Raw genomic sequence first — 144,179 nt, 5'->3', positions numbered from 1 at the left:
GATTTGAAGGACGCGTACCTTACGGTACCGGTCCACCCTTCTTCCCGACACTTTCTCCAATTTCTGTGGGAAGGTCAGAAATGGGCGTTTACCTGCCTTCCGTTCGGGCTGTCGTCGGCCCCTTGGTGCTTCACCAAGCTCATGAGACCGGTGATATCGGCTTTAAGAAGCTGGGGGGTTCGACTGATCATATATCTAGACGATATATTGATTATGGCCAGGTCAGTGCATCAGACTCTGTTACATGTAGAGTGGATAATCACTCTTCTTACAGCGCTGGGGTTCCTGGTCAACGAAAAGAAGTTGGTGTTTAGACCAGCACAAATAATGGAGTTTCTGGGGTTTCAAGTGGATACCCGATCGGCAACTTTGAGCTTGCCGAACAAGAAACTTGTGGTGCTACGCAGGGAGATCAGATTGTTGCTCCGCAAACAATTGGTGTCTCTTCGGGCGGTGGCCCGCATTGTAAGCCTACTGTCCTCCTCAGTTCAAGCGATTTTTCCGGCGCCCCTACATTACAGGGCGCTGCAGAGACTGAAGATCAGTCACTTGGCGGGTGGCCTGACGTACGCAGATCAGGTCCCATTGTCGCAAGAAGCTCGCGAGGAACTGTTGTGGTGGCTCCGACACGTCCAGGACTGGAATGGAAGAACGATCTTCAACTCCAAACCGGACATTATCTTGGAGTCGGACGCCAGCATGAGCGGGTGGGGTGCCCGGTGCGGGTCCTCGGCCACAGGGGGCAAATGGTCTCCAGCAGAATCTCAGTTGCACATCAACTGCTTGGAACTACTCGCGGGTTCATTTGCTCTCAAAAGCTTTGTGTTTCACAGGACGGATTGTTGCATATTGTTACGCATGGACAGCATCACAGCGGTGCAGTACGTCAACCGTTTAGGAGGCACGAAATCCCAGAGGTTGACGGACATTGCGAAGGAACTCTGGGGAGGAATATAGTTCTTCAACCAGAGTATCTGCCAGGAGTGTCCAACTCTGTGGCGGATTGGAACTCCAGACATTTGGTGGATGGCAGCGATTGGACACTGCATCTCACAGTATTTCGTGCCCTCCGGGAGTTATGGGGTCCTTTGAGTCTGGATTTATTTGCGTCCCGACTCAATTGCCGGGTCCCCAGATTCTTCAGTTGGAGGCCAGACCCGGAGGCGCTGGCGACGGATGCGTTCAGACAGGTTTGGCCTCAGGACACGCTGTATGCGTTTCCGCCGTTTGCCATGATACCCAGAGTATTATGGCAGGCGGAAGCACAGAGGGCGACATTGGTGTTGATCACCCCATGGTGGCCGACCCAATCGTGGTTTCCTCAGATATTGGGGATGACCATAGATTGTCCGAGGATTTGTCCCCTGTTCCCCGAATTGCTTCGCAATCCAACAGGGGAATTGCATCCATGGGTATTGTCGGGTCAGTTGCCTTTAGCTAATTTCGGGTCGCCAGGAGTTGATAGACGATTATCACGGTCAACTAGAGACCTCATGTGCGAGGCTTGGGCTCCGGGTACCAGATCGGCTTACCGATCGGCCTGGGGATTATGGGTTCATTGGTGCTCACAACAGCAAATGGATCCCGTTCAAGCCCCTGTGTACGGAGTGTTAAATTTTTTGTCGGAAGCGTTCGACACTGGAAAGGCTTATAGAACAATTAATGTCTATAGGTCTGCGATATCAGCACAACACGTCCCAATGGACGGTGTGCCGGTGGGGCAACACCCATTGGTTTGCCGTCTTCTGAAGGGAATTAGGTTTAAACGTCCTCCGACTCCACGTTATTTAGCCACGTGGGATGTGTCGATGGTGCTTCGAATGTTTTCCTCTTGGGAGGATAACGGTTCGTTGTCACTCAAGCTATTGTCATACAAAATGACTATGCTGTTGTGCCTGGTGTATATTAAGCGTGTTTCTGATGTACGCGCTTTAGACGTATCCAGGAGGCAGTTTACCCCTCATGGGGTGAATTTTTCTATTTCTAGGCGTACTAAGACGAATTTGCGCACTGTGTTCTATCCGCTGTTTCCTTCTCACCCCAAACTATGTGTAGTGCGGTGTTTGAAGGAATATGAGAGCAGAATGGAATCATTTCGTTCTCCGCGATTCTCTCAGTTGTTTTTTTTTTGTCATTTTGTGCACCATATTTTCCGGTTTCTTCCCCGACTCTGGCGCGTTGGGTGAAACTGACGATGGCTATGGCAGATGTGGATGTGTCTCTATTCCGGGCGCACTCTACCAGGGGGGCCATGGCTACTAAAGTAGCTCAGGCAGGAGGTTCTTTGTATGATATTTTGAAAGCGGCGGATTGGTCTTCAGAGGAGACTTTCCACAATTATTATTTTAGACCTGAATCTGATATCGCTATGTCGGTACTGTAATGTTTGCCGTGTTTATTCTATTATTTCTTGCTTTGAACTTGCAATTGATACGAGCCTCCTGTCTGCCATAAAATTTAGGATTTTCCTAGTATAATGACGGAAAATATAGATTTTATAAAGACAGGAGGCGAGTATCATCCCACCCGATGTTTTGTACCCTCCCTGTTCTGGTGTGTGTTTTTTCTTTTCTAGGATACTGAGAGGATTGTCTGGCGGACCTGCGCGATGTGGGTCATCACCTTCAGTTTATTCGGTTGAATTATCCGATGTTTGTTTGGAGATCGCGGTCAAGTTGGAGCGCAGGATGTGCAGTTGTGTCTTCACCGTTCGGAGACAACTTCGGTCCTCGGCTTCGTTTTGAATGTTGGTTACTGTCCGTGGTTTTCGGCATCAAGAAAGAGGAGGAGGCGGATGCAACACTGTCTTTTATGGAGCAAGCCCGGAAGGGATTGGTGGAGATGTTGGAAGGGGTGCGGTCAGGTTGCTAGGTGACCTGCATCTTTTTTCTTCCATTTTACATTCATGTTACATTTGTTTTTCTGCTATTGGGCATATTAAAGAAAAAATATGCAATTGATACTCGCCTCCTGTCTTTATAAAATCTATATTTTCCGTCATTATACTAGGAAAATCCTAAATTTTTTAAAGTAATACTGCAGCCATTAGCATGATAGTAATGTGTGCCAGTGTGTTTTTTCAAATTCCTACTAGAAATTACAGTTATTATGTACAGTTACCTGGAAGACCAGCGTGAGGCTCCAGCACAAAGTCAGTATATAACATTTGCAGGGGAATAAAAAAGGAAGGGTAATAGATCAGCTCACCGACTCTTCATGCATGAAGACACCACATATGTGATCCAGGAGTACGGATGCAGGGGACTGCACTCCCCCGGTAGTGGCAGAAAAAATGTAGAAGATGGGTCCAGCTCCTGGTAGAGGGAATGTCCAATAAAACTTAACATTTAATAGTGCATGTTAAAAAAGAGAATTACAGCCACTGTGAGTGGCAAGTGACACGTCACCCTTAAAAAGTAGGTGAAACGCCGACGCGTTTCGAGCATAGGCTCTTAGTCATGGCACTGACATCATGCCACACAGGGACTTATATACTGACTAGCAGGTATCAAAGCCCATAGTGTGGGAAAGTTCTTCCGCCTCCCAAAGGGAAATGACGTGTTGAGCTGGAGACAAGGTGTGCAGGTGGTTCAGTTACAGAACCTTACACGCCCGAAGAATCCAAAGGGATTTGAAATTAACCCATTGAAACCAACCGACAACATCACATAATGACACACTCATACACATGTAACAAATTCAGTGCATATAGTGATGGATATATATCCATGTACAGCGTGCTGCCGAATCGGCACACCGTAACCGTTATATTGCATGAGAGACCGTCATGCACCATGTAAAAAGAATATATCTCTAATGGTCCGACAAAACTTTCTGAACAGTGCGGGTGAGAAATAAATGTCATATACACCAGTTTAAATCTGTCAGGGACATATACTGTAGACTACTGGTAACATGCACAAATAGGAGATCCGTTCACTACAGTAAAATGTTTGAATGGTAGAGATTGTGGTGTACATACAAATTATAAATATAACTTATAAATATAACCCATAAATAACGATCTTGTCAGATAATAATAAAGCTGACCATATAAATAACAATAGCAATGAAGCCATAAAGTGAACCCCAGTAACTAGCAAAAAAATATATACACATTCCATGTGTGAACAGACCTCACCAAATGCATGTACCCAAAATTTTAACATATAACAGCCTCCATATTCATGTGTATGCAGGAGCATCCCGGTTCAAAAATCCATTGAGAATTGTCACTAAAATAATAAACATAACACATAAATGGATATTGAAACAAATGGTGGCAAAAAAAGAGACATGGATCAAAGTCCAAGTATGACTGGACAAAATAAGATATATATATATAAGATAAGATCTGTGTCCAAATTACAATGGACAGAGACCTGGAAGGATCACTGAGAATTTTTGAAAAACATATATATATATATATATATATATATATATATATATATATATATAAAAAATATCATCAAATCCAAAAACCAAGCAACAGAAAACAACTTGAACTATATAGAACAACACTGTGCATGCGTTATTATAATACTGGACAAGAACGGGATAAACACAAGATATAAATAGCATATCCCATATTCTCAATAAAAATACATGAGATCATTTCTGTAGTTAAGACCCGAAGGGACTCTAGTATCCATCCTGAGGATCCAGAAAGCCTCTCTTGTATACAGGGCATGCATCCAGTCACCCTCTCGTTTAGGGGGGGGGGGGGACACCTTTTCAATGCCCTGTATGTACAACATGTCACTTCTACCTTCATGTTTCTCCATCACATGTCTGGAAAGACCAGACATGGATTTGGATGAGAAATTCGCAGGAGCAGACAGATGTTCATAAATGCGCCTCTTGAGTTTACGTCCAGTGCAACCAATATATTGTAATTTGCATTCCCTGCATGTTACACAATATATGACTTACTAACTGTCACAATTAATGAAACTTTTGATTTTATAATTAGTCCCCGTTGCCATGGACGTAATTTGTTGGGAGGACAGCATGAGATGACATATGTTGCAGCGTGTATTGCCACATCTGTGGCTTCCAATAGTGTGGAGCCATGAACTGGAAGGTCTGTCTGCCGGAAAATCACTGGGGGATAAGGCAGCCCCCAGTGATTGGGCTTTCTTAGCCACACATCTTACACCTGCAGATAAAAGCTTACAAAGATCATCATCTTGCAAAAGAACAGGTATGTGTTTATTAATAATGGCTTTTATCTGATTGAAATTACGATTGAAAGGGGTAGTAAAAGTTGGAATGAAACACGATTCTGAAGGGTCAGTAGGAGATTTGTCACATAAATAATGTTCCCTTGGCTTGGAATCGGCAATTGCTTTTGCCCTTGCAAGTATAGCCATATTATAACCTCTTTTTCTAAGTCTCATAGTAATATCATTGCTGGCTTGATCATAATGTGTTTCATTCGATGAGGCTCTCTTAGCCCTCATGTACTCTCCGATTGGAAGATTTTTAGTAGTATGTTTGGGGTGACCACTGCGGGCATGGAGAATACTGTTGCCCGCCGTGGGTTTTCGATACATCATGGTGTCATTGAGATGTGTTACACCATTTCCAATCAGGGTTACATCAAGAACATTGATTTGACACTCTTCAGTGTGAATAGTGAAACACAAATTCATATAATTGTCATTAAAAAAAGCCAAAAAATCTTTCTCGTTCTCCCCCAATCCCTGGCATATCAGGAGGAGGTCGTCAATATATCTCCCATACCATATGATGTTATGACGGAATGGATTAATATCAGCATACAGACAACCTTCCTCCCAATATGCCATGTAAAGATTGGCTAGGGATGGGGAGAACTTAGCCCCCATTGGGCAACCGGTGATTTGAAAAAAGAACAAGCCATTGAAGGTGAAGAAATTATATCTTAACAAAAAAATCAGAACCTCAATAATGTACTCTTTCAGACATGCACTGTACTCAGTGTACTTATCAAGATGGTAACGTACCGCCACTGCTGCTCGGTCATGGGGTATGCAGCTATACAGAGATGTCACATCACAGGACACCCACTTATAACTGCTGTGCCACTCAATCTGAGACACAGCGTTAAGAAGGGATTTATGTGTCCTGGTTGGTATTGTGCTGAGAATGAAAATACGGGGAACCCTATACGTTTTTTCAATTTTTTTTATTTAAATAAATAAAATAAAAAACGCATAGGGTTCCCCGTATTTTCATTCTCAGCACAATACCAACCAAACAGCAACAGCCTGACATTACCAGGGTGGGCGAGGACCATTGTTACTGGCCCTCCCCAGCCTAAATAACGCCAGCTTGTTACCACCTAGGCCCAGGAGCGCCATTTTTGACGCTCCGGGCCTGTTGGTACCGGCTCTTCCCGACACCCCTGTGGCGGTGGGTACCGGGGTAACAATTGGGGGTTAGCGCTAGCTGTTTTTGAAGCTAACGCTAAGCCCTGGCTTAGTAATGGATTCAGTCAATAAGACCAGCTTCCACTACTAACCCTGAAAATTCAATTAAAAAAAAAACACAACACATTGGAAAAATTATTTTATTTAAAAAAAACACTCCCCCACAGCCCTCATTAACCATTTTATTAAAAGAAAAAAAAATAGTCAGCCGCAATCCATCGAATCCACAGTAATCCTCTGCATACACGAATCTGAAGCGAGAAGAAAAAAAACACAAAAAAATGGTTATGACATTTCTGGCGCTGTCCGCTGGGGAGAGCACCCATGATGGAATGTCTACCCAAACAGGGAGCCACCAATTGGTGCAAAACTACAACTCCCAGCATGCCCATACAGCCTTTGGCTGTCTGTGCATGCTGGGAGTTGTAGTTTAGCAACAGCTGGAGTCTCCCTGTCTGGGTAGACACTGCCAGAAGGGTCTGTTCACATTATACAAAACGGACAATGTGAACAGAGCTTCAGATTAACTAGCCTTGTTCCCTTCTGTAGCTCCGCCCCTAATGATGTCATCACTAGGGGCGGAGCTACACGGACCTGCCCGGTACTCGAGGGAAGTAAGCGGACTTTGTCTTCTGCATACACTATATACAGCTATCTATAGATAGCTGTATATAGTGTATACCGCTCAAAGGGTTAACCTACACTGTCCAGCAGTGTAAGTTAACTCTTCCCTTGCTGGGCTTGCGCATAGCGCACAGCTCAGCAAGGGGTTAAGTGAGCCAGCAATGTGTATACTGTATACACATTGCAGGCTCACTGTAAGTTCTTGCTGAGCAGTAGATATATGATGTATACCTACGGCTCAGCGTCAGCTGTTCTCCGGCTCTGTAGCCCTGAGAACAGCTGATCCTGACATTCACATAAGGACGATCGCAGCGGGTGTCAGGAGGTGGGACATCCGCTGGGATCTGTCCCTTACTGCAGGTACTAATACTCCCTACATGGTGCACACTCTTTTACATGCTGGGAGGTGTAGTACCTGCATTAATAGACATATCGCAGCGAGTGTAACTTCTGACACCCGCTGCAATCTGTCTATTAATGCAGGTACTACAACTCCCAGCATGGAGCAGAGTGTACTCCATGTTGGGAGTAGTAGTACTTGTAGTAAAGGAAAGATCACTGCGGGTATCACTCCTGACACCGCTGTGATCCTCCTGTATAATGTATGGATGCGGTGGACGTTCTACTATGGTCCCCTGCACGGCCCTATATATACACATATTCCTATTTCACACAGAGAGCTGTGATTGGCTGGAACCATCTGGCCAATCACAGCTCTGCGGGAAATATGAATATGTGTATATATACGTGAGTGCAGGGGACCATAGAAGAGCGGCCGCCGCATCTATACATTATACAAGAGGATCGCAAGGGACCCCGGCGATCTGTCAATTAGTACAGGTAACTACTACTCCCATCATGGAAGAGTGTGTTCCATGCTGGGAGTAGTAGTACTACCTAAAAAATGTCGGCTAAATTTTTAGTGCTTTACCAGCTCACATAAATTGATCCCTGTTTAAAAATTTATAAACATTTCATAATAAAAAAGATACATTTCGTTTTTTCCATCACAACTGTATCTTTTTTATTATTATTTTTTTTTTATGGTACCCTACGAAATTTTAATAAAAAAGGTATCTCCATAATTTTTTAGGATCGCTAAAATCCAAAAAAGAATAAAAAGATTTACCGAATGTACCCGAATACCGAATGTATCTGAAAAATCAAACTGTATCTGTATCCTTTTTATCATCTTTGTTATTAGAATGAATTATTTACGTTCGTTTACGGATAACGAATGCATTCGTTATTTACCGCATAGCATTTTGCTATTCGTATTATCGTGGCTATTCGGGAATGTTCAAAATATGTTTTTGTGCATTCACATCGGTCCGAATGCCCGAAAACTGTAAAATTCGGTAAATTAGATAATCCTGCCGAACCGAATTGCACATACACATTACATACTATACATGCATTATACACACACATACTGCACACATTACATACTGTACATGCATCATACACACACACACACACACACACACACACACTGTACACATTACATACTATACATGCATCATACACACACAGTACACATTACATACTATACATGCTTCATACACACACACTGTACACATTACATACTATACGTGCTTCATACACACACAGTACACATTACATACTATACATGCATGCTTCATACACACACAACATACTGTAGACATTACATACTATACATGCATTATACACACACATACTGCACACATTACATACTGTACATGCATCATACACACACACACACTGTACACATTACATACTATTCATGCTTCATACACACAGTACACATTACATACTATGCATGCATGCTTCATACACACACAACATACTGCACACATTACATACTGTACATGCATGCTTCATACACACACAACATACTGCACACATTACATACTGTACATGCTTCATATACACACACAGCACACTGTACACATTACATACTATACATGCATGCTTCATACACACACAACATACTGCACACATTACATACTGTACATGCTTCATACACACACAGATACTGTACACATTACATACTGTACATGCATTATACACACACATACTGCACACATTACATACTGTACATGCTTCATACACACACAACACACTGTACACATTACATACTATACATGCATCATACAAACACACATACTGTACACATTACATACTATAAATGCATCACACACATACTGTACACATTTCATACTATACATGCTTCATACACACACACACAGTACACATTACATACTATACATGCAGATCAGTGTTTCCCAACCAGGATGCCTACAGAGGTTGCAAAACTACAGCCTTTGGCTGTCCGGGCATGCTGGGAGATGTAGTTTTGCAACAACTGGAGGCACCCTGGTTGGGAAACACTGATATAGATACACACATGCACTTTACATATAGGCCTCCACAGTAGTAACACACACACAGGCACAGTACATAGACATACACATTTGTACACACACTTATATATCCACACACACATGCTTATACACATATATATATGCAGGGACACCTACTATAGTCAGGCCCCATGTTGTACAGTTTCTGCGGTCTCCTCACAGCTCTGTGCTCTCTCCTCCCCCTCCTCCTGCTCTGACGGCTGAAGGTTGAGAGAAGAGTCCGGGCTGAGGTAACATACCAAGTGCAGCACTGGTGATGGGGGGAATTGCCCGTCGCTACCGGACGGGCAAGCACTGGCTGTGCTCGGGGCCCCCCAGCCAGCTCGGGGCCCCAAGCAATTTCTTGGTTTGCCTGTCCTGTAGCGACGGGCCTGGTAATTAGAGTCCCATAATGTATGCCTACCTCTTCTTTACTCACTTGCTCCTGCCCCGTGTTTTCTGTCTGACGAGCAGATAAAGGGGGGAGTAGCAATAGCAAGCCTGGCATTGGTTGGCTGACCCTGCCTATCCTCCTTTGTAGTGAGGACCCCAATACTATGTCCCCTTTGTAGATAGGCCACAATACTTTGTCACTGTCTGTAGTCAGGAAACCAATATTGTGCCCCCCCCCCCTTCATCGTAGTTAGGACCTAAATAATGTATCACCCTCTGTAGTTAAACCCCCAATACTGTGCCCCTTTCTGTAGTTAGGACACCAATACTATGTTCTCCACTGTAGTTAGGCCCCCAGGACTTTGTCCTCCTCTATACAGTATTTAGGAACCCAATACTTTTTCCCCATCTGAAGTTAGGACCCCTAATACTGTTTGTTCCCTCTGTATTAGACCAAAATACTGTGCCCTCTTTGTAGTTAGCCCCTAATACTGTGTCTTCCCCTATAGTTAGTATTAGCCCAATATTGTGGCCCCCTATGTAGTTACCCCCCCCCCAATACTGTGCCTTTGCTGTAATTAGGGTCCTAATATTGTGCCCCCTCTGTAGGACTGAGCGTTTTTCCGTTTTTGCACTTTTGCTTTTTCCTCCTTACCTTTAAAAAATAATAATACTTTCAATTTTGCACCTAAAAATCCATATGATAGCGCCACCAATTCTACTTTGTAATGACATTACTCATTTTACCCAAAAATCTACGGCGAAACGGCAAAAAAAATCATTGTGTGCCAAAATTTTAAAAAAATCTCCATTTTGTAATTTTGGGGGCTTCCGTTTCTAAGCAGTATATTTTTCGGTAAATATGACACCTTATCTTTATTTTGTAGGTCCATACGATTAAAATGATACCGTACTTATATAGGTTTGATTTTTCATTTTCCGCGTACAGGGTGATATGAGGGCTCATTTTTTGCGCCGTGCTCTGAAGTTTTTAGCGGTACCATTTTTGTATTGATTGGATGATTTTTGATCGCTTTTTATTCATTTTTTTATGATATAAAAAGTGACCACAAATACGCTATTTTTGGACTTTGGAATTTTTTTGCGCACACGCCATTGACCGTGCAGTTTGATTAACAATATATTTTTATAATTTTGACATTTCGGCACGCGGCGATACCACATATGTTTATTTTTTTATTTTCTTTACATAGCTTTTTTTTTTTAAATGGGAAAAGGGGGATTCAATTAGTAAGGGGTTAAATGATCTTTATTCACTTTCACTTTATTTTTTTTTTGCAATGTTATAGCTCCCATAGGGGGCTATAACACTGCACACACTGATCTTTTAGATTGATCAATGGTTTCTCACAGGAAACCATTGATCAATGATTCTGCCGCTTGACTGCTCATGCCTGGATCTCAGGCACTGAGCAGTCATTTGGCGATCGGACACCAGGAGGCAGGTAAGGGGACCCTCCTGCTGTCCTACAGCTGTTCGGGATGCCGTGTTTTTGCCGCGGCGATTCCGAACAGCCCCCTGATCTAACCGGCCATGTTTTACTTTCATTTTAGACGCAGCATTCAACTTTGAACGCCGCTTCTAAAGGGTTAATAACACGCGGCACCGCAATCAGTGCTGCACGCTATTAGCCACGGGTCGAGTTGGGCCGGGCCCAACCCGCTATGACGTGGCCCAGTGTTATAGAACGGGAGTGGACTCAGGACGTACAGGTACACCCTGAGTCCTTAAAGGGTTAAACCCCCATAGTGTATGTCCACATCTTCTTTTCTCACTTGTTCCTGCCTCTCCCGTGGTTTGTGCTTATGGGCCGAAAAAGTTGGAGGAGCAATAACAAGCCTGTCACTGGTTGGCTGGCGCTCTGTCAACCAGGGCCAGGGTTGGTTCTAGTACCATTCTTCAGAGTAATTTATACTTACCTCTCTCACTTCATATCCTCACCAACCCTGCAGGCAGGAACATCTCCCAGGGAAAGTGAGTAAGAAGATCATTTCATATATAATGCATTGCAATGCGTTATATATGGTAAAATCCCATGACAGGTTCCCTTTAAACAGCGACCGGTGGTGTATGTCATTCGAAATTGTTCTGGGCCCTTTGGTTACTATTGGTATTATCCAGGGGTGGACTGAAAACTCATAAGGCCCCTAGGATATACATGAGCCCACCTGATATAACTCCTGACATCACCTCGGTATATTTAATATTTATTACTAACCGGCATGAAGGACCAATGGTTGGTCTTTGACCCTCCAGGAAAGGGTTAACCTGATCAAAACATTACTGCTCCCTTTGCTTATATATCTGGGCCAGAACTATATATGTTGTGAGGGAATAGACTGAACCTAGTGAAGAGGGAGGTTACTTACCGTACAAGGAGAGAAGAGGGGTTGTGTATGGTCAGCCCCGTGGTATTCTTAGTGAATACCTTTCTTAACCCCTTGGGGACGGAGCCCAGCAAATCTGACCACTGTCAGCATTAATAAGTCTGGGATGCTTTTACTTATAAATTTGATTCCGAGACAGTTTTTTCGTGACATATTCTACTTTATGTTAGTGGTAAATTATTGTCGATACTTGCATCATTTCTTAAAAAATTCAAAAATTTCATGAAAAATTTGAAAATTTAGCATTTTTCTAACTTTGAAGCTCTCTGCTTATAAGGAATATGGATATTCCAAATAAATTATATATTGATTCACATATACAATATTTCTACTTTATGTTTGCATCATAAAGTTGACATGTTTTTACTTTTGGAAAACACCAGAGGGCTTCAAAGCTCAGCAGCAATTTTCCAATCTTTTGCAAAATTTTCAAAATCGGAATTTTTCAGGGACCAGTTCAGGTTTGAAGTGGATTTGGAGGGTCTTCTGGTTAGAAATACCCCATAAATGACCCCATTATAAAAACTGCACCCCTCAAAGTATTCAAAATGACATTCAGTAAGTGTGTTAACCCTTTAGGTGTTTCACAGTAATAGCAGCAAAGTGAAGGAGAAAATTCAAAATCTTCATTTTTTACACTCGCATGTTCTTGTAGACCCAGTTTTTGAATTTTTATAAGGGATAAAAGGAAAATAATCCTCTCAAAATTTGTAACCCAATTTCTCTCGAGTAAGAAAATACCTCATATGTGTATGTTAAGTGTTCGGTGGGTGCACTAGAGGGCTCAGAAGCGAAGGTGCAACAATAGGATTTAGGAGAGTGAGTTTTTCTGAAATGGTTTTTGGGGGGCATGTCCCATTTAGGAAGCCCCTATGGTGCCAGGACAGCAACCCCCCCCCCCCCCCACATCGCACACTATTATGGAAACTACACCCCTCAAGGAACGTAACAAGGGGTACGATGAGCCTTAACACCCCACAGGTGTTTGACAACTTTTTGTTAAAGTCGGATGTGTAAATGAAAAAAAAAATGTTTTCACTAAAATGCTGTTTTTTCCCCAAATTTTACTTTTTTACAAGGGGTAATAGGAGAAAATGCCCGCCAAAATTTGTAACCCCATTTCTTCTGAGTATGGAAATACCCCATGTGTGGACGTCAAGTGCACTGCGAGCGACCTACAATGCTCTGAAGAGAAGGAGCGCCATTGAGCTTTTAGAGAGATAATTTGTTTGGAATGGAAGTCGGGGGCCATGTGCATTTACAAAGCCCCTCGTGGTGCCAGAACAGTGGGCCCCCCCACATGTGACCCCATTTTGGAAAATACACCCCTCACAGAATGTAATTAGGGGTACAGTGAGCATTTACACCCCACTGGCGTTTGACAGATCTTTGGAACAGTGGGCTGTGCAAACAAAATAATTTCATTTTTCATTTTCACTGACCACTGTTCCAAAAATCTGTCAGACACCTGTGGGGCGTAAATGCTCACTGTACCCCATGTTACATTCTGTGAGGGGTGTAGTTTCCAAAATGGGGTCACATGTGGGTATTTATTTTTTTGGGTTTATGTCAGAACCGCTGTAAAATCAGCCACCCCTGTGCAAATCACCAATTTAGGCCTCAAATGTACATAGTGCGCTCTCACTCCTGAGCCTTGTTGTGCACCCGCAGAGCATTTTACGCCCACATATGGGATATTTCCGTACTCAGGAGAAATTGTGTTACTAATTTTGGGGGTCTTTTTATTTTCCTTTTACCTCTTGTGAAAATAAAAAGTAAAGAGCAACACCAGCATGTTAGTGTAAAAATTTTTTTTTTTTTACACTAACAGGCTGGTGTAGCCTCCAACTTTTCCTTTTCATAAGGGGTAAAAGGAGAAAAAGCCCCCCAAAATTTGTAGTGCAATTTCTCTCGAGCACGGAAATACCCCATGTTGGCCCTAAACTGTTTCCTTGAAATACGACAGGGCTCCGAAGTGAGAGAGCGCCATACGCATTTGAGGACTAAATTAGGGATTGCATAGGGGTGGACATAGGGGTATTCTACGCCAGTGATTCCCAAACAGGGTGCCTCCAGCTGTTGCTAAACTCCCAGCATGCCTGGACAGTCAGTGGCTGTCCGGAAATGCTGGGAATTGTTGTTTTGCAACAGCTGGAGGCTCCGTTTTGGAAACACTGCCGTACAATACGTTTTTCATTTTTATTGGGGGGGACAGTGTAAGGGGGTGTTTATGTAGTGTTTTACTCTTCATTAGGCGTTAGTGTAGTGTAGCGTAGTGTTTTTAGGGTACATTCACACTGGCGGGTTACGGTGAGTTTCCCGCTAGGAATTTGCGCTGCGGCGAAAAATTTGCCGCAGCTCATACTTGAAGCAGGAAACTTACTGTAAACCCGCCCGTTTGAATGTACCCTGTACGTTCACATGGGGGGGGGGGCAAACCTTCAGCTGTTTCAAAACTACAACTCCCAGCATGTACTGAGAGACCGTGCATGCTGGGAGTTGTAGTTTTGCAACAGCTGGAGGCACACTGGTTGGAAAACCTTCAGTTAGGTTCTGTTACCTAACTCAGTATTTTCCAACCAGTGTGCCTCCAGCTGTTGCAAAACTACAATTCCCAACATGTACTGATCACAGAAGGGCATGCTGGGAGATGTAGTTATGCAACAGCTGGAGATACGCAACTACAACTCCCAGCATGCCGAGACAGCTGTTTGCTGTGTGGGCATGCTGGAATTTGTAGTTTTGCAACATCTGGAGTGCAACAATTTAGAGACCACTGAACAGTGATCTCCAAACTGTGGACCTCCAGATGGTGCAAAACTACAACTCCCAGCATGCCCAGACAGCAAACAGCTGTGTGGGCATGCTAGGAGTTGTAGTTTTGCAAGATCTAGAGGGCAGTATAGAGATCACTGTGCAGTGGTCTCTAAACTGTAGACCTCCAGCTGTTGCAAAACTACAAATTCCAGCATGCCCACACAGCAAACAGCTGTCTGGGCATGCTGGGAGTTGTAGTTTTGCAACATCTGGAGGGCTACAGTCTAGAGACCACTATAGGCAACTCACCGGCTTCCGTTGCATCCAGGGAGCTGTCCTCTTCTGCTGCACGCCGCACGCAGATCTCCGTCGCCGCCCGCCTTTTGCCGTCGCTCCGCTGCCACCGGACGGGTAAGTAGACTCCAGCGCCGCTCCTCTTCCTTTTCCCCGTTCTGGCCCCCTTACTCACACAGTAAATAAAATTGGAGCCTTCTTTGGGCCACAAGCTGGAAGCAGGGAGGGATGATCACTTTTTTTTTTACACAGTACACATCATTGTTGTGATGTAGACTGTGAAGGGAAAAAAAGAATATTCATATATATATCTCTATATTCTAAATATTTTCGAAATCGTGAAGTGCCAATGTTCGTGGTAAAAATTAGCATTTTGAATATTCGTGCTAAACACTAGTGTTATTTAGCTTGTCTTGGTTTGTATTAGTATGTATGTATTTATTATTATTGTTATTATAATTGTTCACTCTGGTAATGGGTTTTGCATAATTATTTGGTTTTTGATATTGCAACTGGGCCAGGGAAGTCACATTCACATTATATGATCCCAGATACCACCCGAACTTTATGATTTTTGTGCCTCAAAGAACACTCAAGCTTTTACCAGTTTGGCACGGGCGAGACGGTAAATAGCGTGAAACACAGCAAAAGCATGTTTTTTAGAAGGGCAGAACAAGCAGTGTGGGCAGAGGGCGGTGAGATTACACAAGGGACTTCAGTAGGGCTGCAGCTAACGATTATTTTAATAATCGATTAGTTGCAGATTATTTAATCGATTAATAGGAAATAGGAAAAAAAAATGGGCTCAGCTGATTCTACTTGAAAAATTATGTATAATGGCCATATTAAAAGTTTCTAGAATGTGATGTGACCAAACAGCAGCAGTTTTGGAAAATTATTATATTTATTTTTTTACACGTTTACGCCGGTTGCTGTACAGGATAATTTTTAATGATCCTGTACAGAAACCAGCATAAATGTGATATTGCCATAAGGGTAACTATCTGAACTATTAAAATAAAATGTTAATGATTTACTAACATTTAATTTTAATAGTTCAGACAGGTAGCCATGCGGCAGTATCAGATTTGTAAAAAGAAAACCCATGTCTGTAGTACAGGCTCTGTAGTACTACAAACTCTAGGGTGCAATGCTCTGCACCCCCCCCCCCCCCCCAATTTGTATAGCAGTGTATATGTACTACATACACACTGCTTTACCCATGAGGGCACGTGGAGAGCATTTCATCCTAGTGTCTGTACTACAGACACAAGGGTGCAATGCTCTGCACATTTCCCCATGGGTAAAGCGGTGTGCACTGCACACTGATATACACATAGAGGTAATGCAGAGCATTGCACCCTTGTGTCTGTAGTACAGACACTAGAAATGCTTTGCACATACCCCATGTGTATAGTAGCCTTCCAGCGGCAGTAGTATGGGGGTGTGGTCCTCCAGGCTGAGGCTCCATAAAATGGAGGCACAATGTACAGAGCGTCCACAAGTTACAGGGGAGGAGAGGGGAAGAGAGAAGAGGAGAGAAGCAGCAGCACGCGTGATTGGTGAGCAGTGGGTCAGCGGAGGGTGGGACAGGAACTTGAACAGAGGCTGCGGCAGTGTGGCCTAGCATCTGACCGCGAGCCAGTAACAACCTTATGACCACGGATCCGACGATTATTTGATAATGGGATTTGTTGACAACAAATCCCATTATCAAATTTCATCGATTTTATCGAATAATCGTTGCAGCCCTAGACATACTGTAGTATACTGTAGTACATGATAACCCAGGTCTATCATGTGATTTGATGCTTACTGTGTCAATAAGCAAAAGGACAATAGGACACAGCAAGGGGGAGGGCATCTTTACACAGATAAAAGGGCAATGATGTCACCTACAAATGAGCACATTTTTGAATAATTTGATTCGTCCGATTTACCGAATTTTCCCAAAAATTTTGTTTCGGTCTGAATTTATTGGCGGCAAATTGCTATTAAGAATGGCTATTTCTGACCTACAGACAGCCTCAATAGATGTGTAGAACACTTTGCCTTGCTGTAACACGCATAAGGTGTGTGCTGGGTTAGTGAAATAATACTATTATTTAGTATCACATGCAGATCAGAGGCGTCGCTATTATAATTACTGTTGCAGAGCGACACAATGACAGAGCCTGGTGGTGGCATCAGTTTGAGGAGACCATATAGTGGCTGAATGACACAGTGTGTAGGTGGCGGCAGCATGAGGAGAACATATAATGGCTAAATGACACAGCCTGGTGTTGGCAGCAGCATGAGGAGACCACATAGTGGCTAAATGACACCGCCTGGAGTTGGCGGCAGCATATAGTGGCTGAATGACATAGTCTGGAGTTTGCGGCAGCATGAGGAGAACATATAGTGGCTGACTGACACAGCCTGGAGGGGGCGGAAGCATGATGAAACCATATAGTGGCTGAATGACACAGCCTGGAGTTAGCGGCAGCATAAGGAGACCATATAGTGGTTGAATGACACAGCGTGGAGGTGGTGGCAGCATATAGTGGCTGAATGACATAGCCTGGAGTTTGCGAGAATGACATAGCCTGGAGTTTGCGCAGCATGAGGAGACCATATAGTGGCTGAATGACACAGCCTGGATGTGGCGGCAGCATAAGGAGACCATAAAGTGGTTGAATGACACAGCATGGAGGTGGTGGCAGCATGAGGATAACATATAGTGGCTGAATGACACAGCCTGGAGTTGGCGGCAGCATGAGGAGACCATATAGTGGCTTAATGACAAAGCCTGGAGTTGGCGGCAGCATGAGGAGACCATATAGTGGTTGAATGACACAGCAGGGAGGTGGCGGCAGCATGAGGAGAACATATAGTAGCTGAATGACACATCCTGGAGGTAGCAGAAACATAAGGATACCATATAGTGGCTGAATGACACAGCGTGGAGATGACGGCAGCATGAGGAGACCATTTAGTGGCTGAATGTCTGAGTCCTGAAAGTGACCCGGCGACAGAATGGTGTGGCAGGTGGCAATACCAGTAACAAAGGTGACAAAGGTCAGGTGAAAAAAGGAGAACTTGGAATCAGATGTGTGGCATCAGGCAGTTGGCTGGATCAGAATAGTAGCTGAGGCAGGTAGGCAGAATCAATATCAATACTTGGTGGTGTAGGTGACACATGGTGTTTTTTGCACAACTTTCCTTTTGTTTGATTTCCCCAAAAATTTTTGATTTCCCCAAAAATTATTTTATCCTAAGAATATAATTTAAAGTTAAGTTTTACGTAATGCATATCCTCAATAATTACTTGTGGTCTTATGCGGAGGAATGTCTGTAACTGGGGAGCAGTACCTTAAATATGTTTTGCACTATCCATATTTGTGAAGTGTTGGTGTGGCACCATTGTCAATCTACTCTCATGCATCAGGCATTGGTGGGTGGAAATCCTGGCTGATCCATGCCTGATTCATCTTTCCACATTTTTCTTGGACAGACAAGTTCTCCTTGGGGTTACTATGACCCCCGCCACATTAAACACCCCCTCTGTTGGCACGCTACTGGCTGGGCAAGGCAGCTTTTCCAGGGCAAACTCTGCTAGTTGCAGCCACAAATCAAGTTTGGCTGCCCAGAAGTCCAGTGGATCTTCAAAGTGTGTTGGCATGGTCATGTCAAGGTATGCCACCACCTGCTGGTTCAGGTCCTGCTCCAGGTCTATCTGCTGCTGATGAGTTGCTTCACTATGCGGGTGAAGAAAGCTACTCATCAGCGACTGTAGACTCAGGCTGCTGCTGCTGATGGAGCTGGTACTGCTCCTGCCACCCCACCCCTCCCCAGCAGCCATGGCAGTGGAAGGTGAGCGCAGAGGGCTCCCCGAGTAGGACCTGCGAGTGGATGGAGGTTGGCGCAGATAGGCATCGGGCAACTGACTATGTAGGCTCTCTCTGTAGTGGGATAGTTTGTCCTCCCTCTCAGTGGGTGTAAAAAAGGCCCCCATTTTGTGGCGGTAGTGAGGGTCCAATAAGGTAGAGAGCAAGAAGTCATTCCACTGCCGAATGGTGACAATACGGTGGTCACCATGCAAGCAAGTGAGCATGCATTGTTTCATTTGTGCAAGTGATTCGGAGGGAGACCCTGCCTCCTTCTCCACTGCATCCTGCCACAGTGTGTCTGGGTGCTCTGTCTCGCCTTCCTCATAACCCTCTAGTTCCTCTAGTTGCTCCTGCTCCTCCTCTCCTGTCAGATGACTAGAAAAACTGCCCATCTCACGAAACCTAAACTGTGCTCCACTGTGCCCCTTTCCCTCCTCCTCCAGTTCAGCCCCCACATGGCTCATGTGGCCTTGAGATGTAGGCGCCACGTCTCCAGTGCCCTGACCAGCCATTGTTTCCAACACGTGTTGTAGTAGATGAAGCAGTGGAATGAAGTTGTTCATCCCGTAATCCTGGTGACTGACTAATAATGTGGCTTCCTCAAAGGGCCTGAGCAAACGGCAGATGTCCCGTGTGAGCTGCCACTGGTTGACATTGAAGTTACACAGGGGAGTCCCTCTATCCGCTTGGATCATCGAGAAATCGGTGATGGCTTTTCTCTGTTCGTATAGTCGGTCCAACATATAGAGGGTGGAATTCCAACGTGTGGAAACGTTGCAAATCAGACTATGTTGGGGAATGTCCTTCTGATGCTGCAGCTCAAGGAGGGTGTGCTTTGCGGTGTACGAGTGGCTGAAGTGCATGCAAAGTTTCTTCCCCATTGTTAGGATGTCTTGCAGATGGGGGGAACACTTCAGGAACCGCTTGACAATCAGATTGAACATGTGTGCCATGCAGGGCACATGTCTCAGGCTTCCTTGTCGCAGCACAGACAAGATGTTCTTCCTGTTGTCGGTCACCATGGTTCCCATATTCAGTTTTCGTGGCGTAAGCCATGATTCGATTTTTTCATGAATGACTTTTAGCAGTTCCTCCCCTGTGTGACTCAAGGCAAGGCAAACCATGTGAAGAACATGTGAAGAACAGCATGACACCGCCATGCCCTGCACACATGGCATGCTGGAGGGGCACAGAAATTTTTCCGTGCAGTGGAGGTTGAGGACATGGTGGAGGAGGAGGACGTGGAGTAGCAGCGTGACCTGTCCAAGTTGCTGTTGTGGCTGCGCAGGAACCACATTCACCCAATGGTCCGTAAAGGACATGATTGTCCCTGACGGTAATAACAGCTCCAGTGCTGCCTTGCACTTTGGTACACACCGACAGGCTCAAGGACTGGCCCACCTTCTGTTCCACAAAATTGTGCAGGGCTGGTACTGCCTCCTTCGCAAAGAAATGATGGCTTGGGACTCTCCACCTCAGATCGGCACAAGCCATCAGTTCTCTGAAAGGTGTAGAGTCCACCACTTCAAAAGGAAGTGACTGCAGCACCAGCAACTTGGACAGGAGCACATTCAGCTTCTGCGCTGTTGGATGAGTGGGCGAATACTGTTGTCTCTTGGACATGGCTTCACCGATGTATTGTTTGCAGAATGACTGACTCAAAGTAGCGACAGAAGATGGTTATGACACACAGCTCCCTTCCGCTGAGGTGGTGGAGCCTTAGCTGGCTAAAATAGGGAGCGCCGTGCCACTGGGTGATGCAGCAGGCTGGACCACCACATTGGAGCCACATTGGTTCTCCCAGGCTGCTTTATGGTGATGCTGCATATGTTGACACAGGGCCATGGTGCCAACATTGGCACCTGGCCACGCTCCACCTTCTGCCGACACATCTTGCACGTGGCCATATTAACCTCCTCCGGATGCTTGATGAAAAACCGCCACACCGCCGAGTAGCTGATTTTCCCACCAACAGTCCGCACTGATTGACTGCTGCCACTCCAGGAACCCCTGTTTAACTACCTCCCTGGAAGGTAGGCTGCCGTGAAGCAGGTGGTCTACCCTGGGTTTGGCTCCAGACTTTCCACTTCTGCCACCATGCTGACTGCCAACCATGCTAACACCTTGCTGGCTCAGCTGCTGCCTCACGGGCAACCTGCAACCCTCTTCTCCTGATGATGATGAAGCCCTTTCTGCACCCGGCTCCCAAGTGCGATCGGCTTCCTCATCATCGAGCTGTGTCTGTACGTCATTGATGTCCTCCTCAGGTTCCTCAACAGTGTCTTCTTCAGGAGCCTGAATGCCTCCCATGCCACCACCTCCCACACCACTCTCCTTATCACTACTTGCCCACCTAGCAGAGGAAGCAGTGTCTCCTCCACTTCTTGGCTGGTCAGTAGCTGCCGACTCTCCTCTAGATTGTCCTCACTAAATAGTGGAGCGTATATGAGGGGAGTACAATACGCTCCACTACGCTTAAAACAGTATTTGTGTACAACACCAGCCGGTGTGTACTTTTGCCTTGCCTTTCACAGTATTTAGGCCCTTAAGACTTTAACAGTAACAAAATAGAACTCTGTAGTGACTGGAAGGTGAATCGTGTCTGTAAAAATGCTTTTCTGTGCAACACACACTGCTGTCTCTCTCTCTCTCTCTCTCTCTCTCTGCAATAAAAGGCTGAAGTGACTGTCCGCAAGATGGCTGCCGATTATATAGGGCTGTGACATCAAAGGGGTGGCTGGCTGCTGATAGGTTGCATGCTGCATATGATTCAGGGTCATCCTGCCTACACTTGTTCTCGACTTCCCAGGATTCCTTGCCCCCATGTCCTGACATGCGTATCCCCAATTTTAGATGCCCTAGAGCCTGGACCGCACTAAATGGAGTTTAATGAAGTGATTCGCACAATCAAATTACGTCGATATTTGCATTAGTTGCAAATCAAATTTTTCCTGAAATTCTTAATGAATTCGGATTTGTCAGATTTTATTCACTCATCCCTAATGTCACCCAAACCACTGGATGGAGAGTGACAGGGAAAGAGAAATAGGGAAAGAGAGAGAAGAATTAGGGACAGTTAGTCATTAGATATACAGATTAGAAAGAGAGAGAAATATAGAGAGATAAAGATTAGAAAAACATTCACCCAAAAAGGAAAGTAAGTAAGAAGTAACCAAAAAAACATGTCTGGAATCAGGTAGAATCAAGCCCTGGTCAAACACAAGCTGGACTGGTGGTGGTAGGTGTGGTGGGGATACTGTAAGACATCAAGGGGGCTTTGCTGAGGGAGAGCAAGGAACCCAAGAAGTCCATGCAGAGAGGAATGCCGTGGATGAGGAGGAGTTTGCTGTTTGATGACGATGATGTGGTGTTGGACAGGACGTGGGAACCACCTGGGCATGAGCTGACGTGTTCAGAGCAGGAGGGTAATGTCAGTGTCAGTGAAGAAGTGCATAGCCATAGCCACCAGTGAAGAAAATTTGTAAAACCTAACAGGCGTAGGGCTGCTGGTCTGATGAGCCTAGGTGACGGTGACACAGCTGCATGTTCAGGTTCTATTAAAAACCATCCAGAGGATGGTCAGGTGGTACAGTCTCTGTCTGATATTCTGATGTGTGGAACCTCTTTTATACCTTACCTGATGCAGAGAGCGTGGCAATATGTCGTCTCTGCCAACAGAAAGTAAGCAGTGGCCAAGGTCTGAGTGTAGGAATGACGTCTCTTTATGTAGGCATATATGGGGAGATTTATCAAAACCTGTGCAGAGGAAAATCTTTCCAGTTGACCATAGCAACCAATCAGATCGCTTCTTTTATTGTTAAAAAGGCCTCTGAAAAATGAAAGAAGCAATCTGATTGGTTGCTATGGGCAACTGGTCAACTTTTCCTCTGCACAGGTTTTCATAAATCTCCCCAATAGAGCATCACCACAAGGCAGCGTGGGAGTCGAGATGCCCCACAATTAGTGTTGAGCGTGAATATCCAAAATACAAATATTTACCGCGAGTATCGGCACTTCACGATTTTACGAATATTTAGAATATAGATATATATTCGTAATGACGAATATTCTTTTTTTTTTAAAGTGAATATTGATGCAAATATTTATGCAAATATCGGCACTTCCAGACTGGACACTGATCCCTCCCTTCATTTAGGTGAAAGATATAATTGCACATGCGCACTGTGCGAATTTCATTACGAATTTTCACATGAAAAATTTTTTTTTTTTAAACGAACACAGCGAATTTCGTGAACATAGTACGAATATGCATATCTCTAATTCGAATATGGCCCCTGCCGATCATCACTACCCACAATGTGAGGAAAACGCTGCTGCTACTGATAATCCTCCATATCCCTCCCAACTGTCTAACAGCCAGGCCTCTTCTACAGGCAGCACATTTTCAGGATTTTCCTCATCAGTGTCGTGCCCTCCTCCCTGATCCTGTCAGTTATCCATTTGGGAATCCATGTCCTCCAGACAACAGAATTCTCCCAGTCATCCTGTTGTAGTGTGCCTCAATTCGTACCTGGCCAAGTTGTTGGAGGGGCGGCCCCCCCATTACTATCTTGTTGACTCCACGGCCTTCAGGCAAATAATGGGGTGTGGCCAGCCCAGGTGGCGTGTAGCTATTTACCATTATTTTGAAAAGAAAAATGCTCCCGCTTTGCACAATCATGTGGCGGAGAGGGTGGGTCACTCCATGAACTTGTCTGTGTGCAGAACAGTGTATGCCATGGTTGATACATGGAGTAACAGCTAGGACCAGGGGCAATACATGTCAGAAAAAAAGTTTTACTCCATTGCTGTGGTCTCAGTTAGATTCCACAGCCAGGCCTGGGCCGCCAGACTGGGCCAAAATTCAAATTTATTGTGTTTGCTTTTGTTTGCCAGGGCTGCTGGCCAAATTAAAATAGATTTTTGGGCAAATCTGTTACTTCTAGCCTGGGCTGCCTGACTGGCTGGGGCAAAATTGTAATTTATTGCGTTTACTTTTGCAAACAACCTGCTGCCAGCCAGGGCTGCTGGGCAAATAATTTTTTTTTTCTTTGCAAACCTGCTACTTCCAGCCAGGCCTGGGCTGCCTGGCTTACTGGGGTAAAATTCTAATTGATTTTAAAGGTTTCTCAACCTGCTGCTACAACTTCCTCCAGTAAACCACTGTGACATGTTGAAGGTTACTACTGCAACCTCTCCCTCCCTCCAGCCAGCCAGGCTTGGGTTACCTGGCTGGCCAAATTTAAATACATTTTAATGATTTCTCAACCTGCCGCTGTTCGTAGGTTACTACGACTTCCTCCATTAAACCATTTTGACATGCTGAAGGTTGCTATTGCAACCTCTCTCTCTCCCTCCCTCCCTCCAGCCATCCAGGCCTAGGTCAAATTTGAATACATTTTAATGGTTTCTCAACCTGCTGCTGTACGTAGGTTACTACCACTTCCTCTAGTGACATGCTGAAGGTTGTTATTGCAACCTCTCTCTCTCCCTCCCTCCCTCCAGCCATCCAGGCCTAGGTCAAATTTGAATACATTTTATTGGTTTCTCAACCTGCTGCAGTACGTAGGTTACTACAACTTCCACTGTGACATGCTGAAGGTTGTTATTGCAACCTCTCTCCCTCCCTCCAGCCAGCCAGGTCTGGGTTACCTGGCTGGCCAAATTTTAATTGATTTTAAAGGTTTCTCAACCTGCTGCTGTATGCAGGCTACTATGACTTCCTCCAGTAAACCACTGTGACATGCTAAAGGTTGCTATGGCAACCTCCCTCCCTCCAGCCAACCAGGCCTGGGTCACCTGGCTTGCCAAATTTGAATACATTTTAGACTACTACAACTTCCTCGAGTAAGCCACTATGACATGTTCTCTGGTAGCTTCAGCCAGGTCATTTAATCACCAGTGTTGTTTAATCACTCCTTATCTCTCCTCTGTATCATTTCATTCCCCCCTTTTATACCCTGTGCCATCTTATTCCCCCGTGCATTGTGCCAAATTATCCTCCCCTTACCCCCTGTGCCACATAATTTCCCATTGATCGCCTGTGCATTTCAGTCCCCCTTTATTGCCCCCGTGTAAATTCATCACCCCCCCCCCCCTTTCTTTATGAAGTGGCACAGGGGGATAAAGGGGGAATGAAATGACACATGGGGTGGTTAAGAGGGGGTGATGAATTTACATAGCGGACAATAAAGAGGGAATGAAATAGCACAGAGGGGGATCAAGAGGAAATTATGTGACACAGAGGGTAATAAATGGGGGCAGGATGATTTGGCACAGGGGGGGATAGAGTGGCACAGGGGGGATCAGGGAAGGTAGGGGGTGAATGATGTGGCTGGTGGAGGTACAGAAGCAGGAGACCACTGTTTAAACATTGGTCTTCTGCTTCTGTGCTGGTGCTTCTGCAAGGGGTGCCACAGGGGCCTGGGCCCCTTACAGGGGTATTGGCTGTACCCCCTGATGGCAGCCCTTTGTACAAGGTAGGGCCGGCACATAAGCCTGGTTGTCCCATATTGGGAGTGTTTTGTCTCCTAATGGGAGTGTTATGTCCCATATTGGCTGGGTTTTATCACCTATTGTCCCCTTTTAGGTGTGTCCGCATCCGCTATTGGGAATGTCCCCTATTTGGAGGGGGCAAATACATTAAGTCTTATGGGACTCTGCCAGGGAATTAAAAACTGTCCACTATTGGGAGGTGTCCCTTATTTGAAGGTGTCCACTAAGGTAGATTCTACTGTATATACACTAAATAGTTTGTAAATATATTGATCTTATTAATCTTGCTTGCTTCCAGAAAATGTCCTCATACAAAGTTCAGTGAGGTATCTAAAAACAATAAAAAAACAATAAAAAAAAAGCACATTAAATATCAATTCAAATTATTCAAAGGAATGAAGAAAGTTCATAGTCCCTATTCAGCCCTCTGGTTTCCAGGGTAGGCAGACTATGGATCCAATATGCCTCCTTCCTGCGTAACAATAATTTGACAACTCCGCCGCTTCTTGGACATTGTACATGATCCTGGGAAGGTTCATCACAAATTTTCTTCATTATTGAATAATGGCTCTCATTGTGGGTCACTGGAATCTTAAAGCTTTATTAATGGCTATGTAACCCTTTCCAGACTGATAGATGTTGGGGGGACAATAAATTTTCCTATAGGACCATGAAGTTACGCATAGCTTTTCTCCCATAATAAATAAAATGATCACTTGAAAACTGCAATTTATGTCTACTTGGATTATCTTTGTGTAATATTAATGCAAAAACATAATCAACAAATGTGCAAAGAAAATAAAAAATAGGAAAGGGGAAATAGTTTATCACAGCACTGTACATTAAGGTAACCTTGCATGTCTGACTACTTTTACTTATTGATGAAGTACATTTTTAGATTTATGTGAGTAACATAAGTGTTTATCTATCTACAAAAGTTTATAGCTGTCTTTCAAAACTTAAATATTAATGGTGTACATATAGCAGTGTTTTCCCCTAGGAGTCCAATCATGTGGATCAGCATAACGAAGGAACCACTGTACTCTTTGTTTACACAGGTATAGAACTCTACATATCAAGACGGTTGTGCCTTGTCATTTGTCTTGTCAAGAGCCATTTATTTAAATTAGGCTAAACTATAGTACTAGGCACAGTACTAGACATAGCAGTCTGTATGTACAAGTCTATGGGGGAGATGTATCAATGTTGTTGTTGGTAGACGTTTTTTGTAGATCATTTTGTTTGGTCTAAATTTGGAGCAATTTCTCCAAATTTATCAAACTTGTGCAAGCCCCATGATAAATTTCGTGCAATGGTCTAAATCTCCACAAAGTTCTATTTGTAGACCTGTTCTACACCTCACAGGAATAGTGGTGTATCCTGGACGCTCGGCTTTTGTTCTATTGTTTTTCAGGATTCCACTGAGGTTTTTTTTTTGTCCACCAGCAAAAACGCCTGAAAAACGATCCCAGCTTTTCCTGCATTTTGGTAATTTTTCTTGGGGGAGATTTATCAAAAACTGTACAGAGGAAGAGTAGTGCAGTTGCCCATGGCAACCAATCAGATTGCTTCTTTACAAAAATGAAAGGAGCAATCTGATAGGTTGCTATGGGCAACTGCACCGCTCTTCCTCTACATAGGTTTTGATTAATCTCCCCCCTTGTGTTTTTTCTTGCATTTTTGCTGGTGTGCGGAAACAAACATTTTTGTACCCTGTGTGCATTTTTTTCACTGCAGGTACTACTCCATGGGTCAGATGCAGAGCGCCCGCCCCACGGAGTGTAAGGAGTGATGTACAGCATATACATATACAGGGTGCAGAGCATCACTACTTACCTCCGCCCGCTGTGTAGTATACAGGGGGCATAGTGTATCCATGCATACTATACAGGAGCCCAGCAAGGAAAGAGTTAACCCACACTGCAGTTCTGAGTTAAATCTTTGTGCGCTCTCCTGTATATACAGCCATCTATAGATGACTGTATATACAGGATACAGTAGGCAGACAAGAACAGTTGGAGGCTCCCTGTTACACACTGCAGTATGGTCGCACTCACCAGGTGAGATCGCAAATGATGTCCTAACCTTTTTTTTTCTCATTTCAGATCCGTGAATGGGGAGGAGTACGTCAGATTCAGTGTATTGCGATGATGACCAGCTTTTTTTTTATGTCAATAAAAGGTTTAATGAGGGCTGTGTGGGGAGTGTTTATTTTTTTTAAATACATTTTTTTTTCAATGCCGGGCTTAGCGTTAGCCACAAAAACAGCTAGCGCTAACCCCCAATTATTACTCCGTTACCCACCGCCACAGGGTTGCCGGGAAGAGCCAGTACCAACAGGCCTGGAGTGTCAAAAATAGCGCTCCTGGCTGGGGTTATTTAGGTTGGGGAGAGCCAGTAACAATGGTCCTCACCCACCCTGGTAACGTCAGGCTGTTGCTGATTGGTTGGTATCTGACTGACACTGAAAATATGGGGAACCACACACTTTTTTTTATTACAAAAAAAAACAACACATAGGCTTCCCCATATTTTCAGTGTCAATCAGACACCAACCAATCAGCAACAGCCTGACATTACCAGGATGGGCGAGGACCATTGTTACTGGCCCTCCCCAGCCTAAATAACCCCAGCCTGTTACCGCCTAGGCCAAGGAGCGCTATTTTTGATGCTCCGGGCCTGTTGGTAACGGCTCTTTCCGGCACCCCTGTGGCGGTTAGTACCAGGGTAATAATTGGGGGTTAGCGCTAGCTGTTTTCGGGGCTAACGCTAAGCCCAGCTTAGTAATAGATTCCGTCTACAAGACGGCTTCCACTACTAAGCCTGAAATTTCAATTATAAAAAACACAACACATGAAATAAAAAATGGATTTAAAAAAACACTCCCCCACAGCCCTCGTTAACCCTTTTATTGACATTAAAAAAATGCTAGTCATCGTCACACTCCACCGAATCTCAGGTAGTCCTCTGCATTCACTTATCTGAAATGACATTTTTGGCGCTCTCCCCTGGGTAGAGCGCACATAATGCAGTGTGTTCCTAAAGAGGGAGCCTCCAATTGTTGCTAAACTACAACTCCCATCATGGGGGCTGTAGGTAAACAACAGCTGGAGTCTCCCTGTTTGGGAACACACTGCCAAAAAGGCTCTGTTCCCATTATGCAAAACGCATAATGAGAACAGAGCCATACTTACCACCCTGGCTTCAGGCCTGGACTGTGAAGCTCCGCCCCCTAATGATGTCATCACTAGGGGGCAGGGGCGGAGAAGTTGCAAGGGGTCTCAAGAGTGAGACCCCTGAGATCCGTCAGTCTGCCCTTGGACTACTACTCCCATCATGGGAAATTTTGTGTCCCATGATGGGAGTAGTTGTAGTACCGCAGTGCTGAGGGATGGCTCTTACACATCCCCCAGCTGCGAAACTGTATTGTGACTGTTAGGACTACTACTCCCATCATGGACAGACTCTGTCCATGATGGGAGTTGTAGTCCTCGGGCTGAAGGACAGATCGCAGCAGGTCATTCTCCAGAGACCCGCTGCGATCTGCATTTATTAACTTAAAAAGCCAGCGGCAACGCTGCACTCCCCTCCCCCTCCTCCTGTATACAGATGTCACGATTCATAATCCCCGCCGCCGGGAGAGGGGAGCTCTGATTGGTGGAAAGCTATTCACCACTATACACCAATCAGAGCTCCTGTCTTCTGGTGGGGGTTATGAATTGTGACAAGTCTATACAGGGGAGCGAGTGGAGCCGCTTCTACAGTATATAATTGTTCTGTGTACTGTACCCCCCCCCCCCCCCAGACTAATACTGACCCCTTCTATAGTGAGCGCTGGGACCGCTGTGTGATTGACAGGTCCCCAGCGCAAGTGTCCGGCCCCACTGACCTTTATATGTTATAAATCTTTATGATACACACTGCCCGTCCTCCTCTTCATTCTACTGATACCGGAGACGAGCGGCTTCTGTATCATAGTCTATAGACAGAGCGCCCCCTCCCTGCCTCCACACTGCACAGGGCTGGGGCCAGACAACGGCAGGGGGCGCTCTGACTATAGTGAAAGCAGAAGCCGCTCGTCTCCGGTATCAGAAGAATGAAGAGGAGGACGGGCAGTGTGTATCATAAAGATTTATAACATATAAAGCTCAGTGGGGCCGGACACTAGCGCTGGGGACCTGTCAATCACACAGCGGTCCCAGCGCTCACTATAGAAGGGGTCAGTATTAGTCTGGGGGGGGGGTACAATACACATAATTATATACTGTACTGTAGAAGCGGCTCCACTCGCTCCCCTGTATAGACCTGTCACAATTCATAATCCCCGCCAGAAGATAGGAGCTCTGATTGGTGTATAGTGGTGAATAGCTTTCCACCAATCAGAGCTCCCCTCTCCCGGAGGCGGGGATTATGAATCGTGACATCTGTATACGGGAGGCGGCGGCAGCGCAGTGGAGCCGCATATACCGCCGGCTTTTTAAGTTAATAAATGCAGATCGCAGCGGGTCTCTGGAGAATGACCTGCTGCGATCTGTCCTTCAGCCCCAGGACTACAACTCCCATCATGGACAGAGTCTGTCCATGATGGGAGTAGTAGTCCTAACAGTCACAATAGAGTCCCGCAGACAGGGGATGTGCGTCTCTCAGCGCTGCAGTACTACAACTACTCCCATTATGGGACAGATTCTGTCCCATGATGGGAGTAGTTGTAGTACTGCAGTGCTGAGAGACAGCTCCTGCATCCCCCACCTGCATCTTCCACCGTCTGCCATTTTCTACGAGTCCTTGCTAGCACTCTTAGGTTTAGACTACTTTTCTTGCAAAAAAGCGCAATTGCGCAAAAAAAACATCTACTTTTTTTTTGCGCAATTGATAAATACCAGTCCACTGGATTAGGTGGTGTACCGTAGACCAAACTGGTGACAACTTTAGAAAACTGTCCACCAAAAAAAACGCAGCTCTATGCAAAAAAAGCGCAATTGCGCAAAATTTGTAGACGTGAAAAATGGTCTAAATGCAATGATACATGTCCCCCTATGTGCCTGTGTTTGGCCTGCTTTGGAGTTTTGTTGCTACAATGAGAAATTAAAATTTCTGCTATGGAGTTCTCCCTAGAGCACTTGATCTCTACCCCATTGAACATTATTGGGAGCACTTAAAAATGAATAGGCCATGCATTCAGTAATACTACAAGATATTCTTAGGAACATTCTCAAATTATACTGGAATCCATACAAGACAATGTACCATGTTGTACTCTTGGCCTGAAGGAACCAGGGTTTATATTTTACATTCTTGTGTACCAGCATTACAATAACCTATTTACATTTACATCATTGTCGCTTTTGTGACATTTTCTATATGGTATTTAAAAACATTTTTTATATTTTTGGTCCCAGAACATATATAGCTCATTTAAGGAAAAGAATGCCTGCAACTTAGGTATTCACCAGACAAAGTCAATATCACTGTATGAAAGTGTAAGGGAGAAAACTAGGGAATCACAATTTACACCTAGTCTAACCAGCACTAATCAGATGGTGGTTTAGAAGTTTCGATTTCTGAAACACAAGGCTATCATTGGGCCATGGTCTGCCTCTACTCTATTGCCAATTTACATTCACAAATGGGAATAAGGTGGATTACTTTTGCCACTTGTCTTCAAGATGTAATTCAAGCTATCCAATTATTCACTCAAGTCCAGCTTCCGCTTTATATCTGGTTCTTGTAATGTATAGGCTTCCTTCCAGCCACTTTCTTTTACATTGGATTCAAAGTCTTAAAACTGGGGATCCAAAGGCTATTAAGGTGTATTGTCCACTTTTAATTATGTAATGAGCCCATGTTCTTGAATTATGACTAAGCCTCTCTCATATTTTCTCCCTTACTCTCTGGCCACTTTCAGAATAGGAATATACATTTTTCTTTGTTCTCCTTCTTGGCAATTTCCCAAATATTTTTGAGGAGCATGGCCATATGACCTCTGCTACTAACAGTTGCAACTACGAGACAATGGTCATTAAAAGTAGGACAGTTCATCATCATGTTCCATACTTTGGCTTCAGAATTGTCCTGTAATAATGAAAACTTATGATCAATATTTTCTGAAAGATTAGTGTCATTGGCTATTAAAGCAAATGTTCAGTTAAGGGAGAGAACTAGAGAAAAGGAACATGGGCTAATTTTCTTGCCTGGCTCCCATTTTTAGTTCTCCTTCCTCAAAGGTTCCTATGAAGCCCATGCAAATGAGTCACACAAAACTGACTCTGCAAGAGAAAACCCATCATGTGACCCAGGATTATACTTTTACTGTGGACGAGAGGGGTATTTTCACTCATGCTGCCCTGTATATCTCAGGAAGTCAGATAACCTTCAAGCAAAGGCATTTTGAGAAATCACCCTGACTCTAACTCTTTTCTAAAGGTTTCTGTTACCCTTGTATGATGTCTGATTGCGGGGGTCCCACTGCTGGGGACCCACACGATCTCCCTGCTGCAATAGACGTTCCGTCCTTTGGTGCAGCGCCGGAGGTCATGCCTCACTCGTGACATCAAGACCACGCACCCTCAATGCAAGTCAATGGGAGGGGGCGTGACTTCTGTCACGCTCCCTACCATAGACTTGCATTGAGGGAGCGTGGCCATGATGTCACGAGCCTCTTCCCCGCATCACTAGTCATCCGAATGGAGCAAAGTTCGCTCCGTGCACTGGATGTCTGGGGTGCCGCAGCCGAGATCACGGGGGTCCCCAGCTGCGGGACCCCCACAATCAGATATCTTATAGGGGATAAGATGTCTAAGTGTGGAGTACCCCTTTAGATTGCATAGACAGATCCCCCCTCCCCAATTCACCCACAATCCAGGTTCTTCTTCAATATAGAGAAGGAATACTGCATCACTGGATCACAAGGCCATGTGTTGTCTATTGTAGCTTAAATAAAATTAGAGCATGTTGTTTCATTTGAATCAAGAAGAAAGTGTAAAACCACCTTCAACAACTAGAATAGTAATTACAGATTTTTATGATAATTTGTAATGCTAGTAAGGAAAATGCCTGTCCCGGATTATAAGATTTCTGAGGTCTTACTATGAAAAGTCTTATATTGTTCAATTTATTTAAAAAGTAGTCAGCAGAGAGCAAGAGGTAAAAAATATTTTAAAAAAATCTATACCAGTGGTCTCAGACTGTGGCCATCCAGATGTTGCAAAACTTCAACTCCCAGCATGGCAGGACAGCCAATGGCAGAGGGGCACAGCTTGAGACCACTGTTCTATGCCATATTCACCTCTGGTCCAGTATTGGTGCTCCATTCCATCCCAGTGTGGCTGAAGCAGCTTCAGAACATCATCGGCAGAGCAGGGATATTGCACCACAGTATTTTTTTATGCCATGTATTTTTGTCCTTCTCAGCATAATAATACCTGCCTGCCACTGCCCAGGCCCCAAGCATAATTAATAATGGCCAGGGCCTGACGATACTTGGCTCTTCCTAGAATCCCTGGTGTTAATGGGTACTGGGGTGGTAATTGGGGGATTAGTTCTAGACCTTTTCCTAACTAACACTAGGCCCCTGCTTAGTAATGGATGCCATCTAACAGACAGCTCCACTACTAAGCTAAGAATAATTAAAAAAACAAAAACAAAATAAAATGCACACACACACAAAATGCTAGTTAAATAAAAAATCTTTGGTTCAACTTAGTTTTGGTTCTTGTGATCAATAGAGATCCATCTATTGGTACCACTATCAATCACCTCAATTTAAATGATTAGGGAAGTTCATGCTGAAAATATTTTGTATCACTGTATTTTTAACATCTCATACTATAATAAAACTACCATACTGTATTTCCTGCACTGTAAATGGCTTAAAACATGTAAAGGAATCAAAAAGCAATCTATATAGCCCAAAATGGTATCAATAAATATTACCACTTGTCTCACAAAATACAAGCCCTCGTAAAGCTCTGTTGATGGGAATAAATAAAGTTATTATTTTTGCATTGCTTTGTTTTAAGTGTTTTTATTGTGCAAAAGTAGTAAAACAAAAAATGTACATAAATTATCTGTGATAATCGTGCAGTCCCCCCACCCCCCGTACCTGCTAAAGTGTTCCATGATAAAGGCATCAAAACTGGCTGTGGCAGCAAGGGGGCTAATAAGCCAATTGTACTTCTTGGTGGTCAAATCTTTGTTCATACTCCTGATTATGGTATGAAAAAAAAAAGTTACTAAATAAATATGTTTATGCATCTGGCAGTGAACAAGTTAATGTAACGCACACATTCGTACACTGAACTGAACCTTAATACTTGGCAGTAGTCCTTCAATCTGACAAAAGTACTACTGATAACTTACGGGAGGTTTTTTGTCATTACTGGTAGACAACATCAAACAGTGTTGCGGCCTATAAATCAGGCACATCAAACACACAGAGCTCACTGACAATGTGCAGTCCATTCTGTGTAAGGACTTGCAGCTCCTGGAATCCCCCGCCTGTCACTGCAGCTTTCATCATGCCACGGAAACCAGACAGTGCTATACACTGTTTTGTGATGCTTCTATGTGACTTTCTGTACATTTATTGGACTTTAAACGTCATTAATCCATCAATCTCTCTTTTATTACATCTATTAAAAGGTAACTTTCGTTTTGTTTTTTTAACATAAAATATTATTGTGATTTATTTGTCTAATCTTAAAAAACTATAGAATGAAAGGCATGCAGTATGGTCACTAATGGTTTATAACTATTCTACCAGACATATTTTTATAAATATCCAAAAAGCAAAGCAAAATCGCTATTAGCTCCATAAATGTGCATCATGTATAATCCAGAACCTTTCACCACATCTATTCATCAGTCTTTAACATTCCTATGAAGCTTTGCCCTTTTTCCCATACATCCACCCCTTATCTGTCCTTCTGGGACAGCTGATCAGAGAAAAACAGTAAAGGAACTAAAAAAAAAAAAAACTCCTGTTTTCTGAGGAATTTGAATGGAACGCTGTACTGAGTTTCAGGATAGCCCAAATGTATCCATCTCCATTAAAATTGCTGGGATTCTACTTGGCCTCATGTATAGCCTATTTCTACTCACTGAGGATGTCTACTCACTGCCAAATACTTTGCATGAAACATAATATATGTTCAATTTTCCCCTAGAGGGAATGAAACTCTCTTGGCGTGCTCCATGTAGCAATCTTTTTTAAATGACAATTCAAGGGAAAATTTTCAAGAAGCAGACATTGGAAGTAAACTGTACATAAAGGTTAAATGTCATGAATATCTTACAATAAACTATATCATTTGTCATTTTAAGTTCAGCAGTATATTTGGTTAGAAGCAGCACATAAACGAGTTGTGGTGAATGGGTGAGGCAATGGTGTTACAGGGTCTGGTGGTATTAACCCTTGATTTGTCGTGACACCAGGGTGCGGTTGTTTTCTGAAAACCAAAAACGGCAGGAAATAAATGTAATGTCCACAACAGGATTTATGAGATAACTGGAACTTTTACTTAAACTTCTGATAGAACAGTCCTTACAGTTATACAGTTTCTCTTGAGGTAACCGGGATGCAGGATACCTCACAGGCTTTGCTGGGACTTGTAGTATTGAGATTTATGCAGACCACTGTGCTACTAATTATATGCTTTGAGTTGAATAGTAGTCACTAGGAATTGTAAATAGAGCTTGATAACTCACGTTTTTGTAGTGACTGCAGGTTCCTTTGGCTTTGGCCTAGTTGAGATGAATTTAGTAGATGGTGATTGTGCTTCTTTAGTTTCCAGGTCTCAAGAGAGAAGAGAAGAGCAGAGAGTTAATTTAGAGACTACAGACCCTTATTTACTAAGGAGGCTGGACTACAGCCCATTGGTTGACAAGCTTAGAGGTCCTGTACCCAGGGAACTCTGGGTACATCACATGACATTATCACATGACCTAGGAAGGTCCTAAACATTTATACCATCTCTATGTACATACTGAACAATAGGTACAATACATTTCTAATGCATTATATGAGGGAGTAATTAATAAGCAAGGGGGAACAGCCCTGTAGGAGAGCCCTGGGGAATGGAGGGACTCTAACTGAGGGGACTTAGGACAGGAACAGGACAAGGTCCTGTACCAGGACACCACAATACACCTTAATATTTAATGCTGTGCCAGTGTCCTGAAAACCACATTTTTAAGTCATATGCAAATTAGCTATTTGGTGAACTAGGGGTGTGGCTATACCTCTCGAGACAGCTCTATGGAGGTATGGATCACACCTATCATTTTTATACTGTGTCTGGTCCAGCATAATGAGGCAAACCTCAGCGCTGACATCATAAAGAAGGAGGGTGCATCGAAATCTCATGCAGGCACAGTAACTTAGAAGTGCTAAAATATAACAAAAGTATGGTCTCTTACATGTTCACATTTGATATATAGCATTGTAGGTGTTTTTTTTTTACTTGGGAACTGCTGGTAGACTCTCTTTAAAACAGCTTTATCAATTCTTCTATGATACCATACCATAGTATACAGGGTTGCCAACCATTTGTAAATTTACAGATAGTTTGCAAAAAGCTGGAATTTTTTTGTGTCACTGTTAGTATCCAGCAGAAAAAAAATGAGATTTCATTTTTTTTCCCATAAAGTGTATCTGTCATTTCAGGTGACATTTTAGGATAAGGCGCCCTGTGTGTATACATGAGAAGCAGCACTGTTTCTGGCCATTACATAACTTGTATATGGTATTTTGCAGCACATTTCTCCTGTGCAAGTTCTTCTATAGCTCCCTGCTATCTCTGTAGACCAGTATTGGCTTGTCTTGCAGACACAGGACAAAGCTGAGATGATTTTCAGAGTGGAATTAAGTCTCATAGGGAAGGGGAAAGTTGGATAACAGGAGGAAGAAGTGGTTTTTTTTTTAAGAAGATAGATTTACAAAGTTTTTTATAACCCAGGAAGAAGTACAGTGTCGGCTACAAAAAACTCAAAATAGACAAATCACCATGTCCAGATGGCATTCACCCTGTGTTCTAAAGGAATTAAGTGATGTAATAGACAGACCCCTATTTTTTATATTCAAGGACTCTATAGTGACAAGGGATGGTTCCCAAGGACTGGCGCATAGCAAATATGGTGCCAATATTTAAAAAGGGATCAAAAAGTGACCCCGGGAATTATAGACCTGTTAGTTTAACCTCCGTTATATGTAAATGGATGAGGGGTTTCTAAGAGATGCTATTTTGGAGCATCTTGATAAAAATAAATGTATGACCCCATATCAGCATGGGTTTATGAGGGATCGGTCCTGTCAAACTAGCCTGATCAGCTATTATGAGGAGGTGAGCTCCAGACTATCCAATTCTACTTTGCAGTGACATTAGTCATTTTACACAAAAATGCACGGAGAAACGGAAAAAAAAATCATTGTGCGACAAAATCGAAGAAAAAACGCCATTTTGTAACTTTTGGAGGTTTCCGTTTCTACGCAGTGCATATTTCGGTAAAAATTATGCCTTATCATTATTCTGTAGGTCCAAACGGTTAAAATGATACCCTACTTATATAGGTTTGATTTTGTCGCACTTCTGGAAAAAATCATAACTACATGCAGGAAAAATTATACGTTTAAAAATGTCATCTTCTGACCCCTATAACTTTTTTATTTTTCCATGTACAGGGCGGTATGAGGACTCTCTTTTTGCGTCGTGATCTGAAGTTTTTATCGGTATGATTTTTGTTTTGATCGGACTTTTTGATCACTTTTTATCCATTTTTTAATGGTAGAAAAAGTGACCAAAAAACGCTTTTTTGGACTTTGGAATTTTTTTTCGCGTACGCCATTGACCGTGCGGTTTAATTAATGATATATTTTTATAGTTCGGACATTTACGCACGCGTCGATACCACATATGTTTATTTTTATTTATTTTTTACACTGTTTTATTTATGAGGGATCAGTCGTGTCAAACTAGCCTGATCAGCTATTATGAGGAGGTGAGCTCCAGACTATCCAGACTCCAGGCAATCGCTGGATGTCCTATATCTGGATTTTTCCAAAGCATTTGATACAGTGCCACATAAAAGGTTGGTGAATAAAATGAGGATTGGGCTGGGGGAGATTGTATGTAAGGGAGTAAGTAACTGGCTCAGTGATAGGAAACAGAGGGTGGTTATTAATACTACTTATTCTGATTGGGTGACTGTTACTAGTGGGGTACCACAGGGGTCAATCTTTGGTCCTATTCTATTTAATATATACATTAATGCCTTTGTAGAAGGGTTGAATAGTAAAGTAGCAATTTTTGCTGATGATACTAAACTCTGTAAAGTGTTTAACACAATAGAGGACTGTGCACTGTTACAAATGGATCTGGATAGGTTCAAGGTTTGGGCTGGGAAGTGGCAGATGAGGTTCAACACTGATAAATGTAAGGTCATACACATGGGGAGGAAAAATCCAGGCTGGGATTATGTATTAACCCCTTAAGGACTCAGGGTTTTTCCGTTTTTGCACTTTCGTTTTTTCCTCCTTACCTTTTAAAAATCATAACCCTTTCAATTTTCCACCTAAAAATCCATATTATGGCTTATTTTTTGCGTCGCCAATTTTACTTTGCAGTGACATTAGTCATTTTACCCAAAAATGCACGGCGAAAAGGAAAAAGAATCATTGTGCGACAAAATCGAAAAAAAACGCCATTTTGTAACTTTTGGGGGCTTCCGTTTCTACGCAGTGCATATTTCGGTAAAAATTATGCCTTATCATTATTCTGTAGGTCCATACAGTTAAAATGATACTCTACTTATATAGATTTGATTTTGTCGCACTTCTGGAAAAAATCATAACTACATGCAGGAAAATTTATACGTTTAAAAATGTCACCTTCTGACCCCTATAACTTTTTATTTTTCCACGTACAGAGCGGTATGAGAACTTTTTTTTGCGCCATGATCTGAAGTTTTTATCGGTATGATTTTTGTTTTGATAGGACTTTTTGATCACTTTTTATTCATTTTTTAATGGTATAAAAAGTGACCAAAATACGCTTTTTTGGACTTTGGAATTTTTTTGCGCGTACGCCATTGACCGTGCGGTTTAATTAATGATATATTTTTATAATTCGGACATTTACGCACGCGGCGATACCACATACGTTTATTTATTTTTTTTTTTACACTGTTTTATTTTTTTTATGGGAAAAGGGGGGTGATTCAAACTTTTATTAGGGAAGGGGTTAAATGACCTTTATTAACACTTTTTTTTTACTTTTTTTTTGCAGTGTTATAGGTCCCATAGGGACCTATAACACTGCACACACTGATCTTCTACACAGATCACAGGCGTGTATTAACACGCCTGTGATCAGTGTTATCGGCGCTTGACTGCTCCTGCCTGGATCTCAGGCACGGAGCAGTCATTCGCCGATCGGACACCGAGGAGGCAGGTAAGGGCCCTCCTGGTGTCCGGTCAGCTGTTCGGGACGCCGCGGGACGCCGCGGCGGTCCCGAACAGCCCGACTGAGCAGCCGGGTCACTTTCACTTTCGCTTTAGAAGCGGCGGTCAGCTTTGACCGCTGCTTCTAAATGGTTAATACCGCACATCGCCGCGATCGGCGATGTGTTGTATTAGCCGCGGGTCCCGGCCGTTGATGAGCGCCAGGACCGACGCGATATGATGCGGGATCGCGGCGCGATCCCGCTTCATATCGCGGGAGCCGGCGCAGGACGTAAATATACGTCCTGCGTCGTTAAGGGGTTAAAGATGTACTCCGGTGGAAAACTTTTTTTTTTTTTTTTTTAAATCAACCGGTGACAGAAAGTTAAACAGATTTGTAAATTAGTTCTATTAAAAAATCTTAATCCTTCTAGTACTTAATAGCTGCTGAATACTACAGAGGAAATTATATTATTTTTGGAACACAGAGCTCTCTGCTGACATCATGAGCACAGTGCTCTCTGCTGACATCTCTGTCCATTTTAAGAACTGTCCAGAGTAGGAGAAAATCCCCATAGCAAACATATGCTGCTCTGGACAGTTCCTAAAATAGACAAAGATGTCAGCAGAGAGCACTGTGCTTGTGATGTCAGCAGAGAGCACTGTGTTCCAAAAAGAAAAGAATTTCCTCTGTAGTATTCACAGTTAATAAGTACTGGAAGGATTAAGATTTTTTAATAGGAGTAATTTACAAATCTGTTTAACTTTCTGGCACCAGTTGATTTAAAAAAAAAGTTTTCCACTGGGGAACCCCTTTAAATGGGAGACTTAGGGAGACTTAGGGGTCTTAGTTAACAGTAAATTTAGCTGTAGTGACCAGTGTTGGGCAGCTGCTGCCAAGGCAAATAAAATCATGGGGTGCATCAATAAGGGCATAGATGCCCATAACAAGGAAATCATTCTACTGCTGTACAAATCACTAGTCAGACCACACATGGAATACTGTGTACAGTACTGGGCACCAGTGTACAAGAAAGATATAGGGGAGCTGGAGAGGGTTCAAAGACGGGCAACCAGAGTAATACGGGGAATGGGAGGACTACAGTACCAAGAAAGATTATCAGGGTTATTTAGTTATACATATGAGATGGAGTAGAGAGAGACCGGCATTGATGTCTGTGGTCTATAAGCTATAGAAGGTCTTTCATAGGCTCTGGCAAACTTGAGCAAGTTGCCAAACACTCAGAGTAGTAGCCAAGCAGTCCACTAACTGCAACCTTATATCCAGGACTGTATCTATAACAAAGGGGCATCCGCTACGTCTTAAGGAAAGAAAGTTTCTACACCAGCACAGACAGGGGTTCCTTAATGTAAGAGCAGTGAGACTGTAGAATTCTCTTCCGGAGGAGGTGGTCATGGTGAACTCAGATAGAGAGTTCAAAAGAGGCCTAGATGCACTTTTGGAAAGTAATAACATTACAGGTAATGGATACTAAATTTATAGGGATAGAATGTTGATCCAGGGATTTATTCTGATGCCATATTTGGAGTCGGGAAGGAATTTTTACCTCTAGTATGAGGGTTTTGTTTTGCCTTCCTCTGGATCAACTCAGTAGGGACTGATTAGGGTTATAGGTTGAACTTGACAGACTCTGTTTTTTTCAACCTTATGAACTATGTTACTATGCTCGTACTATTGATCTATGCAAAGTTTGTTCAAATAACACAGACTATTGACATGGCATATGCGTTGTACAAACAGGGATCTTTGAGCTGACAAGCCACTAGAGAAAGCAAGGAAGACGTGACAAGAGATAGGGGGGGAGGGTTTAATTATTCCTCTGATACCTTCTATTTCTAACCGTAACATGCTAAAAATAAAGCAACACCCTTCAGGACATTTAATGGAGATCACGCAAAGAACCAAATTCGCCAATTGCAAGTATGGACACTGGCTGTTCTTTCTCTGCCCCAGTCATTGCTGGAGACCTGGACAGACTGCTGCTAAACTTGAAAATCATAACCTGCCAAACCTTCCCTCCATTAGAAACAACCAGGGCTCCCGGAATATGAGGAGATAGAGAGTCAATGTGAGGGATTGAAAAAAGATAATGTGACAATCAGGCCAGCATGGATCTAAATCTCTCTCCACATCCATTGCTAGTCTGTGACCTCGACAGCTTTGGCAGCATGCCAAGTTGATATAAGTTGTCAAAAGCTGCTTCCTTAAAAGGGGTGCCCATGTGCTGTGCATTGATTTCTTAGTCTGATTTGGGGGTAGGGGGGATCTTGACTGCTGGTACATCTGACCATCTTAGAGTTAAAGGAGTAAGGCTTGGTAGCCATTTCTAACCCAGCACTTTCTTAGAAATGGCAATGTTGCAAGGTTTCCAAATGTCTGTTAATTTACAGATGTTTTTTCTGTCATCAGTTCAGCAGGAAAAAAAACTAAACACTGGATTTCTGTTTCATTTTGAAGTCTAATTAAGATGTTCATATTAAAGGTGATATTAAAAAATACTCACCAGTTAAACCCCTCTGCTCCAGCAGTCCTGCCATTCCTTGTTAACATGCTAATAGCGATGATGCCAATAAGTACAGCACATTATGACTGCTGCTATATAAATAAAATGTTGGCACTGAAGCAGTGGTATATGTAACAGGTGAGAATTGTGGTTTCTTTTTCCAGCTACTGGATGATCATTTCACTTATGGGGCCTGTGATTCAAGGAGCAAGATACGATGCTCAGAGATTTATCATTTCAATTTGGTGATTCATTGTTTCTTATAAAAAGCTGTATATACTGCCAAGAGAAAACCTGTGAATCCAGTTTCTTTCCACTGCCAGAGTGATTGACAGCTCTTCTGCGTACCCATTCACATAAGAACTGTCAATCACTGTGTGGGGAGGGGGAATAAGGATTTTAGGAGCTTTCTAAGTACTTGTAGCATTTAAATTACCTTGAAATTAAATTTCCTTGAACATACTGAATCAAACCAGACGACATTTCCCTGACTTCAACGTCTCCCCCCAATCATTTTCTGCCTATATACAGAGTAACATCACAGATCCGCTTCCAATGAAAGTTCTTCATTGAACTATTTTGTGATTACTACCTCAAATGGAAATACCTACTGGCTGTCCTGGTTTCTAGACATGCACTACTTAACCCGCAAAGTCTTTCCAATAGAGCTGCTGGAAAGTGTATCCCTAGTAACTAGTCATTTACAAGTTACTTAAAGAGCACCTGTCATTTTAGGTAACTTAGGATAGGCAGTGATGTGTGAAACTGCATTTCTGGCCATTATATAACGTAGGATATATGTATAACATATGCTATGTTTAATCAGATTTCTGTTCTATAGACTCCATCTCTAAATTTTAGTTGTCCCAATACACTGCACAGACACAGAAGAAGGGATCCTGCTTTTCTATCCCTTCATAATATATCCTAAGAAGCAGCAGCATGGAGGGCATTATAACGCAGTAGTGAACAGTCTAAGCTTAAATACAGCACAGGGGTGAGATCTAATACTTACAGATAGCTTGGTAGTCTCTTTGTAGTCTCTCTGTGTCCATTTTTGCTCTCTGAACTCTAACTTCCATCCATAATATTGTATGGAAAGCATGTAATCCCTCATTGAGCTGCTAGTCTTCGTAAAAATAGGACAGAATTAATCAGCGTTTTCAAAAATAAAAAATATTTATCTAATTTCAATGGGTACTCCGGTGAATTAACCTTTTGTAAAATCCCCTGAGGCAGGGTGAGTAAAAAAATCTCTCTTACTATCCTCGCTGCTGTTGGATTCATGGAACTCAATTACTGTTTTCTGGCACTAGATTTAGTGATGTGATGTCACATGGCTGTTCATCCAATCAGCCACTGAGGTGGAACATTACTGCGGTTGCTTTTTGAATTACATCCCGTCACCCAAACATGGAAAAGCCAGACACCAAGTTCTGTAGTACATACAACGTTTAGGGTAGGGTAACACGTAACGGATCCGCAGCGTATTTTACACCGGTGACCCAACCCATTTTGTGCCTCCAGCTGTTGCCACCCCCTTCCCTTGCCTTGCCCCACCCCTGGCCTGTTCGCAGCGGCATTATGTCACTATGAGCATCCACACAGGGCCTGCGAGTGCACTCTGAAATCGCGGAGCAGCCGATATGTCGGAGTGCACTGCGCATGTGCAGTGTACCCAGACATCACGGCTGCTCTGCGATGTCTGAATAGCCTCGGTGACTCGCAGGCCCCCTGTGTGGCTGCTCGTAGCGGCGGATTGCCGTTGCGAGCAGGCCAGAGGAAAGGCGAGGTAAGGGGGAGTGGCAACAGCTGGAGGCACATAATGGGTCGGGTCACTAGCGTATCCGCAGCGTAAAATATGCTGTGGATCCGTTATTTGTGACCCTACCCTTAAAGGGGTTCTCCACCCCTAGACATCTTATCCCCTATACAAAGGATAGGGGATAAGATGTCTGATCGCGGGGGTCCCGCCACTGGGGGCCCCCGCATTCTACCATGCGGCACCCACCTGTAACAGCTTCCGGAACTGCTGGAGGCCCTCAGGCTAATACCATCCCAACCACGAGGACGTAAGATCGTGACATCACAACTCCGCCCCCGTGTGACATCACACCCCGCCCCCTCAATGCAAGTCTATGGGAGGGGGCATGACAGCTTTCACGCCCCTTCCCATAGACTTGCATTGAGGGGGCGGGTGTGACGTCACACGGGGGCAGAGTCGTGACGCCACGATCTTACGTCCCCGTGGTCGGGATGGTATTAGCCTGAGGGCCTCCAGCGGTTCTGGAAGCCGTTACAGGTGGGTGCCGCATGGTAGAAAGCGGGGGTCCCCAGCGGCGGGACCCCCGCAATCAGACATCTTATCCCCTATCTTTTGGATAGGGGAAAAGATGTCTAGGGGTGGAGTACCCCTTTAATTTTTTTATTTTTTATTTTTTTAATCCTTAGCTTTTTCTAACCAAATTGGAAAATGTATATTAATATAGAGGATTTGTGGTAGTGCTATCATTTTTAATATACTTATTTTTGATGCAATGTTAAGGACATTCTATTCCATGTTTTAATTTTTTACCCATAATTTTTCCAGAATTGGATGTAAATTACGTTAAATAAAATTGTTCAAATGTCAAATGGATCCCTAAATGTTTGTGCCTTTTCTCCGGCCCATAATCCATAAACCCCTCAAAATAATACTCAGTTCTTTGATTTAATAAAAATAGATTAGATTTTGCCCAATTTATACCAAAACCTGCATAACTATCTAATTCTTTAGTCAGGCTTATTATTCTCTGCTTCTGTGTATGTTTATTAAATAAACAAATAAAATGTTAGCTTGCCATTAACATTAATTCTAGAAACTGGTTGCTTATATAAGAGCTTAATCTATTAAACAACTAATTCACCAAAGCCATTTCATACTTGCCATAGGTAAGGCTATCACATATAGTTCAAAGGCCTTAATTGTGTCTAATGCTAGAATAGCACCACCATGTGAATTTATAAGAGCACCTTGGATATTACAAGATCTTCTTATAAGTTCTCCTATTGGGAATAAATCCACACTGATTGACACTGGTTTTTATTAAGTCTTTATTAAGCATAAAAGTTAAATTCATAATTTCATAATTTTTTAAGAATCCTCCTTTATCTACCTTTGAGAATCCCATTCACCTATCTTTACTTTGGTTCCCTAATCCAACACTGCCCTATTTACTAGACTCATGTCAATTCTAGACATATGATTTGTTAACACATGTATAACAGTTTTATTACCATTCTTCAAGTGCCACAAATCAATCCAATACAGTTCCCCACCCATTTTCCTTAAAGGAAACATTCTTCCGCTTTGGGAAAGTAATTAGTAATTCTTTGACAACGAATGTTATCATCCCCGACCTCATTAAAGTCTCCTATCTAAATTTTCAAGCATTGTTGCATTTCATATCCAATGCATCTACATCGATCATACATTTAGATAAGAAAGGTAGGGGGAAATAGCAGCTATAGGCACCATTTCTAAACCCCCAAAGCATCAGTGTTAGATAATATAGTGTAAATGTTACAAAAAAAAGTTACAACATGATTAAAGAAATACTAACTCATCTAGAAAAAGTTGTATAAAGAGAACGATAACCATATTTCATAATTTTTTTTTTAAATGTTCAAAGTCAGATGTGTTTCTTGAAGCCATATTTTAGTTACAATTGGCATAAGGTCCCAAAACATAATAATCACCATGAAAAGTTCTCACCCAAGTGCTGGATCTCTGAACCAATGTACTACCCTTAAGAGCTATCTGTATATGGTCCAAACTAATACATTGTACATCATTAGAAGTTCAGAATATAGTAAACCACAGCTTCCTCAATGCACCAGTTCAAACATTTTCCCCTTAACGTTTTCCCCTGTACCAGAAGTTTCTATTGGAGGAACAATACAATTTTGTCACACACACTGGGCCTCATTTACTAAGCTGAAACCGACCAGTTTTTGTCTGGTTATTTTGGCGCAGAGTGACTGAGACATGTCTGCGCCAGTCTACGCCAGTGTGCAACAGAGTGCGCCTGGAAAATCCGACAAATCCGACATTGCACTGTGAAAAGCCGAAAAAGGGGCATGGTCTGTTGCAAATGGGGCGTGGTTGACATGAAAAGGGGCGTGGTTTCGCAACCCGACCGATTTACTATTGAATTCACATAAAATCCTGTGCATAAATGGCTGGAAATATCGACCTAGAAAAAGCTGGTCACAAAACGTTCCCGACTTTTCCCAATAGTAAATAGAGAGGAATCCTACAAGTCTGAAAAAACTTTTCAGACTAGTAAAAACCCAACACTCTTAGTAAATGAGGCCCACTGTGTTCTGTGTTTCTCTTCCTACATCTGAAGGGAGGCTCACAATGTTCTCCAATAGCAAGGAATACACAGCATACAAATATCAAGGGTTACCCCTAAAGGAACAGCATTGCCAGTGGAACCTAAAACTTTCCTCTCACGATTGGGAGAAGGCTCACAGTGTTCCTCAGAAGCAAAGTCTCAAAGAAGCCCAGGATGAAAGTACAAACCCCCATTCCTGTGTCTCATGAGAGAGTCCATGGTGTCAGATCCACATGTAGCAGCAAGACATGGCACATGATCACCACCATGTAGCACAGTAAGTTCAACTTTGTGACTTTATTTTGCATGGGGTCCATAATTTAAGCTTGCATATACATATAGGTTTCAGAACAGTTTTGTTATACACCACTAATACCTTGGCAACACTTGTCTGTACCTGCATAGCTGGTCAACCACAGTTTTCCACCCAACAAAAATTCTGTTGAAAACGTAGACAGACCAAAACTGGTGCATGTGTTGGATTTGCTTTGTGAATAAAAGTTAATGGACATGTTTTACCATTCTTTGAGATTTTCAAGGATAGAAATGCATGAACTTGACACATAAAACAATTGTCATTTAAATGCAGCCAATCTCTTCCTTCCAGTATCTCCAGGTCTGCCAGATTAGAAAAAAATGACAAAGTGAGGGTTTTAGACTGCTTTCACTGGAACAGTAATAGCAGGGACTCTGTGTATTTACTGTGCTGTGATTCTCTGTACAGTCCCTGCCTCAAACAAGTTCTCAGGAGTTGTTATACACAGGTCATGTACCCAGCTGCCACCATGCTATGTTAGTGTCCTTCCTAACGCTTCATGCTCTGAAGTTGGTTTCTGACTCCTTATTACATGAGGTGATGGCTGCTATTACACATGAGCCTTGCCTGTTTAAATTAGCAAAAGGGATGAGGAAAATGTGGCATTTGGGCTCCTGAATAAATGGAGAGTTCTAGGAATACTGAGATGACATCAGGGTAGCCCAGCATGCCTTGCAGCTAGCAGCAAGATCACATGACCACAGGTTATCCAAGCATTGTTTGCATTTATGTGAAGTACAGTGGGGGCAAAAAAGTATTTAGTCAGCCACGAATTGTGCAAGTTCTCCCACTTAAAAAGATGAGAGCGGCCTGTCATTTTCATCATAGGTATACCTCAACTATGAGAGACATAATGAGAAAAAAAATCTATTAAATCACATTTTTTAAGAATTTATTTGCAAATTATGGTGGAAAATAATTATTTGGTCAATAACAAAAGTTAATCGCAATACTTTGTTATGTAGCCTTTGTTGACAATTAGAGATGAGCGTACTTTTGAAAAATTCGATTTGGCCAATTTGCCAAATTTTCCGAAAAAAAATTTGGTTTGGTTCAAATTTATTCACGGCAAATCTATTAAAAAACGCTATTTCTGGCCTTCAGGGAGCCTCAATAGGAGCGTAGAACAGTTTGCTTTGCCACCAGCCATTGATTACTTTTCCCTGGCCTTTCACAGTATCTAGGCCCTTGAGAGTTTAACAGGTACAAAATAGTACACTACTTAGATGTAGATATGTGGTATGCACTTATGAAGGCAGAAAAATGGACTACAGTATGATTAAAAAACATATTGGAGTAAAACACCAGCCGGTGATTACTTTTGCCTGGACTTTCACAGTACCTAGGACCTTGACAGATTAATAGGTACAAAATAGTACACTACTTAGATGTAGGTATGTGGTAGGCACTTATGAGGGCAGAAAAATGCGCTGCAGTACCCTTAAAAAAATCATATTTTTGCACAACACCAGCAGTACACAACAGTGCTGCAGCACACAAAGGCTGAGTACTAAACCCATTGCACTCTGTCAAAGACTAATAGGAAGGGACTGCTGTGTATTATACCGTCTACAGACTAGTATAACCAGCAGATGATTTGTTGTGGAACAAAGACACAATTGCGCTGAAAAATTATTCCTGCCTCCTCTGCTAAGGTTTATGAAGTTGAGGCAGCTTGTTGAAATGTATGAGGCAACACAGAGCTCTCTGCCCCTCTCTGTAATACAATGCTGTAGAACGTGACTGGGAGGTTAATAGCTGCAGTAAAAATAATTTTCAGTGAAAAAAAAGCACTGCTCTCTGTCCACCAGAACGCTGATGTGACTAGGAGGTGAAACACTGCTGGAATGAGCTTTTCTGTGTAACACACACACAGGCTGTCTGTCCTATCTCACTGTAGTGTAATGAATGAAGTGACTAGCCTGAATATGGCTGCCGATTATATAGGGCTGTGACATCACAGGGGTGATTGGCTGCTGATAGGCTGCATCCTGCATGTGATTCATGGTCATCCCGCCTACCATTGTTCCCGCCTTCCCAGAGTTCCTTGCCCCATGTCCTTACAAGTGGATCCGCCATTTTAGATGGAGCCCTGGAGCCTGGACCATACTAAATGAAGTTTAATGAAGCGATTCGCGCATCGTGGCGATATTCGCATTCGTTGCAAATCGAATTTTTCATGAAATCCATAACGAATTCAGATTCGTCAGCTTCGATTCGCTCATCTCTATTGGCAATGACAGAGGTCAAACATTTTCTGTAAGTGTTCACAAGATTTTCACACACTGTTGCTGGTATTTTGGCCCATTCCTTCATGCAGATCTCCTCTAGATCATTGATGTTTTGGGGCTGTTGCTCGGCAACACGGACTTTCAACTCCCTCCAAAGGTTTTCTATGGGGTTGAGATCTGGAGACTGGCTAGGCCACTCCAAGACCTTGAAATGCTTCTTACGAAGCTAGTCTTTCGTTGCCTGGGCGGTGTGTTTGGGATCATTGTCAGCCACATTTCATCTTCAATGTCCTTGCTGACGGAACAAGGTTTTCCCTCTAAATCTCATGATACATGGCCCCATTCATTCTTTCCTTTACACAGATCAGTCATCCTGGTCTCTTGGCAGAAAAACAGCCCCAAAGCATGATGTTTCCATCCCCATGCTTCACAGTAGGTATGGTGTTCTTTGGATGCAACTGAGCATTCTTTCTCTTCCAAACACGAGGAGTTGAGTTTTTACCAAAAAGTCCTACCTTCGTTTCATCTGACCATATGACATTCTTCCAATCCTCTTCTGAATCATCCAAATGCTCTCTAGCAAACTTTAGATGGGCCCAGACATAGACTGGCTTGAGCAGGGGGACACATCTGGCACTGCTTGATTTGACTCCCTGGCGGCATAGTGTGTTACTGATGGTAGCCTTTGTTACTTTGGTCCCAGCTCTCTGCAGGTCATTCACTAGGTCCCCCCGTGTTGTTCTAGGATTTTTGCTCACTGTTCTTTATTTGGAACCACAGGGTAAGTTCTTGCGTGGAGCCCCAGATCGAGGGAGATTATCAGTGGTCTTGTATGTCTTTCATTTTCTAATGATTGCTCCCACAGTTGATTTCTTCACACCAAGCTGCTTACCTATTGCAGATTTCGTCTTCCCAGCCTGGTGCAGGTCTACAATTTTGCTTCTGGTGTTCTTCGACAGCTCTTTGCTCTTGGCCATAGTGGAATTTGGAGTGGGACTGTTTGAGGTTGTGGACAGGTGTCTTTTATACTGATAACATGTTCAAACAGGTGCCATTAATACAGGTAAAGAGTGGAGGACAGAGGAGACTCTTAACCCCTTAAGGACCCTTGACGTACGTGTACGTCATGACACCCTGGTACTTAAGGACCCATGACGTACGCGTACGTCATTGAGAATTCCGGTCCCCGCCGCAGGCATTGAGCAGGCATCCCGTGCAAATGCCCAGGGGGGTCATCAGACCCCCCCCCCCCCCCATGTCGGCGATTGCCGCAGATCGCAGGTGAATTCACACCTGCCATTTGCTGCGATTCCGGTGATGCGGGTCACATGTGACCCACTGACCCGGAGATACATGGTGATCAAGGGTGTAGGATACACCCCCAATCACCCACTGTATCTATGGGGAGGTGGCAATTTCTTCACCCCCCAGGAGCGCTGTTATTGGCTGGACGAGCAGCCGGCAGGGGAGGGGTTAAAAGCATCTTATCGCAGCTCTGCCGGAACTCGTCGTGAGTTCAATCAGCGGTCTCCTGAGATCGGAGCCCCCTCAGAAGAGAAGAAGCCCTCATAGAGCAGGGACAGAAGAAAACCCAGGGAAAGGTAGGAGTAAAAAGTAAAAAAAAAAGTAATAAAATTACTGTGGAATGTTAAGGCTCACTGTACCCCTTGTTACGTTCCTTGAGGGGTGTAGTTTCCAAAATAGTATGCTGTGTGTTTTTTTTTTTTTTTGCTGTCTTGGCACCATAGGGGCTTCCTAAATGCGACATGCCCCTCAAAAACCATTTCAGCAAAATTTGCTTTGCAAAAGCCAAATGTGACTCCTTCTCTTCTGAGCATTGTAGTGTGCCAACAGACCACTTGACGTCCACACATGGGGTGTTTCCATACTCAGAAGAGACATGGGGTTACACATTTTGGGGGGCATTTCTTCTATTACCCCTTGTAAAAATGTAAAATTTGGGGAAAAAATAGCATTTTTGTGAAAAAAAATGTAAAAAAATAATTTACACATCCAAAGTCGTCAAAAACCTGTGGGGTGTTAAGGTTCACTGTACCCCTTGTTACGTTCCTTGAGGGGTGTAGTTTCCAAAATAGTATGCCATGTGGGATTTTTTTTTTGCTGTCCTGGCACCATAGGGGCTTCCTAAATGCGACATGCCCCCCAAAAACCATTTCAGCAAAATTTGCTTTTCAAAAGCCAAATGTGACTCCTTCTCTTCTGAGCATTATAGTGCGCCAGCAGAGCACTTGATGTCCACACATGAGGTATTTCCTTACTCAGAAGAGATGGGGTTACAAATTTTGGGGGTCATTTTCTCCTATTACCCCTTGTAAAAATGTAAAATTTGGTGAAAAACTAGCATTTTAGTGAAAAAAAAAATCATTTACACATCCAACTTTAACAAAAAGTCGTGAAACACCTGTGGGGTGTTAAGGCTCACTGGACCCCTTGTTACATGCCTTGAGGGGTGCAATTTCCAAAATAATATGTCATGTGTTTTTTTTTTTTGCTGTTCTGGCACCATAGGGGCTTCCTAAGTGCGACATGCCCCCCAAAAACCATTTCAGAAAAACTCACTCTCCAAAATCCCACTGTTGCTCCTTCTCTTCTGAGCCCTCTAGTGAACCCTGCCAAACACTTCACATACACATATGTGGTATTTCCTTACTCGAGAGAAATTGCATTACACATTTGAGGAAGATTTCTCTCCTTTTACCCCTTGTAAAAATGCAAAAACTGGGTCTACAAGAACATGCCAGTGTAAAAAATGAAGATTTTGAATTTTCTCCTTCGTATAGTCAGTCAAACATATGGAGGGTGGAATTCAAATCAGACTATGTTTGGGGATGCCGTTCTGACGCTGCAGCTCAAGGGTGTGCTTTGTGGTGTACGAGTGGCTGAAGTGCATGCCCAGTTTCCTTCCTATTGTAGGAATGTCTTGCAGATGGGGTGAACACTTCAGGAACTGATTGTCAACCAGATTGAACACGTGCCATGCAGGGCGCATGACTCAGGCTTCCTTGACGCAGCGCAGACAAGATGTTCTTCCTTGTTGTCAGTCACCATTGTTCCCATTTCCAGTTTCCGTGGGGTAAGCCATGATTCGATTTCTTGATGAATCACTTTTAGCAGTACCTTCCCTGTTTGATCCACTCGCCAAGGCAAACCATGTGAAGAACAGTGTGACAACACCATGCCTTGTACACATGGTATGCTGGAGGGGCACTGAGACTTGTCCATGCAGTGGAGGATGAGGAGGCAGAGTTGCACACTGTCGCAGGACCAACGGCCTGAGAGCGTGGAGGTGGAACCGGTGAGACCTGTCCAAGTTGCTTTTGTGGCTGTTTAGGAACCACATTCCCCCAGTGGGCTGTAAAGGACGTGTATTGTCCCTGACCATAGTTACAGCTCCACACGTCGGTGCTGCCGTGAACTTTGGTACACACTGACAGGCTCAAGGATTGGCCCACCTTCTGTTCCACAAAATTGTGCAGGACTGGTCCTGCCTTTTTCGCAAAGAAATTACGGCTTGGGATTCTCCATGTCCGCTCGGCACAAGTCATCATTTCTCTGAAAGGTGCAGAGCCCACCACTTCAAAAGGGAGGAACTGCAGCACCAGCAACTTGGACAGGAGCACATTCAGCTTCTGTGCTGTTGGATGAGTGGGCGCATACTGCGATAAGTTGCAGAAGTTAAAAAGCTTGTATTTGTATCTTAAAATCGAGCTGGCGGTCCGCCGCCAGGCCAGCTACCGCCTGTCCCAGCTCCTGCCTTTACACCCCCCCCCCCCCCCCGTGCTTATGACTGAGTGTCCCGGGTGCCCGAAGCTTTTACTTTGAAGAAAATACTGTCAAACTACAAGATCAGTGTAACAAGAATATCATATGGCGGCACAATGACAGAGCCTAGAGGTGGCAGCAGTATGAGGAGAACATATGGTGGCAGAATGACACAGCCTGAAGGTGGCATCTGCAGCATCAGGAGTCCTGAAAGTGACCCGGTGAAAGAGTGGGGTGGTGGGTGTTATTACCAGTACCCAGTGATGAAGGTGGGTAAAAGAAAAATAACTTGGCATCAAATGTGTGGTATCAGGCGGGTGGCAGGATCAGTAGCTGAGGCAAGTTGGCAGAAGAAAACTGTCTCTTTTTTCAAAGTGTTGGTGTGCACGAGTAAAGTATTGAGAATATGCATTATGTAAAACTTAACTTTAAATATTATTCTTAATTTTTTTTTTAACAAAAGGAAAGGAGTGCAAAAAACACCATGTACACCACCAAGTATTGATGTGATGCAAAGACCTCTCAAAGGTGAAAGGGAAAAACGTATGGTCCATTGTAATAGGTGGGGGTAAAAACTTCCCCTCTAAGGCCCTACTCACGCATTATTAATTCCCTTCTTGGTAAGTGTTATTCGCCCTAAAAAAGGCAGCCCCACACAGGAACCTGTCCCTATTTACACCTAAAAACACTGCTATTTACCAAGGTTTTTCGTTAGAAATAGGGAGAGGTTCCTGTGTGGGGCCACCCTTTTAAGGATGAGAAACACTTCAAAAGGTGGAAGAGAACAACATATTGTCCATTGTAGCAGGTGGGGGTAAAAACTTCCCCTGTAAGGCCCTACTCTCACCCTATTAATTCCCTTTTTGGCAAGTGTTACTCGCCCTAAAAAGAGCATTCCCACACAGGAGCCTCTCCCTATTTCCACCTTTAAATCCTGGGAAATGGCAGTGTTTGTAGGGGGAAATAGGGAGAGATTCCTGTGTGTGGCCACCCTTTTTAGGGCGAGTAACTCTTGCAAAGAAGGGAATTACGTGGACCATACTTTGTTCCCTTCCACCTTTTAGAGGTCTTTGCATCGCATCAATACTTGGTGGTGTAGGTGGCACGTGGTGTTTTTTGCACACCTTTCCTTTTGTTAGATTAAAAAAAATTGGGGTCCATATATTTTATCCTAAGAAAAGTTATGTTTTAGCTAATGCATATCCTCAATACTTACTTGTGGTCTGATGCGGAGGCATTTCTGTAACTGGGGAGCAGCACCTTAATTATATTTGGCAGTATCCATGGCAGCACAATGAGAGAGCCTAGAGGTGGCAGGATCAGTATGAGGAGACTATATGGCAGCACAACGAGAGAGCCTGGAGGTGGCAGCATCAGTTTGAAGAGATAATATGGCGGCACAATGACAGAGCCTGGAGGTGGCAGCAGCAGCATGAGTAGACCATATGGCGGCACAATGAGAGAGCCTGGTGGTGGCAGCAGCATCAGTATGAGGAGACCATCTGGCAGCACAATGACAGAGCCTGTAGATGGCAGCAGCAGCATAAGGGCCATGCCAACTGCGGGTTGAGGGGGGGTGTCGGATGTCACTTGGGATGAAGTGGATGACTGTGTGAACCAATCAATCACGGCTGCTGGGTTGCTGGTAGAGACACGACTGCTAGCTGACAACGGGAGCTCAGACCTCTTGCTGTGACTGCTGCTGCCACACGCCCCTACTCTGCTGCGACCTCTGCCTGCGTCTGATGAATTTATGCCTTTGCCACTCCTATGTGCACGTCCTGGCACTTCTCTGCCTGACATACTTATACACCAGCAGAGTGCAGACATGTTACACTTATGAGAGGAGAACAATACGCTCCACTACGCTTAAAACTGCATTTAGCTACAAAAGCAGGTGTGTAGTTTTGGCTGGCCTTTCAGAGTAACTAGGCCCTTATGACTTTAACAGGAACAAAATCGTACACCACGTAGGTGTACGTACAGTATACACCTATGAGAGGATGACTATGTGCTCCACTACGCTTAAAATTTTTTAGACTACAGCTTTGGCTGACCTTTCACAGCAACCAGGCCATAATTAATTTAACAGGAAAAATATAAAGGGCACCATGTAGGTGTATGTACAGTTTACACTTATGAGAGGAGGACTACATGCTCTTCTACAAACTGTATAAGGCTACAAAAACAAGTGTGTAGCATTGGCTGGCCTTCATAGTAACTAGGCCCAAATTAGTTTAACAGGAAAAATATAAAGGACACCACGTAGGTGCACATACTGTTTACACTTATGAGAGGAGAACTGTACGCTCTGCTACAAACTGTATAAGGCTGCAAAAACAAGTGTGTAGCTTTGGCTGGCCTTTCACAGTAACTAGGGCCAAATTAGTTTAACAGGAAAAATATAAAGGACACCACGTAGGTGTACATACAGTTTACACTTATGAGAGGAGAACTATACGCTCTGCTCCAAACTGTATAAGGCTACAATAACAAGTGTGTAGCTTTGGCTGGCCTTTCACAGTTACTAGGCCCAAAGTAGTTTAACAGGAAAAATATAAAGGACACCACGTAGGTGTGCGTACAGTTTACACTTATGAGAGGACGACTATATGCTCTGCTAGAAAACTGTATAAGGCTACGAAAACAAGTGTGTAGCTTTGGCTGGCCTTTCACAGTCACTAGGCCCAAATTAGTTTAACAGGAAAAATATAAAGGACACCACGTTGGTGTACGCACAGTTTACACTTATGGGAGGTGGACAATACGCTCAGCTACAAACTGTATAAGGCTACAAAAACAAGTGTAGCTTTGGTTGGCTTTTTACAGTAACTAGATCCAAATTAGTTTAACAGGAAAAAATTTACACCTCCTATGTACACACAGGTTACACTTATGTGAGGACAACACGCTCCGCTACGCAACCTGTATTAGGTACTGAAATCAGGTGACTATGGCTTTTTATGCTCACCCTAACTGGCCCCTGTTAGCTTTAGAGTTGTAGTACACACTAGTGTTGCATCACAGAGTCGCTGTGTAGTACAGCCCAGTACAGTATTTTTTAGGCACTAATAGCAGGTGACAATGGATTTTAGTACCCAGCCTAACTGGCCCCTATAAGCTTTAAAGTTACTGTACACCACACTGCAGCAGTACAGAGTGACTGTATAGTACACCCAAGAGTGTACTTTCTCTCTCTCTCCCTTCCCTGTCAGTGCTTTTCTGCAGTGATTTAGGCTTGTGGGGAATCTCTGCTGTGAAGCTGTTTTTCTGTGCAACACACACACTGCTTTATCTCTGTCTGCAAGAAAATGCTCTCTCTGAAATACAATGATGGAATCGCTGGCCACAAGATGGCTGCCAATTATATAGGGCTGTGACATCACAGGGCTGGCTGGCTGCTGATAGGCTGCAAGCTGCATGTGATTTGGGGGATTCCCGCCTACCCTTGTTCGCAGAGTTCCTTGCCCCATATCCTCACATGTGGATCTGCCATTTTATATGCCCTGAAGCCTGGATCGCACTAAATGGAGTTTAATGAAGCGATTCGTATCATCAAATCGCATCGATATTCGGATTCGCTGCAAATCAAATTTTTCCTGAAATTCGTAACAAATTCGGATTCTTCTGATTCGATTTGCTCATCCCTAATAGACGTAGAAGGTATAAAATAGGATGGTCAGACATTCTTGCATTTACAGTTGTTTAAATTGTATTCTTTTCAGTGATCAGCTTATGTATTTTTTTTTCTTCCTAACTTTTATTCTGTTATTGCCATGGAACCCAGAACTGAAAGGCAAAGCATAACTAGTTCTTCAGAGAAAGTGGATAAAGAGTATAAAAGCTCTGACATAAAATACCAGACATTTTTACTTGCAGTCGATGCATTAATGTATTAGTGTCTGTAATGAACTGTGAATATTTTCTTTGCTATGGCCAGACCAGACAGGACTTTCTCGGGAAAATGTAACAAGTTATTTTCTCTATTAGATAAACAGGGGAAGCTTTTAAGAATGTCAGGTCTCCTTTCTAAATGAAAAGATAGTAGTTCGTTAGGAATGAAAAGGGAAATGATTATGACTACTCTGTGCATCCCTAGCTCAGCTGTTACATTTTAGGTGTAAGGTATTTTCAGGATTAGGAAAAGTTGTGTACTTCTCTTTGCTTTTACATGTTAATGTTTTCTATTTACTGATCAGTTATTTCAATTATGAATGCAATATTTATACTATAGGTTTAGACATACAGTTTGTTCACTTTTCTGGCTCTCACATGAGCATAATGGGGGAGATATCTTAAAACTTGTGCAGAGGAAAATTTGCCCAGTTGCCCATAGCAACCAATCAGCGCGCTTCTTTTATTTCTAACAAGGCCTCTGCAAATAAAAGAAGTAATCTGATTGGTTGCTATGGGCAACTGGGCAAATTTTCCTCTGCACAAGTTTTGATAAATCTCCCCCAGTATCCTGAAAATTACCTTTCATTTCTTCCCATATGGCCAGTATAGACAATGTGTACGCGTATGTTAACACTACGGATTTTGAACAGAATCTCCGCAAGCAGAGATTCCATTCTGGTGGCCGCTGCCAAAATACTTTGGCGGTAGGACCACGCGGCACTGCGCAGTCACCATTGACGGCTATGCAGTGCTCGCAGACTTCCTTGCAAGGAATGAACATGTTCTTTCTTTGCGCAGAAGAATTTTAAGCGGCGGAATGGTCAGCCGCTGAAATTGCTCAGGGTGAATGGGTCTCGCAGAAACCCATTCACACTAATGTTTATGTTCACAGCTCGTACTTCCAATAGCGGAACTCCGCTCACGGAGGACCCCATTGCTGACACAGATACATAAAAAGCAAGACTACATTTTGCCAAAATGAACTTGAGTACTTTTACACGCAGGCGCAGTGATGCGCCGAGTTGCTGCGCGTGCGCAATAATGCGCATTGCTGAATGGTCACCCGGAGCGGAGGCTAAACATTACGAGAGTGCAGGATATGCTGACGTCGGTTCCGTACCTGCGCTCTCGTGTTTGTTTACAAGCGGAGGCAATGTGGTGCAAGGCGGATGGGGGCAGACACTTGTCACAGTGAGTCACAACCCACATTATGAATAATCTTATATTATTGTGATGAATATTGAAGAAGGGGAAAATCTTGTACTAATATGCTGTACCTTAATGCATGGTTTTCTGTATTTTTGGAGTTTGTTTATATGCATAAATTTTGTAAATTCAATAGTGATTTCACTGGTAAACACGATATAAAAAGGAAGTGATATAAGCTGTTACACTGGATTGAGAAAGGTCTCATTGAGTAGACCGAAACGTAGCTCTTGTGACTGGATGGGTGAACAAACCACTTTTTTATATGCTACATTGGAGTGCTGCTTCTTCCTTGGTACTGCATTCACGGGACATTGAGTCTTGTCCTGAGATGCAGAGCACCCTCAGGACCTAGAGTCCGAACACAGTGCCGGCTCCTTCCACCACGCAACATATATATATGTATATATATATATATAAATATATATATATATATATATATATATATATATAGTCAAACGTACCAAGAATCAAACATCTACAATAGTACAATGGAAGGTTCCTAATACTTAAAGGGGTACTCCGCCCCTAGACATATTATCCCCTATCCAAAGGATAGGGACCCCCGGGATCTACCATGCAGCACCCACCTCTAGCGGCTTCCGGAACTGCTGGAGGTCCTCAGGCTGAGTCCATCTAGACCACGAGGACGGAGCATAATGATGTCACGGCTCTGCCCCCGTGTGACATCACGCTCCGCCCCCTCAATGCAAGTCTATAGGAGGGGCGTGACAGCTGTCATGCCCCCTCCCATAGGCTTGCATTGAGGGTGTGTAGCGTGATGTCACACGGGGGCGGAGCCGTGACATCACTATGCTCCATCCCCGTGATCGCCAGTAATCAGACCTGGAGCGAACGCGCTCCGGGGACTGATTCTAACGGGGTGCAGCGTGGAAGATCACAGGGGTCCCCAGCGGCGGGACCCCCGCGATCAGGCATCTTATCCCCTATCCTTTGGATAGGGGATAAGATGTCTAAGCGCCGGAGTACCCTTTTAACTTTTATTAATTCATTCACACAATGAATTAATTAATTCATACCACACAAAAAGTTAAAAAAATAAATAAAAAATAAAAAAAGCAGTAAAATAAAACTACCACTGGAATGGGTTCATCCGGTGGTAGTTTCAAAACAGATTCTGAAGACATTTGTAAGTATATTTAGACACGCTATATAGGAAAACATTCTCAAAGTGTTTTCCTATACAGAACGTCTAAATATACTTGTGACTATTGGTAATCTTGCATACACAGGAGGAGATCCTGCACTTCTAAAAAGCAGCAGCAGTAGGGAAAGAATGACAAAGTAGCAGTGAGCAGTCTAAACCCTGTTTAAAATCCTGGGATGTGTCCTCATGCATCCCCCCTCTCGTCTCCCTCCTCTTCTCATCCATAGACTTGCATTGCTTGAAGTTTGATCCCTGAGCGAGCTTCAGGACAAACACTGGGGAAACACAGAACAAAACTAAGCTGATTAATTTTACACTGGAAGACTGGAGGTGGGAGAGGAAAATATTTTGATAATAGGAAGAATTAAATTTTTTGTCTAATAAGAAAAATAACAGTTTGTTATATTCATTCGTACTATTGATTTATGCAAAGTTTGTTGAAATTACAGTGCCTATTAAGTCATCCTTTCTTTTTTATTATATTAATCTATTATTATTTATTTTTAAGGGTAAGCCACGCGAGAGAGCTACAAACCCCACATTCTGAGATTAGCCGATGAAGATCAAGCAATGTCTTTTAAAAGGTCTATTATAATTGCAGATATACAAACAACCATCAAGTAATTGTAGACATATAAATATATTTAGTCCAAATACCTGTCGTTTTCTTGTAGTCCATTCATCATTGACTCCCTTCAGGCTAGAAATCTTTAAACACTCCCCTTCTATCCTTTGGCCTCCCTCTTCAGTAGTTATCATGAAGCTTGCAATCATTTTCTGCTTGTTAGACATGTTTTGTGACCTATAAACACCATATTAAATATGTGAATCTTATTCTTCATGTCCAGACCTGTCATTGTACGTTGGCTGAAAAAACATAGACAACATACACTTGCCTTTGTCAGCAAAGAATGATTTACATGGAGAGAGAGAGAGAGGAATTAAAGTCAGATTCATTTAAATTAAAATAATTTCCAGAAAATGGATTCTTAAGGGAAAGCTTAATACTAAAATTGTTTATACTATCATAAAAACAATTGTCTTAGAGCTAAGGTAATTTGTTATATGCACATCTAGAGAGTTGTTGAGATGGTATCATTACAGCTTTCTTCATCTATATATTACATTTATCTGTGCATTTTAATAATATGTATCACAATTCTATCTAAATCTTTAGGCAAATAATGCTTTTTAAATTTCATAAATCTTTCACTACTCAGGAACAAATATTTTTAGAGAAGGACAAAGACAACAGACAGTCATAAAAGGGTCAAAACAAGTAATCCAGATTATAAATTATAATCACATTAACATAGACATAGAAAATGCCCAAAACGTTCCCAGAAATTCATCCACTAATCTTCTCCTTTCCTTTGATCTGATCTCCTATTTTATTTCATACTACAATTATGACTGAGAAATACAGAAAATGTCTTTATAAGCCCCAGGAGATCAGCCAAGTCCCTCTCTTCCTCTTCACTGCTCCATGTTTGCCTTTAGAGTGGCCATACACTTTCAATACCAGTGATCTCCCCCAACCTCATCCTCCACATGAACGTTCGGCATGGCACTAGCTTATCCCTCCAAGACCAAAAGGGTTTTAAGGTAAAAATCCAAAATGCCAAACCCTTCTCTCCACAGATATTGGCCCTCATTTACTATTGCAAACCCGACATGTTTTGTTGGGTTGTGCGGCAGATTCAGTCTGCACCAGAATTTGCGCCAGAATTTAAAAAAGCATGACTAACTCCATTTTGCTAAGAAAACCTGAAAGGGGCGTGGCTGTCGGTGAACAGGGCGTGGTCACCGAAAAAGGGGCGTGTTCCCGACATTTTCACAAAAACCCAACATATTTACTAAGGTTTCCAGAGAAAATGTGGTGGATTTCAGCCGAGCAAAACCCCACAGATAAGAGCATGTGTAAAAAAGCAAAATGTTGGGAAAAGTGCAAAATGTAGGGAAACCTTAGTAAATATTGTGAAAAATAGATTGTAGGGAATTAAAACCCACAAAGAAACCTACACAACCCTCTTAGTAAATAAGGGTCATCATGTGTGGGTGGAAGGTCAGGATGCTGCCATACATCTTAGACAGTCACCCCCAAACCCTGCAACAGGTTGGTTGACTTTAGTATAAAAAAAATGAAAGTTATCCCCTTGGACCAAGATGCCAGAAAACTTAGTTTTTATTAGAACTTTAATAGATATCATGCATCTGAATACAAAGAAATGAATTGAACAATAATCAGGCCCTAATAAGGGGTCTACAAAAAGTCAATAGTCTATCAAACACTAAGAAATATCAGATGAGGTATGGTCTCAATAAGGCTGCATTCACATCACGTTTTGTCCCTACGGCTGGCGGATCTGGCTGAGAAATTTCGAAATCGAGTGCTCCTGTATCCCAGCCGGACCGGTACCAAATCTCATTCACTTAAGAGAGCTGGCCCAAGTTAGATAGTGACTCAGGTCGGCTCATTTTTTGCCCCATATCCAGCTTTGTGACCGGACTTTAAACCATGTTATACTACGGTTTTAAGTCCAGGCTCAAAACCGGATACAGAGCAAAAATTAGCCGACCAGAGTCGCTATTTGAATCCAGTCAGCTCATTTAAGTGAATGAGATTTGCCACCGGTCCGACTAAGATACGGGAGCGCCCGGTTTTGAATTTTCCCAACCAGATCCGGCAGCCATAGGGACAAGACATGATGTGAAAGCAGCCTTCAAGAGCATAACTAACGTGCTGATCTAGACTTTAACCCTGCAGTGGCAGGACACCTGACAGGTAGCGCTATACCTGCTACTTGTTAGGTGACCAGCCACTGCAGGATCATAGTTTAATTATCTGATTACTTCTCCTCTTGCAACATTCTATGCACTGTTTCCCACATCAAACCGTACTACATGTATTTGTATGTGCTTTCCAGTATGGCTCTGGCAGATAGTGGGGAGACTGTTTGATTTAGCATGGAAACAGGTTTCTTATCATTGGGTTTCTGCAATACTAAGCTGCTGCAACTTATAGTGACTGGGCATGAATGTATCCAACCTACTGTTATTTGGCCATAATGCTGTTTCATAGTTATGCTGAAAGTGGTCTACTGTTTATTTGATGGTCGTTCTTGACACATTGGGGGACATTTACTAATCTAGTCTATTCTGGGTATGCTTATAGACCAGTGTATGTGGTAGTCTCCTGTCTATTGTGCTCCTAATTTATCAAAGGTCTCACAGCCCTTGATAAATTCTGTGCTCAGACTTCAGGGTCTACAGCTTAAACTGCATTTAGACCTGCTCCAACATGGTCTCACATTTCAGCGTATTTTGGGCAGATGCGACTTGTCGCACAAAAGTCGCACTTGATAAATTCAGCACCAATTCATTTTCCAATGCATTTCCGTCTAAAATCGACTTGCATGCATCATGTTCTAAAAATCCTCTACAGCAAAAGTCGCAGAAAAGTCGCACATATTTAGACTTTCTGTGCGACAAATTTAGACAGGAAAAACCAGTCTAAATCGTTTGATAAATCTTCCCCATTATGTCTATCTGATGTAAGCGCGAAGCGTGGTTCGATGGTGATGTGTACACACTTTGTACTTTCTCTAACCCCCTGAGGACGACTATTTGTCCCCTGTAACTTACGGGTGGATAGAAACTCATCGGGATTAGGGTTATTTTTATTACATTTTTTTGCATTTTACTTACTAGATGTTTATCAGCATGTTAGTTATGCTCTTTAATTGAGACCATACCTGATCTGATATTTATTAGTGTACAATAGACTAATGACTTCTTGTAGACTCCTTTTCTGGGCATGATTATTATTTGATTCACTTCTTTGTATTTGGGTGAGTTTTATCTATTATAGTTCTAATAAATGCTAAGTTTCATGGCACCTTGGTCCAGGGGGACAACTTTTTTCGTTTATCGTAACCGCCAGGTGGTTATATCTTGGCTGGCGTGTGGCCACCCTGCTCCCATACCTTACTGTGTATTGGCACCTTTAAGAAAAGTCACTGAAACAGGAACCTGCCCCCTCTACTTTGTACACAAAGATTGTTAATTTCAGCCCCAGCTGATCCCCAGCTGAAAATCCCCAGCTGATCCCTCATCTGAATTGAAACAGCTTCAATCTATATAATCTGAAGTGATCTTTTTATAGTTTAGGTCATTATGGATGTGGCGCTCCCAAGTATGTACTTTGTTTTTTCTAAAAACACCATGTATAATGAAGGAAAAGGGAATTGAGTACATGTAATTATTTATTATTTTTATTTATTGCTAATAATTTTTTTCATTTTCAGCAAGCTGAAGGCCGTTCTTTCATCTCCAGTTGCCATTGCTACCATCAGCAATCATTTTGAGGGGTGCTGATAGATAACAGAGGTAGCCACTTCCCCCTGTTACCCTGCCAGATGCTGCGGTTTCACTGACCTCAGCATCTAAAGGGTTGACTGTCAGGATCAAAATATTCACTTCACTCCTGACAATTGTGGCTGGAGCCCAGAAATGTGGAGCACGGCAAGTGTGACATCCAGTTCCTGTAGTGGATGGCATGTACACTACTTCTAAGCCTGTGCAATCCCGTGGGCTTAAAGGGGTACTCTGGTGAAAACCTTTTTTCTTTTAAATCAACTGGTGCCAGAAAGTTAAACATATTTGTAAATTAGAAAAACAGCAAGTAGCCAGCGGTAAACGAACTTCACTTTATTTCACGATAACATCAATAAAAGCTCTCAGCGGCAGTCCATAAAAACAGGAACGTAGAAACATGCATGAAGACGTTTCTGGTCTTGCGACCTTTATCAAATGCAATGAAGTGATGGCATGGGATAAAATATATGGGATCTAGACAGGTGAAGTTCATTGGGACTGATGATAATGGAGGAGAAGTAAGCTTTACAAACCTCCAACCAAAATAGGCACCAGTTAACCCCCGTGAGACCACCTGAAAAGATTCATACCCCATGGATCACTCACGATAGATTAAGTTGCAAAGTATAATCAATTTTAACAACAAAAGAAAAATATACAAGAAAGTATACAAAAGAGGATACAAACGCATGAAAAAACGCAAACGTGTGAATAAGTGCCCAAAAAAACACAAGAAACACAAACAAAGTTGGGCCTGGTCAGTGGGTATCAATAGTGGAGGATAAGATCGGTTTTGAGATTTAACCCTTGCGGAAAACATGTATGCAAAAGGTAAATCCAATAGACTCTGGAACGAAGGATTTTTTCCCGATCGCCTCCTATATCAGGCACTCTGACAGTTTCTATGCCCTGAAAGTGAAAATTACTTACATCACCAGAATTAATTTCTTTAAAATGTTTTGACACTGCGGATATATTCATATTCACTGTAGACTTAGCACCTCTCAGGTGTTCTTGAACTCTCTTTTTAATCGATCTGATGGTACTGCCTATGTATGATAGTTTACATGTATCACACCATATGTGATAAACTCCAAACGTGGTCTGGCAATTGATGAATTGTTTAATTTTAAACTTGTTGCCATCTTTGCCAGTAACCTCATTGGATTTAACAGCATATTTGCATGTGATACAGCGGGCCAAGCCACATTTGAAAAAAACCTACATAGACAGCCACCTATCGTGTGAATTGGAGCCTTGTCGTGAGGGCAAGACACTAGGAGATAACAGATTCCCTAGTCTAGGTGCTTGCCGGGTAGAGAAATTACAGCCAGACTGGAGGAACTTGCCAAGAGATGGCTCTTGATGTAAAATGTCTAAACATTTAACCCTTTTACATCAAGATCCATCTCTTGGCAAGTTCCTCCAGTCTGGCTGTAATTTCTCTACCCGGCGAGCACCTAGCCTAGGGAATCTGTTATCTCCTAGTGTCTTGCCCTCACGACAAGGCTCCAATTCACACGATAGGTGGCTGTCTATGTGCGTTTTTTTCAAATGCGGCTTGGCCCGCTGTGTCACATGCAAATATGCTGTTAAATCCAATGAGGTTACTGGCAAAGATGTCAAAAAGTTTAAAATTCAAGAACACCTGAGAGGTGCTAAGTCTACAGTGAATATGAATATATCTGCAGTGTCAAAACATTTTAAAGAAATTAATTCTGGTGATGTAAGTAATTTTCGCTTTCAGGGCATAGAAACTGTCAGAGTGCCTGATAGAGGAGGCTGTTACGCCGAGCGCTCCGGGTCCCCGCTCCTCCCCGGAGCGCTCACAGCATTCTCTTATTCATAGCGCCCCGGTCAGACCTACCGACCGGGTGCGCTGCGATAATGTTCCCAGCCGGGATGCGATTCGCGATGCGTGACGCGCCCGCTCGCGATGCGCATCCGGATTCCCTTACCAGACCCGTTCCCCGTCTGTGCTGTCCCGGCGCGCGCGGCCCCGCTCCTTAGGGCGCGCGCGCGCCGGGTCTTTGCGATTTAAAGGGCCGGTGCGCCACTGATTGGCGCATGAGGTTTTAATCAGTACCTTCACCTGTGCACTTCCCTACTTATACCTCACTTCCCCTGCACTCCCTCGCCGGATCTTGTTGCCATTGTGCCAGTGAAAGCGTTTCCTTGTGTGTTCCTAGCCTGTGTTCCAGACCTCCTGCCGTTGCCCCTGACTACGATTGCTGCCTGCCCTGACCTTCTGCTACGTCCGACCTTGCTCTTGTCTACTCCCTTGTACCATGCTTATCTCAGCAGTCAGAGAGTTTGAGCCGTTGCCGGTGGATACGACCTGGTTGCTACCGCCGCTGCAAGACCATTCCGCTTTGCGGCGGGCTCTGGTGAATACCAGTAGCAACTTAGAACCGGTCCACCGACACGGTCCACGCCAATCCCTCTCTGGCACAGAGGATCCACCTCCAGCCAGCCGAATCGTGACAGTAGATCCGGCCATGGATCCCGCTGAGGTCCCGCTGCCAGTTGTCGCCGACCTCACCACGGTGGTCGTCCAGCAGTCGCAACAGATAGCGCAACAAGGCCACCAGCTGTCTCAACTGACCGTGATGCTACAGCAGCTACTACCACAGCTTCAACAATCATCTCCTCCGCCAGCTCCTGCACCTCCTCCGCAGCGAGTGGCCGCATCCAGCCTCCAATTATCTTTGCCGGATAAATTTGATGGGGACTCTAAATTTTGCCGTGGTTTTCTTTCGCAATGTTCCCTGCATTTGGAGATGATGTCGGACCAGTTTCCAACTGAAAGGTCAAAGGTGGCTTTCGTACTCAGCCTTCTGTCTGGGAAAGCCCTGTCATGGGCCACACCGCTCTGGGACCGCAATGATCCTGTCACTGCCTCTGTACACTCTTTCTTCACGGAGATTCGAAGTGTCTTTGAGGAACCTGCCCGAGCCTCTTCTGCCGAGACTGCCCTGCTGAACCTGGTCCAGGGTAATTCTTCTGTTGGCGAGTACGCCATCCAATTCCGTACTCTTGCCTCCGAATTATCCTGGAATAATGAGGCCCTCTGCGCGACCTTTAAAAAAGGCCTATCCAGTAACATTAAAGATGTGCTGGCCGCACGAGAAATCCCTGCTAACCTGCATGAACTTATTCATCTTGCCACCCGCATTGACATGCGTTTTTCCGAAAGGCGTCAGGAGCTCCGCCAGGATATGGACTTTGTTCGCACGAGGCGGTTTCTCTCCCCGACTCCTCTCTCCTCTGGTCCACTGCAATCCGTTCCTGTGCCTTCCGCCGTGGAGGCTATGCAAGTTGACCGGTCTCGCTTGACACCTCAAGAGAGGACACGACGCCGCATGGAGAACCTTTGCCTGTACTGTGCCAGTACCGAACATTTCTTGAAGGATTGTCCTATCCGACCTCCACACCAGGAAAGACGCACGCTGACTCCGCACAAAGGTGAGACAGCTCTTGATGTGAACTCTGCTTCTCCACGTCTTACTGTGCCTGTACGGATTTCTTCTTCTACCTTCTCCTTCTCAGCTATGGCCTTCTTGGATTCCGGATCTGCAGGAAATTTTATTTTGGCCTCTTTCATCAACAGGTTCAACATTCCGGTGACCAGTATCACCAGACCCCTCTACATCGCCTCTGTTAATAATGAAAGATTGGACTGTACTGTGCGTTACCGCACAGAACCCCTCTTAATGTGCATCGGACCCCATCACGAAAAAGTTGAATTTCTGGTCCTCTCTAACTGCACTTCAGAAATTCTTCTTGGATTACCGTGGCTTCAACGCCATTCCCCAACCCTTGATTGGACCACCTGGGAAATCAAGAACCGGGGTACTTCTTGCCACAAGGACTGTCTTAAGCCTGCTCCCTGTACTGTCAGTCAAGACCCTGTGGTTCCCCCGTTATCCGGTCTCCCCAAGGCCTATCTGGATTATGCTGATGTTTTTTGCAAAAAGCAAGCAGAGACTTTGCCTCCTCACAGGCCTTATGACTGTCCTATTGACCTTCTCCCTGGTACTACTCCACCCCGGGGCAGAATCTATCCTCTGTCTGCTCCGGAAACTCAAGCCATGTCGGAGTACATCCAAGAGAATTTTAAAAAGGGGTTTATCCGCAAGTCCTCCTCCCCTGCCGGAGCTGGATTTTTTTTCGTTTCCAAAAAAGACGGCTCCCTACGCCCTTGCATTGTTTACCGCGGACTTAATAAAATCACTGTAAAAAAACGCTATCCCCTACCTCTTATCTCGGAACTCTTTGACCGCCTACGAGGCGCCCACATCTTTACCAAGCTGGACTTAAGAGGTGCATATAATCTCATCCGCATCAGGGAGGGGGACGAGTGGAAGACTGCATTTAACACCAGAGATGGACACTTTGAATATCTGGTTATGCCCTTTGGCCTTTGCAACGCCCCTGCCGTCTTCCAAGACTTTGTAAATGAAATTTTTCGTGATCTTCTATATACCTGTGTTGTGGTTTACCTAGACGATATTCTGATTTTTTCTGCTAACCTAGAAGAACACCGCCAGCATGTCCGCATGGTTCTTCAGAGACTTCGGGACAATCAATTATATGCCAAAATGGAAAAATGTCTCTTTGAATGTCAGTCTCTTCCCTTCCTAGGATACTTATTCTCTGGCCAGGGACTACAAATGGACCCAGATAAACTATCTGCCGTATTGGATTGGCCACGCCCCTCCGGACTCCGTGCTATCCAGCATTTTTTGGGGTTTGCCAATTATTACAGACAATTTATCCCACACTTTTCCACTATTGTGGCTCCTATCGTGGCCCTAACCAAGAAAAACGCCAACCCTAAGTCCTGGCCTCCTCAAGCGGAAGACGCATTCAAACATCTCAAGACTGCCTTTTCTTCTGCTCCCGTACTCTCCAGACCTGATCCATCTAAACCCTTCTCATTGGAGGTAGACGCCTTCTCGGTGGGAGCTGGAGCAGTACTCCTACAAAAAAATTCTTCTGGGCATGCTGTTACTTGTGGGTTTTTTTCTAGGACCTTCTCTGCGGCGGAGAAAAACTACTCCATTGGTGATCGAGAACTACTGGCCATAAAATTGTCGCTTGAGGAATGGAGGCACCTGCTGGAGGGATCCAAATATCCAGTTATTATATACACTGACCACAAGAATCTCTCTTATCTTCAGTCTGCCCAACGGCTGAACCCTCGCCAGGCTAGGTGGTCGTTGTTCTTTGCCCATTTTAACTTTGAAATTCATTTTCGCCCTGCTGACAAGAACATGAGGGCTGATGCCCTCTCTTGTTCATCGGATGCCTCTGAAGTGGAAGCTTCCCCGCAACACATTATTCCTCCGGACTGTCTGATCTCCACTTCTCCAGCTTACATCAGACAAACTCCTCCAAGGAAGACCTTCGTCTCTCCACGCCAGCGCCTCAGGATTCTCAAGTGGGGACACTCCTCTCACCTCGCAGGCCATGCTGGCATCAAAAAATCCATCCACCTCATCTCTCGATTTTATTGGTGGCCTACCCTGGAAGCTGATGTTGTTGATTTCGTGCGGGCTTGTACAGTCTGTGCCTGGGACAAGACCCCTCGCCAGAAGCCTGCTGGTCTCCTCCATCCTCTGCCTGTTCCTGAACAACCATGGTCTCAGATTGGTATGGACTTTATTACTGACTTACCTTTATCCCATGGCAACACAGTTGTTTGGGTGGTCGTTGATCGATTCTCCAAGATGGCACATTTTATCCCTCTTCCAGGTTTTCCTTCGGCGCCTCAGTTGGCGAAGCAATTTTTTATACACATTTTTCGCCTTCACGGGCTGCCCACGCATATCGTCTCGGATAGAGGCGTTCAAATTGTGTCTAAATTCTGGACGGCCCTCTGTAATCAGCTCAAAATCAAATTAAACTTCTCATCTTCTTATCATCCCCAATCCAATGGGCAATTAGAAAGAATTAATCAGGTTCTGGGTGACTATTTGCGACATTTTGTTTCCTCCCGCCAGGATGACTGGGCAGATCTACCATGGGCCGATTTCTCGTACAATTTCAGAGTCTCCGAATCCTCCGCTAAATCCCCATTCTTCGTGGTGTACGGCCGTCACCCTCTTCCCCCCTCCCCACTCCCATGCCCTCTGGTTTACCCGCTGTTGATGAAGTGACTCGGGACCTCTCCACCATATGGAAAGAGACTCAAAATTCTCTTTTACAGGCTTCATCCCGGATGAAAAAACATGCCGATAAGAAAAGAAGAACTCCCCCCATTTTTTCTCCCGGAGACAAAGTATGGCTCTCCGCCAAGTATGTCCGCTTTCGTGTCCCCAGTTATAAACTGGGACCACGTTATCTTCGTCCTTTCAAAATCAAGTGCCAGATCAACCCTGTCTCTTACAAACTCCTTCTTCCTCCTTCTCTCCATATTCCCAATGCTTTCCATGTCTCTCTCCTTAAACCACTCATCCTTAACCACTTCTCTCCCAAAGTTGTTTCTCCCACTCCAGTTTCCGGGTCCTCTGACGTTTTTTCAGTGAAGGAAATTCTGGCATCCAAGACGGTCAGAGGTAAAAAATTATTTTTGGTTGACTGGGAGAATTGCGGCCCAGAGGAGAGATCATGGGAACCTGAGGACAACATCCTGGACAAGAGTCTTATCCTCAGGTTCTCAGGTTCCAAAAAGAGGGGGAGACCCAAGGGGGGGGTACTGTTACGCCGAGCACTCTGGGTCCCCGCTCCTCCCCGGAGCGCTCGCAGCGTTCTCTTATTCACAGCGCCCCGGTCAGACCTGCCGACCGGGTGCGCTGCGATAATGTTCCCAGCCGGGATGCGATTCGCGATGCGGGACGCGCCCGCTCGCGATGCGCATCCCGATTCCCTTACCAGACCCGTTCCCCGTCTGTGCTGTCCCGGCGCACACGGCCCCGCTCCTTAAGCCGCGCGCGCGCCGGGTCTTTGCGATTTAAAGGGCCGGTGCGCCACTGATTGGCGCATGAGGTTTTAATCAGTACCTTCACCTGTGCACTTCCCTACTTATACCTCACTTCCCCTGCACTCCCTCGCCGGATCTTGTTGCCATTGTGCCAGTGAAAGCGTTTCCTTGTGTGTTCCTAGCCTGTGTTCCAGACCTCCTGCCGTTGCCCCTGACTACGATCCTTGCTGCCTGCCCTGACCTTCTGCTACGTCCGACCTTGCTCTTGTCTACTCCCTTGTACCGCGCTTATCTCAGCAGTCAGAGAGGTTGAGCCATGGCCGGTGGATACGACCTGGTTGCTACCGCCGCTGCAAGACCATCCCGCTTTGGTGAATACCAGTAGCAACTTAGAACCGGTCCACCGACACGATCCACGCCAATCCCTCTCTGGCACAGAGGATCCACCTCCAGCCAGCCGAATCGTGACAGAGGCGATCGGGAAAAAATCCTTCGTTCCAGAGAAGTCTATTGGATTTACCTTTTGCATACACGTTTTCCGCAAGGGTTAAATCTCAAAACCGATCTTATCCTCCACTATTGATACCCACTGACCAGGCCCAATTTTGTTTGTGTTTTTTGTGTTTTTTTTTGGCACTTATTCACACTTTTGCGTTTTTTCATGCGTTTGTATCCTCTTTTATATACTTTCTTGTATATTTTTCTTTTGTTGTTAAAATTGATTATACTTTGCAACTTAATCTATCGTGAGTGATTCATGGGGTATGAATCTTTTCAGGTGGTCTCACGGGGGTTAACTGGTGCCTATTTTGGTTGGAGGTTTGTAAAGCTTACTCCTCCTCCATTTTCATCAGTCACAATGACCTTCACCTGTCTAGATCCCATATATTTTATCCCATGCCATCAGTTCATTGCATGTGATAAAGGTCGCAAGACCAGAAACGTCATCATGCATGTTTCTACGTTCCTGTTTTTAAGGACTGCCGCTGGGAGCTTTTATTGATGTTATCGTGAAATAAAGTGAAGTTCGTTTACCGCTGGCTACTTGCTGTTTTTCTACCATACGTTGGAGATTTGCCGTGCGGACGGGTCGTGTGAGCTAACTTCCTCTGCTTGCTAATATTTGTAAATTACTTCTATTAAAAAATCTTAATCCTTCTAGTACTTATTAGCTGCTGAATGCTACAGAGTAAATTCCTTTCTTTTTGGAACACTGATGACATCACGAGCACAGTGCTCTCTGCTGACATCTCTGTCCATTTTAGCAACCATGCATAGCAGATGTATGCTAAGGGCAGCATGGAGGCTCAGTGGTTAGCACTGCTGCCTTACAGTGCTGGGGCCTTGGGTTCAAATCCCACTAAGGACAACAATAAATATAGAGTTATTATTGTTATAATGACGTCAGCAAAGAGCACTGTGCTCGTGATGTCATCAGAGAGAATTCCAAAAAGAAAATAATTTTCTCTGTAGTATTCAGCAGCTAATAAGTACAGGAAGGATTAAGATTTTTTAATAGAAGTTATTTACAAATCTGTTTAACTTTCTGGCACTAGTTGATTTAAAAGAAAAAAGGTTTTCACCGGAGTACCCCTTTAACTGTATGCCCATTTGCATGAATGGGCCACTAAAATATAATGTATAGTTACCCCAAGGAAGGACCGTTTGTTCCCCTTCATTATATTAGCAAATCTGCTCTAAATTACGAAACGAAAATTAATGACCACTCTTTGGTTTTGGGCCGTGTAAAGGCTCCTTTTCACAAGAATTGATCGACGTGTTATATAGTCATTTGGCACTTTGCACATGTTAAAGGACCTTTACTGGTAGATTTAGATGTAGAAATGAAAATGAACAAAATAATAAATTTTATTACAATGATAAGGAGTCTAGAAGATAACCTGCATGCGAGACTGAGTCTTCAAGGGAAATTAACAGAAAGTTTTATGATGACTAGTGTTGCTCGCGAATATTCGCAATTCGAATATTATTCGCGAATATCGCATATTCGCGAATTCGCGAATTTCGCGAATATAGCGCTATATATTCGTAATTACGAATATTCGGTTTTTTTTAAAAAGTTTTTTTTCACAGTACACATCACAGTGATCATCCCTCTCTGCTTCCAGCTTGTGTGGTGTAAAGAAGGATCTAATACTATTGTGTGAGATTGGCAAGCGAAGATTCGCATATGCGAAAAGTAGCATATGCGAATTTTCGCATATGCTAATTTTCGCGGATGTTAATTTTCGCATACGCGAATATTCGCAAATGCGAAAATAAAACTGGAACATTACGAATATGCGAATATTCGCGAATATATGTCCATATATTCGCGAATATTCGCGAATTCGAATATGGCCTATGCCGCTCAACACTAATGATGACCAGGGGAACAAGACAGGGATTCCCACTGTCTCCTATGCTATATGCTTTATATATAGAGCCCCTAGCGATAGCAATCAGAATTAAATCAGTGATAAGGGGTTTTGGAATGAATGGGTCATGAGATAAAATCTCATTGTACGTGTATGATACACTTTTATTTGTTCAGGAACCTTATACAGTGGTCCCCCAACATAGGATGGTAATCCGTTCCAAATGAACCATCGCTTGTTGAAACCATCGTATGTTGAGGGATCCGTGCAATGTAAAGAATAGGAAGTTGTACTCACCTGTCCCCGCCGCTCCGGACCCATCACCTCTCGTCACAGCTGCCCTGGATGTCGCCCTCCATCGCTGTCTCTGCGTCCCCGGGTGTCCCCGCCGCTCTGGAACGTCTCTGCTGCCCAGGATCGTAGCTCTCACGTCGCTGTCATCACGTCACTACGCACGCCGCTCCTATTGCATGACGGGATGGCGTGCGTGGCGACGTGATGACGACGATGGAGAGCGCCGGCGATGGAGAAGATCCCAAAGAGGATGCTCCGGAGAACCGAGGACAGGTAGGAGACCATCACTGGAGCACACGGGGCACCGTAAATGGCTATCCAGTAGCAGCTGAAGTAGTCAGCGCTGCTGGATAGCCGTTTATGCGATGGCCCCGACATACAAAAGCATCGTATGTTGATGCTGCCTTCAACATGCGATGGCCTCTGAGAGGCCATCGCATGTTGAAATTATCATATTTCGGGGCCATCGTAGGTCGGGGGTCACTGTATATCAATTACTGAAATTATAAAAATATTTAACCCCTTAAGGACTGAGCCCTTTTTCACCTTAAGGACTGAGCCCTTTTTCGCAATTCTGACCACCGTCACTTTAAGCGTTAATAACTCTAAAATGCTTTTACCGAATATTCTGATTCTGAGATAGTTTTTTCGTGACATATTCTACTTTATTTTGGTGGTAAATTTTCAGCGTTACTTGCATCCTTTTTTGGTGAAAAATCCCAAAATTTCATGAAAATTTTGAAAATTTTGCATTTTTCTAACTTTGAAGCTTTGAAAATGGATATTCCAAATAAATTTTATTTTTATTCACAAATACAATATGTCTACTTTATGTTGGCATCATAAAATGGACATATTTTTACTTTTTGAAAAAATTAGAGGGCTTCAAAGTAGAGCAGCAATTTTCAAAAATGTCATGAAAATTGCAAAATCTGAAGGGACTGATGTTACAGAACTCTACAACTCCCAGCATGCCTGGGTGGTCTAGGCATGCTGAGAGTTGTAGTTTGGCAACATCTGGAGGGCTACCGTTTGGGCACCACTGTAACAGTGGTCACCAAACTGTGACCCTCCAGATGTTTCAAAACTACAACTCCCAGCATGCCCAGACAGCCTTTGGCTGGGAGTTGCAGTCCGGCCTTCCTAGTGGTTGCCACAGTAAAGATCATATTACTTTCACCTTCATTTCTCCCCCCCACCGACGATTTCCTACCTGAGCCGTGATCTCGGCTGATGTCTCCGATGATCGCCGGGCCCCACGAGTCTTCTCCTCAGGTACAGGACTCCCTCTTCTCCCCCCCGTTCTGCCGACATCCAGGGGTGGGCAGAACGGGGGGTTTCCATGGCAACCCCCTGTCCTGCGCTGCCATTGGTCAGAACTCAGTTCTGACTAATGGCAGGGGATAGGAGAAGATCGCAGCACTGCAACCTCACTCCTGGACTACCTGGGTGCTAATTCTTTTTGTTTTACAGGCGTCTCCTACGTGGGTCTCCTATGTGATAATGCAGGCTTGGCCATGCTCTACTTTAGACTGTATTTCTTGGCTAGGCAATAAAAAAAGATTAAATATTGGGAGAGGAACTGCACCATGAAGTATAGTAAGGATCATGGGGGTAATTGTCACAGAAATTCATTATTTCATTGTTAGAGGTGAGAATTTTACCATCACAAAGTATAAAAATGTCTTATTATAGATTAGCAACCAAGTCATGGTACTGGTTTAAGAAAATAAATGCCACTATGGGATAATAATAAATTACCAGAGTTTAAGAATTAGATAATAAATTCTGGATTGTTCGGGGTATAACGGCTATCATTCACATAACAAATCAAGGCCCTTTTATTGAATTTGATCATTTGAAATATGAATGTAATTTTAAAGAAGCACATAGATTACAATATGATCAGATTAGGCCACGCTAGGTAAAGGTTTGTTATTAGCTCCTTAAGGACTCAGGGCTCAGCCCATTTTGGCCTTAACCCGTTAAGGACCTAGCCCAAATATACCTTAAGGACCCGGCCATTTTTTGAACATCTGACCACTGTCACTTCAAGCATTAATAACTCTGGGATGCTTTTACCTTTCATTCTGATTCCGAGATTGTTTTTTCGTGACATATTCTACTTTATGTTAGTGGTAAAATGTTTAGCATTTTGTTAACTTTGAAGCTCTCTGCTTATAAGGAAAATGGATATTCCAAATAAATTATACATTGATTCACATATACAATATGTCTACTTTATGTTGGCATCATAAAGTTTACATGTTTTTACTTTTGGAAGACATCAGAGGGCTTCAAAGTTCAGCAGCAATTTTTTAATTTTTCACAAAATTTTCAAAATCGGAATTTTTCAGGGACCAGTTCAGTTTTGAAGTGGATTTGAAGGGCCTTAATATTAGAAATACCCCACAAATGACCCAATTATAAAAACTGCACCCCTCAAAGTATTCAAAACGACATTCAGTAAGTGTGTTAACACTTTAAGTGTTTCACAGGAATAGCAGCAAAGTGAAGGAGAAAATTAAAAATCTTAATTTTTTACACTCGCATGTTAATGGTAATAGCAGAAAAAGCCCCTAAAATTGGTAACCCAATTTATCTCGAGTAAGGAAATACCTCATATGTGTATGTCAAGTGTTCGGCGGGCGCAGTAGAGGGCTCAGAAGAGAACGAGCGACAATGGGATTTTGGAGAGAGAATTTTTCTGAAATGGTTTTTGGGGGGCATGTCACATTTAGAAAGCCCCTATGGTGCCAGAACAGCAGAAAACCCCACATGGGATACCATTTTGGAAACTACACCCCTCAAGGCACGTAACAAGGGGTCCAGTGAGCCTTAATACCCCACAGGTGTTTGACAACTTTTCGTTAAAATCGGATGTGTAAATGGGAAAAAAAAATTCACACTAAAGTGCAGTTTTTCCTCCAAATTTACCATTTTTACAAAGGGTAATGGAAGAAAATGCACCCCCAAATTTGTAATCCCATCTATTCTGAGTATGGAAATAACCCTTGTTAGGACGTAAAATGCTTTGCGGGCGAACTACAATGCTCAGAAGAGGAGGAGTCACATTTGGCTTTTTGAAAGCAACTTGCTGAAATAGTTTTTTGGGGGCATGTCGCATTTAGGAAGCCCCTGTGGTGCCAGAACAGCAAAAAATACCCACATGGCATACTATTTTGGAAACTACACCCCTCAAGTAACGTAACAAGGGGTCCGCTGAGCTTTAACATCGTTAAAGTTGGATGTGTAAATGAAAAAAAAATTTTTTTTTTACAAAAATGCAGTTTTTCCCCTAAATTTTACATTTTTACAAGGGGTAATAGGAGAAAATGACCCCCAAAATTTGTAACCCCATTTCTACTGAGTATGGAAATACCCCATGTTAGGACGTAAAATGCTCTGCTGGTGAACTACAATGCTCAGAAGAGGAGGAGCGCCATTGAGCTTTTGGAAAGAGAATTCGTTTGGAATGGTAGTCAGGGGCCATGTGCGTTTACAAAGCCCCCCGTGGTGCCAGAACAGTGGACCCCCCCCACATGTGATCCCATTTTGGAAACTACACCCCTCACAGAATTTAATAAGGGGTGCAGTGAGTTTTTACACCCCACTGGCGTTTGACAGATCTTTGGAACAGTGGGCTGTGCAAATGTGGGGCGTAAATTCTCACTGTACCCCTTATTACATTACATGAGGGGTGTAGTTTCCAAAATGGGGTCACATTTGATCTGGGGTCAATTTTATTGGCTCTATGGGGGCTTTGTAAACACATGTGACCTTCAATTCCGGACAAATTTTCTCTTCAAAATCCCAATGGCGCTAGTTCTCTTCTGAGCATTGTAGTTCGCCCGCAGAGCACTTTAAATTCACATTTGGGGTATGTTCTTACTCAGAAGAGATGGGGTTACAAATTTGGGGGGCTTTTTTCCTATTTTCCCTTGTGAAACAAGTTAGGGAAACAAGTGCATTTTAGTGAAAAAAAATTTTTTTTCATTTTCCCATCCAAATTTTATGAAAATTCGTCAAACACTTGTGGCATGTTAAGGCTCACTATATCCCTTCTCACGTTCCGTGAGGGGTGTAGTTTCCAAAATGGGGTCACATGTGGGTATTTTTTTTTTTTGCGTTTGTCAGAATCGCTGTAAAATCAGCCACCCCTGTGCAAATCACCAATTTAGGCCTCAAATGTACATAGTGCGCTCTCACTTCTGAGCCTTGTTGTGCGTCCGCAGAGCATTTTACGCTTACATATGGGGTATTTCCGTACTCAGGAGAAATTGCGTTACAAATTTTGGGGGTCTTTTTTTCTATTTACCGCTTGTGAAAATAAAAAGTATGGGGCAACACCAGCATGTTAGTGTAAAAAAATTTTTTTTTTTACACTAACAGGCTGGTGTAGCCCACAACTTTTTCTTTTCACAAGCGGTAAAAGGAAAAAAAAAAAAACCCAAAATTTGTAGTGTAATTTCTCCCGAGTACGGAGATACCCCATATGTGGCCCTAAACTGTTTCCTTGAAATATGACAGGGCTCCGAAGTGAGAGAGCGCCATACGCATTTGAGGACTAAATTGGGGATTGCATAGGGGTGGACATAGGGGTATTCTACACCAGTGATTCCCAAACATGGTGCCTCCAGCTGTTGCTAAACTCCCAGCATGCCTGGACAGTCAGTGGCTGTCCAGAAATGCTGGGAGTTGTTGTTTTGCAACAGCTGGAGGCTCCGTTTTGGAAACACCGCCATACAAGACGTTTTACATTTTTATTGGGGGGGACAGTGTAAGGGGGTGTATATGTAGTGTTTTACTCTTTATTATGTGTTAGTGTAGTGTAGTGTTTTTAGGGTACTTTCGCACTGTCAGGTTACGGTGAGTTTCCCGCTAGGAGTTTGCGCTGCGGCGAAAAATTTGCCGCAGCCCAAACTTGAAGCAGGAAATTTACTGTAAACCTGTCCGTGTGAAACAGCTGTCTGGGCATGCTGGGAGTTGTAGTTTTGCAACATCTGGAGGGCTGCAGTTTAGAGACCACAGTCTCAGACTGTAGCCCTCCAGATCAACTTACCGGCTTCCGTAGGATCCCGGGAGCCGTCCTCTTCTGACGCACGTCACGCTGCCCGACGATCACCGTCGGCGCAGCCTCGGGAGGGGTTAGTGGACGTCGGCGCTTGGTCCCCTTCGGTTTCCCGTTCTGCCCCGCCTATTGTGGGTGGGCAGGACGGGGAAAACAAAAGTTAACCCCCCCTCCCCCGATCTACTATTGGTCATCGCCTCTGACGATCAATAGCAGACCAATAGCAGGGATAGGAGGGGTGGCACCCCTGCCACCTCACTCCTATGCCTACAGGGGGATTGTGGGTGTCTTAGACATCCGCGATCCCCCTTATATTCCGGGTCACGAGGTCACCATAGACCCGTATGACCCGGAATCGGCGCAAATCGCAAGTGTGAATTCACTTGCGATTTGCGCCGATCGCCCTGGGCATTTGCGGGGGGTGCCTGCTGATTGATATCAGCAGGCATCCCGGTCCGATCCCCGCCCGGTGCGCGGCGGGGACCGAAATTCTCACGGGCGTATGGATACGCCCTGGGTCCTTAAGTACCAGGACGTCAAGGCGTATCCATACGCCCTAGGTCCTTAAGTGGTTAAAGGGGTACTCCGGTGAAAAACTTTTTTTTTTTTTTTTAAATCAACTGGTGCCAGATTTGTAAATTACTTCTATTAAAAAAAACTTAATCCTTCCTGTACTTATTAGCTGCTGAATACTACAGTGGAAATTCTTTTCTGTTTGAAACACAGAGCTGTCTGCTGACATCATGAGATAAGTGCTCTCTGCTGACATCTCTGTCCATTTTAGGAACTGTCCAGAGTAAAAGGAAAGCCCCATAGCAAACATATGCTGTTCTGGACAGTTCCTAAAATGGACAGAGATGTCAGTAGAGAGCACTGTGCTCATGATGTCAGCAGACAGCTCTGTGTTTCAAAAAGAAAAGAATTTCCGCTGTACTATTCAGCAGCTAATAAGTACAGGAAGGATTAAGATTTTTTAATAGAAGTAATTTACAAATCTGTTTAACTTTCTGGCACCAGTTGATTATACAAAAAAAAAAAAAAAAAGTGTTCACCGGAAAACCCCTTTAACCCCTTAAGGACCAAGGGCGTACCTGTACGCCCGTGGGAATTTCGGTCCCCGCCGCGCGCCGGGCGGGGACCGGGCCGGGGTGACTGCTGATATCTATCAGCAGGCACCCCGCGAAAATGCCCAGGAGGGTGATTAGAACCCCCCATGTCGGCTATCAGCGCAAATCGCAAGTGAATTCCCACTTGCGATTTGCGCCGATTCCGGGTCATTACGGGTCTATGGTGACCCGGTGACCCGGAATGGAAGGGGGATCGCGGGTTTCCTAGACACCCACGATTCCCCTGTAGCGATAGGAGTGAGGTGGCAGGGTCTAGACGCGACCACCAATAGCAGATCGGGGGCGGAGGGGTTTACTTTCGGTTTCCCCGTTCTGCCCACCCACAATAGGCGGGGCAGGACGGGGAAACCGACAAGGACCGGCGCCAAAGATCCACTTACCCATCGCGACGGCAGCAGGCGACTATCAGCGGCGGCAGCGGGCGACGATCGGCGGAAGAAGAGGACGGCGACGCAGCTTCTATAGTGGTCTATAGTGGTCTCTAAACTGTAACCCTCCAGATGTTGCAAAACTACAACTCCCAGCATGCCCAGAGAGCTGTTTAGGCTTGCTGGGAGTTGCAGTTTTGCAAAAGCTGGAGGTCTACAGTCTGAGACCACTGCAAAGTGATCTCTATACTGTGCACCTCCAGATCTTGCAAAACTACAACTCCCAGCATGCCCACACAGCAGTTTGCTGTCTGGGCATGCGGGGAGTTGTAGTTTTGCAACATCTGGAGGTCCACAGTTTGGAGACCACTGTGCAGTGGTCTCTAAACTATAGCTCTCCAGATTTTGCAAAACTGCAACTCCCAACATGCCTAAACAGCAAACAGCTATCTCTGCACATGCTGGGAGTTGAAGTTTTGCAACAGCTGGAGGAACACTGGTTTGAAAATACTGAGTTAGGTAACAGAACCTAACTGAAGGTTTTCCAACCAGTGTGCCTCCAGCTGTTGCAAAAGTACAACTCCCAGCATGCACGGTCTGTCAGTACATGCTGGGAGTTGTAGTTTTGAAACAGCTGGAGGTTTGCCCCCCCCCCCCCCCCCCCCCCCCATCTGAACGTACAGGGTACATTCACACTGGCGGGTTTACAGTAAGTTTTCTGCTTCAAGTATGAGCTGCGGCAAATTTTTCGCCACAGCGCAAACTCCTAGCGGTAAATTCACTGTAAACCTCCGCCAGTGTGAACGTACCCTAAAAACACTACACTACACTACACTTACACATAATAAAGGGTAAAACACTGCATTTACACCCCCTTACACTGTCCCCCCCCCCCAATAAAAATATAAAACGTTTTGTACGGCAGTGTTTCCAAAACAGAGCCTCCAGCTGTTGCAAAACAACAACTCACAGCATTTCCGGACAGCCACTGACTGTCTAGGCATGCTGGGAGTTTAGCAACAGCTGGAGGCACCCTGTTTGGGAATCACTGGCGTAGAATACCCCTATGTCCACCCCTGTGCAATCCCTAATTTAGTCCTCAAATACGCATGGCGCTCTCTCACTTCAGAGCCGTGTCGTATTTCAAGGAATCAGTTTAGTGCCACATATGGGGTATCTCCGTACTCGGGAGAAATTGCACAACAAATTTTGGGGGCTTTTTTTCCTTTTACCCCTTATGAAAAAGAAAAGTTGGGGTCTACACCAGCCTGCTAGTGTAAAAAAAAAAAATAATTTTTACACTAACATGCTGGTGTTGTCCTTTACTTTTTATTTTCATGGGAGGTAAAAGGAAAAAAAGATCCCCAAAATTTGTAACGCCATTTCTCCTGAGTACGGAAATACTCCATATGTGGGCGTAAAATGCTCTGCGGACGCACAACAAGGCTCAGGAGTGAAAGCGCACCATGTGCATTTGAGGCCTAAATTGGTGATTTTACAGCGGTTCTGACATAAACCCAAAAAAATAAATACCCACATGTGACCCCATTTTGGAAACGACACCCCTCACGGAACGTAACAAGGGGTATAGTGAGCCTGAACACCCCACAGGTGTTTGACAAATTTTCATTAAAGTTGGATGGGAAAATGAAAAAAAAAATGTTTTCACTAAAATGCTGGTGTCACCCTAAATTTTTCCTTTTCACAAGGGAAAATAAAAAAAGCCCCCCAAAATTTGTAACCCAATTTCTTCTGAGTAAGAGCATACCCCATATGTGGATGTAAAGTGCTCTATGGGTGCACTACAATGCTCAGAAGAGAAGGAGCGCCCATGGGATTTTGAAGAGAAAATTTGTCCGGAATTGAAGGCCACTTGTGTTTACAAAGCCCCCATGGTAACAGAACAATGGACCCCCCCCCCCCATTATGTGACCTCATTTTGGAAACTACACCCCTCATGTAATGTAATAAGGGGTACAGTGAGCATTTACGCCAGACAGGTGTCTGACAGATTTTTGAAACAGTGATCCGTGAAAATGAAAACTTTTATTTTCCATTTGCACAGCCCACTGTTCCAAAGATCTGTCAAACGCCAGTGGGGTGTAAATGCTCACTGCACCACTTATTAAATTCTGTGAGGGGTGTAGTTTCCAAAATAGTGTCACATGTGGGGGGGTCCACTGTTCTGGTATCACGGGGGGCTTTGTAAATGCACATGGCCCCTGACTACCATTCCAAATGAATTCTCTTTCCAAAAGCTCAATGGTGCTCCTCCTCTTCTGAGCATTGTAGTTCGCCCGTAGTGCACTTCAGGTCCACTTATGGGGTACCTCCATACTCAGAAGAGATGGGGTTACAAATTTTGGGGGGTATTTTCTGCTATTAACCCTTGCAAAAATTTGAAATTTGGGGGGAAACACACATTTTAGTGAAAAAAATATATATATTTTTTTTACATATGCAAAAGTTGTGAAACCCGTTTGGGGTATTAAGGCTCACTTTATTCCTTGTTACATTCCTCAAGGGGTCTAGTTTCCAAAATGGTATGCCATGTGTTTTTTTTTTTGCTGTTCTGGCACCATAGGGGCTTCCTAAATGCGACATGCCCCCCGAGCAAAGTTTGCTCTCAAAAAGCCAAATATCACTCCTTCTCTTCTGAGCATTGTAGTTCGCCCGTAGTGCACTTCAGGCCAACTTATGGGGTGCCTCCATACTCAGAAGAGATGGGGTTACAAATTTTGAGGGGTATTTTCTGCGATTAACCCTTCAAAAATTTGAAATTTGGGGGGAAACACACATTTTAGTGGAAAAAAAATTTTTTTTTACATATGCAAAAGTCGTGAAACACCTGTGGGGTATTAAGGCTCACTTTATTCCTTGTTACGTTCCTCAAAGGGTCTAGTTTCCAAAATGGTATGCCATGTGTTTTTTTTTTTTTTCTGCTGTTCTGGCACCATAGGGGCTTCCTAAATGCAACATGCCCCCCAAAAACCATTTCTGAAAAACGTACTCTCCAAAATCCCCTTGTCGCTCCTTCGCTTCTGAGCCCTCTACTGCGCCCGCCAAACTATTTACATAGACACATGAGGTATGTCCTTACTCGAGAAAAATTGGGCTACAAATATAAGTATACATTTTCTCCTTTTACCCCTTGTAAAAATTCAAAAATTGGGTTTAAAAGAACATGCGAGTGTAAAAAATGAAGATTGGGAATTTTCTCCTTCACTTTGCTGCTATTCCTGTGAAACACCTAAAGGGTTAAAACACTTACTGATTGTCATTTTGAATACTTTGGGGGGTGCAGTTTTTATAATGGGGTCATTTTTGGGGTATTTCTAATATGAAGACCCTTCAAATCCACTTCAAACCTGAACTGGTCCCTGAAAAAAAAAGTGAGGTTCAAAATTTTGTGAAAAATTGGAAAATTGCTGCTGAACTTTGAAGCCCTCTGGTGTCTTCCAAAAGTAAAAACACATCAATTTTATGATGCAAACATAAAGTAGACATATTGTATATGTGAATAAAAAATATATATTTGGAATATCCATTTTCCTTACAAGCAGAGAGCTTCAAAGTTAGAAAAATGCAAAATTTTCACATTTTCATCAAATTTGGGGATTTTTCACCAAGAAAGGATGCAAGTTACCACAAAAATTTACCACCATGTTAAAGTAGAATATGTCACGTAAAAAAATCTCAGAATCAGAATGATAACTAAAAGCATTCCAGAGTTATTAATGTTTAAAGTGACAGTGGTCAGATGTGCAAAAAAACGCTCTGGTCCTAAGGTGTAAAATGGCCTGGTCCTTAAGGGGTTAAGGACCCAGCCAATTTTCAATTTTGCACTTTAGTTTTTTTCCTCCTCCCCTTCTAAAAATCATAACGATTTCAATTTTGCACCTACAGACCCATATTAGGGCTTGTTTTTTGTGTCACCAATTGTAAATTGTAATGACATCACTCATTTTATAACATAATCTGTGCAAAACAAAAATAAAAAAACGCTATTTTGTAAACTTTGGGGGCTTCAGTTTCTATGCAGTGCACTTCTTGATAAAAATGACACCTTATCTTTATTTCTTACGTCCATATGGGTACAAGAATACCCAATTAATGTAGCTGTCATTTTATTTTACTACCATATTTAGCGGCATATAACACGCAATTTTAAAACTAAAATTTAAGGCAAAAAGCCTGCCTGCGTGTTATACACTGATAAATCTTCTGGTCACTGATTTAAAACGGCCGCAGCAGCGGCTGCTTGTTAAGTATTAGCAGCACGGCCGCGGCCACTTTAAATCAGTGGCCAGCGGCTGCTCCTCCCCGCTCTGCTTTAAATTTTTCTTAAACCCCCCCCCCTCATAATTCCCCCTTTTCTCTGCTTTTCATAGTTTTTTTAATTTTCCTTATCTGGCTGCACTTCAGCAGGCCAGGTCAAGCAGCGGGTCTTGTGCGCTGTGTGGTCATGAAGCAGAAGAATGACGTCCTCTCCCAGCTTCTCTGCGCGGCATCAGAGATGTCACTTCTCATTTCCTGCAGTTGCCGCACTCCGAACTCTGACTCGCGGCGGCTGCAGGAAATGAAAAGTGCCGCGCAGAGAAGCCGGGAGAGGACGTCATTCATCTGCTTCATGAACACACAGCCCGCAAGACCCGCTGCCTGACCTGGCCTGCCGAAGCACAGCCAGGTAAGGAAAATAAAAATAAAACTATGCAAAGCAGGGGAAAAGGGGGGAATGATGAGGGAGGGAAAGAATAGCATAGGAGGAACATGATGGGGGGATGATGAGACAGGGTGGGGGGATGATGAGACAGGGGGAAATGATGGTGGGGGAGGCACCAAAGGCTTAATGTCTGTATGGCTAGTGGTGGTCTATGACAGGGGATGAAACACAGAAGTGGGTGATTTGAGACTGGAGTCTTGGAGCAAAACTATAAAAAATATAAATCTGCTATCCCTAAATATGGAGAATAGAATAACCCAGTTTAAGTTATTATGGAAAACTTATTTATCCCCAAAGGATCTTAAGAAATATGGGTATTAATCCACATAAGCTTGTCCCCGGTGTAAATTCTGATGCTGACTTAAGGCATGTAATATGGGACTGCCAAAAGAGTCAAACGTATTGGAGAAAAATCTATTAAATAATAGGCAATAGATTAAGTGTGTGGATCCCATTCCAGTTTTCACATACAATACTGGGGAGGAGTATTTGGGAGAGAATTCTACCTTGTTACTTAAAGTATTAGGGGGAGATTTATCAAAACCTGTCCAGAGGAAAAGTTGCCCAGTTGCCCATAGCAACCAATCAGATCCCTTCTTTCATTTTTCAGAGGCCTTGTCAAAAATTAAAGAGGCGATCTGATTGGTTGCTATGGGAAACTCAGCAACTTTTCCTCTGGACAGGTTTTGGTAAATCTCCCCTTATTCTTTGCAAGATTAATGATTCTTAGGGCTCTGAGACTATGTAACAATGTAACAAGACAGAACAATGGGGTTGGGGGTTGGTTGGGATATGGGGTAATGAATGGTAATGAATTAATGGTAATGTCTGTTCTTGTTATTGAGAAGAAAAGAAATAAATTAAAAATGTAAAAGAAAAAGTTGCAATAAAAACTCTCTAAACAATTAGCTGAAGAGGCAGGGCTTTGTCAATGACTTAGCTGTAGGGTAGACAGAAAGGATTTTTCTTTATTTCAGATAAAAATGGATGGAATGGATGAAAAATTGAGTGGTACAGATACAGAACAGGACTGAAATATATATATAACGTAAAGGGTGCATTCACACCTCAGATTGTCATTCCAACAACCTGATATGGCATGAGAATTTCAAAACCATTTTCTGCCGTATAGCTGCCAGATCCGTGCTGTACCCCATTGATTTTAACCCCTTAAGGACCAGGCCATTTTACACCTTAGGACCAGAGCGTTTTTTGAACATCTGACCACTGTCACTTTAAACATTAATAACTCTGGAATGCTTTTACCTATCATTCTGATTCCGAGATTGTTTTTTCGCGACATATTCTACTTTATGTTATTGGTAAAATTTTGTCGATACTTGCATCGTTTCTTAGTGAAAAATTCCAAAATTTGATGAAAAAAATTGAAAATTTTGCATTTTTCTAACTTTGAAGCTCTCTGCTTGTAAGGAAAGTGGATATTCCAAATCATTTTTTTTTATTCACATATACAATATGTCCACTTTATGTTGGCATCATAAAATGTATGTGTTTTTACTTTTGGAAGACACCAGAGGGCTTCAAAGTTCACCAGCAATTTTCCAATTTTTCACAAAATTTCCAAAATCACAATTTTTCAGGGACCAGTTCAGGTTTGAAGTGGATTTGAAGGGTCTTCATATTAGAAATACCCCACAAATGACCCCATTATAAAAACTGCAGCCCCCAAAATATTCAAAATGACATTCAGTCAGCATTTTAACCCTTTAGGTGTTTCACAGGAATAGCAGCAAAGTGAAGGAGAAAATTCACAATCTTCATTTTTTACACTCGCATGTTCTTGTAGACCCAATTTTTGAATTTACAAGGGGTAAAAGGAGAAAATTTATACTTATATTTGTAGCCCAATTTCTCTCGAGTAAGCACATACCTCATATGTCTATGTAAAGTGTTCGGCGGGCGCAGTAGAGGGCTCAGAAGCGAAGGAGCGACAAGGGGATTTTGGAGAGTACGTTTTTCTGAAATGATTTTTGGGGGGCATGTTGCATTTAGGAAGCCCCTATGGTGCCAGAATAGGAAAAAAAACACATGGCATACCATTTTGGAAACTAGACCCCTTGAGGAACGTAACAAGGAATAAAGTGAGCCTTAATACCCCACATGTGTTTCACGACTTTTGCATATGTAAAAAAAATTTAAAAAAATTTCACTAAAATGTGTGTTTCCCCCCAAATTTCACATTTATGCAAGGGTTAATAGCAGAAAATACCCCCCAAAATTTGTAACCCCATCTCTTCTGAGTATGGAGGTACCCCATAAGTTGACCTGAAGGGCACTATGGGCGAACTACAATGCTCAGAAGAGAAGGAGTCATATTTGGCTTTTTGAGAGCAAATTTTGCTCGGGGGCATGTCACATTTAGGAAGCCCCTATGGTGCCAGGACAGCAAAATAACCCCCACATGGCATACCATTTTGGAAACTAGACCCCTTGAGGAACGTAACAAGGGGTACAGTGAGCATTTACCCCCCACTGGTGTCTGTCAGATCTTTGGAACAGTGGGCTGTACAAAATTTTTTTTTTGCACAGCCCACTGTTCCAAAGATCTGTCAGACACCAGTGGGGTGTAAATTCTCACTGCACCCCTCATTACATTCCGTGAGGGGTGAAGTTTCCGAAATGGGGTCACATGTGGGGTTTTGTTTTTTTTGCGTTTGTCAAAACCGCTGTAACAATCAGCCACCCCTGTGCAAATCACCTCAAATGTACATGGCGCACTCTCCCTTCTGGGCCTTGTTGTGCACCCCCAGAGCACTTTGCGCACACATATGGGGTATCTCCGTAGTCAGGAGAAACTGTATTACAAATTTTGGGGGGCTTTTTTCCCTTTTACCTCTTGTCAAAATGAAAAGTATGGGGCAACACCAGCATGTTAGTGTAAAAAATTTATTTTTTTACACTAACATGCTGGTGTAGACCCCAACTTCACCTTTTCATAAGGGGTGAAAGGAGAAAAAGCCCCCCAAAATTTGTTAGGCTATTTCTCCCGAGTACGGCGATACCCCATATGTGGCCCTAAACTGTTGCCTTGAAATACGACAGGGCTCCAAATTGAGAACGCCGTGTGCATTTGAGGCCTGAATTAGGGATTTGCATAGGGGTATTCTACGCCAGTGATTCCCAAACAGGGTGCCTCCAGCTGTTGCAAAACTCCCAGTATGCCTGGACAGTCAACGGCTGTCCGGCAATACTGGGAGTTGTTGTTTTGCAACAGCTGGAGGCTCCATTTTGAAAACAGTGGCGTACCAGACGTTTTTCATTTTTATTGGGGAGGGGAGGGGGGCTGTGTAGGGGTATGTGTATATGTAGTGTTTTTTACTTTTTATTTTATTTTGTGTTAGTGTAGTGTAGTGTTTTTAGGGTACAGTCACACGGGTGGGGGATTACAAATTTCCCGCTGCGAGTTTGAGCTGCCGCGCAAAATTTGCTGCATCGCAAACTTGCAGCCTGATACTCACTGCAAGCCCCCTGCCCATGTGAATGTACCCTGTACATTCACAGGGGGGGAACCTCCAGCTGTTGCAAAACTACAACTCCCAGCATGCACAGTCTCAGTGCATGCTGGTAGTTATAGTTTTGCAACAGCTGGAGGCACACAGGTTGGGAAACACTGAGTTAGGAAACAGACAATGTTTCCCAACCAGTGTGCCTCCTGTTGTTGCAAAACTACAACTCCCAGCATTCTCAGGCATGCTGGAAGTAGTAGTTCGGCAACATCTTTAGAGCCAGATGTTGCCGAACTATAACTCCCAGCATGCTTGGAGTTGTAGTTTTGCAACATCTGGAGGACTACAGTTTGCAGACCACTAATACAGTGGTTCCCAATCTGTGCCCTTCCAGATGTTGCAAAACTACAACTCCCAGTATGCCCAAACTGTCCAGGCATGCTGGGAGTTGCAGTTCTGCAACATCTGAAGGGCCAGATGTTACAGAACTACAACTCCCAGCATGCCTGGAGAGTAAGGGCATGCTGAGGATGTGTAGTTTTGCAACATCTGGAAGGGCACAGTGGTGTCCAAACTGTGGACCTCCAGATGTTGCAAAACTACAACTCCCAGCATGCCCAGACGCCAAGGGCTGTCTGGGCATGCTGGGAGTTGTAGTATACAGGGTCCCAATACAGCAATGCATGTCGCTTTACGGCGACGTGCATTGCGGTAAAGGGCCCGACCGCGGCTGAAGATCTACTCACCTGTTGCCGCCACCGCCATCTTCATCGCCGGGATCCGGGTCTTCAGGGACGAGGTAAGTACCGGGGCTTACGGCAGGGACCGGAAAAGGCCATGACGTCGTGGGACGTCATTGGTCCTTAAGGCCCAGGGTGCCATGACGTCCCAGGACGTCATTGGTCCTTAAGAGGTTAATGAGCTTCCCGGAGTTAGGTAGTGTTTCCGGTTGACTCATTTTCTGACAATATCAATTTTTTTAACTGGTGTGAAAACCAGTCTGGTTGAAAAAACAGATACAGTCGGAAATTGAGCCAACCTGAGACACTTCCTGACTCTGGGTGGCTCATTAAAAACCATGTCTAAGGGACTTCTGATACCTCTCCTGATCACATTTCTTTCGGGCTGCAGAGATTACCCTGGACTTTTAAACATCCTGACGACTGTCCGACAGGCAGGTGGAGAGAATACTTAGTGCTGAGGATGGACTATGAGATCAGGATATGAGGATGGGATATACATTTGGCATGTGAGCATGGGAAATGAGATTGGGATGTGAGGTCAAGATATGAGGTTAGCATATGAGGACGGGATAAGAGATCGGGATATGAGAACGGGATATAAGGTCGGGATATAAGGATAGGCTATGAGGAACTGAGGATCTTTGTTGATTTTCCTCTCACACAAGGGTTAGGAAGGAAGACCAGGCAAAACCAGGTACTCAGCTAGTAATATTTATAATTACAATAAATATAAATACCAAGCAATGTAAAAGAAACCTTTATACAGTCATGGCTGTAAATGTTGGCACCCTTGAAATCTTTCAAGAAAATAAAGTATTTCTCACAGAAAAGGATTGCAGTAACACATGTTTAGCTATACACATGTTTATTCCCTTTGTGTGAATTGGAACTAAACCAAAAAAGGGAGGGAAAAAAGGAAATTAGACATAATGTCACACCAAACTCCAAAAATGGGCTGGACAAAATTGTCTCTATATAGACTGTGATTTACAGCTCACAGCAGCTTTTTCTTACTTTATATGTAAGGACTTGTTTATCTGTATTAGTTATCTACTTGTTTTTCTTTAATCCTAACTTTTTGCTATCTTTGAATGGCATGGGGACTTCAGAACCAATTACCTGGTTTCCATAGAGTTATGGTCTAAACATACAATGATTATAACTTACAATGGTTATCCTGGAACCGATTAATATTGTAACTTGAGGGACCACTGTATGTCATTTCAGATGTATATGAGCGTAGAAAGGCACTGTGTAAACCAGGACCTTTAGTCCCAGCTGGGGGTAGGGTTCCACATGACTGAATAAGTATAAGGATAATTGAAACATTTGTAGAAGCTGTGCTCCAAAATAAGTTCAAAGTGCCATTTCTTCTTTCTACTCATACAAACTTTTGCACAACTATATCATTAATACTGCAGCAGTGCATGAAAATAGTTTAGTTTGATCAGATACACTACAAAACTTTCAGTTTCAAAAAGTAAAAAATTACACTTTGTTAAAGAAACAGAACTTCTCCAGAGTTGAGCTTCATTTCCTCGTTAGTTTTTGAAGAGATATTAGTCAATCCCTTTCAGAAAACTTTCAAGAACTTCATTCCTGGCAAATAACCTGTAGGTACTCAACACAGGCAGCATTGTTCTCTTCTTCAATAGATGCTTCACCTAGAGTAAGGCTCCTTTCACACTATACTGTTGCAAAGACCTGTTACAATGTCCCATTAAGAAAACCCTTAAAAATGGCCATTAAAAAATCCCATTCATGTCTATGGGATTTTTTGATTATCCATTCTCACCCGTTATAGCCCTTTATGAATAACGGATGTTATTTGTGACAGAAGAAAAAAACGTCACATGCACTAATTTTTCTCCGGTCACAAATAACTTCCGTTAGTCATAACAGGCTATAATGGGTGAGAACGAATAATCAAAAAATCCCATAGACATGAATGGGATTTTTTAACGGCCGTTTTTAAGGGTTTTTCTGACGGGACATTGTATAAGTTCTTTGTAACAAAGAAACAGTATAGTGTGAAAGGAGCCTGACCTGTGCTTGAGACTGGGTTCTAAACACAATAGAAACATGCTTTCCTATCGCTGGAATTCATGTGAATACTAATCTAGCCATACGCAAGAGTAGATCACCAAGGGAGAAAATCCTATGGCATTTTCTTAGACAGTACTAATGAATTTCTAATCTTTGTATGTTTCTCATCTGTAAAATATTTTTTTACAGCCCATTCTTTTTTTTTCTGGAAACTCATAAAATAAACAAGTTGAGCTTCCCTGTGTGAAACCTAAAACACTAGAGTAATACGTGATGGTTTAAAACACTCCCCTAAATCGGTTGTGCAAATGTAGACACAACACACATTAAAGGCATAAGAAATGGATCGAATCAAAGCTGCTGCTCCTTCCAACGCTCTCGGCATATGCAAAGGAATAACAGGCACTGCCATGATCCAATGTGTGAGCAACCATGTAGATTTGTTTAAAACGTACAACACGTTTCTAGGATGTTCTGTCCTCTTCCTCAGGTATCATATCATTAATAGAACACAGTACATATACAGATCATGGTGTGACATTACCGAAAGTGACATCACAAGCAATCAATAAAAAATTTATAAAATATCAAGTATCACATCAATTTGTACATATATTAATAAATAAGCAATATACAAGAAATAATATACATAGAAATATATATAATACATATAGGAATAGAAACATATAAAAATATATCATGTAAGTCATAAGAAACAGAAATATGAATAAACGAACTAATAGTCCTCATTTAAACCTGCTTGTCACAATGTATTTAATTTCAAAATCCAATAGGATTAGTTTGATTAGTTTTTGTAAGCAATTGGGAACTGGATCTAAAATACTTTCAATGATCTGCAACCTAATGCAGTCTTTAGTGTTTGGATGTTCTGAAACAATGTGTCTTGAGACTCTGTTTTTCTGAAATCCAAAACTAATATTATAAGAATGTTTATTCATACAGGACCACACCATCTGAATGGTCCGGCCCACATTTTGTAACCCACAATTGAATGTAAGTGAATACTCTACATATTGCTTGGGGTAACATAGATTTACTTTTTACAATCCTACAATCTGGGTAAAGTCTACGGGCATCCAAACAACCCGAAACATTACATCTGCTGTTTCATGGAATTGAAGATCAACATCCTTTGAGGACTTTTACCGAGTCTGCGTGCAGGGGAACCGGCCTTCTCGCGCTGTTTAAATACTGCCAACAGTCCTCATATCCCATCCTCATATCCCGTGCTCCTATCTCGACCTCCTATCTCGACCTCCTATCCCGACCTCCTATCCCGTCCTCCTATCCCGATATCCTATCCCGACCTCCTATCCCGGCCTCCTATCCCGTCCTCCTATCCCATCCTCCTATCCCTTCCTCCTATCTTGACCTCCTATCTCGACCTCCTTTCTTTACCTCCTATCCCAACCTCCTATCCCAACCTCCTATCCCGACCTCCTATCCCGTCCTCCTATCCCATCCTCCTATCCCTTCCTCCTATCTTGACCTCCTATCTCGACCTCCTTTCTTTACCTCCTATTCCAACCTCCTATCGCAACCTCCTATCCCGACCTCCTATCCCATCCTCCTATCCTGACCTCCTATCCCGTCCTCATATCCCATCCTCCTATCCTGGCCTCCTATCTCGACCTCCTATCTCGACCTCCTAATCCAACCTCCTATTCCGACTTCCTATCCCGTCCTCCTATCTCGACCTCCTATCCCGACATCCTATCCCGACCTCAAATCCCGACCTTCTATCCCGTCCTCATCTCTCGTCCTCCTATCCTGTCTTCCTATCCCGACCTCCGATCCCATCCTCCTATCCCGACCTCTTATCCCGACCTCCTATCCCGACCTCCAATCCTGTCCTCCTATCCCATCCTCCTATCTTGACCTCCTATCTCAACCTCCTATCCGGTCCTACTATCCCGTCCACCTATCCCGTCCTCCTATCCCATCCTCCTATCCCGGTCTCCTATCTCGACCTATCTCGACCTCCTATCCCGACCATCCCGTCCTCCTATCTAGACCTCCTATCTAGACCTTCTATCCCAACCTCCTATCCCGACCTCCTATCCCGACCTCCTATCCCGGCCTCCTATCCTGTCCTCCTATCTCTACCTCCTATCCTGACCACCTATCCTGTCCTATCTTGACCTCATATCCCATCCTCCTAACTCGACCTCCTATCTCGACCTCCTATCTTGACCTCCTATCCCGACCTCCTATCACGACCTCCTATCCCAATCTTCCCGTCCTCCTATCTCGACCTCCTATTTCGAAGTGCTATCTCGACCTCCTATCCCGACCTCCCATCCCGTCCTCATATCCCGACCTGTAATATGTGTGCCAGGTATTGAAATATCTCCAGCCGTACGGAAGTTATGTGGGAACATACATTTCCCATTGATTTGCATGGGACTTTAAACAAAAACCCCGACCCTCACAAATGGGGTAGTTAAGGGTTAAATTAACTATCCTATTTTTTAAGTGAACATATAAGTAACATGTGACCAAGTATTATTGAAATATCTCCAGCGGTACGGAAGTTGTGTGGGAACATACATTTCCCATTGATTTGCATAGGACTTTAAACAAAAACCCCGACCCTCACAAATGGGGGTAGTTAAGGATTAAATTAACTATCCTATATTTTAAGTGGACATATAAGTAACATGTGACCAAATATTATCGAAATATCTCCAACCGTTTGGAAGTTATGCAGTATATATTTCCCATAGACTTGCATGGGACTTTAAAAAAAAAAAAAAAAAATTTCACCCCCTTAAGGGTGGAATTTTGAAAAATCCTTTCTTATTCCTTGTCTATGTCTTAAAAAGAACACCTGTGCAAAAATTCAGGTTTCTAGGTCCAAGGGTTTAGGCTGGGCGTTGGTGAGTCAGGTCTTCTCTTTTTATATATAAGATGTCTTGAACCAGCATTGATTTTATTAGCTTTTGAAGTGATACCCATTCTCCTTGCATAAAGAAACAGCAGCACCTCCCTGTAGTTAATAAGCCTGTGAGTGTATAGTGCATATATTACTTCTGGTAGAACATTTTAGCATTTATTCTGCTATGCAATTTCTAGAAGTTATTATAATATGCTTGGGTGAGGAAGGACAGACAATTAGTTCCAATCATTACAAGTTGACTGTGTTATCAAGCAAATGTCTTAAAGTGGAAGCACATGTGAAATTTAGTCCAGTTGCCAAAATATTAATTCCTATGCATTATGTTCATTAAGTATTATGTAAGTTGGCATTAACTATTTTAACAATTGCATTTTCAGCCTTTGATAAATGCAGAAAAAAAAAGGAATAATAGGATCTCTATTGGATTGTACACATATGTTGTGTTATATTTTATCACTTAAAATAGGAAAGTCATTATTAGCTATAGCCTGAAATATAGCTAAGAGGTAATGAAGAATGTACAATGAAGAATGTAGGTAGCCATGTGTAAAAGCATGTCTTCTGCACTGTATACACAGTATATTGTCTACAAACTCTGCAAAAAAATAGTTATAGAAGGCCAATGTTGTCTGTTTTCAAAGCAAATGTCTAGGTATGAGTTTCTAAAACTATATCTAGGTCAATACTTTTAGACAATGTCTACCTTTTTTCTTCCATCTGCTTTGCTGCTTTTCCCCCTTGTTCCATTAGGATACAGTTATTATCAGTTAATTTAACCCATTCAGGACATCAGGCATACAGGTTTGCCTTTGTGTCCTGGTACTTAAGGGGGTTGTCCACCATAAGGTGATTTTAGTAAGTACCTGGCAGACAGTAATGGACATGCTTAGGAAGGATCTGCGCTTGTCTTGGGGCTAAATGGCTATGATGTGAGATTACCATAACACTGTGGCTAGCTTTTTGTGAACTGGTATTTCCTTTTTGAGTTTTCTTCTTTGCCTACAAATCCCATAATTCCATTTTCCTCCCTCTCACACATCAGCCACCCAACCCATTGAAACATTTATGAGCTGTATCCATTCAAAAGACCTGTGGTTTTCAATCAGGGTGCCTACAGCTGTTGCTTTAGTTGCAGATTGATCTCTCTCCCACCAAACGATCCCTCCACCCATTGAAGCAGACAGGCTCCCTGTCATCAGATGACTAGTGAGTCAGGTCTCGGCCGCATTGCAACCTGGGAAAAATCTGAGACAACAGTCATTTAGTATGCTGTGAAAATAACAGGAGAACTGTGAGAAAACCGTCACACACAGGTACAGACACTTTATTATGAACTACACTAACTTTACATCCCCTGTAGCATAGTCAAATTAAAAAAATTCCTGGAATACCCCTTTAAAGATCAAGGGCGTACCTGTACACCCTGATGCCTTAAGCAGCTTCGAAGCGAGCACAGGAGCAGCACTCACTTCAGAGCAGTGAGTGTCAGCTAATTTCAATAGCCAGACACTCACTGCTCATGACAGGCAGCAGTGATCCTGCCCTGCCCAGTATTTAACCCATTAGACACCATGATCAATGCTGATTATGGCGTCTAAAGTGAAAATGAAACTTGCCGGTAGCTCAGTGGAGCTCAAATAAGCCCCCTTCCCCCAATGTGATCTACTAAATCTCTACTAAAAAAGATGCTAAGAGTGCTGGAACCAGTTTCGTCTAAAGTGAAAATGAAAGTTGCCGATAGCTCAATGGAGCGTACCCAACCCCCACGATGTGATCTACTAAAGCTCTACTAGAGAAGGAGCTAGGAGTGCGGAATCTGTTTTGTGTCAATGATCGCCATTTCCAACGTGGCCCTTCCTCCACATTGTTGTCATTTTCTGTATTTTAGCAAAGGCCTACCATAAGTTCACTAACATTACAACAGAACTGATTTCCAAGATGAAAAGAGTATAATGATCATGATTTAAAGAAGAACACCAATCAAACGACATTACCTTTATATAGTTGCATATGCTATAGATAGTTATAAAACTTTGCAATGTAATGTGTGATCTTTGCTGATCACACAACCTGTTTCTCTCAGTTTTTCCTATACTATTTCTTGTCACACATGCTGGGTTTTGCGCCCAAATTGTGTCGCACGTCCCTTGCGACACAATTTGTGACCCAAAAAACCAAACCCTCCATTTTACCAGAAAAACCCGAAAAGGGTTTTCATAAAGTGGGCGTGGTCCCGACAAAAGCGCGTGGCCCCAACAGTTTTGAAAAATCCCAACATATTTACTATGGTTTCCACACAAAATGGTGGATTTGAGCTGAGGAAAACCCGACAGATCAGAACAGTTGTTAAAAAAAAAAGCAAAACATAGGGAAAAGTGCAAAATGTAGGGAAATCTTAGTAAATACCTTGGGAAAATACCAGTCGGAAATCAAAACCCACAAAGAAACCTACACTCCACTCTTAGTAAATAAACCCCAGTGTGTGTTTCAGCTCATTATCTTGGGTCTTTTTTTGTATAAAGGGTGTAACACATAAATAAATAGTGCATACGACTGATTTACAATTCATTTATCATACTCAATCTAAAATGATGCCTATCTTTTTAAAGTGTACACTGCAAAATATATGACTCAGTATAAGTAATACATAGTCAAATTAGTTTATAGTCCATAAATTTAAATAAATCAGATAAACAATGCTAAACTGATAAATTGAATAAATAGATTTAAAGGGGTACTACCGTGCTGACAACTTATCCCCTATCTAAAGGATAGGGGATAAGTTGCCTGATCGCGCGGGGTCCCACCACTGGGGACCCCCGTGATCTCGCACGCTGCACCCCGCTCTCATCAGGCCCCGGAGCGAACATCCACTCTGGGTCTGATGACGTGGCCGGTGATCGTGACTTGACAGCTCCGCCCCCGTGTGATGTCACGCTCCGCCCCTCAATGCAACTCTATGGCAGGTGGCAAGACAGCTGTCTCGGCCCCTGCCATAGACTTACATTGAGGGGCAGAGCATGATGTCACATGGGGGCGGAGCCGTGACGTCACGATACTCCGGCCCCGTGATCGGCAGTCATCAGACCCGGAGCGGTGTTCACTCCGGGGCCTGATGAGAGCGGGGTGCTGCGTGCAAGATCGCGGGGGTCCCCTTTAAATAGGGGATAAGTTGTCAGCACGGTAGTACCCCTTTAAAGGGTACCTGTCTCTTTAAGAAACTTTTGAGGATAAGCTGTGATGTCTGTACATAAGGAGTTCCACCATTTGTGGCCATTATATAACTTGTATATGACATTTTTCATCAGATGTCTGCTCTGCAGTCTTCATCTCCTATTTTCAGTGATCCCTGGTCTTGTTACTAGAGTCTAGCTCCTATTATAACACACATACACACAGAAAAAGGGAAAATGCTCCCCTTTATAATAAACCCTAAGGAGCAGATGTAAGCACCCTAAGGAGCAGCTACATTATAGAGCAGTACTAAGCATTCTAAACTGTAAATGAAGCACTGAAAGTGAAATCCAATACAGTAAAACTGTTTAGTTACTTTGTAATCTCTGTTTTCGTTTGGTCCTCTCCAATAACTCTGTCCCTCCCATTCCTCTCCTTGCTCGTATTCTCTTCTCGTATTCTTTTCATAGACTTGTATCTCGAAAGGTAACATGATCCACAGTCAGCTGCTAGTCTGTCTTACAAACACAGAGCACAACACAGAATGGAGCTGTTTTTCAGCATTAATGAAAGTTTAGGATGGGACAAAAAGTAAAGAGCCTGGTAAAAGTTGAAAGAATCATTACACAGTTTCTTACATTAGCTTGTACTATGGATTTATGCACAGTTTGTTAAAACAATAGAACCTATTTATTATACACATATGTATATATAGCAGCAAAGAAGATAGTCCGGCACAGAACTGAAGTATGCAGGTAAAAACTCAGAATTTTATTTCAGCATAACGCAGTACACAGAAGCCTGACGCGTTTCGCACCGAAGTGCTTAGTCGTAGGTAACAAACAACCACAATGAACGTCTTAAAATACACAAAATAGCGGTCACATGACCATACACATCATAAAATCGTTCTCATACAAAACATGGCGCTGGAGCATCGGGTTGGGAAACACCAATTTTTTAGAACATGTTCACACCTGGGTGCGCCCAAAACATTTGTTGTTGCAATAGAATTATTCTAAAGAACAGTGTAAACATTTACATCATTGATTCCTGATTTGAATCGAGAAAAACCAAGTAAAAGCACTCATCTGCAAGAACAGTAGCTTAGGTATCATATTTTTTGTTTTGATTATTTATTGTTGTTATGTATTAATTCATAATTAGATATTAGTTTATATATGTATCATTCATAGTTATGTTGATAATACATTTAAACATGACTATCTATTTGGGGTCTAAGGGCAAGTGAGAGCTAAATCTAATCTCTTGTTTAGACCGAGGGGATGCCTCGTGCCAAGGAGGAATATCCAATATGCCTCCCTGTTAAAAAGTTTATTCCTAAGATCTCCCCCCCTCGGACCCAAGGTAACCCTTTCTACCCCCGATACCCGTAGGCCCGTCACATCTCCTCCATGTACCTCCCTAAAGTGACGGGATAACATCGACATACCTGTGATATTGCTTTTGGCATCTGAGACATGTTTTCTAAATCTCATTTTTAGAGAATTACTAGAACAACCTACATACTGTATCTTGCAGATGGTGCAGGTGGCTACATAAACAATAGACTTAGTATTACAATTTGTGAAGTCCCGTAATTTATATAGGTTACCTGTGGAACAAGATGTCACCGTGTCAGTGTTTACCATATGGTCACACGTGAGACATCTTGTGTGTCCACATTTCCTATTTCCCACAGTTGTTAGCCAATTGTGTTTGCTGCTAGACGATTTGTTGCTCTGGAACAGACTGGGCGATATTTTTGAGCCTATTGAGGGGCCCTTTTTGGATACTATTTCTATGCCTTCCGACACTATTTCTTTTAGTATCGGATCAGATTCCAATACTGGTATGTATTTTTTGATGATACCCTTAATTTGTCCAAAATTTATACTATATGGTGTTACGAAATATGGTTTGGTGACACTTTTATTTTTGTTTTTGTTTTTACCTACTATCCCCTCCGTGTTATATCCTCCTCTCCTTGGTTGCTTTCTCCTAGAGTAGGTGACTAACTCCTTTCTGGTAATACCACTGACTTTCTCATGAGCTAAGTCGATGGTGTGCTCACTGTACCCTCTATTCTTAAACCTTATATGTAGTTCTGATGCTGCCACTGTAAATTTGCTGTCACTGGAGCAATTCTCGAGAAAGACATTGTCCCGAGAGGTCTAAGACTCAAGAAAAGACCTATAAAAACATACTCACAACAGTTTATTAATAAGTGGGACTCTGCCCTATTGGAATGCTCGGCCAAACTTATGGCATACATAGCCGAGGAGGAAGCAACAGAGCTCAACAATATGCAAAAAGAACTGGAGAGTCTCAGGAACCAATTAGTCAAGTTCAAAGATCGTAAAGACTTTGCCGCAATGGAGCAAATGATCTTAGAAAAACTTGACAATACGGAGAGTGGCATTATGGATATGAAAAAAGGCAAGTTCCAGAGGGATGTGATAGATTACAACAAAGATCAGGTATTTACTTGGCACCTCAATAAGGAGGAAGATCCGAGCACACCCCGTTCTATCCTGCGCAATCCACGCTCCAGGTCCAAACATAGAAACTACTCCAGGTCCAGACGTGCAAGAAAAGTGAGCTTCTCTGATCCGGAAAGCTCCCAAGAAGAAGGAGCTAATATTCCAGCCCAACAAAAGAAGGCAGCTACCACAAATGTCCCAAAAAAGGACCAGGGAGCGGTACCAAAAAACCGCACTGGAGGGAAGGAGAAGAAAATCACAGCAGAAATAATAAAAATAAAAAAACCAGGAGAAGCGGCCGGAGACATGGACGCAAGAAGATACCCACTGCGTTCGCTCCTGACACCTCGCTGAGCCCTGTCATGAACTTGTCTGCATGCATCTTATCCTCCGCCCAGATCGACCTCCTAAGTAAAGGCTTGAATTTTGTACCCACTTGTAAGTTCAACCTCTTTGATACAATATTAGATGTCAATAAGCTTGCCCGGGGACTTACTTTAAAGAGACATTTCTTTAATATGGACTGTGATCTTGATGTGGGGGAGGGATCGTCTGGGAATACTAGTGAGGATGTATATGCAATAGCAGACAGCTCTGACTATAGAGCGAATACTGTTTGTAGTAGTTTCCAAGATCAAAACCTTCTTCTGCATTTATCTAGCATGTATCTGGAAAGTGGGATTGATGATGATACTCTTGAGAAATCATACCGCTCTGCCAACCCTGGTTTCTATCCTGTGGCTTCCCGTGTGGAAGCCCTGGATAGATTCCAGGAGTTGGTAGAGCGGGATCTAGTGAAATTAAGGGATAGGACCTCTTCTGTTAACCCCTTAAGGACCGGAGGTTTTTCCGTTTTTGCATTTTCGTTTTTTGCTCCTTGCCTTTAAAAAATCATAACTCTTTCAAATTTACACCTAAAAATCCATATGATGGCTTATTTTTTGCACCACCAATTCTACTTTGTAATGACATCAGTCATTTTGCCCAAAAATCTATGGTGAAGCGGGAAAAAAAATCATTGTGCGACAAAATTTAAAAAAAAACGCTGTTTTGTAACTTTTGGGGGCTTCCGTTTCTACGTAGTACATTTTTCGGTAAAAATGACACCTGATATGTATTCTGTAGGTCCATACAATTAAAATGATACCCTACTTATATAGGTTTGATTTTGTCGGACTTCTGGAAAAAATCATAACTACATGCAGGAAAATTAATACGTTTAAAATTGTCATCTTCTGACCCCTATAACTTTTTTATTTTTCCGTGTATGGGGCGGTATGAGGGCTCATTTTTTGCGCCGTGATCTGAAGTTTTTAACGGTACCATTTTTGCATTGATAGGACTTATTGATCGCTTTTTATTCATTTTTTCATGATATAAAAAGTGACCAAAAATGCAGTATTTTGGACTTTGGAATTTTTTTGCGCGCACGCCATTGACCGTGCGGTTTAATTAACGATATATTTTTATAATTCGGACATTTCCGCACGCGGCGATACCATTTATGTTTATTTTTATTTTTATTTACACTGTGTTTTTTCTTTTATGGGAAAAGGGGGGTGATTCAAACTTTTAATAGGGAAGGGGTTAAATGATGTTTATTCACTTTTTTTTTGCACTTTTTTTTTGCAGTGTTATAGGTCCCATAGGGACCTATAACACTGCACACACTGATCTTTCACATTGATCACTGGTTTCTCATAAGAAACCAGTGATCGATGATTCTGCCGCATGACTGCTCATGCCTGGATCTCAGGCACTGAGCTGTCATTCGGCGATCGGACAGCGAGGAGGCAGGTAGGGGCCCTCCCGCTGTCCTGTCAGCTGTTCGGGATGCCGCGATTTCACCGCGGCTATCCCGAACAGCCCACTGAGCTAGCCGGCATGCTTTCGGTTTCACTTTAGACGCGGCGTTCAACTTTGAACGCCGCGTCTAAAGGGTTAATAGCGCGCGGCACAGCGATCAATGCCGCGCGCTATTAGCCACGGGTCCCGGCCGTTGTTAGAGGCCGGGCCCGAACCGCTATGACGCGGGGCCACGCCGTGGCCCCGCGTTATAGATCGGGAGTGGACACATGACGTTCCAGTACGTCATGTGTCCTTAAGGGGTTAAAATCTATGATAACCTTAATAAATGTGAACGTAAAGCATTGAAAGAAATTATGGATAACAAGTCCATTGTTATACGTAATGCCGATAAAGGCGGTAACGTTATTGTCCTAGATGCAGGTCTCTATAAGAAACTTAATACAGAAGTCCTATCCGACACGGATACTTACCTGAAACTTAGAGGTGACCCCACTAAATCCTTTCAAATAGACCTTAAAAAAACGCTTAAGGAGGGTGTTGCTTTGGGAGCTATAGATGAAAAATTGGAAGAATATCTCTTTGTAGCCAATCCCATTACACCGGTGTTTCACTCACTCCCCAAGGTACACAAAGGGGTTTTTCCACCTCCCCTGAGACCCATTGTCGCAGGCATTGGGTCTCTTGTGGAGCGCCTTGGGGAGTGGGTGGACCACTATCTCCAACCTTTAACAAAAATTACCCCTACTTTTATCCAGGATACGAAACATGTTATTAATATCTTGGATAAAATACAATGGAATCAGGAGTTGTCATGGGCAACATGCGATGTTATTGGTCTATATCCATCCATCCCTTGGAACAAGGGATTGGAAGCGTTATCTATACATATGGAAAGATTTAGTACGTACTCCCCTGGTCTGAGGGAATTTATCACCATCGCCACGGAATTTTTGCTTAGGCATAATTATTTCGTGTTCGATGGTGATTTCTACCTTCAGACCAGGGGAGCTTCAATGGGGGCGAAATACTCCCCCTCCTTTGCGAACATTTTCATGTTCCAGTGGGAACAGATGTTCATTTTCAATATTGACAACCCCTTTAGCAGCCACATATATTGGATCGGACGATTCATAGATGATCTCCTCATAATTTGGGGAGGGTCAGAGGAGCAGTTTAAACAATTTGTACATTATGTAGGCAGAAATGAACTTAACCTTAGATTCACCTACCATTTTGATAAAAAGGAGATTAATTTCCTGGACATCACAGTGGTGGGTGAAGGAGACCATATAGAAATACTCCCGTTCAGAAAGGAGACAGCTACTAATTCGATACTGTTGGCCTCATCCTGCCACCCTAAACATGTCCTGGATAACATCCCCTTTGGGGAACTGTGTAGAATAAAACGGAATTGCTCCAGTGACAGCAAATTTAGAGTGGCAGCATGAGAACTACATATAAGGTTTAAGAATAGAGGGTACAGTGAGCACACCATCGACTTAGCTCATGAGAAAGTCAGTGGTATTACCAGAAAGGAGTTAGTCACCTACTCTAGGAGAAAGCAACCAAGGAGAGGAGGATATAACACGGAGGGGATAGTAGGTAAAAACAAAAACAAAAATAAAAGTGTCACCAAACCATATTTCGTAACACCATATAGTATAAATTTTGGACAAATTAAGGGTATCATCAAAAAATACATACCAGTATTGGAATCTGATCCGATACTAAAAGAAATAGTGTCGGAAGGCATAGAAATAGTATCCAAAAAGGGCCCCTCAATAGGCTCAAAAATATCGCCCAGTCTGTTCCAGAGCAACAAATCGTCTAGCAGCAAACACAATTGGCTAACAACTGTGGGAAATAGGAAATGTGGACACACAAGATGTCTCACGTGTGACCATATGGTAAACACTGACACGGTGACATCTTGTTCCACAGGTAACCTATATAAATTACGGGACTTCACAAATTGTAATACTAAGTCTATTGTTTATGTAGCCACCTGCACCATCTGCAAGATACAGTATGTAGGTTGTTCTAGTAATTCTCTAAAAATGAGATTTAGAAAACATGTCTCAGATGCCAAAAGCAATATCACAGGTATGTCGATGTTATCCCGTCACTTTAGGGAGGTACATGGAGGAGATGTGACGGGCCTACGGGTATCGGGGGTAGAAAGGGTTACCTTGGGTCCGAGGGGGGGAGATCTTAGGAATAAACTTTTTAACAGGGAGGCATATTGGATATTCCTCCTTGGCACGAGGCATCCCCTCGGTCTAAACAAGAGATTAGATTTAGCTCTCACTTGCCCTTAGACCCCAAATAGATAGTCATGTTTAAATGTATTATCAACATAACTATGAATGATACATATATAAACTAATATCTAATTATGAATTAATACATAACAACAATAAATAATCAAAACAAAAAATATGATACCTAAGCTACTGTTCTTGCAGATGAGTGCTTTTACTTGGTTTTTCTCGATTCAAATCAGGAATCAATGATGTAAATGTTTACACTGTTCTTTAGAATAATTCTATTGCAACAACAAATGTTTTGGGCGCACCCAGGTGTGAACATGTTCTAAAAAATTGGTGTTTCCCAACCCGATGCTCCAGCGCCATGTTTTGTATGAGAACGATTTTATGATGTGTATGGTCATGTGACCGCTATTTTGTGTATTTTAAGACGTTCATTGTGGTTGTTTGTTACCTACGACTAAGCACTTCGGTGCGAAACGCGTCAGGCTTCTGTGTACTGCGTTATGCTGAAATAAAATTCTGAGTTTTTACCTGCATACTTCAGTTCTGTGCCGGACTATCTTCTTTGCTGCTAATTGTGTGAGCCGGAGGCGGAACCGGCGTGTCCGCAGCACGAACTCAGGAGCAGCTGCGGGTGTGGTGAGCGGCAATCCATTTTTGTACATATGTATATATATATATATATATATACATATATATATATATATATATATATATATTTATAGAAGACCTGACTCACTGACTCATCGACGCCCAGCCTAAACCCTTGGATCTAGAAACCTGAATTTTTGCACATGTGTTGTTTTTAAGAAGTAGACAAGGAATAAGAAAAGATTTTTCGAAATTCCACCCTTAAGGGGGGGGGGAGGGGAAAGGGTTGAGGTTTTTTTTAAAGTCCCATACAAGTCTATGGGAAATACATGTTACTACATAACTTCCAAACAGCTGGAGATATATCGATAATACTTAGTCACATGTTACTTATATGTCCACTTAACCCCTTAAGGACTCAGGGTTTTTCCGTTTTTGCACTTTCATTTTTTCCTCCTTACCTTTTAAAAATCATAACCCTTTCAATTTTCCACCTAAAAATCCATATTATGGCTTATTTTTTGCGTCACCAATTCTACTTTGCAGTGACATTAGTCATTTTACCCAAAAATGCACGGTGAAACGGTAAAAAAAAATCATTGTGCGACAAAATCGAAAAAAAACGCCATTTTGTAACTTTTGGGGGCTTCCGTTTCTACGCAGTGCATATTTCGGTAAAAATTACACCTTATCATTATTCTGTAGGTCCATACGGTTAAAATGATACCCTACTTATATAGGTTTGATTTTGTCGCACTTCTGGAAAAAATCATAACTACATGCAGAAAAATTTATACGTTTAAAAATGTCATCTTCTGACCCCTATAACTTTTTTATTTTTCCACGTACAGGGCGGTATGATCTTTGTTTTGATCTGACTTTTTGATCACTTTTTATTCATTTTTTAATGGTATAAAAAGTGACCAAAATACGCTTTTTTGGACTTTGGAATTTTTTTGAGCGTACGCCATTGACCGTGCGGTTTAATTAATGATATATTTTTATAGTTCGGACATTTACGCACGCGGCAATACCACATATGTTTATTTTTTTTTTTTTACACTGTTTTATTTTTTTTATGGGAAAAGGGGAGTGATTCAAACTTTTATTAGGGAAGGGGTTAAATGACCTTTATTAACACTTTTTTTAAAAAAAATTTTTGCAGTGTTATAGGTCCCATAGGGACCTATAACACTGCACACACTGATCTCCTATGCTGATCACTGTCGTGTATTAACACGCCTGTGATCAGCATTATCGGCGCTTGACTGCTCCTGCCTGGATCTCAGGCACGGAGCAGTCATTCGTCGATCGGACACCGAGGAGGCAGGTAAGGTCCCTCCCGGTGTCCGGTCAGCTGTTCGGGACGCCGCGATTTCACCGCGGCGGTCCCGAACAGCCCGACTGAGCAACCGGGTCACTTTCACTTTCACTTTAGAAGCGGCGGTCAGCTCTGACCACCGCTTCTAAAGGGTTAATACCGCACATCGCCGCGATCGGCGATGTGTGGTATTAGCCGCGGGTCCCGGCCATTGATGAGCGCCGGGACCGACGCGATATGATGCGGGATCGCGGCGTGATCCCGCTTCATATCGCGGGAGCCGGCGCAGGACGTAAATATACGTCCTGCGTCGTTAAGGGGTTAAAATATAGGATAGCTAATTTAACCCTTAACTACCTCCATTTGTTAGGGTCGGGGTTTTTGTACCATGCAAATAATTGGGAAATGTATGTTCCCATATAACTTCTGTACGGCTGGAGATATTTCAATACCTGGTACACATATTACAGGTCGGGATATGAGGACTGGATGAGAGGTCCCGATATGAGGTCGGGAAAGGAGGTCGAGATAGCAGGTCGAAATAGGCGGTCGAGATAGGTGGACGGGATGTTCGGGATAGGAGGTCAGGATAGGAGGTCGAGATAGGAGGTCGAGTTAGGAGGATGGGATTTGAGGTCGAGATAGGAGGTCAGGATAGAAGGTCTGGATAGGAGGTAGAGATAGGAGGATGGGATAGGAGGTCGGGATAGAAGGTCGGGATAGGAGGTCGGGATTGGAGGTCGAGATAGGAGGTCGATATAGGAAGACGGGATAGGAAGCTAGGATAGGAGGTCGAGATAGGAGGTCGAGATAGGAGGACAGGATGGTCGGGATAGGAGGTCGAGGTAGGTCGAGATAGGAGGATGGGATAGGAGGATGGGATAGGAGGACGGGATAGGAGGTCGGGATAGGAGGTCGGGATAGGAGGACGGGATAGGAGGTCGGGATAGCAGGTTGGGATAGGAAGTCAGGATAGGAGAATGGGATAGGAGGACGGGATGGTCGGGATAGGAGGTCGTGATAGGTCGAGATAGGAGGACGGTATAGGAGGTCGGGATAGGAGGTAAAGATAAGAGGTCGAGATAGGAGGAACGGATAGGAGGACAGGATAGGAGGTCGGGATAGGAGGACGGGATAGGAGAACGGGATATGAGGACGGGATTGGAGGTCGAGATAGGAGGACGGGATGGTCGGGATAGGAGGTCTAGATAGGAGGACGGTATAGGAGGTCGGGATAGGAGGTCGGGATGGGAGGTCGAGATAGGAGGTTGAGATAGGAGGACGGGATAGGTGGATGGGATATGAGGACGGGATAGGAGGTTGGGATAGGAGGACGGGATAGGAAGTCAGGATAGGAAGTCGGGATAGGAGGTCAGGATAGGAAGTCGGGAAGGTCGGGATAAGAGGTCGAGAAAGGAGGATGGGATAGGAGGTCAGGATAGGAGGTCAGGATAGGAGGTCGGGAAGGTCAGGATAGGAGGTCGAGATAGGAGGACGGGATAGGAGGACAGTATAGGAGGTCGGGATAGGAGGTCGAGATAGGAGGTCGATATAGGAGGACGGGATAAGAAGCTAGGATAGGAGGTCGAGATAGGAGGTCGAGATAGGAGGACAGGATGGTCGGGATAGGAGGTCGAGGTAGGTCGAGATAGGAGGATGGGATAGGAGGATGGGATAGGAGGACGGGATAGGAGGTCGGGATAGGAGGTCGGGATAGGAGGACGGGATAGGAGGTCGGGATAGCAGGTTGGGATAGGAAGTCAGGATAGGAGAACGGGATAGGAGGACGGGATGGTCGGGATAGGAGGTCGTGATAGGTCGAGATAGGAGGACGGTATAGGAGGTCGGGATAGGAGGTAAAGATAAGAGGTCGAGATAGGAGGAACGGATAGGAGGACAGGATAGGAGGTCGGGATAGGAGGTAAAGATAGGAGGTCAAGATAGGAGTTCGAGATAGGAGGAAGGAATAGGAGGACAGGATATGAGGACGGAATATGAGGACGGGATAGGAGGTCGAGATAGGAGGACTTGATAGAAGGACAGGATAGGAGGACAAGATAGTAGGACGGGAAAGGAGGTTGAGATAGGAGGTCAAGATAAGAGGATGGGATAGGAGGTTGGGATAGGAGGTACAGGAGGATGGAATATGAGGACGGGATAGGAGGTCGGGATAGGAGGTTGAGATAGGAGGTCGAGATAGGAGGTTGAGATAGGAGGACGGGATAAGAGGTCGGGATATGAGGATGGGATATGAGGACTGTTGGCAGTATATAAGCAGCGTGAGAAGGCAGGTTCCCCTGCGCGCAGACTCGGTAAAAGTCCTCAAAGGATGTCGATCTTCAATTCCATGAAACAGCAGATGTAATGTTTTGGGTAGTGTGGATGCCCGTAGACTTTACCCAGAGTGGCCTCATTAGTATAGGATCGTAAAAAGTAAATCTATGTTACCCCAAATTTAATGCAAGAGAAGCCGCGGGCAAAAGCTAGTATATATATATATATATATATATATAGAGAGAGAGAGAGAGAGAGAGAGAGAGAGAGATATTATATATATATATATATATATATATATATATATATATATATAAAATTCAACAAAAAGGACCGCACTCCCAAGGATGTCCACGGGCGCAAGCTGGTTGGGCCTAGGTCAAGAGCCCCCACAAACAGCCAGCAAAACAAAACAGCAGCACTCCGGTTAAGATGAAAGCGTGTCAGGCTTTATTCATCAGATGCCACGACGTTTCAACCGTGATCACGGTATTTTACATTGTTTTGATATTGTAATCTAATTAATTATGCAAAACTATTGCACATGTATCACCCCTATATATTGTAAGCACTTGCACATGTTATTTGCTTGACAAAGACCGTGGGAGACGGTTGAAACGTCGTGGCATCTGATGAATAAAGCCTGACATGCTTTCATCTTAACCGGAGTGCTGCTGTTTTGTTTTGCTACATATATATATATATATATATATATATATATATATAAAACTCAATGGGGGAGATTTATCAAAACCTGTCCAGAGGAAAAGTTGCCCAGTTGCCCATAGCAACCAATCAGATCACTTCTTTCATTTTTAACAAGGCCTCTGCAAAATGAAAGAGGCTTTTGTATTGGTTGCAAATGGGCAAATGGGCAACTTTTCTTTTGGACAGGTTTTGATAAATCTCCCCCCATGTGCGTATGTATGTGTGTCTGTGTGTGTGTGTGAGTGTGTATGCATGTGTGTGTGTATGTTCCAGCATCACGTCCAAACCGCTAAAGATAACAGCATGAAACTTGGCACACATGTTACTTACATGTCAACAACAAATATAGGATAGGTAATTTAAAGGACAACTGTAGTGGTACCGTTTTACATATGCCCGTGCCCGGGCCTAAAAAATAAATGAAATAAACTCATACATACCTTCCTACGAGCCCCCGTTGGTCCGGCACAGGCCTCATGGTTCGGCAGTGCTGATGTCATTCCACTTCCTGGGGACGGGGACGCCGCAGAGCCGTCGGCGTATCACCGGCCGTAGCGATGTCCCGCCCCGGCTGGTGATAGGCTGAGCTGACTGTCATGTAAGGAGCTCTGGCCGGCTTCTTACATGACAGTCGGCTCAGCCTATCACCACCCGGTGCGGGACATCGCTACGGCCGGTGATACGCTGACGGCTCTGCGGCGTCCCCGTCCCCATGAAGTGGAATGACGTCAGCACTGCCTGACCGTGAGGCCTGTGCCGGACCAACGGGTGCTTGTAGGAAGGTATGTATGAGTTTATTTCGTTTACTTTGGAGGCCCGGGCATGGGCATATGTAAAACCCTTACCCACCCCAATTTGCCAGGGTCAGGGTTTTTATTTAAAGGGTCGGGGTTTTTATTTAAAGTACCATACAAGTCTATGGAAAATTTATGTTACTGCATAACTTCCAAACAGCTGGAGATATTTCGATAATACTTGGTCACTGTATTATATGTTATATGTTACTCATATGTCAAATAAAAATATATAATAGCTAAATTAACCCCTAACCTGCCCCCATATGTGAAGGATGGGGTTTTTGTTTCAAGTCCCTTGCAAGTATATAGGACTTCTGGTGTCTTACTCCACAAGCTCCGCTCTGCATCTCCTGGTGAATGTGTCAGTATGTGCCACACCCTTATCTCACAAAGCCATGGCTATGGGGACGGGATATGAGGTCGGGATTAGAGGTTGGGATATGAGGACGGGATATGAGGACGGGATATGAGGTCGGGATATGGGGACGGGATATGAAGTCGGGATATGGGGTCGGGATAAGAGGTCGGGATATGGAGATGGGTCATGGGGACAGGATATGTGGACAGGATATTAGGTCGGGATATGGGGACGGGATATGGGTCAGAATATGGTGTAGGGATATGGGGACGGGATATGAGGATGGGATATGAGAACAAAATATGAGGACAGGATATGAGGTAGGAATATGAGGAGGGGATTTGGGGTTGGGATATTAGGAGGGGATATGGGGTCAGGATTTTGGGACGGGATATTAGGACAAAAGCTTCATCCTTTGTTGCTATCCCATCCTCTTATCTCGACCTCATATCCCGACCTCCTATCCCATCCTCATATCCCGTCCTCATATCTTGACCTCAAATCCCATCCTCTTATCTCGACCTCATATCCCAACCTCCTATCCCATCCTCATATCCAGTCCTCATATCTCGACCTCAAATCCCGTCCTCATATCTCGACCTCATATCCTGACCTCCTATGCCGTCCTCCTATCTCGACCTCATATCCCGTCCTCATGTCCCAACCTCATATCCCGTCCCCATATCCCGTCCTCATAGCCCGACCCCATATCCTGTCCCCATGTCCTGTCCCAATATCCCGACCTCATATCCCAACCTCATATCTCGACCTCATATCCCGTCCTCATATCCCGACCTCATATCCCGTCCTCATAACCCGACCTCATATCCCGACCCCATATACCATCCTCATCCTCATATGCTGTCCTCATATCCCGTCCTTATGTCCCATCTCCCATCAAGCTAGAAAATGGCTCCATAGAGAGCAGAAATGTTACATGTTTTTATTAACAGGAGTGCGGCGCCCTTTTGTTTTTTTTTATTCAGTATTTAAATAGGATAAGCAGTACATAGCCGGGCACATACCTGCTAGGTCACAAAGATAGTGATCCAAAAAAGAAACCATGAACACAGAGGACGGAACTCTATCATCCCAAATTTAGAGGAAATTAGGATTTATGGACAAAGGATCAAATAAAAAGGTATGGGAAATAGAGTAAATAGGGCATATTAATTTCTAAATTTAAAACTAGAGGACTCACACATCAGGTAACTTTCGGCCAAATGCTTGTTTAGTTGACATCTATTTCTTCTGATCCCCAATACACATGAACTCTCAGCTCAGTGTTCATAAAAAAGAGGTGGGGATAAGATACTGTTAGACTTCTAACAATGGCTTATCTTCCCAGGAACAAAAGGATCAGGCTACTAAAATCCAACATGCTCTATCCTTCTCTTCCCAGACATCATCTATTGGGGAAGAATCAGGAGGCGACCATATTACATTAGATGTATCTGTGGTAGGGCCTTGGGGGGTGTAGTGTAGCTGGGGTGTTGCTTCGGTATATGAGGGGTTAATTTAACCCCTGTCACTCGTGACGCCAGGGTGAGGGTTAATACGCTGAGGTAAATCTTCGGCCTATCGCCACCCTTCCCAGAAACGATAGGTGCGTGCTTAAATGAATGAAGGTCCACAATAGGGATGAACTGGAACTTGTATGAACTTTACTGAGGTACTTGCGGTACATCCAATTAACAGCAACAGTCTTAGCAATACAGTCTCTATGTAGTATGGCAGTGATTGACAGCTGCCGCGGACCATTAGCTTATCCAAAAGGTTATTAGAATTAGGATTGTTGCAGAGATCCGTCCGGATTTAGGGGTCTGTTTAGGTCTGGTGATCTTGCAGACCTAAAAGGGTTTGAGATAACTTACAGTTTTTCAAGATGGCCGTTGCCGCAAGGCTTGGGCCTAGTCACTGCTGACGACAGCTGTGCAGATCCTCCTCTATCAGCAGCCCACGAGGAAAAGAGCAATTAATGGCCGCCGCTCCCTTATATGGGCAAGGACAGGGTCATTTTGGATTGATCCGAGTCAGCTGTCACTCACTGTTACAATGCATGGTGGGCGATCACCTGACTTCCTCCAAAGGTCCTTGAACCATAACACCATAGAGTTTTGGAACACATCACGTGACCCGCAGGTCCTGCGACGCTACAACAAGGTAAGTATACATTTTATACACATATACACTTAGAATTTGAATAATTTTTACTATTAAAGAGGTGACAAGGGGCTAACTATAGATGAGGACCCCATCGGTAACTAGGGACTCTGACTTTGGGGACCTCACCACAAGGTAACGGATGCAATCCGTTACCGGGATACCACATATCTAAATGTTGGATTCAGCAGATACATGCCAAATGTGTATGGAGACTCCTCGAGGAAAGCATAACATTTATCTCCAACCAGTGTGCTTGCATCAATCACCACTGATATGCACCAATATGAGTGCTAAAAATCAAAAAGAGCAAGTCCAAAATATCTTAAAGTGCATCTGTCACATGAATTATCATTGAATTATGGTCCACACAGTGTAATACATTGTTGATAAGTATCCCAGTTATACCTTTCTCATTAGAATTGCATCCTTTGTGTACTTTTAAAGTCGGAGACTCCGCTTATATCACAGCATTTTCCCTTATCTGGTTGACACACAGGGCCCCTACACATGCACCATCAGTGTGTGTTAAGGTGCGTGCAAGGTGAGTCTAAGAGCAATTCTGTAGCTTCGGAATCATTTTCTACTTTCATCGCTTACACCGTAATTCACTCTGTTAGCGCATGCGCAGGGGCCCTGTGTGTCAATCACACATAGTAGAAAAGGCAGCAATTAAAAAATCAAATACATCCCAATATGGTACCATTAAAAAAATACATCTTGTTTTACAAAAAACAAGCCCTCATATGGGTACGTCAACAGAAAAATTTAGAACAGTAATAACCACATCAGGTTCAGTGCCTTATTGCAGTGGAGCAGTAATATGTAATATGGGGCAGTATGGGGGCCTTCCTTTGGATAGGGGATCAGATGTCTAGGGGTGCGGAGTACCCTTTTAAGTGTTAATGTGAATAATTTTTTTGGGGGGACATTTCAAGGACCCAACTAATTGCTAGACTGAGTAGGGAGAAGTGCTCAGCTAAGTGTTTCTCTACCTGTCTCTCTCCTTGCTGCAGGTGATGTGTTCCATAAACTTTTTATACAATCTGTCTCCTGCAACAAGGACAGAGGGGTCTGGTGGGGACTGAGGGGTCTGGAGAAAGACAAACTGGTCTGGAGAGAGGAACAAAGGGGTCTGGAGGCAGACAAAAGTGTTTGGTGGGGACATGTGGGTTTGTAGAGGAAGTCAAGTTTGGAGGGAGGAACAGAAGGGCCTGGAGGGGAATACAGATGTTTGGTAGGGCCAAGGGAAGGAAAGGGACAGAGGGGTCTGGAAGGGGACAAAGGTTTTGATTGGGACAGGGTGATCTGGAGAGAACAAAGGGGGATCAGAAGGGGACACTGGTGCCACTGACTGTTCCTTCTCACCCTTCGAAGATATGACACATGGCTCCCTCCCCATAACGAAGAGGAAAGGTGTAGGTAACAAAAGCCGAACAGCTACTTCCATTAGGCTCTTTGCAGGAAGGGCTGATTGAAGGAGGAGCAGGTGTGTGCTTTCTCTCTGCTGCCTCTGACGGTGTATGAGTACAGGGCACTGAGCTGATAAGTGAAGTAAGCGCTAACCTTCTCCCCTCCAAAAATTATGATTATGAAAACAATTCCAGGAGGAGGCAGGGCAAAGGATGTGAAAAAAAGATATACAGTGTATAGGTTTCATTATTGTCAGGAAGTGCCCCCCCCCCCCCCAGGTTTCATTATCGTCAGGAAGTGCCCCCCCCTCCCCCCCCCCCCCCCCCCACACACACACACACACTCACACACACACACACACACATACATACACACACAAGGTGCCACCCTAGGCACTGAACCATCAGACAACAATTTTTGCTACATTGTTCTTATGTTGTTTGTACATATAACAGAATAAAGAAACTCTCCTGTAGAGAAGGTTGTGTGTGAAATCGATGGAGATTAGAGACGAGAAATCCAACATACACTACAAAAACACTAGAGATATCTGACAGGTCACATTGGATAGCAAACACTGTTATAAATATAGGTTTCGGTACTCAAGGTCACTTAAGTAGGCTCCAAATAAATACATTTCTTAAAACTGTCATTGCTTTTCATCAATCTTAAAAGCTGGTGACATGCATTTGGGTTTAAAGGTATCTGAAACATAATACCATGTAGTCATTGGAGATGATGTTGTTCTCTTCTCTATGACAGAACTATGTGTAACTATCAGTCATGTAATTTATAGCCTTAAAGAAAGAAGCACACATTTTAAAGCCATTTTTAAATGATAATCACATTGCTGCAAACACTGCCTTAGAACATAAGGGTGTGAAACACAAGTAATCAGAAATTAAAGGGGTACTCCGGCCCTAATACATCTTATCCCCTATCCAAATCTGTCATTCAGCACCCACTTTTGGGAGCTCTCTGCAGCGCTGGAGGCTCAGAGTGTGCAGCGTGACGACCAGGGGGCCAGAGTATCGTGGGATGGGGCATGACGTCACACGGGGCGGAGTCGTGACGGCCCCGTGGTCGTCACGCTGAACACTTGGAGCCTCCAGTGCTGTGGAGAGCTCGCAAAGGTGGGTGCTGAATGACAGATTGCGATCAGACATCTTATCCCCTATCCTTTGGATAGGGGATAAGATGTATTAGGGCCGGAGTACCCCTTTAAGATATTTTTGTTTTACTCTTGGTGTGCTTAGGGCCCTTGCAAATATATTTGGCATCAAGCATGTCTCCCTCTGGTGTGTTAAGCAGTGGGTTGGACGAGAGATGAATCCCACAAAGATCCGAGGATTATGCAAGGTGTCTGCGGGAGGTAACAGGTATACCTAGCCAATGGTCATATGTATTATTTAATCACAGTTTAACCTATTTCTAACACTACATATATACACTTCATCACAATCTTACAGGTCAGGATTAAATGGGCACTGTCAGATACAAAAACTTTTGATATGTTGTAAAGCATGCAAAAACAATAGGCTTTGCAGTTGCTTTCATTAGAAATTTTTCTGTATTTAATACTGAAAAAGCCAGTCAAACAACTGCCCCCCAGTCTGCTTGGACACGTACTAGTCCTGTTGTGTCCATGCATCATCACCTATGTCATGGACACACTTCCTTGATTGACAGCTGTGAGCGCAGGGCTCACTGCTGGAGGAAAAATCCTCCCACTGTCAGCTTGTGTTCCGCTACTGTCAGTGAGGACAAGCTGGGAGTTGTAGTTTTGCTAATGCTAGGAGAGATGTGAGCAGACAGCATACTGAGGGAGGGGGCGGAGACCTACACAGTTAGGCCACACACCCTCCCTGAGAGGAATTCAGACTAGTGAGCTAAATTAAAAGTGTAATAAAAAAAATTAATGTGCTAGACACATAAAAATTAGATGTACATGGTCAGGATTAGGTACTGAATGATATATTTAAAAAAAAAAATTGTTGGATCTGACGGGTACGCTTGAAGCACTTCTCAATTTAATCTGTTAGACCACTTCGCTGCAGTAGAGCTGTCAATATTTGACTTGATACTTTGCTTTCCATACTCTGACTTTCATCCCAATTGTAATGTTAACAATTGTTATGTCTTATTTTATTTATTTAATCTTTATTTATGCAACAATGCCTACCCATGATCAGCTTATAGTGACTAGAATGTCACCGTAAGAGTGAAGAATAGGGACCTTACTCGATTACTTGATTTAAACTGCTTACCACATGCATAGGAGTGCGCAGCCTATTGCATTAGGGTGTGCACCCTAAAGCACAAACTCACGCCGCGCGCGTGCATATATGTATATATACGCACACATACACACAGTTAGTATAGTTCCCCCACATTAGGTGCAGTATAGTCCCCCCCACATTAGGTGCAGTATAAGTCCCGCCACATTAGGTGCAGTATAGTTCCCCCACATTAGGTTGGCAGTATAAGTCCCCGCACATTAAGTTGGCAGTACAGTTCCCCCACATTAGGTTGGCAGTACAGTTCCCCCACATTAGGTTAGCAGTACAGTTCACCCACATTAGGTTGGCAGTACAGTTCCCCCACATTAGGTTGGCAGTACAGTTCCCCCACATTAGGTTGGCAGTACAGTTCCCCCACATTAGGTGCAGTACAGTTCCCCCGCATTAGGTGCAGTACAGTTCCCCCACATTAGGTTGGCAGTACAGTTCCCCCACATTAGGTTGGCAGTACAGTTCCCCCACATTAGGTTAGCAGTACAGTTCACCCACATTAGGTTGGCAGTACAGTTCCCCCACATTAGGTTGGCAGTACAGTTCCCCCACATTAGGTTGGCAGTACAGTTCCCCCACATTAGGTGCAGTACAGTTCCCCCGCATTAGGTGCAGTACAGTTCCCCCACATTAGGTTGGCAGTACAGTTCCCCCACATTAGGTTGGCAGTACAGTTCCCCCACATTAGGTTGGCAGTACAGTTCCCCCACATTAGGTGCAGTTCAGTTCCCCCACATTAGGTGCCACCTAATGTGGGGGAACTGTACTGCACCTAATGTGGGGGAACTGTACTGCACCTAATGTGGGGGAACTGTACTACACCTAATGAAGGGGAACTGTACTGCACCTAATGCGGGGGAACTGTACTGCACCTAATGCGGGGGAACTGTACTGCACCTAATGTGGGGGAACTGTACTGCACCAGTACAGTTCCCCTACATTAAGTGCAGTACAGTTCCCCCACATTAGGTGTAGTACAGTTCCCCACATTATGTGCAGTACAGTTCCCCTACATTAGGTGCAGTACAGTTCCCCTACATTAGGTGCAGTATAGTTCCCCCACATTAGGTGCAGTAGTTTCCCCACATTAGGTGCAGTATAGTTTCCCCACATTAGGTGCAGTACAGTCCCCCCACATTAGGTGCAGTACAGTCCCCCCACATTAGGTGCAGTACAGTCCCCCCACATTAGGTGCAGTACAGTTCCACCACATTAGGTGCAGTACAGTTCCCCCACATTAGGTGCAGTATAGTTCCCCTACATTAGGTGCAGTATAGTTCCCCCACATTAGGTGCAGTATAGTTCCCCCACATTAGGTGCAGTATAGTTCCCCCACATTAGGTGCAGTATAGTTCCCCCACATTAAGTGCAGTATAGTTCCCCCACATTAAGTGCAGTATAGTTCCTCCACATTAGGTGCAGTATAGCTCCCCACATTAGGTGCAGTATAGTTCCCCACATTAGGTGCAGTATATCTTTCCACATTAGGTGCAGTACAGTTTCCCCACATTAGGTGCAGTATAGTTCCCCCACATTAGGTGCAGTATAGTTCCCCCACATTTGGTGCAGTATAGTTCCCCCATATTAGGTGCAGTATAGCTCCCCACATTAGGTGCAGTATAGTTCCCCCACATTAGGTGCAGTATAGTTTCCCCCACATTAGGTGCAGTATAGTTTCCCCCACATTAGGTGCAGTATAGTTTCCCCCACATTAGGTGCAGTATAGTTTCCCCCACATTAGGTGCAGTATAGTTTCCCCCACATTAGGTGCAGTATAGTTCCCCCACATTAGGTGCAGTATAGTTCCCCCACATTTGGTGCAGTATAGTTCCCCCACATTAGGTGCAGTATAGTTTCCCCCACATTAGGTGCAGTATAGTTTCCCCCACATTAGGTGCAGTATAGTTTACCCCACATTAGGTGCAGTATAGTTTCCCCCACATTAGGTGCAGTATAGTTCCCCCACATTAGGTGCAGTATAGTTCCCCTACATTAGGTGCAGTATAGTTCCCCTACATTAGGTGCAGTATAGTTCCCCTACATTAGGTGCAGTATAGTTCCCCCACATTAGGCTGGCAGTATAGTTCCCCCACATTAGGCTGGCAGTATAGTTCCCCCACATTAGGTGCAGTATAGTTCTCCCCACATTAGGTGCAGTATAGTTTTCCCCACATTAGGTGCAGTATAGTTCTCCCCACATTAGGTGCAGTATAGTTCTCCCCACATTAGGTGCAGTATAGTTCCCCCACATTAGGTGCAGTATAGTTCCCCCACATTAGGTGCAGTATACTTTCCCCCACATTAGGTGCAGTATAGTTTCCCCACATTAGGTGCAGTATACTTTCCCCCACATTAGGTGCAGTATAATTCCCCCACATTAGGTGCAGTATAGTTTCCCCCACATTAGGTGCAGTATAGTTTCCCCCACATAGTTTCCCCCACACCAGCTCGTGTTGGTCACTTACCATCCTCTTCCTTGAATCTCCGCTCCTCTGTTGCTATGGGCGCACGCACGGGACGTCAATGACGTCCCTGCGTGCGCTACTTCCCGGCGGCCCCTGTGTTTTGAAAGTTAACACGGGGGCCACTGTAGAAAGGTAACCGGGACATCCTTGTGTCCCGAAAAGATCTTTCGGGACACAGGGATGTCCCGAATGTGACGGGGGGGTCCTCTGCGGGCTGCTCATGGTGGCCTCGGATGCCTCCCTGGGCTTGATTAGGGTGTGCCTGGGCACACCCGGCACACCCCGTGCGCACGCCTATGACCACATGTAAACATTATGGCCCTCATTTACTATTGCACACCCAACATATTTTGTTGGGTTGCGCGCCAGATTCTGCATCAGAATTTGCACCAGAAGTGAAAAAACCCTGACTAACTCTCCATTTTGCTAAGAAAACTCGAAAAAGGGGCATGGCCATCTGGAAAGGGGAGTGGTCACCAAAAAGGGCCGTGTTCACGACATTTTCACAAAATCCTAACATATTTACTAAGGTTTCCACTGAAAATGTGGTGGATTTTAGCTGAGGAAAACCCTACAGATCAGAACATGTGTAAAAAAAAGCAAAATGTAGGGAAAAGTGGAAAATGTAGGGACAGTGGCGTTGCTAGGGTTGGTGTCACCCGGTGCGGTATAAACTTGTGTCACCCCATAACTCCCCCCCCCCCCCAGTAAGTTTTTAGCCTGTTGTGAGAGACACCACTGGTGTAGCGCATTGTTAGAAATTCCAGAATAATAATCAGATATACCAGTTGCCACAGAATGGGAAAGTGTTAAAGAAGTTTTCACCATATAAATATAAAGCTCCCAGAATTACTTAAAGGGGTACTCCACTGGAAAACATTTACTTTTATATCAACTGGTGCCAGAAAGTTAAACAGATTTTTAAATTACTTCTATTTAAAATCTTAATCCTTACAGTACTTATAAGCTGTTGTATTCTCCACAGGAAGTTGTGCAGTTCTTTCCAGTCTGTCCACAGTGCACTGTCTGTCCATGTCAGGAACTGAAAAACCTATAAATACGCCACTACAGCGTATAGGGTAAACCCACCAAGAATAAAAATGTATATAATAAAATAAATAAAAAATATATTAATCTGATAAATCAATAACCATCAAGTTTAATAAATATAGTTTTATTTTACAAAAAATACATATATCATACACAAGCAAAAAAGATTGATAATAATATATAGCTATATAACATACATAAAAATAGTAATCATTAGCGCAATTTGATAATGTGTATAATTATTTAAAAAATTATTTTATATATATGTAAATAAATGAACTTAAAAAATGCAAAAGATGGCAGGGACGGGAAAAGGATGTAAAAAAGAAAGGCGTAAATGTGGGGGTCAACTGATCACCAATGGATCATAAAAACACCTGTTGCTATAAAATACGTGCAATGTGACACTCTGTTTAAAGCATAAAAAGTGTGTTTAACCTTAAAAATATAAATATGCATAAAGTGCAATGTGCAACACAGAAATATAAGTGTATACAATAAATGTAAAAAAGCAGTGCAAGAAAACAAAAAATAAGGTGCTAAAAGTGAAGGTGTCAGAATGTAAATACTTGACCCCACATGTAAAAAGAAGGTAGGTTCCACGTCCCTGCAATCGCCTCCAACGCGTTTCACCGTGACCGGCTTTATCAAGGAGTCTTTTTACATGTGAGGTCAAGTATTTACATTCTGACACCTTCACTTTTAGCACCTTATTTTTAGTTTTCTTGCACTGCTTTTTTACATTTATTGTATACACTTATATTTCTGTGTTGCACATTGCACTTTATGCATATTTATATTTTTAAGGTTAAACACACTTTTTATGCTTTAAACAGAGTGTCACATTGCACGTATTTTATAGCAACAGGTGTTTTTATGATCCATTGGTGATCAGTTGACCCCCACATTTACGCCTTTCTTTTTTACATCTTTTTCCCGTCCCTGCCATCTTTTGCATTTTTTAAGTTCATTTATTTACATATATATATATATATATATATATATATATATATATATATATATATATATAAAATAATTTTTTAAATAATTATACACATTATCAAATTGCGCTAATGATTACTATTTTTATGTATGTTATATAGCTATATATTATTATCAATCTTTTTTGCTTGTGTATGATATATGTATTTTTTGTAAAATAAAACTATATTTATTAAACTTGATGGTTATTGATTTATCAGATTAATATATTTTTTATTTATTTTATTATATACATTTTTATTCTTGGTGGGTTTACCCTATACGCTGTAGTGGCGTCTTTATAGGTTTTTTAGTGGTTGTTTTGGGTTTTCCCCAATTTTATTTAGACCCCAGTATATAGGACTTCTTTTTAGGTTGTTCATGTCAGGAACTGTCCAGAGCAGGAGAGTGGGATTTTCTCCTACTATGGACAGTTCTTGACGAGGACAGAGGTGTCAGCACACAGCACTGTGGTCAGACAGAAAATAAATTAAAAAAGAAAAGAACTTCCTGTGAATTGCTTATACAGCAGCTAATAAGTACTGGAAGGATTAAGATTTTTAAGTAGAAGTAATTTATAAATCTGTTTAACTTTGTAGCACCAGTTGATAAAAAAAAATGTTTTCCAGTAGAGTACCCCTTTATGCAGTGGTAAGGTTATGCTGGAAGTTGTAGTTTCACTTATCATAACTGTAGAACTGACAAGTGACTCCAGCTCTGATGGGACAGTCAGGACAATACACAATGATATCAGTGGCTACAGGTGACGTCTTCTCTATAGTCTTTCCTCATCTAATTCAGATGGTACATACCGCCTGGTCCAGCTAAAACTTCTCTCTGCAGAATGTGACACCCAGACGTCTCCTCACTATGTCAGCGCATTCTCATCCTCTAAATGAAAACAATCATTATTATAAACCTGCCAGACACTGTATCCTCTAAATATAATACTACTATACACTACACTCTTTGATTAAAAACCTTCCATACCCACTGAATATAATACTACCAAACATCTGTGCATTCTGAATATAATACCAACACATACTGTACACTCTGAATATAAATCTGCCACATACTGTACCCCTGAATATAATACCGCTACACACTGTACCCTCTAAATACAATACTACTATACACTACACTCTTTGATAATAAACCTTCCATACACCGTGCCCACTGAATATAATACTACCACACATATAATACCAACACATACTGTACCCTCTGAATATAAATCTGCCACATACTGTACCCTCTGAATATAAATCTGCCACATACTGTACCCTCTGAATATAAATCCGGTGGTGTTTCTAGTGGATGATGGGGGTGCTAGTACTGGGGGGGGGGGTTGCTGGAGGATGATGAGGGTGCTACTGGCCATCCCCCCTGGTAGTATCACCCCCTTCATTCATCGGCAGGATCATACTCCTGGCAGGAGCACCCCCATTATCCACCATCAGGATCTGCTGATGGAGGTGCTGCTGCTGGGGGGTTTGCTGGTGGATGATGAGGGTGCTACTGCCAGGGGGGGGGGGGGAAGCATTAGGTAGGTAGCAGTTCCCCCACATTAGGTAGGTAGTAGTTTCCCCACCTTAGGTAGCACAGATTCCCCACATTAGGTAGCACAGATTCCACACATTAGGTAACAGTTTCCCCACATTAGGTAGCACAGATTCCCCACATTAGGTAGCAGTTGTCCCACATTATGTAGCAGCTTTCGCACATTAGGTAGCAGTTTCCCCACATTAGGTAACATAGATTCCCCACATTTGGTAGTAGTTTCCCCCCATTAGGCCACAGGTTCCCTTGCATGTTCCCCACAATAGGTCAAAGTCTCCCCACATTAGATCGCTGGTTCAAACAAACCCCCCCCTCCCCCCAACACAAAAAAAACACACACAACACAGAGACACACACAGATAGAGAGAGAGAGAGAGAGACACACACACACACACAGTCAGAGAGACACACACTCACAGAGTCACACACATTGACACACACGAAGTCACACACACAGAGTCACACACAGACAGAGAGTCACACACAGACAGAGATAGCGACAGACACACACACAAATACACACACAGAGACACACTCACAGACAGAGAGACACACACACACAGAGTCACACACACACACACTCACTTACCCATCCAGCGCAGCGCTCCTTCTCTCCGGGCGCTCTGCGAGTGACATCACGTCCTCCTGCTCGGCCCTGCGGAGTGAAGTCGGGCCGGCGCAACAGAAGACGTGGGGGCGCAGGCCGGTTCACTGTGCAGGTGATGGGGGGGTGCTACTAGTACGGAGACAAGTGAGACAGCGCAAGTGAGGACGGAGGGGGGGGGGTGCTATTACAGAGACAGCGCAAGTGAGGACCGGGGGCGTACCTGATATCACCCCATCAGGATGGTGTCACCCGGTGCGGGCCGCACCCCCCGCACCCCGGTCGCAACGCCACTGTGTAGGTAAACCTTAGTTAATACCATGGAAAATGAATTGTAGGGAATTAAAACCCACAAAGAAACCTACACAACACTCTTAGTAAATAAGGGCCTATGCATATCTTGTTTTATGTACTCTTGTTACTTTTTTCCTCTTAAATAAAAGTATTAAAACAAAACTGACACTATAACCTATCCCATTTTTTTTAACCCCTTAAAGACCAAGCCCATTTTCACCTTAAGGACCAGGCCAATTTTATTTTTGCATTTTCGTTTTTCCCTCCTCTAAAATCCATAACTCTTTTATATTTCCATCTACACACCCATATAAGGGCTTGTTTTTTGCGTGACCAATTGTACTTTGTAATGAAACCTCTCATTTTACCATAAAATGTAAGGCGAACCCCAAAAAAAATTTTAGGGAGGAAATTTTAAATGAAAACCACAATTTTGCACATTTTGGAGGGTTTCGTTTTCACACTGTACAATTTATGTACAATACAATTGGTCATTACGATTAAAATAATACCCATGGCTGGACACTTTTATATTTTTGTACAGCTTAAAAAAATCTAAAACTTTTTGTACAAAATCAGTAATCTAAAATAGCCCTATTTTGACCACCTATAACTTTTTCATTTTTTCATATATAGGGCGGTATGAGGGCTAATTTTTTTGCGCCGTCATCTGTACTTTTTATCGATACCACATTTGCATATTTAAAACTTTTATATCCTTTTTTATTCATTTTTTTAAAATGAAATGTGACAAAAAAGCTGAATTTTTTTACGATTTTTTACGTTTACGCCATTCACCGTACGGGATCATTAACATTATATTTTGATAGGTCGGACATTTACGCACGTGGCAATACCAAATATGTTAATAGAAAAAAATTACGCTTTTGGGGGGTAAAATGGGAAAAACTGACAATTTTCATTTTATTGGGGGAGGGAATTTTTCACAATTTTTTTACATGCATAGAGCATAGCACTAATCAGTATTATCGGTGATCTTCTGCTCTGGACTGCTCGATCTCAGACCAGACAGGAGATACCGGGAGATGGACGGAGGCAGGTGAGGGGACCTCCGTCCGCCAATACACAGCGGCGGGCAATCCGGTCATCTATTTTATCATGCGCATTGCCGCAGATGCTGTGATCTGTACAGATCAAGGCATCTGAGGGGTTAATGGCGGACATCCGTGCGATCGCAGATGTTGGCCTTTTCCGGCGGGTCTACGGCTGCTGATAGCAGCCAGAACCTGCCGTGTATGACGCGAGGACCGCTCCAATGCTCGCGGTCATACACAGGACGTAAATGTACGCGAAGTACCGCCAAACATGGACGTACATTTATGTCCGAGGTCGCTAAGGGAATAATATATATGGGAACATACCCATAGCTCTTTATGTCACTTTTGATTTTAAAGGGGTATTCCAGGCAAAAACTTTTTTTTATATATCAACTGGCTCCAGAAAGTTAAAAAGATTTGTAAATTACTTCTATGAAAAAATCCTTAATCCTTCCAATAGTTATTAGCTTCTGAAGTTGAGTTGCTGTTTTCTGTCTAACTGCTTTCTGATGACTCCCGTCCCGGGAGCTGTCCAGCTCCTATGGGGATATTTTCCCATCATGCAAGGGATATTCTCCCATCATGCACAGCTCCTGGGACGTGGCATCATCATTGAGCAGTTAGACAGAAAACTTCAGAAGCTAATAACTATTGGAAGGATTAAGATTTTTTAATAGAAGTAATTTACAAAACTGTTTAACTTTCCGGAGCCAGTTGATGTATAAAAAAAAGTTTTTTGCCTGGAATACCCCTTTAATGCATAATATACTGAAGAGGCAGAATGTTGTATAATTTTTAATATGGCTGGACAACAGTTGATAAACAAGTGTAACCTGTGTAAAGGCGTTTTATGTCTATATATTAAACTAAATTTTATACATATGTTTTAAAACATCAGAATAATTATTTACTTTTATTGGCTAAAAATTTGATATGAAGGTAATAGCCCAACAAGAGACAGTAATGACATAATTTATTAGAACAATTATTATAAATCATGAGCTTTCTTGCTTGATAAGAAAATAGGATCAGACAGAATGCAATGGTAGTGATATTCAAACCTTTAACCCCTTAATCATCCATGACATACATATATAGATTGCTATGCCTAAAGGCTCTGTGCCATGCTTATATGAAATGCAGATCGCAAGGGCACAGACGCTTAACATGTAAGATGCTGCAGTGAAAAATGGCATCTAAGAATGACAAAGGGATTCTCTCCCCTCCCCAAGACATGATCGTAAGGTGCCGATGGGTTACCATGGCAACCAGAGATTGACAGATGCCCCCCAAATTTTCCTTATGTACCTATTAGTATTCCAAAATATTATGTGAGTATAAAAAAAAGCTTAATTTAAGAAATTCTGCTAATATAAATCAACCCATTGTTTTACTAAATATACTTAGATAAACAAACAATTTATTGTGCAATAATTGATATCAACTAGTTCGTTGGATTCAAACAGTCCTGATCCTGAACTACAGTTCTTCTTGCAAAATACAAAATCTCCAGACAAGTATTTCCATGAGAAAAAAAAATCTATGGCTTTTTGAATGTGGCATAAGAAACTGGGAAAAAAAAGTCCCGAAGGCCCAAAATAGGCTTGTCTTTGCACCAAGGTACTACAAACAACCATCTATTTTGCCTTGTATTATTTGCATGTAAATGCTCATGTGCTAAGGCCTCTTTCACACAATCATATTCCATTTTTTTGCGGTGCATAATACAGAGTTCATGTTAATCTTTAGGGCTATTTACATGAATGTATAAAATATGTGTGTATTTAAAAAAATGTGCAACTTTCATCCATATCTGTAATTGATCTATATTGAAAATATATTTTCACTTATTTTGACATCTGTTTTTCAAAGTGTAGTTTAATGTCCTGTCTAGAAGATGGCCCATCAGTATTTACTGTATGGATACAATAGTAATGAAATACTGATAAAATACTGATGATTGACTAGTGTGTTTCAGTTGAGATATGTCCATAATATGGACATTATTAAATATGCTAATGTGAAACTGGCCTGAATTTTTCTGCTTGTCTTCCTCTTCCCAACACATGTAAATCTTGTAGGGTGTCAACATGAGACATACTGTAGTAAAGTAAATTTCAATTTTTTTTTTTTTTTTTATATTTATTGCGGTAACCTATGGGAACTAACATTAAAATAAAGACGCATAAAGAATCCCTGTTTTTTGACAGATGTCTGCCAATGTTAATGCACATGGAGGTATTGGAAGACACAATGGCCCTCATTTACTAACGTGAACCCGAGTCTTTTTGTCGGGTTTTGCGCCTAATTTTTAGTCGCATGACCTATGCAACACTGGTTGCGACCAAAAAAACACTCCATTTTGAAAACTCTCCGAGTGTGTAATGTATAATGTGAAACACACGGAAAAAGTGTGAGCTTTTGAAAATGAAAACCCGACTGCCAGCAGCAGTCGGAAAGTTCATAAAAATGGACGGTTTTTAATGATGTTCCCAACAACAGCCATTAGAGATGTTATTTGCATATAACATCTCTATTGCAAATAACATCTCAAATGGCTGTTGTTGGGAACATCATTAAAAACCGTCCATTTTTATGAACTTTCCGACTGCTGCTGGCAGTCGGGTTTTCATTTTCAAAAGCTCACACTTTTTCCGTGTGTTTCACATTATACATTACACACTCGGAGAGTTTTCAAAATGGAGTGTTTTTTTGGTCGCAACCAGTGTTGCATAGGTCATGCGACTGAAAATTAGGCGCAAAACCCGACAAAAAGACTCAGGCTAGAGTAACAAGCTGGAGGTTGATTTTGTGCCCTTTAGTCAGCCTTTCGTTGCATGTACTATTTGTGTAAACTTTGTGTAAATTTTGACAATTGATGGATATTTTGATTGTATTTGCTTTGAACATAGTCATTTTCTACAAACGTCCTCTCTTCTCAATAGGGTCTCTAAGTCTGCATTTAAATTAAAAAAAATTTTAACCCGGGTTTTACTCGCCTAGTTTGTGCGACCAAACAATATTCCGTGTGACAGAAAATACCTGACACTTGCGACACAATAGTAAATAAGGTGAGAAAAATAATGGAGGAAAAGCAAAAACACTCCAAAAAGAACTCTCCGGTCTTAGTAAATGAGGCCCTATGGCTTTTCCCATGCATTATAAAAATTCTCTCTTTTTGTGACTAGCAATAGGTTTTGGGTCTGGCAAGTTAAGATGCAATGACTTTTTTCCATTATTGGTGTCCCAAAATAGTGAAGAAGAAAAGGCTTTTGTATGAAAAGCCAAAAAATTTCTCCCATTTGGAAGTTGCAACAGGATTGATGTGGTTGTGTATGTGTAGGCCTGGTGGGTAGTAGCAGAAGCAAGGGTGGTGGACTGGTGTTAGTTGCAGCAGCCAACAGACAACAGTCTGTAGTGGACTGGTTGTAGTAGCCAGCAGACCACAGGCAGTGATGGACAAGTGATAGTTGTAGCCAGCAGACAGTGGTGAGTGGACTGGTGATTGGTGTAGTAGCAAGCGGACAGCAGGCAGTGCTGGACTGGTGATAGTGTTGTAGCCAGCGGACAGCAGGCAGTGCTGGACTAATGATAGTTGTAGCCAGTGGTAGATTAGTAGCAGAAAGCAGGCAGTGGTAGACTGTTGGTAGTTGTAACAAGCAGAAAGCAGGCAGTGGTGGTGGGGGTAGTTTCAGTAGCCAGTGAAAAGCAGGAAGTGGTGGACTAGTGAAAGTTTTAGCCACTGGTTGTTGCTGTAGTAGTAGCAGTAGCCAGCAGGCAAGTGTGGGCTAGAAATTATTGTAGCCAGCAGACTGCAGGCACTGTAGGACTGGTGATAGTTGTAGAAGCCAGTGGAGAGAAGGTAGTAGTGGACTAGTTATAGTTGTAGCAAGCGGACAGCTCGAAGTGGTAGACTAGTAGTAAATGTAGTAGTAGCAGACAGTAGGTAGTGGTGGACTGGTGGTAGTTGTAGTAGCCAGGGAATAGCAGACAGTGGTGGACTGGTAGTTACAGTATCCAGTAGACAGCAGGCAGTGGTGGACTAGTTATGTAGCCAGCAATCAGCAGGCATGGTGGTAGTACTCTCTAATCATTGGCATTGAGCACAGGAGTTTTAAATTCCTCACTCATTCATTCAAACAAACGTGACTTTTTCTATGCTGTTGGCAGACAATCTTGTTCACTTAGTGGTGACGGTGATGCCTGCCACGCTGAACACTCTCTCTGATGCTACACTGGAGGATGGAAAAGATGGTACACCCATGGAAAACTGGGCATGTTGGCCAAGAATCTAATCTGTTGACCCAGAAGTCCATGGGGTCTTGGCTTATGTTAAAATAAAGAAGAAAAAATACAGCTCACCGTACATCTTCTGATCTTTCCCCTCCGTGTCCTACACTTCAGGTGGACGGGATTAAGCACAGCCTATGTGTAAAAGCATATTCAAGTAGAACCATCCCACTGAGCAACCTCACGGGAAAAACATTCAGCACTCCGGGTGAAGGAAAATATAAAAATGAACTGTTATTTCATGTCCATAAAAATTGTTCAGACGAGCCAAAGCATTTAATGCTGGCAATGCTTGACTTTGCATCAATGACAGGAGGAAGAAGGAGGGTAAGCTTCGCTCTGCCCTGTTGGGGACTGCAAGATGTCAGAGAAGGAGGAGGATGAGGATAGATGGCAGGTGTAAGAAGTTGAACTGAATTAGTGCAACTGTGAAGGTTGCAAACTACTATTTGCTGTCTCTGCTGGAGTAAAGTCCTCCAAGATGTTGACACAGTGGGCTGTATTGACCCTGGCTATATCTACTACTCCAAGTATCTACAGGGGCACACCAACAACTGCATGAAGTGGCCTATCCTTTCTGCAAAATGATTGTGGAAAGTGGGGATTCATTTTTTGGCAAAATAATGGTGATTAGATATGTGTCACCTGGGCTGGGCACACCCTATTAGTTATCTAAAGGCCATAAAGTCAACAAGATGGTACAGTAGTGCCTGCCACACCAACAACTTGGCCAGGTGTGAATTAAGCTGCACTACAATAGGGTGACTGGGCAAATACTGTTTAAGTGTAGGGTCACATGTGCTTGTTTTTGCTGCAGATCGGTTGCAGATTTGCTGCCCATTAACTCCAATGGGTAGCAAAACCTGCTACAGCAAATCTACAGCAGAAAATAAGCACGTGTGAATGTACCCATAGTCTGTTAAACATAGATTTCCTAACAGATAACTGATGGAATAGAGGAGGAAGACACAACAGTGATGAGGACAAGGCAGAGACTGCGCTGCCTGTGGACAAGGCCTGGCTACTGGACAGATGAGAGGGATTTGAAGGAGCAGCAGGGGCAAGCTTTTCCTCACATTGTGGGGCATCTCTCCTTTCCCACATGATCTTGTGATGTCACTCTATGTGCTTACAAAAACTTAGTCCCTACACTAAGACCTTGACCATGACTTACTTTCTGTTTGCCGAAATGACAACTACGTGCCATGTTTTCTGCATCTGGTATTTTCCACATGGCAGAATACTAAACAGGTACACTACCTATATGTGCCACTTCTCTGAAAGTTTTTTTTCTCAAGCCTACAGATGCAGTAGCATCCCCGCCACCTATTCGTAAGCTAATCATACCAGCAGGCCTACTTCTGGTACATTTGACAGATGTTCTGGCCCTACCTCTGCCCTTTTCATTGCTGAAAGTACCACTACCTTCCTGTCCTGAACACGTCACTTGCTGGTTCCCATGTCCTGTCCAAAACTACATCATCATCAAACTCCTCCTCATCCTCCCCGCCACATCTTTCAGCATTAACTGTTGATGTGTGATCATGGGCGTCTTGCTCCCCCTCAGCATATCCACCATGATATAGTACAATATCAACATCATGCCTACGACCACTAGTTTCACTAGTGCTATGCTCAGCCAGTGCTTTCACCTCCACCCCCTCTGCAACACAGTCCAAAGGCTGGCTGCGCTCACACAACTCCTCCTCGTAGCTAATGCTATGCTTCTGCTTAGAACTAGGGAGGGTGGAAGCAAAGACAGAGATCATAGAACAGATTGACTTGAAAGGCCACTTCCACCATGCTTTTTAACTGTAGATGATAAGGAATCCACTAACACCTTTCTAAACATTGTATCGCCAAACTCTTCCTTCTTCTGAGATCACCGAGAATGAGCCAATTAGTCCACAATGGATGTATTATCCTCCAAAACAACACAACCCCTGGATGAAATGGACAACTTTAGCTTGCTGATGCTACTGCTACTATGACCACTAGGCTCCTGGCTGCTGCTGCTACCTGTATTGGGCCTGGACAAGTGGGTGTTACAAACAGTGCTTGTACTGCCACCAACATGCTTACTGGCAGAGGGCAAGGCGGGGATGCTCTTTCCTCTATCCCATCCTTGTCCAACTATTCCTTTACAAAATATATTTTTCTTTTTAAGTGATTTTTTCATTTGGGTTGATTTGTTATTCACCAACTAGTCAAGTGGCAGAAAAACTGCTAGTCAAATTTATCTCTTACCACTAGAAATACATTTTAGTTTTTTTGTAAAGAACAGTTAGAAATGCTCTTTATTTGGCTAAACCCAGAAAATACAGGTAATATGGTATAAAAAGCCTAGTCAAATTTTACTAACAAAAAAGGAAGATAACAAAGGGAAAACTGCTTATCTCTGTGAGTGTTTTTACCAGTAGGTGTTTTGTCTGTAACTAACTGTAAAATACAATATCCAAACTATCGAAATGAAAAATATAATAATAATGAGAACCATAGCAACACATAAACACAAACTATATCATATAAAATTGCTGTGAAAAAGGCCTTAGAGCTAGTAAAAAATACAAACAATCAACCTACAAACAAACATAAAAATAAAACAAAACATCAAACTATGAGCATTGCTTTGGTCAAAAGGTTCACTGTGATGTAAAAGGCCAAGAACCTTGTCACAGATGGATATAGCATGTGTGTGTCTGCGAGTTTGTGGCTGTGGGTGTAGAAGTGTGTAATGTTCTCTAATTTCTAGGAATCTGATTAAGTTGGCGTGATTGGGAGGGAAAAATAACATGTATCAAAATGAATGCCTTACCTTGGTTTCTGTGCTCCTTCCAGACACTTCCTGTTCTTACAACAACAAATGAGGTAAATCTACCGCAAGCAGTGATATTAAAAATACCTGCATTTATTTGTGGTGAGAAAAGAGAAAGAGCATTCCTGCTATATAAAAGTAATAGTCCCTACCTCAGACATTAGAAGATATTTTCCAGCCCACCACTTCTGCCAAATAGTGACAGGGTTATAACAGTCAGCTTATGCTTGTGAACTTCAAACTAATTGTCCATATTCTTTATAGTAAGGAAGTTATAAATATTTATTTATATGCCATTGGTTGCATATGCACGTGGTTACTTATGATCTTCTCTTCTAAGAACATTTGAAAGATATAAGATAACTAATGGAGGTTGATATATTAACACTTTATATTAACTTAAAGGGATCCCATCATCATTTTCATGCTGCCCATAACCCGGGCAAAATCAAACAGGGACAGGCTCTCTTATTACAAATGTCTATGAAAAATGAAGCATTTCTTTGAAATTGTAATCTACAGGGTGGGCCATTTATATGGATACACCTTAATAAAATGGAAATGGTTGGTGATATTAACTTCCTGTTTGTGGCATATTAGTATATGTGAGGGGGGAAACTTTTCAAGATGGGTGGTGACCATGGCAGCCATTTTGAATCCAACTTTTGTTTTTTAATAGGAAGAGGGTCATGTGACACATCACACTTATTGGGGATTTCACAAGAAAAGCAATGATGTGCTTGGTTTTAACGTAACTTTATTCTTTCATGAGTTATTTACAAGTTTCTGACCACTTATAAAATGTGTTCAATGTGCTGCCCATTGTGTTGGATTGTCAATGCAACCCTCTTTTCCCACTCTTCACACACTGATAGCAACACCGCAGGAGAAATGCTAGCATAGGCTTCCAGTATCCATAGTTTCAGGTGCTGCACATATCGTATCTTCACAGCATAGACAATTGCCTTCAGATGACCCCAAAGATAAAAGTCTAAGGGGGTCAGATCAACTGGCCCACGACGACCAATCGACTTTTCAGGAAACTGTTCATCTAGGAATGCTCAGACCTGACACCCATAATGTGGTGGTGCACCATCTTGCTTGAAAAACTCAGGAAACGTGCCAGCTTCAGTGTATAAAGAGGGAAACACATCATCATGTAGCAATATCGCATATCCAGTGGCCTTGAGGTTTCCATTGATGAAGAATGGCCCCACTATCTTTGTACCCCACATACCACACCATACCATCAATTTTTGTGTTCCAACAGTCTTGGAGGGATCTATCCAATGTGGGTTAGTGTCAGACCAATAGCGGTGGTTTTGTTTGTTAACTTCACCATTCACATAAAAGTTTGCCTCATCACTGAACAAAATCTGGGGGTCTTGTTCCCATTTTTGTTTTGCCCATTCTGCAAATTCAGTGCGCCGATCTGGGTCATCCTCGTTGAGATGCTGCAGTAACTGGAGTTTGTAAGGGTGCCATTTGTGAGTAGCTGCCGAAGGGTTGTTCGACCAATGCCACTTTTCAGTGAAATGCGGCGAGTGCTACGCTGTGGGCTCTTGCTGAATGAAGCTAGGGCAGCCACTGATGTTTCTTCATTAGTGACAGATTTCATGCATCCACATTTTGGCAAATCCAACACTGAACCAGTTTCACGAAACTTAGCAAGCAGTTTGCGAACTGTACCAAGGGATGATGGTGGTCTCGTAGGGTATATTGCATTGAAATCTGCTGCAATGATTCGGTTAATGCTTTCACCAGACATCAACACAATTTCTATCCGCTCCTTACGTGTTAACTTCGACGACATGTCAATGGCTGTAAACAAAGAGAAACTTGTAAATAACTCATGAAAGAATAATGCTACGTTAAAACCAAGCACACCAGTGTTTTCTTGTGAAATTCCCAATAAGTTTGATGTGTCATATGACCCTCTTCCTATTGAAAAAACAAAAGTTGGATTCAAAATGGCCGACTTCAAAATGGCCGCCATGGTCACCACCCATCTTGAAAAGTTCCCCCCCCCCCCCCCCTCACATATACTAATGTGCCACAAACAGGAAGTTAATATCACCAACCATTCCCATTTTATTAAGGTGTATCCATATAAATGGCCCACCCTGTAGAACAGAAGGTGGGCCAGTCCTTGAGCCTGTCAGTGTGCACCAAAGTGCACAGCAGTGCCGATGTGGGGAGCTGTAACTACAGTCAGGGACAATACATGTCCTTTAAGGCCCACTAGATGAATGTGATTCCTGCACAGCCACACCAGCAACTTGTCCAGGTCATGCCGCTTCCGTCTCCACGCTCCCACGCCATTGGTCCTTCGACAATGTCCGACTCTGCCTCCTCATCCTCCACCATGTCCTTAGCCTCCACTGCACGGACAAGTCACAGTGCCCCTCCAGCATACCAAATGTGCAGGGCACGGCAGTGTCAAGCGGTTCTTCACCTGGTTTGCCTTGGGGTCACACAGGGGAGGAGCTGCTCAAAGGGATTCGTCAAGAAATCAAATCATGGCTTTCTCCGCGACAACTGAAAATGGGAACCATGGGGACTGACAACAGGAAGAACATCTTGTCTGCGCTGTGCCAAGGAAGCCTGAGCCATGCAACCTGCATGGCACACCTGTTGGACTGGAGGAGGAGGGGGACAGTGGAGCACAGGCAATGTGTAGCGAAATGGGTGGTTTTTATACTCGGCTGACAGGAGAGGAGGAGCAGCCAGAGGACATACAGGGTGATGAGAAAGAGGAGACAGAGGACCCAGACACACCGTGGCAGTATGCAATGGAGATGGAGGCAGGGAGTCCCTCCAAGTCACTGGCGCAAATGGCACGATGCATACTCACTTGCTTGCATAGTGACTGCCGAATCGTCACCAGCGGGATGACTTCTGGCTCTTCACCTTGTTGGACCCTTACTACCGGCACAAAATGGGGGCCTTTTTTTTTTTTTTTTACACCCACTGAGAGGGAGGACAAACTGACCTACTACAGAGACATCCCACTTAGTTGGCCAATGCCTATCTGCAACATCGTCCATCCTCTTGCAGGTCTGACCGGGGGGTCTTCTGTGCTCACGTTCCACTGCCATGGCTGCTGAGGAGGGGTGGGGTGGCAGGAGCAGTACCAGCTCCATCAGTAGCAGCCTAAGTCTACAGTCGCTGATGAGTAGCTTTCTTCACTCACATAGTGAAGCAACTAATCAGCAGCAGCAGGTAGACCTTGAGCAGGACCTGAACCAGCAGGTGGTTGCATACTTGGACATGACCCTGCCAACCCACATTGAAGATCTGGACTTCTGGGCAGCCAAACTGGATTTGTGGCCACAACTAGCAGAGTTTGCACTGGAAAAGCTGTCCTGCCGGACCAGTAGTGTGGTGTTTAGAGTATATATATATATATATATATATATATATGGTATTTAGAGTGGCTGGGGCCATGGTAACCCCAAGGAGAATTTGCCTGTCAACCAAAAGTGTGGGGAGACTGACCTTTGTGAAGATGAATCAGGCATTGATCAGCCAGGATTTCCACCCACCAATGCCTGATGCATCATACTAGATTATCCATGGTGCCACACCAACACTTTGACAAAACAAACCAGCTTCTCCTGCCTACCTGCCTAAGTTACTATTCTGATCCTGTCACCTACCTGATTCCACACTCCTGATGCTGCTGCCACCTCCAGGATCTTTCATTGTGCCACCATATGGTCTCCTCATGCTGCTGTCACATCCAGGCTCTGTCATTGTGTCACCCTATGGTCTTGTCATGCTGCGGGCTCTGTCATTGTGCCACTCTGTGGCCTACATAGGCTGCCGCCACCTCCAGGCTATGTCATTGTGCCGCTTTGCGGCCTACATAAGCGACCACCACCTCCAGACTGTGTCATTGTGCTGCCATATGATCTCATTATGCTGGTAGCACATTAAACACGTTAATCTCTTTAAACTCTTCAATTGACATCTCAAAAATCTTTTTAATCTCTTCAATTGTGACGCCATATGGTCTCCCAACCAACCCTGCTGCCACATCCGACGCCTGTAATCTGCATGTCATACAGTATTATTTCACTACCCCAGCACACTCCCTATGCATGTTACAGCAAGGCAAAGTGTTCTACACCCCTATTGAGGGTATCTGTAGTCCAGAAATAGCCATTTTTAATAGCAATATTTTTCGGAAAATTCTGCGAAACAGCCGAATCGAATTTTTGAAAATTTTGCACATCACTAGTGACAATTTCCATTAAGCACATTGTAAAAATGTGTATAGCTTGTGTATGTTCAGTCTTTCCCTCTGCTTTCCAGTATAGTATTATACTTTTATACTAGGTAGATTTGTTTACTAAGTAAAGAGGTTTCTTATGGTTTCATCTGTTGGGAAATGTGGATGATGACACTTTCTCCCTATGAGATATGATTGCAAGGTATTATATAATCAAAGATATTGGAGCAATTCTGTTACATACAATAGAGGCAAATCAGCTTATAAAGTTAAGAAAATAAATCTGTGCATAAGCAATGACAACCTCAGTAGAAACTGCTTAGAAATATTTAAAAGGGAAAATATTATATAACATAGGAGGGTTCCAAAGCTCTGTTATTACTATTGTGTCAGATGAACGAAGCTTTGGTCACATGATGCTCCTTAAGCTTATGGCTGTGGGCAGTAGGAAGTAGAACAGATTATTTGTTTAGGTAACCATGCTTAAGCAAATCTAGTTTTCAAAATGCAAATGTGTTGTAGCTTGCCTTGAAATCTTTAAACATTTACCTGAGTTAAAAACTCTATGTTGCTCACAGTAACCAAACAGAACTTGGCTTTTATTCTACCAGAGAAATTTTAAGCATACCTGCTGTTTCAAAAGATTTCGAAAAACCTACCTGTTTTTGTTACATTAACCCAATAGGGTGGTAATGAGGTTAATTTTGTGCTCTCATTGTTGTTACTAGGCCCCTGAGAGTCCTCTCCTGCTCAATTGTTTGTTTACACAAAGAGTTAATCAGTCAATCACATAGCAGTACAGCAACTTTAGGTATGTAGAAATAGGTCAAGACAACTTGCTGAAGTGCCAACTGAGAATCAGAATGGGAAAAAATGTGTTATTGGGGGCCAGACGAGCTGGTCCAAGTATTTCAGAAAATGCAGATCTACTGGGATTTCCACACATAACCATAACCAGAGAATGGTCCAAAAAAGAGAAAATATCCAGTGATAATGCACTGCAAAAGAAAAAAATAGCCAGCACAACTACCTAATACATGGGTGCACGCTGCTGTGGCAAATACAAAGTAAACAAAAAGAAGATTGCAGCAGCACTCTTGGTCAAAAAATGGAGGCTCTTAGCGCACTTTTTCATCAAAATGTGTGTCCCCCATCCACCACGCAGAGGTGGCCTCACTTCGGATGGGACCCTAACACGCTCATTTTATTCACCTCTTCTGGGCATATAGCCTCTGACTGGGTGACATGCAGGATCCACTGCCGTTGCAAGGATTTGTGTCTACACAAGCAAATGTTTATCACCAATAACATAACATAATTAAATGCACCACACCATGACCACTACCATTACCACCATATCATGACAGGATAAGACCACCATACTGATACTGAACATAACCACTGTATGCAGACTAAAATCACCCCCACCCCCCACCCCACCCCATCTTTGTGGAATTGTTTCCTTTTCTTCTCTATCTTCCTCAGACTGTCATGAAGTCTTCTTCCAACCGTGACTCGTCACCGCAGAATCTGCCAAAAAAAAACATTTTAGGCACTGCACATTTCCCCACTTTTCACTACCATCAGTGCCCCAAATAATGCCTCTCTTGGTGCCCTGAATAGTATGTGTACTCATGTTGGGGGGAGGGGAGGGGGAATCGGTGCTAGGTAGGTAATTTGCTCCCATTAGGTAGATAATCCCAATGGTATATAGGGAATTAGGTTATCCCCCTGGTGGATAGGTAATGGCCCCTGGATTTCGCTTCTACGCAGTGCACTTTACAGTTAAAATGACATGTTATATTTATTCTGAAGGACCGTAAAATTACAAGGATGCCCGATTTATATAGGTTTCATTTTACTCATTTTAATATACTTCAAATTGTCCTCTTCTGACATCTATAACACTTTCATTAATTTACAAATTTTTTGCGCTGTGATCTGTAGTTTTCATTGGTACCATTTTTGTTTTGATGGAACTTTTTTTTTCTGGTATATAAAGTGACCAAAAATCTGCAATTCAGTTTCTTTTTGTTTTTTATTTTTATTTTTTTATTACACCATTCACTGAGCAGTTTCATTAACATTATATTTAAATATTATGGACATTTCCGCACACAAAGATACCAAATATGTTTATTTTTGTTCAAATTATTTTATTTAAAAAGGAGGTGATTTAACCCCTAGAGGGCATTTACATTTGCGCCTTGCGCCAGCTCTTGCAGTTTGATACACAGTTCATGCCTGGTGGCTCCAGGCTAATACCGAACATGTTAAGCATTAACCTTTTCAGAAGCTGCAATCAAAGTTGATTTCGCGTATTAATGCAGGAAATTTAGTTGCTAGCTCAGGGAGCTGATCAGGACCACCACAACAAAATTGCTGGGGCCCGATCAGCCAAGAGGATGGGTGGAGGTTGCTGGCCATGGCAGCCTGCACTACTGAGCACAAATAACATTAATTAATGCTGTGCTATAGCACAGCATTGTGCAGTATATGCAATTAAAAGATTACATGTAATGGTCTCCTATGGGGACTAAGGACTGAAAAATTGTGAATTAAATGTAAAAAAAAGTAATAAATGTAAATAAGCCCCTTCCATAATAAAAGCATCACCCACCTTATCCCCTTTTTCAAATTAGGTAATGTAAACAAAAATATAAACATGAACATATTTTGTTTTTCTGCGTGCGGAAATGTCCAAACTATTAAAATATAACATTAATTAAACTGCATGATCAATGGTGTAAACTTAAAATAATATCCAGTCCAGATCTGCGAATTTTTGGTCACTTCATATACCAAAATTAATAAAAAGCGGTTGAAAAGTCCCATCAAAACCAATATCATACTGAAAAAAACTACATATCACGGCACAAAAAGTAAGCCCTATACATCCTCGTATATAGAAAAATAGGTTATTGGGGTCAGAGGAAGACGATTTAACCATACAATTTTTTATTTTTAAAAGTAGTAGTAGTAAAAAAAAAAGTAGTAAAGTTAAAAGAAAAAAGTAACAAAATGGCGATTTACACCACAAATAATTTATTTTGTTACACTGTAGGTTTGGTGGTAAAATGACTGATGTCATTACAGAGTACAATTGGTGGAGCAAAAAATAACAACAAGCATAATGGCTACTAGAAGGGGAGGAGGAAAAAACAAAGGTGAAAAAATGAAGAATACCTAATTCCTTAAGGGGTTAAACCAGGGTTGGGATAAAGGTCTGACAGTGGTCCCCGTCTTTAGCCTGTGGAATACTACTTCTCTGAAATAGAATGTCAGCTTTTTTGTACAGTGTGGTATATTATACCCAGTACAGTGATCCCTCAACATATGATATTAATTGGTTCCAGGAGAACCATCATATGTTGAAACCATCATATGTCGAGTACATATGTCTATGTAAAAATAGTAATTGGTTCTGGGGCCTCGGAACCATTGTATGTTGAAAACATATCTCTATGGGAAACTGCTAATTGGTTCTGGGATGACCATTGTATGTGGAGTGTATGGGGAGTGTTTAACAAACCAGGGTGCCTCCAGCTGTTGCACAATTACAACTCCCAGCATGCATGTACAGCCATTGACTGTCTGGGCATGCTGGGAGTTATAGTTTTGCAACAGCTGGAGGCACACTGATAGGGAAACATTGATGTATGGGGTGTATTGTGTGTATATGTATTGTATGTGATGTGTGACACCGCATACAGTACTGTACAGTTCTTTAAATACCTTCAGGGGGGACAGAATGTCCTATATTACAATCCTGCCGACTGCAGCTCTATAGGAAAGGAAGGGGAGGGCAGCCAGCAGCTCATTGGATGTCTGCAGCAAGATGGCTGCACTGGGGGGCGGGGCTTACACGGAGCTCACAGTGGAAGCCTGCTTGAGTTAGCAGGACAGCATGTGAGTAACAGGAGGCAGAACGGGGCACACGGGGCACATTATACAACTGTCAGTTGCTGAAGTTGTCAGCGCTGTCAGATAGCTGTTTGTACGATGGCCCCGACACACAGCAGCATCATATGTCGATGCTGGCTTCAACATAAGATGGGCTCTGAGAGGCCATCATATGTTGAAATGATCATATGTCGAGGCCATCATAAGTCGGGGGGTCACTGTACTGTGTCCTGATGGATCCCTGGAGTGTGAACAGTGGCACTATGCATAATGCATGATGTAGTAGCTCTCCATTACCTGCTCGGGCCCCTGCAGGATATCACTGCTCTCCACACTGTTCATCTTGGTGTCTGGGTAAGTGGCTTTGCCCTCCTCCCGCAGCTCATCCTCAGGCTTGTCTTCCTCACACTCCTGCTGCATCCCGGCTGCAGAGGGAAAAGAGGCAGAGAGACATTCCCCTGCACTCCTCTTTGTAGGGTCACGTCACTGACGTTTGCTTCCCAGGCAGCCCCCTGCGCAGAAGCGTAGGAACCCTCAGAAATCTGGCGGGGGTAGCATTTTGATGCATTTTGGAAACAAGTTCTGTGGACCGATGAGGTAAAAATTTAACTTTTTGTCCGGAATGAGCAAAGGTACGTTTGGAGAAGGGAAACAAAATTTAATGAAAAGAACCTCTGTCCAACTGTTAAGCATGGGGGTGGATCAATCATGCTTTGGGATTGTATTGCAGCCAGTGGCACAGGGAACATCTCACGAGTAGAAGGAAAAATGGATTCAATAAACTTTCAGCAAATTTTGAATGCTAACTTGATGCCATCTGTGAAAAAGCTGAAGTTAAAGAGAGGATGGCTTCTACAAATGGATAATGATCCTAAACACACCTCGAAATCCATGGGGGATTACATCAAGAGGCGTAAACTGAAGGTTTTGCCATGGCCTTCACAATCTCCTGACCTCAACATAATTGAAAATCTATGGATAGAAATTAGGGCAGTGCGTGCCCAGAAATCTCAAAGAACTGGAAGACTTTTGAAAGGAAGAATGGGCAAAGATACCTCAAACATGAATTGAAAGACTCTTGGCTGGCTACAAAAAGCGTTTACAAGCTGTGATACTTGCCAAAGGGGGCAGTACAAGATACTAACTCTGCAGGGTGCCCAAACTTTTGCAGATGCCATTTTTTTGTTTTCTGTTATTTTGAAAGTGTAAATGATGGAAATAAAATCTAACTTTTGTTAGATGCCTTTTGGAGATTTTTCCATCTTTCCTTAGCTTATTTATGCACATCAATACAAATTTTTACCTGGGGTGCCAAAACTTTTGATCCCCACTGTACATACACCTGCACCCCCCCCCCACATCGTACATTACATACACATTTCATACATATACACACACCATACATACATATACACCACCCCCCCCCCAGCCTCCTCACCTGTGTCGGCCATGAGTAGAGATCGGCAATGAGATCCCAGAAAAGCAGCATCGGAGGCTAGGCTGCACGGACTCCTTCACCAGGGCTTGACTGGGGATAACAACCATCCCTGGAAATATTTGTATACCAGCCCCACAGCATTGCGTCACTGTGGCAGCTGTCGGCCGCAAGGAAGGGAAAATAAAGCCTGGCATTTGATTTTCCAGGCTTCTATTTCCTCATTTTACAGGCTTGATGCTGTTCCCTTTAACTCAAGCTATGAGTCAAGGGGCACTGTTTCAAGTGCACAACATGACAGACTCCAAGGGAACCTGACATCAGTGCCATCCCTACCATTACCTACCCCAGATCGGTGGTCCCGTTCCTCTGCTATCTTTCTTATTCTGGCGACTCCCAACAGGTGACACTGATGACAGATTCCCTTAAATAATAATTAATATGTATATATACAAAGCAAACAATAGCAGCAGCACATTCAAGGTAGAAGCCACCAAGCAAAAGCAGCTTTAGGCAGTCTGTGAGAGAAGTCCCAATAAGGATACAAAAGCAAGTCCACTGCAGCACTCCAGGTAAAACCAGGAAACAAGGTATAAACATATTACATCAACATGTACAGGAAAGGTTTCAGCTCTCTAAAGGACTTTTCTCCAGGAGAAACATTGCCTGTACACATTTGATGTAATAAAGTACATTTTCCATGCACAATTATACAGTATACCTTTAACTCCTTGGGGACGGAGGGTGTATGCATACGCCCTCATGTCCCGTCACTTAAGGACGGAGGACGTATCCATATGCCCTCCTTATTTCCGATCAACGCAGCTCGATGGGCAGTGATCGGACCGGGATGACTGCTGATATCTATCAGCAGGTATCCTGTGGCAATGCCTCCGGGGGTCCTGAGACCCCCCCCCCCCCCCTCATGTCAGCGATCAAGTCAGACTGGTGATTTGCCGTGATCCGCCTGGAAAATAAGAATGATCGGAGCTGCTAGAGACAGCTCCGACCATCCTAAAGGATAGGAGCGAGGTGGCAGTGTTGCCACCCCCTCCTATCCCCTCCCATTGGTCGATCAGGCTGATGACCAATGGCAGTAGGGGGGCCGGGTGGTTAGAGTTAATTTCCCCCGCTCTGCCCACCGATTGAAGTCCGGGCAGAGCGGGAGGAACACGGGCGGCGAGGTGGGGAGCATGACCGGCTTACCGGACCAGTGGAGGCGGCATCATGGAGCAGCAGCGGCATCTCCCCCTCCCCTCTTATACGGCAGTGTTTCCTAAACGAAGCCTCCAGCTGTTGCAAAACCCCAACTCCCAGTATTGCCAGACAGCCATAGACTGTCCTGGCAGGCTGGGAGTCTTGCAACAACTTAAGGCACCCTGTTTGGGAAATACTGCTGTAGGGTTTTGGTGGAGACAAGCCCCATCCTTGTAACCGGGTTTGCCCCTATTGCAAATTCCTTTTTTAGGCCTCAAATGCGCATGGCGCTCTCTCACTTCAGAGCCCTGTCGTATTTCAAGGCAACAGTTTAGGGCCACATATGGGGTATTTCCGTACTCAGGAGAAATTGCGTTACAAAGTTTGGGGGGGATTTTTCTCCTTTTACCCCTTATGAAAAGGTAAAGTTGGGGGCTACACCAGCATGTTAGTGTAAATTTTTTTTTATTTTTACACTAACATGCTGATGTTGCCCCATACTTTTCATTTTCACAAGAGGTAAAAGGAGAAAAAGACCCCCAAAATTTCTAACCCAATTCCTTCGGAGTACGGAAATACCCCATATGTGTACGTAAAATGTTCTGCAGACGAACTACATGGCTCAGGAGTGAGAGAGCGCCATGTACATTTGAGGCATAAATTGGTGATTTGCACAGGGGTGGCTGATCGTTACAGCGGTTCTGACATGAACGCAAAAAAAAAAAACACATGTGACCCCATTTTGGAAACTACACCCCTCACTGCACGTAACAAGGGGTATAGTGAGCCTTAACAACCCACAAGTCTTTGACAAATTATCTTTAAAGTTGGACATGAAAATTAAGAAATAGTTTTTTTCCCTGAAATGCTGGTGTTACCCCAAATGTTTTCATTTTCCCAAGGGGTAATAGGAAAAAGTCCCCCCAAAATTTGTAACTCCATTTCTTCTGAGTATATAAATACCCCATATGTGGATATAAAGTGCTCTGCGGGCTAACTACAATGCTCAGAGGAGAATTGGCGCCATTGGGCTTTTTGAGAGAGAATTAGGCTGGAATTGAAGGCTATGTGTGTTTACAAAGCCCCCATGGTGCCAGAACAGTGGACCCCCTCTACATGTGACCCCATTTTGGAAACTACACCCCTCATGGAATGTAACAAGGGGTGCAGTGAGCATTTACACTGTGTCTGACAGATTTTTTGAACAGTCGTCCGCAAAAATGAAAACTGTAATTTTTCATTTGCATAGCTCACTGTTCCAAAGATCTGTCAAATGCCAGTGGGGTGTAAATGCTCACTGGACCCCTTATTAAATTCTGTGAGGGGTATAGTTTCCAAAATGGGGTCATATGTGGGGGGGGGGGTCCACTGTACTGGCACCACGGGGGGATTTGTAATCACACATGGCCCCTGACTTGCATTCCAACCAAATTCACTCACCAAAAGCCCAATAGCCCTCCTTCTCTTCTGAGCATTGTAGTTTGCCTGCAGAGCACTTTACATCCACATATAGGGTATTTCCTTACTCAGAAGAAATGGGTTTAAAAACATTTGGGGGCTTTTTCTCCTATTACTCCTTGTGATAACGAAAAATTTGGGGTAACACCAGCATTTTATTGAAAAAAATTATTATTTTTTTTTATGTCCCAATTTTACGAAAGTTTGTCAATCACCTTTGGGGTGTTAAGGCTAACTGTACCCCTTGTTACGTTTCTTAAGGGGTGTAGTTTCCAAAATAGTATCCCATGTGTTTTTTTGTGTGTTTTTTTTGTTTTTTTGTTTTTTGCTGTTCTGGCACCATAGGAGCTTCCTAAATGCGACATGCCCCCCAAAAACCATTTCAGCAAAATTTGCTTTCCAAAAGCCAAATATGACTCCTTCTCTTCTGAGCATTGTAGTTCGCCCGCAGAGCATTTTACGTCCTAACATGGGGTATTTCCATACTTAGAAGAGATGGGGTTACACATTTTGGGGGGCATTTTCTCCCATTATCCTTGTAAAAATGGTAAATTTGGGAAAAAAACTGCACAAATTTTTTTCATTTACACATCCGACTTTAACGAAAAGTCGTCAAACACCTGTGAGGTGTTAAGGCTCACTGGACCCCTTGTTAGGTGCCTTGAGGAGTGTAGTTTCCAAAATAGAGATCAAGCAAGACTCTTGGCACTGCCTCGGGATGCAAAGCACAACCTCTACTGCTGTCAGAGGGCTGAGCACTTGTTTCAAACAGCTGTTAAGCCGGCGGTGCTCACGCTGATGCAGGTATAGTAACATAAATCATTCAAAAAAGATAAAGAAATATGCGGATCACTGACCGTTCTGATGCTGTGAACTTTATTGAGAAGTGAATACAATGGCTACATACGGGTCGATGTTGATGGCAGGGCCGGAGGTGTTACAGAGCCCCGTCCGACGCGACGGCACTGTTTCACGCCCACAGGGCGTTTCTTCAGGCCCGGAATTGACAATTGACAATTTAGTTTCCAAAATAGTATGCCATGTGGGATTTGTTTTGCTGTTCTGCTGTTTTGTTGTTTTGCTGTGCTTTCTAAATGTGACATGCCCCCCAAAAACCATTTCAGTAAAACTCACTCTCCAAAATCCCATTGTTGCTCCTTCCCTTCTGAGCCCTCTACTGCACTCCCTGAGCACTTCACATACACATATGTGGTATTTCCTTACTCGAGAGAAATTGGGTTATAAATTTTGGGGGGCTTTTCTCCTATTACCCCTTGTAAAAATTCAAAAACTGGGTCTACAAGAACATGCGAGTGTAAAAAATTAAGATTTTGAATTTTTCTATTCCTGTGAAACACTTAAAGGGTTAACACACTTACTGAATGTCATTTTGAATTCTTTGAGGGTGCAGTTTTTATAATGGAGTCTTTTATGGGGTATTTCTAATATGAAGGCCTTTCAAATCCACTTCAAAACTGAACTGGTCCCTGAAAAATTCCGATTTAGAATTTTTTTTTTAAATCGTGAAAATTGCTGCTATACTTTGAAGCCCTCTAATGTCTTCCAAAAGTAAAAACATGTTAAATTTATGATGCAAACATAAAGTAGACATATTGTATATGTGAATCAATATATAATTTATTTGGAATGTCTATTTTCCTTACAAGCAGAGAGCTTCAAAGTTATAAAAATGCAAAATGTTAAATTTTTTCATGGAATTTTGGAATTTTTCTCCAAGAAATGATGCAAGTATCAACAAAAATTTTACACTAACATAAAGTAGAATATGTCTCAGAATCAGAATGAAAAGTAAAAGCACCCCAGAGTTATTAATGCTTAAAGTGACAGTGGTCAGAATTGCAAAAAATGCTCCCATCCTTAGGGTTATAATGGTCTCCATCCCCAAGGGGTTAAATAAGTCATACAGTTACTTAATAAAACAGTACATAAGGTATTTAAGGAGGAATATTGGAAGAGATTCATCAAAACTCATGTAGAGGAAAAGTCCACTAGTTGCCCATAGCAACCAATCAGATCGCTTCTTTCATTTTCAGAGGCCTTTTCAAAAAATGAAATGCGCAAAATTTGCAGGGACATTTAGAACATTGAAGTTGTGCAAACTCAATGATAAATGTCTCCCTATGTGTTTATGTATGTATCTCT

This window comes from Hyla sarda, chromosome 1 (genome assembly GCF_029499605.1).
Source record: "Hyla sarda isolate aHylSar1 chromosome 1, aHylSar1.hap1, whole genome shotgun sequence".
Lineage (NCBI taxonomy): Eukaryota > Metazoa > Chordata > Amphibia > Anura > Hylidae > Hyla > Hyla sarda.
The sequence above is the reverse complement of the archived record's forward strand: the minus strand, read 5'-3'. Positions refer to the sequence as shown.